The sequence below is a fragment of the Loxodonta africana genome, chromosome 5, assembly GCF_030014295.1.
Source record: "Loxodonta africana isolate mLoxAfr1 chromosome 5, mLoxAfr1.hap2, whole genome shotgun sequence".
NCBI classification, from domain to species: domain Eukaryota; kingdom Metazoa; phylum Chordata; class Mammalia; order Proboscidea; family Elephantidae; genus Loxodonta; species Loxodonta africana.
In genome coordinates, this window is record NC_087346.1 from 72,707,848 (window position 1) to 72,852,026 (window position 144,179).

Below are 144,179 nucleotides of genomic sequence, written 5' to 3' on the forward strand. Positions count from 1 at the left end.
ATTCCCTATGTTAATGCTTCTCTTTTGATTACCATGGAGATGGTCCACTTTTTTTTGAGTTCAGAAGTTCAAAACATTAGAGGACATTTGGATCTCTTTTATCCTCCCCCTGTCTCCCCTCTAAGTGTTTCTTGAATCCATTTCTTCTATTTCCTCTTTTCTGCCTTGGCCTTAATCCTGTACTCACATACCCTTACTTGGATTAGTGCCATAGCCTTATGTTGTTTTATTTCCTGAAGTTTCTTTTTACTCCATTCCACACTTATCTCCAAAAAATAATTTTTCCAAAGGACAAACCTGACCGTATAACTTGAAAAAAAAAAAAAAAAAAACAGAAACAAAAAAACAGCCTACATTAAATTCCAGATATTGTACCATGGCGTACAATGCCTTTCAGTATCTTATTCAGTTCTCAGTTCTCCGGCATTAATTTCTTAGTTTATGTTTTGGGTCTAGAAGAGTTTTACTAAAGATGTTATTATTTTTTTGGGGGGGGGGTTAATAATATCAACAACAATAATAGTAATATTTAATATTTATTAAACACGTAACTATATACCAGGCAGTTCTTATCATGGTTTATTTAACCCACAACTCTAAATGATATGCAGCATTATTTTATATACTTGTCAGTTGATCTATCTGTGTGTCTATTTATTTCTTCTGTTATTGACACTCAAATCCAGTATCTTGCCCAAGGGCACATAATAAACACAAAGTGAAACTGCTTGGATTGGGACCCTGGCTTCTACCATCTCCCACACTTAGAAATATACATATATCTCTACACATATATGCACACACATGTGTGTGTGTGTGTGTGTGTGTGTATTTATATCAGACTCCAGATGGTCAGAGAAAGAAATAGATATTATCTAGACCAGAGCCAAGATTTCAGTTTCAAACTACTTTAGAGCTGGAAGAAAAACAGACAACAAAGCCAGATTTCTCCCAGATTGGCTTGCAGGTGTTCGTCTGCCTTTGCAAGAGCTTTCTCGGTTGGTTGCACTTTTCCTGTGCTTCTTCTAGTCTTCTCTTGGTAGACGCTGTCTAAATGGTATTCAAATAAATGTAATGATAATAATTTACATTATTATGTAGTTTTCCTCTTTTCCTGCTAAATGACAGTACCCACTCTATTCCTGTCTCCCATCCCTGGCTAAAGAAGAGGACTGACTTCCCAATGAACCGTGTTTTTTTGTTGCCTTCAAAGGTAATTTTTATTGTTGTTAATTAGGTGTTGTTAATTCTGACCCATAGCGACCCCATGTGACAGTGTAGAACTGCCACATAGGGTTTTCTTAGCTGTAATCTTTACAGAAGCAGATTGCCAGGTCTTTTTCCCTGGGGGTGGGTTCGAACTGCCAACCTTTCCATTAGCAGGCAAGCACTTAACTGTTCCAGGTAGTTAAACCTGTTGCCATGGAGTCAATTCCGACTCATAGCAACCGTATAAGAGTAGAACTTCCCCATAAGGTTTCCAAGGAGCGTCAAAGATAATTAGGCAGGCCCATTTGGTTTAAGGATTTTCTGTAATCGTCTGGCAATAGAATAGGGGCTACCTGAAGTTTTGAGGTAATTACAAAGCTTAAGGAGTCCTTGCAGTCCTGGAATTTGCTCTGTGTCATTTATGAGCTTTGTCTTTTTTGTGGGGTGTCCTTTACGTGGAGGGTTTCTAGGCTGTTTGTTTCTGAATGACCTCTTTCATGGAAGATGTAATTCAGGCCGAGTAAGATTTTTTTTACCCTCACAGGGGAATAGTTTGCATCTCTAAAGACCTCCTTTGTAGAAGACTTCCAGTGCACTAGATGTTTGCCCCACCTAGAAATTAGCCTCTCTTGGCGTTCCTCACACTGAGACATCAAATGCCTTGTCTCTAGTCACATACTATAATAACAGTTATTTGATAAGGAGCCTTGGTGGAACAATGGTTAAGCACCTGGCTGCTAACCGAAAGGTCAGCAATTCCAACCCACCAAAGGCTTTTTGGGAGAAAAGACCTGGCAATCTGCTCTCAGCCTAGGAAGCCCTATGGGACAATTTTTTTTTTTTTTTTAATAGGGCCTGAGTTAGAATCAACTCGATGACATACAACAACTACATTTATTTGATGCTGGTTACCTTATAAATGTTATTGTTGTTAGCTGCCGTCCAATTGGTCCCTGATTCACGGCAACTCCATGTACAACAGAACAAAATTCTGCGCAGTCCTGTGCCATCCCCACGATCCATTGGGTATCAGGACGTTGTAATCTATAGAGCTGATTTTCAGAAGAAGATCACCAGGCCTTTCTTCTTAGTCTGAAAACTCCCCTGAAGCCTGTTCAGCATCATAGAAACACACAAGCTTCCACTGACAGACGGGTGGTGGCTGTACTTGAGGTGCATTGACCAGGATCAAACCTAGGTCTCCCATATTGGAAGGTGAGAATTCTACCACTGACCCAATGATACCTCATCTTTATGAACATAATCCCCACAATAACCCAATAAGATGGATATAATTATATCTATTTTAATTAAGAATCAGAGCTTCTAAGAAATTTAGAGATGGTTCCACAGCTGGAAGGGCAAATTGTTTTCTAAGGTTGACTGGCCTGACTTGATTGTTCATAGGTAAACCTTAGCCTTTCTCTCCATGCTTATTTCTTATTACATCATGAACTGCCCTCTGAATATAAAAATGTTTGAATAATCTGTAGTTGTCGACTGATGGAGCAACATCCTGTGGTTCAGTTCTTGGGGCCAGCAATACAGATTGGAGACATAGTTTATCTTAGTGACTGTATAGGAAACAGAGTGATGCTAATTAAGTTTTATGAAACCAGAGATTTCACCCTTGAAGGCTTGGCCTCAGGGACAACAACCTGTAAATGAGGGAACTAACTAGCTAAGAAATCTGACTAGTATGGAGCCGTTCAGTAACTTAGTTACATATCTTAAATTAATGACTTGAAAGACAAGTTAGCTACTCTCGTTTCACCCTATTTTGGAATTCTAAAGAGCTTGGAAGATCTAAACAGCTTCTAAACTGACTTCATTAAAACTGGAGAATAGGTGGTGTTTTGGGGAAATTTAACATCCACCGTCTAATTGTGCTTCAGGTTTATAAAATGACTGAATTGGAACAAGGTGTTTGAATACTGCACATAGAGCAAAAATGATTCTAAGTTTTTTCATACTTAGAACGCTGGGAGTTTTCTGCGTCAAGGCTGACTTCAAATCCATAAAGGGATATGCTCCTGACGTAACACATGACACTTAGTAGGTGTTAGTAAACAATTGTTACATGAGTAAAGAATACATTGTTAGTTTAATATTTAATTTACAACTTTTGTACTTGTTTTTGTTCTTTATAAGGCAATTCCTTCTCCTCTCCTAATTCCCCCTTTGTCCTAGGAATGTTTGTCCATGAACCAAAAAGTCCATCTAAAAGATGGCTGACTGCAGCATTTTAAAAACTTGAACACACATTAATTTAGGATACCATTGAGGGTACTCTCCTCATGCCTTTAATTCAGAATCTTATTCAAGTTTATTTTTAGGTCCCTGACTAACATGTTCTGAACTGTTATTTGAGATTCCAGGATGTCCAGGCCCACTTCTTTGAATTCTAATCTCTTCAACATTCTTATATGTTCTGAACATATAAGAATAATAAGTCCTGCCAAGTCAACAGAAAGTTAAAGGTTAAACGTGCCATATCTCTGCAACATATTAAGACAGTTCTCTGGGGACTAATGCTTATCGATGACTACATAGAACCTGAATTCTATAAGGAATGTCTGAGAGTTACAATACTACCCTTATAAGCACATTGATTTTCTGTTTGTACCATCCATCTTAGGCAACCTGTGTTGGCTGTTTGTTTGCACTGGGTTGAAACTTAGAGGTTTCGACATCTTTATGGCTGTACCTTTGTCACTGTAGAGGTCACAATTATCCTGGTTGAGCTGATGAAATCAGTCCAAGTATTTTATTGCTCTATGAATTTGAAATTTGGAGAGAAAGAGGGGCAAGGAGTGTGAATTATATAACTTCAAAGCTTTTTCTACCTCTTCTGATTTTAGATAATGAGAAGCTTACAGATGTTATAATACGTTTTAGATTACAGCTGTCAAAAATCGCACATGCAAAGGCATGGAGTTTAAATAGATAGCCTAAAAAGAGTTAAACTTTATGATAATAGATCAAAAAAGTGTTTCCCAAACTTCACCAATTGGAGTTCTATCTTTATGACCTATTTGCATAATATTTGCAGATAATCTATTTTCTGTTTTCATTGAATTGGCTCCGTAAGCCTAAATACCTAGTTTAGCCTCCATTTAAGTGATTATATCAGAGAAATCACAGCTTTGTGGTGCCAATTATTTATAGTTCTAATGAATGTTAAAATAAAGACATTGCTATTGAATTAAAAAATGTTTCTGAGTAAACTAAAATCATCCCTCATAATCCCTGATCTGCATGTGAACATCCTGAAACTCAGTAGGTACTGAGGATATTGAGAGGAATAGAATAAAGGCTTGTGCAGTAGGTGATCATTTTTTGGGACAACCTCAGCCTTAGGATATAGAGTAAAGGAGGTAGAAGAATTCCTATACCTCTCTTTTACCTCCTAGTGACCATGATCCAGACATTTTTAACAGTGAACTTTGTCAGAAATGTGAAATTCGATAGATACATACAGCAGGAGAAAACTGCTAATAAAATGACACTGACTGCTGCCTCCTCCTCCTGAGGAACGCAGATGTGCCATTTTCCAAATCAGGGAAAGGTTTCTAACGGTAGCCTCACAGGGAGCTGTGAGAGTTGTGACATTTCCAAGCCTCTGCTACTGTAGTAGCTGCTCATTTGAGGTTTATCTTCGCCATGCTGACGTCCAAATCGCAGTTTCGTTGCAATGCTTTTGATAGTTGTCTGGAGAGAATGACCAGAGAGAACAGCAGGTAACCCAGGCCATTCATGCAAAATGCTTAGGTGTGATACTTGTGCTGGCAAAGGGATGGGGAAGAATGAACCCAAAGACCAACTCTTCTTCGTGGAGGGGTGAAGGAAATCAATTCATAGCTTTTCTTCTGGAAGCATGTGGAATTTATTGCTTATCAAACCAATGATGGCTGCAGTGTTTTTAGTTATGGAAGAAATTGGATGAGAGGGATGGTGGGGGCTGTTGGAAAATGAAACTCTGACAGGTAATTCCCAATTCCGTGCCCTCCTCAGGTCCCCGAGCAAAATGGGAAATGGTTCCGTGAAACCCAAGCATTCTAAGAACCCAGATGGCCACTCTGGGAACTTCACTATCGATGCCCTGCGGAGCAAGGTGACAGAGCTGGAGAGAGAGCTGAGGAGGAAGGATGTTGAGATCCAGGAGCGGGAGTACCATCTGAAGGAGCTGCGGGAACAGCTGTCGAAACAGACCGTGGCCATTGCCGAGCTCACCGAGGAGCTCCAGAACAAGTGCATCCAGCTGAACAAGCTTCAGGATGTGGTGCTTATGCAGGGAGGAAGCCTGCCTCAGGCCTCTCCAGATAAAGTGCCTCTCGAGGTCCACCGGAAGACCTCAGGGTTGGTCTCTCTCCATAGCCGGAGGGGAGCAAAGGCTGGGGTGTCTGCTGAGCCAACAACTCGAACCTACGACCTCAACAAGCCCCCTGAATTTTCCTTTGAGAAAGCAAGAGTCAGAAAGGACTCCAGGTAAGATGTTCCTACACGCTTTGGACTTAGACTGCCTCTGTATTATGACATACTAGAGTGATATTTACTAAGCCTTCTTAAGGATAAACAGCATATTAACCTTTTCAAATTTGAGAATGGTGGAGCTTCTTTGGATGTCCCTGTGAGCAGAACTTTTCTTCCAAGTATGACTGGCACTTTACCCGGACTTTTTTACTTTGTGATATATATAACCGAGGAGCTGAGATTACTAAAAGTCATTTCTATTATCTTGAAAATCCTGGGAGTGTGGAAAGATAGTTTTACGAAGTCTATCCTTCCTCTCTTTTATAGGAGTAGACTTAAAATGTACACAAACCACAATGAATTATGAATATGTATAGCAAAAAAAACTTCTTTAAAGTTAGTCTGAGCCATGAAAAAGGAATTAGCTGGAGCCACAAAGAAGGCTGAAGTCATTCATCCCTTCATTTATTTATTCAGTCTGTAATTTATGTTGAACACCTATCTTTTGCTAGAATATACAAGTGAATAAATAGACACAGGGCCTGTCTCATACAGGAGATAGGCAATATACACAGAAATACGTAAACAATGTGTAATTATTAACTGGGGCAAATTATATAAAGGAAACCAACAGTATATACTTAGTGGTACCTGGGTCAGAGGGAGAGAAAGGCAAGGAAGTACCCAAAGATGGATGGTCATGAAGGCGTGTCTAAGGAGGTGACCTTCAGGCTGAGACCCGGAGGAGGAAGAAGAGCCCTGACTAGGACAAAAGAACATTTCAGGCAGAAAGAACAATTAAAACTAGAAACAATTTTAAAAATAAGAATTTCTAAAGAACATGTGAATATTTACCATAGCGTTCTTATGGGTGTGTATGTGTGAGTGATCATTTTTGGGGGGACAAAGGTTTGAGTTTTCTGACCAGGAAGGATCTATTAGAAAATCATGATTTAATTATGCATTATTTTTAAAGGACTAAGTACTTATTGATTGACATAAGATCTCTTGGCTTGATAATGTCTTGACTGATCCTGGATCTCTAAAGTGAAGTGCAAGATTTAGAATTTTAATTCAAATTTTAGTATATTAAAGACTAGAGGGTTGCTATGAGTCGGAATCGACTCGATGGCACTGGGTTTGGGTTTCTTTTTTTGTTTGTTTTAAAGACTCAAGCAGTGTAAATCAAGGTAAAACATTAACTTAAACAACTAAGTGATTAATTTTGACAACAAAATTATAAAAGAAGATTTAATTCATCAGTTTGTTAACAGTCCTAGGCACATAGGTGATCGATAAAAATTTGTTAAGGATTAGTCTTATGGGATTATTAATCATAATATTCTGTGACTGAAGGAAATTTGATTAATATTAGACTTTAGAAGACTGAGCCAAAAGTCTTATTGTTAGCTTAAAAAAAAAAAAAAAGAATGGTCTTATTCCCTTTGAAAAATTAATAATTATTTACTTTTTAATGGTTTGAATTCAGAAATTATAAGTATTACAAACTTAATGCTTATTTTACAAAGATTGAACATCACCCAGTGTTCTCTTTTTATGTGATATATATGTAAACATATACTAATATTACATGTTAGATATTATATTGCTATGTATGTACACATAAACATATTATTTAGCCACAAACATATTTCAAACAGCAATGTTCTTTCATATTTAGGAGAACATTTAAGAGAATTTAATAGCAATTCATCTTCTTTGACCCTCTCCCTACATATTCTTTGACCTTCTACCAGATTTTTCACCTTGAACAAAAATTTTGTTCAGTTACTTTGTTCCAAAGACTTCTGCCGTCCTTGAAGCAGAATACTTTTCTCCTGGGTATCGGAACCATCTGAGATAAGCCTATTTCTTTGGATTTCTTTATTAGCCCTGTTATAACCAGAAAGAGAAAATCAGTAGTTATGCACAATCAATTTCTGGGCCAAACCACACTCCTTTTTGTCTATTTGTCTATTTGTCAGTGACTGGGACACAGGATAAGAAAGACCTCACGTTGATAACGATTAGCAGTGGTTCCCCTCATTGTACAGGGAAACCAAATGGGTGCAAGTCTGTGTCCAAGGCGTAGGGAAGAAACGGGCTAATTCATGCCTTAATCATTAAGTCCTAAAGAAACCAATAACCCTCATCTGATTTTCCCAGAGCCTTGTGTGTAGCTCTAAATAGGAAAATTAAATAGAGTATGGAAATCAGTCTTTTGTTCATTGACTTCTCTGTGGCTCAATTTCTCATTTCTCCTTAAGTCTGGAATAACTAGCTAAACACAGATACCTAGCATCATCAATTCAGAGATTTATAATTTTCCATTTGGTTCAAAAGTAATCAATATTATAATTCAATCCCCATTTCCAAATAGTTCTAGTTTGGGACTAAAGTCACATGCAAATTTTGGATATTTTTATGTATCTTTTATAAGGCTATCAAAATTTTTTTTTTAAGAATTACTTTTATACAAGTTAGAACATTAAACATGATGATAGTGCCTTTCACTGACAAAAGGATAATGTACGGTATCCACTGGTTTGGCCACTTTTCCAAGGAGTCCCTGATAGATATTAGGAAATTTAATGTATCAGTCAATATGGCTCTTCTGTTCATTCCAATGATTCTTCGTTGAACTTTTATAGAGCTTGCTGGCTGCCTTTATTACTAAATCTCTTTCTATTAATACATGTCAGGAGTCCCTGGGTAGCACAGATTGTTAATGTGCTGGGCTGCTAACTGAAAGGTAGAGATTTGAGTCTACCCAGAAGTGCCTAGAAAGAAAGGCCTGGAGGGAGATCTACTTCCAAATAAGTCAGCCATTGAAAACCCTATGGAGCACAGTTCTAGCCTGACACACAAGGGGCCGCCGGGAGTTGGAATTGACTGTATGGCAACTTTTTTTTTTTTAATTTTTATTGTGCTTTAAGGGAAAGTTTACAAATCAAGTCAGTCTCTCATATAAAAATTTATATACACCTTGCCATATACTCCTAGTTGCACTCCCACTAATGAGACAGCACACTACTTCCCTCCACTCTCTATTTTTGTATCCATTTGGCCAGCTTCTGACCCCCTCTGCCCTCTCTTCACCTTTCCAGACAGGAGCTACCCACATAGTCTCATGTGTCTACTTGATCCAAGAAGCTCACTCCTCACCAGTATCATTTTCTATCCCATAGTCCAGTCCAATCCCTGTGTGAAGAGTTGGCTTTGGGAATGGTTCCTGTCTTGGGCTAACAGAAGGCCTGGGGACCATGACCTCTGGTGTCATTCTAGTCTCAGTCAGACCATTAAGTCTCGTCTTTTTATGAGAATTTGTGGTCTGCATCCCACTGCTCTCCTGCTCCCTCAGAGGTTTCTGTTGTATTCCCTGTCAGGACAGTCCTTGCTTGTAGCTCGGCAGGATCTAGTTCTTCTGGTCTCAGGATAATGTAGTCTCTCTGCTTTATGTGACCCTTTCTGCCTCTTGGGCTCATAATTACCGTGTGTCTTTGGTGTTCTTCATTCTCCTTTGCTCCAGGTAGATTGAGACCAATTAATGCATCTTAGATGGCTGCTTGCTAGCGTTTAAGACCCCAGACGCCACTCTCCAAAGTGGGGTGCAGAATGTTTTCTTAATAGATTTTAGTATGCCAATTGACTTAGATGTCCCCTGAAACCATGGTTCCCAAACCCCCGCCCCTGCTACTCTGGCCTTCAAAGCATTCAGTTTATTCAGGAAACTTCTTTGCTTTTGGTTTAGTCCAGTTGTGCTGACCTCGCCTGTATTGTGTGTTGTCTTTCCCTTCACCTAAAATAGTTCTTATCTACTATCTAATTAGTGAAAACCCCTCTCCCTCCCTCTCCCTCCCTCCCCACTCTTGTAACCATCAAAGAATATTTTCCTTTCCATTTAAACTATTTCTCGAGTTCTTATAATAGTGGTCTCATAATATTTGTCCTTTTCCAACTGACTAATTTCACGCAGCATAATGCCTTCCAGGTTCCTCTATGTTATGAAATGTTTCACAGATTCCTCACTGTTCTTTATCAATGCGTAGTATTCCGTTGTGTGAATATACCATAATTTATTTATCCATTCTTCCACTGATCAGCACTTTGGTTGTTTCCATCTTTTTGCTATTTTAAGCAGTGCTGCAACGAACATGAGTGTGCATGTATCTGTTCGTGTAAAGGCTCTTATTTCTGTAGGATGTATCTCAAGGAGTGGGATTGCTGGTTTGCATGGTAGTTCTATTTCTAGCTTTTTAAGGAAGCACCAAATTGATTTCCAAAGTGGTTGTACCATTTTCCATTCCCACCAGCAGTGTGTAAATGTCCCAGTCTCTCCACAACCTCTCCAACATTTATTTTGTGTTTTTTGGGTTAATGCCAGCCTTGTTGGAGTGAGATGAAATCTCATTGTAGTTTTGATTTGCATTTCTCTAATGGCTAATGATACTTAGCATTTCCTCTTGTATCTTTTAGCTACCTGAATGTCTTCGTTAGTGAAGTGCCTGTTCATATCCTTTGCCCATTTTTAAATTGAGTTATTTGTCTTTTTGTAGTTGAGTTTTTGCAGTATCATGTAGATTTTAGAGATCAGACGCTGATCAGAAATGTCATACCTAGAAACTTTTTCCCAGTCTGTAGGTAATCTTTTTACTCTTTTGGTGAAGTCTTTGGATGAGCGTAGGTGTTTGATTTTTAGGAGTTCCCAGTTATCTAGTTTCTCTTCTGCATTGTTAGTAATGTTTCGTATATTATTTATGCCGTGTATTAGGGCTCCTAGCATTGTCCCTGTTTTTTCTTCCATGATCTTTATCATTTAAATTTCATATTTAGGCCTTTGATCCATTTTGAGTTACTTTTTGTGCATGGTGTGAGGTATGTTTCATTTTTTTGAAGATGGATATCCAGTTATGGCAGCACCATTTGTTAAAGAGACTGTCTTTTCCCCATTTAACTGACTTTGGACCTTTGTCAAATACCAGCTGCTCATATGTGGATGGATTTATGTCTGGATTCTCAGTTCTGTTCCATTAGTCTATGTGTCCATTGTTGTACCAGTACCAGGTTGTCTTGACTACTGTGATAGTATAATAGGTTCTAAAATCAGATAAAGTGAGGCCTCCCAGTTTGTTCTTCTTTTTCAGTAATGCTTTACTCATCCTGGGCCATTTTCCCTTACATATGAATTTGGTAATTTGTTTCTCCATCTCATTAAAAAATGTCATTGGAATTGGGATCAGAATTGGGTTGTATCTATAGATCGCTTTTGGTGGAATAGACATTTTAAAAATCTTAAGTCTTCCTATCCATGAGCAAGGCATGTTTTTCCACTTACGTAGGTCTCTTTTGGTTTCTTGCAGTAGTGTCTTATAGTTTTCTTTTTATAGGTCTTTTACGTCTCTGGTAAGATTTATTCCTAAGTACTTTATCTTCTTGGGGGCTACTGTAAATGGTATTGATTTGGTGATTTCCTCCTCAATGTTCTTTTTGCTGGTGTAGAGGAATCCAGCTGATTTTTGTGTGTTCATTTGTATCCTGATACTCTGCTGAACTCTTCTATTAGTTTCAGCCATTTTCTTGAGGATTCCCTAGGGTTCTCTTTGTACAAGATCATGTCATCTGCAAATAGAGATACTTTTACTTTTCCTTGCTAATCTGGATGCCCATTATTTCTTTTTCTAGCCTAATAGCTCTGGCTAGGACCTCCAGCATAACGTTGAATAAGAGTGGTGATAAAGGGCATCCTTGTCTGGTTCCTGGTCTCAAGGGGAATGCGTTCAGACTCTCTCCATTTAGGATGATGTTGGCTATTGGCTTTGTATAAATGCCCTTTATTATGTTGAAGAATTTTCCTTCTATTTCTATTTTGCTGAGAGTTTTTATTATGAATGGGTGTTGAACTTTGTCAAATGCCTTTCTGCATCAGTTGATAAGATCATGTTGTTCTCGTTTTTTGTTTTATTTATATGATGGATTACATTAATTATTTTTCTAATGTTGAACCGTCCCTGCATACCTGGTGTGAATCCCACTTGGTCATGGTGAATTTTTTTGTTGTTGTTGTTATGTTGTTGAATTCTACTGGCTAGCATTTTGTTGAGGATTTATGCATAGAAGTTCTTGAGGGCTATAAGTGTGTAATTTTCTTTTTTGTGGTGTCTTTACCTGGTTTTGGTATCAGGGATATGGTGGCTTTGTAGAATGAGTTTGGTAGTGTTCTGTCCTTTTCTATGCTCTGAAATACCTTTAGTAGTAGTGGTGTTAACTCTTCTGTGAAAGTTTGGTAGAACTCTGCAGTGAAGCCGTCAGGGCCAGGGCTTTTTTTTTTTTTGGGGAATTTTTTGATTACCTTTTCAATCTCTTCTTTTGTTATGGGTTTATTCAGTTGTTCTTTAGTTTACGTAGGTAGTGTGTTTCCAGAAGTTCATCCATTTATTCTAAGTTTTCAAATTTGTTAGAGTACAAGTTTTCATAGTAATCTCATATGATTCTTCTAATTTCAGTTGGTGTCCATTGTAAAATCGCCCATCTCATTTCTTATTCGGGTTATTTGCTTCTTCTGTTTTTCTTTTGTCAGTTTGGCCAGTGGTTTATCAATTTTGTTAATTTTTTCAAAGAACCAGTTTTTGGTCTTCTTAACTCTTTCAATTGTTTTTCTGCTCTCTATTTCATTTAGTTCTGCTCTAATTTTTATTATTTGCTTTCTTCTGATGCCTGAGAGTTTCTTTTGTTTCTCTCTTTCTATTTGTTCAAGTTGTAGGGATAATTCTTTGATTTTGGCCCTTTCTTCTTTTTGTATGTGTGCATTTATTGATATAAATTGACCTCTGAGCACTGCTTTCACTGTGTCCCAAAGATTCTGATAGGAAGTGTTTTCATTCTCATTTGATTCTATGAATTTCTTAATTCCACCCTTAATGTCTTCTATGCCCCAGTTGTTTTTGAATATGGCATTGTTCAGTTTCAAAGTGATTGATTTCTTTTCCCTGCTTTTTCTGTTATTGATTTCTACTTTTGTAGCCTTATGGTCAGAGAAGATGCTTTGTAATATTTCAGTGTTTTGGATCTTTATGACCTAATATGTGGTCTATTCTAGAGACTATATTCCATGTGCACTAGAAAAGAAAGTATACTTGGCTGCTGTTGGGTGGAGTGTTCTGCATATGTCTATGAGGTCAAGTTGGATGACAGTAGCATTTAGATCTTCAGTGTCTTTACTGAGCTTCTTTCTGGATGTTCTGCCCTTCACCGAAAGTGGTATGTTGAAGTCTCCTACTATAATTGCAGTCTATCTCACTTTTCAATGCTGTTAGAGTTTGTTTTATGTATCTTGCAGCCCTGTCATTGGGTGTGTAAATATTTAATGTGGTTATATCCTCCTGGTATATTGTCCCTTTAATCATTATATAGTGTCCTTCCTTATCCTTTGTGGTGGATTTAACTGTAAAGTCTATTTTGTCAGAAACTGATATTGCCACTCTGCTCTTTTTTGATTGTTGTTTGCTTGATATATATATTTTTTTCCATCCTTTGAGTTTTATTTTGTTTTTTTCTCTAAGTCTAAGGTGTGTCTCTTATAGGCAGCATATAGACAGATCATGTTTTTTTATCTGTTATGCCACTCTCTTTCTCTTTATTGGTGCATTTAGTCCATTTACATTCAGCGTAATTATGGATAAGTATGAGTTTAGTGCTGTCATTTTGATGTCTTTTTTTTGCATTGTTGACAGTTTCTTTTTCACACTTAATTTTTTGTGCCGAGTAGTTTATATTTTGTATTTCCCTTGTATTCATTGTTGTTGATTTTGTTTCTGCTGAATCTCTATTTTTTTCTTGTATTTTATTTTGTTAAGTAGGATTGTTAGTCTCCTTTGTGGCTACCTTAATTTTTACCCCAATTTTTCTAAGTTTAAATCTAACTTTTATTTCTTTATATCACCTTGTCTTCCTCTCCATATGAAAGATCTATGCCTACATTTCTTAGTCCCTCTTTATTGTTTTAATGTTGTCTTTTTTTACATAATGACATTACTGTTTCCATATTTTGAGCATTTTTTTGTCTTGATTTATTTTTATGATTTCCTGGTTTGGGTTGACAACATCTGATTGCTCTGTCCAGTGTTCTAGTCTTGCATTGATACCTGATATTATTGATTTTTTAACCAAAGAACTCCCTTTCTTTGTATTTCTTGTAGTTTTGGTTTGGTTTTTATGAATTCCCTAAACTTCTGTTTATCTGGAAATGTCCTAGCTTTACCTTCATATTTGAGCAACAGACAGTTTTGCTGGATATATGATTCTTGGATGACAATTTTTTTCCATCAGTGCTTTATAGAGGTCATCCCATTACCTTCTTGCCTGCATGGTTTCTGCTAAGTAGTCCGAGCTTATTCTTATTGACTCTCCTTTGTAGATGACTTTTCATTTATCCCTAGTTGCTCTTAAAATTCTCTCTGTCTTTCGTTTTGCAAGTTTGATTATAATATGTCTTGGTGACTTTCTTTTAATATCTATCTCATGTGGAGTTTGATGAGCATCTTGGATAGTTATCTTCTCGTCTTTCATGTTATCAGGGAAGTTTTCTGCCAAAAAATCTTCAACAATTGTCTCTGTATTTTCTGTTTTTCCTCCCTGTTCTAGTACTCCAATTACTCACAGATTATTTCTGTTGATAGAGTCCTACATGATTCTTAAGGTTTCTTCATTTTTTAAAAATTCTTTTATCTGATTTTTCTTCAAATATATTGGTGTCAAGTGCTTTGTCTTCAATCTCACCAATTCTGCTTTCCACTTGCTGAATTCTGCTCCTCTGACTTTCTACTGAGTTGTCTAATTCTGTAATTTTATTTTCTGAATTTCTGATTGCTGTCTCTCTATGGATTCTTGCAGCTTATTAAATTTTTCATTGTGTTATTGAATAACCTTTTCAATTTCTTCAACTGCTTTATCTGTGTGTTCCTTGGCTGGTTCTGCATATTGCCTGATCTCCTTCCTGATCTCGTTCCTGATGTCTTGAAGAGTTCTGTATATTAATCTTTTGTAATCTGCATCTGGTAATTCCAGGAAGGTACCTTCATCCAGAAATCCCTTGATTCTTTGTTTAGAGAGCTTGTTGAAGCAATCATGGTCTGCTTCTTTATGTTATTTGATATTGACTGTTGCCTCTGAGACATCTATAAGTTATTGTATTAGTTTATTTTATGTTTGCTTACTGTATTGTAACTTCTTGGTTTGCTTCATTTTGATATGCCCAAATAGGTTGCTTGAGTGAGCTACCTTGATTGTTTTCACCTTTGAAGCTCTAATGTCCTGTCACCAGATGGCTAGAGCTGTTATCAGGTATATGAGCCTACGAGTCCATTCACTTTTCTTGTATGGATTCAGCTCAGGTGTCCAGGTAGTTGGTCATCAAGTGTGTGGTACAGGCTCTGTCCTACAGTCTTAGAGGGGCAGGGGTGATTGGTGTAGGTACTGGTATCTGGTTGCAACAGGGGATCATGTTCTGAACAAAGCAGGGGCTAACAACCATCCCCTGAATGTCTGTAAGGGAAGCATGTCCCTGTTCCCTAGAGAGTGCTAGTGGTGGGTTCTGCAGATGGATCATAGGCACCCAGTGCTTTTGGTTGTAAGGACTGGGAGGTGCCAGTTATCCTTGGACCCCGGTTGCTGGTGGCTGGGTGACCTGAGTGTAGTTACCAGTCCTTAGGCTCCTGTTGTGGGTAGGTGAGGACTCTGTTTAATAGGCAAAGCGGTGTCAAACATAAAACACCCATCTCTCCACTGCACCACTGAAACAGTTGCAATCTGCCAACAAGGGCCTATTCTCCTGAAATAGGCCCACACAGGTCTCTGCAGAGAAGAAAGGTATTCAAAGTCCATGGACTGTTTATGCCTCAACAGGAGCTGCTTCTGTACTGAACTCCCCAGGTTAGTGGAGCTGGCAGATTATCTTTTCCACCAATTATGGATTTATTCCTTCTTCAAGGCAGGAGAATGGCTCAGAGCACACAGCAGGACCTATCTCAGGCCCAGGGACATCGACAGCCACTGAAGTTGGCTTGGGGGCTGGGGGCACAGTAAAATATATGCAAGTACTTAGCTTTTGCTGAAAGTGCCATTTTTTGTGGTTCCGGAGGTGTGAGTAGGCTGTGTGGCTGGCTGTTTCTTCCTGAAGAAACTGTGGCCAAATGGTACCACAAGCCTGCTGCAGTCATTCCCAGGAATGGTGCCTGAGGGTTCCCAGCCATTCAGGTCTGTCAATTCCTCTCCGCTTCTGAACCATCTCTCTCTCCCCCGCCACTCAGTCTATTTTCTAACCTTGCCCTTCATGTTCAGGGCTCCTAGCTTGTCAGAAATATAATCATTTCACTTGTTTTTTCTGGTCTTTGTTATAAGAGGGCTCATCTGAAGCATCTGACTTCTTCGCCATCTTCGACCCACCTCCTATGGCAACTTTTTAAAAATACATTTTCAACTACATTTTGGATAAAGTTCACCCCTCACACTGAATCAGAAAGCCATTGAATGGCTTCTCCGTCCTTTTGTCAAAAAGAATGTCCCTGATGAGTACCTGACAGTGAGCAACAATGATGGCAGACTCCCAACCCTCCTGTAGTCAGTATTAGGGAGATATGAAGTACTGACAGAAACCAGAGAACAAAATTTGGTTAAATGACAAATTTGGAATTTGAGGATTCCTTTTCAATAATTCACAAGCAACTCTAAAGCCCATGATGCAGCAGTCTCTGATTTTGCTGAGGCTCTAGTGCTCAAACGTGTTGTTAAGTGGAGACTGAGCCTCATCAACTGCTAGGTTGCCCCCACTCATGGCAGCTTTATTGTCCCCTAACCCAGGAAGTATGCTTTTAGAGTCTGAAGGGGTAGCTTAAACTGCTTTATATGAAGGAATTTGTGTACTCTGATACCATTTGGGGAATTTTTGAAATTTGTCTCTTACAAAAATTCAAGGGTCTGTGTTTTAAAATCAGGTTCTAAAATAATTCAGTGCTGTCCAGTAGAACTTTCTGCAATGATGAAAATGTTCGATAATCTGTGTGTCCAGTATGGCAGCCTCCAGCCAGATGTTATCAGGAGGGACCAGTCCCTGGAGAAGGCATAATACCTGGTAAAGTAGAGGGCCAGCAAAAAACAGGAAGACCTTCAACAACATGGATTGACACAGTGGCTGCAACTATGGGTTCAAGCATAACAATGATTGTGAGGGCGGTGCAGGACCAGGCAGTGTCTCCTTCTGCTGTATATAGGGTTGCTATGAGTCAGAGCTGACTCTAGGACACAACAACAACAATCAGATGTGGTTACTGAGCACTTGAAATGTGGCTAATGTGACTGAGGAACTGAATTTTTTTTTTTTAATTGTGGCCAACATATGTAGCTAATTGTTTGCCTTTTTAACATTTTTCACATGTACTCTTCCGTGACATTAGTTATGTTTGTCATATTGTTCAGCCGTTACCATTATCCATTTCCAAGTTTTCCTATAGGAACTGAAATTTTTATTTTAATTAATTGAAGTTAATTTAAAATTAAATAGCCACATATATCGAATGGCTACTGTACTGGATAGTGCAGTTCTCTATTATGTAGCTTTGACTGGATCTGTTATTGTGTAAGATGGAAATTATGACCTGACTTTGTAGATAATGTAAGGCTTGTGTTCAATTTTAGGACAGAGCCATGGAAAATGAGAATGTGGCTGTCAGACAGAGGTGGGCACAGTGTGGAATCTCTGATAAGATGCACTGAACCTGTAGTATCATAGCTGTTTGTAGTGACTTGGCTTTGTGTCCACTGACTCTTTTAGATCTTCAAAAGCATAAAACTACATGGGCACATAGTCTTTTTTATTGCAGGTACTCAACTGTTCTGAAGTATCATAAATCACACGATGAGTCTGAGTATTACAGTATATCAAATACTCTGATCTAAATTTAATATGATCAACATCAGAAGATTTTAGATCTATAAGAACCGTAAAGATTATTTTATGCTTTCTCCCTTACTGGAAAAGTGAGGAAACAGGCGCAGGTAAGTTGCAGAATATGCCATGGTAGATGGCAGAGCTAAAATTAGAATCCCAGGCTCTTAGTTTGAGGACCAGTTCATTTTCTCTACAATCTTGCTCTAGTGTTCTCAGGATTACCCAGAAAGCTAAAAGTCCTCAAGGTAGACCAGTCTGGGCACCAGTGTGTCTTATTATGACATGCATAAAAAAAAAAAAAAAAAAAAACCCAGTGCCGTCGAGTGATTCCAACTCATTGATTGGTAGTGAGAGCGATGGTGCTTTCTGGTGGTACGGCCTTTTCCATGTGGAGCTGAGCAGAGCCTGCCCATTGCATCAGTATTTACTGAGTGCTGGCTCCTCAAGGAAACCCTGGTAGCATAGTGCTTAAGAGCTATGGCTGCTAACCAAAAGGTCAGTAGTTCAGATCCACCAGGAGCTCCTTGGAAACCCTATGGGGCAGTTCTACTCTGTCCTATAGGGTTGCTATGAGGCAGAATCGACGCAATAGCAACAGGTTTTTTTTTTTTTTTTTTGGTTTGTCTCCTCAAAGAGCAGCCCTCTGTGAAAAGGATACAGAGAATGGGTTTGATCCATCTCTTTAAACAACAGGCCATGGTGTGTAAGTAGGAGCATGTATAGGTTCTCAAATGAGTACAGGCAGTCCCTGGGTTATAAAAGTCCAAATTATGTACGACCCATAGTTGTGAACCAACCCCTGTAAAGCCTATTATATTAGAAATTCAAGATGCACTCAATGGTTTGTAATAACAAATGGGCACTACTCTGTGTGTTAAGCATCAAAGCATTATTATTATTATTACTGTATTATTATGTTGAGCCCTGGTGGTGCAGTGGTTAAGAGCTACGGCTGCTAACCATAACGTCGACAGTTCGAATCCACCAGCCACTCCTTGGAAACCCTATGGGGCAGTTCTACTCTGTCCTGTAGAGTCGGTATGAGTTGAAATCGACTCAACAATGTGTTATTATTATGTTAAAGATGTTTTAGTGTATCTGGATGTGTTTTTTTTTTAATGTTTTTTATGCATAGAAAGGTAAACTATGTACTACATACTAGGAAAATATTTGACGAACGTTAGGTACAAACTGTGCCTAATTATTCCAACTTACATACAAATTCGACTTAAGGAAAGACTTAGGAAAGGAACTGGTTCATGATCTGGGGACTGCCTGTCTAGTGTTTCTCAAGGCTGAGAACTGAATTTCAGTGGTGAAGGAAGGCAGGGAAGAGCTCTGATAGGATTTCTATCCAAATCTGATCTGCCTGGAGCAACAAGAAAACCATGCCTCCAGAGGTCAGATTTCTTACTGAAATTAAATTTTCTGTTTATGTAGACATCGTTTAGCAAACTTCTGCACCGGCAGAGCAGAATCATAAGCTCGTGCTGAACGTCTGGTGGAACACAGGCAAATTAATCAGAGACATCTGGCAAGTTGTGGGTACGACTGCCTTTCACTAAGAAAGCTTAAGCTATCATTTGAAACTATTGTTTTTTTCATGAAAAGGAAGGATAAAACAAAGACTTGCCATCTAACTCCAGCTTTAGGAAGGACAATTAGTTCTATTTGTCTCTCCCACCCCAGGAACAGAATAGGTAAAAGTGGAAAACGCTAGTGAGTCATACATTTAAATAAGATGTGGAAAAAGAGTGAGGAAGAGTATGTTTGTACTTTCTTTCTAAAGCAGTACTGAGCATTTGAATACGAGGAAGAGTAACTTATCAGTACATTGTAGAAATGTGGCTCCTTTATGGAACAGGAATTTTTCTATAGAATAAATAATAATTATAATAATAACATTTATATATCATTCATTATGTGCTAGCCATCACTTTGAATGCTGACAAATACTGAGTCATTTAATCATCACTGCAACCTTCTAAGATAGATATTCTTATCATCCCCATTATACAGATGAGAAAACTGAGGCACATATAATTAACTTGCCTAAGGTTCACAGCTTTTAATATTGAAACTAGGCTTCAAAATTAGGAAATCTGCTGTTTAGAGTCTGTTCTGAGCATTCCTATATACCACTTTTCCAAGATGAAAATTACAGAACTCTTGGCATTTTAAGTCCCTGGGTGGTACAAACATTTTGGGCTTGGCTACTAATCTAAAGGTTGTTGGCTCAAACCCACCTAATGATACTGCAGAAGAAAGTCCTGGCAATCTAGTTCTGTAAAGATTACAGTCAAAAAAACATATGGAGCAGTTTTACTTTGTAACACATGAGGTCACCATGAGTTGGAATCAACTCTATGGCAACATTTCCCCCCCGCTTGGCATTTTATTTGGGAAGCCTTGTAAAAAATTAAGTATATAATCAGAAGTAGATATATTTAAAATGCTATGATTAGAGACAGCTCTCCTATTGTTATTTCTCTCTGAAATGCATGCTTTTAGAAAGTGCTGCTCTGTTATTAGTTCACAATAGAGAGAAATTTTGCTGGGAGGGGGAACCCTGCTTTTTGTGTTTTTCCGTTTCCATCGAGAGTGATTTACATGTTGCTGCATTAGAGGTTCTATAGCTAGATTTTACATACGTAGGTTATTAAAGGTTTTGAAGAGTGTATGTAAAAACTCGACTAATTATGAGTTGGGCAGCTAAAAAATCAGTACTTATGCTTAGAAACACTGTTGTCTTAACCTGGGTCTTCAGAAAACCAAAACTAAAGCTCCCTATGTATGGCAAGGAAAAAGAGAAAAGTCCAATTGTGTGGTGACCAGATAGCCAGAAGCTATGAGTGAAGACGACTCAGTGATATAGCTGGTGAAAGTTGTCTGAATGTTTGAAATCAAAACGTTATGTTGTATAACAGTAATATGCGTGCAGACATCCAGATCAGAACCAGCTACCCTGGGGTGAGATAACTGTGGAATTGTCCCCCGACTCATGACGACCCCATGCACAACAGAACAAAACACTGCCAGGTGCTGCATCATCCCCATGATAGGTTTCAGATTGGACCGTTGGGATCTGTAGGGTTTTCAGTGGCTGATTTTTTGGAAGTTGATCGTTAGGCCTTTCTACTTAGTCCATTTTAGTCTGAAAGCTCTGCTGGAATGTGTTCAGCATCATAGCAACACATAGGCCTCCATTGACAGATGGGTGGTGGCAGTGCATGGGGTGCATTGCCGGGAATTGACTCCTGGTCTCCCGCATAAAAAAAAAAAAAACCCAGTGCCGTCGAGTGATTCCAACTCATAGTGACCCTACAGGACAGAGTAGAACGGCCCCATAGAGTTTCCAAGGAGCACCTGGCGGATTTGAACTGTGGACCCTTTGGTTAGCAGCCGTAGCACTTAACCACTACACCACCAGGGTCTCCCGCATAAAAAAAAATCCGCATAGAAGGTGAGAATTCTACCACTGAACCACCACTGTCCCTCTTGATATTAGGTGACCACTGAACCACCACTGTCCCTCTTGATATTAGGTGAGGTTCAGGAAGCTTTAGGTGGAATTTTTGAGGCCTGGCATCCAGCTCCTTTCATTTTCTGCCTCTGCTTTTTCTTCTCTCCAAGAGTTCAAGGAACTCTATACCCTCAGAAAAGCCCTTTTTCAGCCTCTCAAATTATCTTCTGCTGTGTTTATTAAAAAACAACAATAAACTCATTGCTGTTGAGTTGATTCTAACCCACAGTGACCCTATAGGATAAGGTAGAACTGCCCTGTAGGGTTTCCAAGGAGCTACTGGTGAATTTGAACTGCTGGCCTTTTGGTTAGCACCCATATCACTTAACCACTGGACCACCAGAGCTTTCTGACCTTTATTCCTTCTCTCTTTATCCTCAAAACCTCTAGTCTGCAAATTGCTATGTGTCAGGAGCAATTTTTAATTAAGAGATGGAAAACACTCAGAATTTGAGGACTTAATGGTTGTGAGTAGTTGAAATGATAAGTGCACATTGTAATATCGCGCTGACCCTGATCCTACCCATGCCTTGTGGACTACATTCCTGAGAGTTCTTTAGGATGCATTATGATATTTTTATACCACATAAAAACCATAGCTATTTTTGACCCAGTAGCCTTGGCTAGCAGTTATAACATCCAAGATTCCTTTTACTTCTTCAGATGAACACAATCAACTCAAAAATATCTATTGACTTCATTTCAGTGAAGCTCCTCATTTAATCTTCTATTCCTCTTTTGCTTCTCTTCTCTTTATTTCTTTTTGCCCCTTCCTGTTGCTCCTTTCACTTTTTCTTTGTTGTCTCCTAATTTTCTCCCCCTCTCAATATCAGACTCATCTATGGCCACCAGTAGCAATTTTGAGTATGTATTATTAGCCAAGCACACTGTGCTATGACCTATATATGACAAAAAAAAAAAAAAAAAAGTTTCCTTTTGACTCATAGCAAACTTATAGGTCAGAGTAGAACTGCCCCATAAGGTTTCCAAGAAGCTGTAGTGGATTTGAAACATTGACCTTTTGATTAGCAGACATGGCACTTAGCCACTGTGCCATGAGGGCTTCATGACCTGTATGTAGCTATCTCATTTATTTTTTCAACCAATCTGTAAAAAAAAAAAAACAAACCCGTTGCTGCTGAGTCTGACTCATAGCGACCATACAGGGTGGAGTAGAACTGCCCCATAGAGTTTCCAAGGAGTGACTGGTGGATTTGAACTGCCCGCCTTTTGGTTAGCAGCCGAGTTCTTAACCACTACACCACCAGGGCTCCAGCCAACCTGTAGGGTTAGTATTATCAGCTGAAGCTTAGCAAGCATAAGTAACCAGCCTATGGTCACTGCTGGCAATGCCTAATCCCTCACATAGATAATAAGACTGCTGCCACTTAATCGGAACAACTCTGAAACCTGTGCTCATTTTATTTGCATGGTTAGCTTATTGATTTATAGGTTACTTATATGATTTTGAGAGCCCTGGTGGCACAGTAGTTAAAAAGCTCAGCTGCTAACAAAAAGGTTAAAAGGTGGGTAGTTCAAACTCACCAGCAGCTCCATGGGAGAAAGATGTGACAATCTTCTTCCATAAAGATATAAAGCATTAGAAACCCTATGAGGCAATTCTACCCTGTCCTGTAGGGTCACTGTGAGTTGAAATTGACTCCATGGCAGTGGTTTGGTATATAATTTTGTGAATCTTGCTTGGCTATGCCATGTGTGCAGAGTAGAACTGCTCCATAGCATTTTCAAGGCTGTGACCTTTTGGAAGCAGATCACCAAGACCTTCTTTTCAGATTCTTCTGGGTGGGTTCACACTGCCAGCCATTCTGCTAATAGTCAAGTGCATAACTGCTTGCATCACCCAGCTGTTGTTGCTGTGTGCTGTCCAGTTGATTCTGACTCCTATCGACTCTCTGCGACGGAGTAGAACTGCCTGTACGGTTCTGTAGGCTGTAATCTTTATGGGAGCAGATAGCCAAATCTTTTCTCTCAAGGAGCCAGGGGTTGGTTTGAACCACCTACCTTTTCATTAGCAGCCAGTGGCTTAACCATTGTGCCACCAGGGCTCCTTGCGCCATCCAGGGGCTCCCACAAAACAAGTTAATCCAGGTGAATTTAGCAGTGCTGGCATTCAATGACTGACTGTCCTGAAGGCCTGGGCAGGAGCCTCAGTTCTCCTCACTTACCTTATCTAGTGCCCTCTGATATGGGCTCCGCTCTTTCCTGGCCCATTTTTCCCTCACAAACATTGTGAGCTGTTTTGGACAGTGCCCATTTCCTTGCTAGATACACAGTGTACGGTGAAGTAGAAATAATATAGTTGAGAAGGCAGTGGCCTTTCTTTCTCCTTGCTGGCCAGATCAGAGGGAGGTGTCACTGCTGAACTTCACCTCCTAATAATCATTGCAGTTTCCAGGCGGAAGGCCTTCTCTCTTTCTTCTGTAAATCTGAGTAGCTCAGCTCTTGTTGCCTGGCTTTTTTTAGGGTTTAAAATGCAATAAAATTCTCGAGAAAAGTGAAAAGTATGAAACCAAAGATAAAGCTTTTAGTTTTTGGACTGTCTTAGAAGTACCTTCTATGGGAAAGATATATTTCATCTAGTTCTCCTTTAATGAAAGTTATTTTCTTTATTTAAAGTCTCAAAAAACAAAACAAAAGCATCAACAATAATAATAATAATAAAAATTGTCTTCTCTCCACACCAATGCCTTAGAATTATTTGTTAGCTGTAGAATTTTCTGTGCAGTCTTATTTGACTATATTTTTAGTGCTATACCCAGAAACAGCCAGAGAGTATCATATACAATTCACCTGAAGCGTGAGTGATCAGGAGTCCCCAACTTCCATATAATCATTCCAGGAGTATTTGTTTGTTGTGCTGAATAAATTTCCATTGGTAAATTTCAAGCAGATATTTTGATTCTCTTTTGGAAACTTACAGATCAAGCTCTGGGAAATGTGAAGGAAAGAAAGGTCTGTAGCTTTCAATCTCCTCTCTCCAGATGAGGTAAAAAAACAGAATGTAAAAAGTGAGCAGAGCAAAATAGTACTGGAAAGTTCTTGGAAACAAAAAGTCAGGGAACCCAGGTATATTAGACTTTCATAACAAATTACCACAGATTTAGAAGCTTAAAATAACACAAATCTGTTATCTCAATTTCTGTGGGTCAGAAGTCCAGGCATGGCTGAGCTGGGTCCTCTGCTCTGTCTCCCAAGGCTGCAGGCAAGGGGTCATCCAGGGTACATTCCTTTCTGGAACTCAAGGTCTTCTTCCAAGTTCATGTGATTTTTGGCAGAACTCAGGTCCTTGTGGTAGTAGGGCTGAGGTCCCCATTTTCTTGCTAACTGTCACTGGGGGCTACACTCAGCTCCTAGAGGCCACCCACAGTTCTTTGCCGTGTGGCCCTCTCACAGGCCTTCACAGGCCCTCTTATAATGTGACAGCAGAAGAATCTCTTCACAGTCTGCCAATAGACAAATGGTGGCACAAATGGTTTGTATTCAAATACTAACCTAAAGGTAGGCAGTTAAAACCCACCCAGCAACATCATGGAAGAAAGACCTAATGATTTGATTCCATAAAGATTATAGCCATTGAAAATTTTATGAAGTACAGTTCTTCTGTGTAACACATGGGGTTGCCATGAGTTGGAATCAACTCGATGACAATGGGTTAAGAGACAAATTGTTATACAGTAACTATTGTACCCCCATTGTTATTGAACATAACCTAATCAAGAAAGTGACTATCCCATATTCTACAGGCTAGACCCAAGTCACAACTTCTATCCTCACTCAAGGGCAAGGGGGTGGAGATCACGAGGCCATCTTAGAATTCTACCTACCTTACCAGGCTTTCTTGCTTCTCTGGTGTGGGTTTCCCTAACTAAGCATGTTGGGCATTTTGGGAATGTAAAGCCTTGACAGGGGACTCTAGATTCCTGGGACTGACTTGATAGCACGCCCCTAAGTACCTGGCCATGTTTGAAGTTCCCAACAGGATGCAGGGAGGAGGGAGAGAGTAATGATTTTCTCACTTCTGCATTTATTTGTTATATTTCAACAGAGAATATGTTAGATATTGTTAATTAATCAGTCAGTTACTTAATTGATTGATTGCTTGATGAGCCTTCAATAGAGGCGTGTTCCCAGTGCTGCGGGGATATACAGGCAAGGGTGACTTCAAACTCTCCCTCACCGTTTTCTTGTTTATAGCTGTAATGCGTAACCTTAACTGCACATTGTAATCACACGGGGAGTATTAAAAAATACTAATGCCTGGCTTCAACCCCCAGAGAGTCTTATTTAATTGGTTTGAGGTGACCCCTGGGCATCAGGATTTATAAAAGTTCCCCTGATGGTTCTAATGTGCAGTCAAGATTGAGAACGAGCATGTTGTAGGGACAGGTTTCCCTGCGGCGAACTCCAGAAATACTCAGTTTGATGACTTAAGAGCAATGCTAATCACAGACATCTAAGGGAACTATTTACCATTTTTACCTAATAACCATGCAGCACAATGATGATTATGCATATAATTCAGTGTGTCAGGGTAACTTCATTGTAAGTTTTGGTCGTTTTTAACATTTCATTATTAAACTTTGTTCTTTGATATGCTCATGGGAAAAGGATCATCTGCCCAAATTTAAAAGAGAGAGAGGGTGAAAAATGTTTGTTGTGAACATGAAGTAGCAGTAGGCATGATTAAATTACAACCCTACCTAATTATATGGGCAATAGAGTAAGAGAGTTGACGGAATAAAGTCATGCTCATTTCCTGATTACCCATGAAATAACCTCATCTTCCTCATGCTAATTTCTTCAAATTAATTGGTATTTTTTTTTCCTATTGGTAATTTAGCATTCAGAAACATTGTTTTGGGGGGCGGGGAAGGAGATAAAAAAGATGATTATTCTGCTCATTTTCTGTGCCTTGTGGGTCGGAATCGAGTTCGCAGCAACAGGTTTGGGTTTTTTTGTTTATTAGGCAAGTAACATCTTCTATTGTCCTTCACCCATAATTTTTAAGCTATGAGGAAGAATTTGAACATTCTTTAACATTCTCAACTTTATTGAGCTCCTACTTTGTGCCAGGAAAAATGCTAGGTGTAAAGAATAAATGGTTGAAGAAAACATGCCCTTGAAGTTCACGCTCTTTGGGTGAATTAAAATTCATTGCAATCCTGTGTGATTAATAATCTAAGAGAGATGAGTTTAAAGGAAGGAGCGAGCACACTAATGGTGGGATCGAGGAAACCTCCATAGAGGAGATCTTGAGCTGGGCTTTAAAGGAGGAATAGATTACAGGCATGAGAACAGTGGTGGTTCAGTGGTAGAATTCTCACCTTCCCTGTGAGAGACCCAGGTTCGATTGCTGGCCAGTGCACCTCATGGGCAGCCACCACCCATCTGTCAGTGGAGGCTTGCATGTTGCTATGGTGATGGACAGGTTTCAGCAGAGCTTCCGGGCTATGACAGACTAGGAAGAAAGGCCTGGTGAGCTACTTCTGAAAATCAGGCAGTGAAAACCCTGTGAATCACAACGTTTCGAGGTCCAAAGGCTCGTAGGGATGGCACAGGTCTGGGCAGCCTTTCTTTCCATTGGAGAGAGTCACCATGAGTCAGGGCCTGATTCAACAGCAGCTAACAACAACTTAGATTGCAGGAGATAATGTAGCCTGACATATTCGGGGAGTAGCAAGTACTTCAGTGGGCTGGAAACACCCAAAGTATGAGGAGCCTGGACAGGCTGGGGGCCTGCATTGTCCGGAGCTTTACCAACTTTGTGAAGGGTTCGGGCTGTTCTCTGGCTTCTGCTAGTGGTATGACCATATACCAACAATAAATCAGGGAAGGACCCCTAACTGGGTACATTTAATGCTTCCATTAGTAATATTCTTCTGTTGTTCCTAACCCCATTGCTTGCTTTCCACCTGACTTCGTGACTTTTTTCCTACTTTTCCCCTTCAAGCCAGAGACAATCCCTGAAGACAGGTAGACAGGACATCAAGGGTGGCCGACCCTTATTGGCTATAATGGAATTAATCTTTTATTGTTGTACTTTTTTAGCTTGTTAGATGGGAGATGGTGGACCTTCATTAGAATACACGTAGGCACTTAGAAAACGGATATGTTTTAAAGGTTTATGGTCTGCGGCGTACTCCTGAGACTGAGTGCCAGCTGTTGCATTTGATGTTTTAGCCCGGTACAGATTGTGGAGGACCTTGCGTGGTTGGTCAGCAGTGGAGTTTGGACTTTGGGGAGCCATTGAAGAATGCTGAGCAATCTTAGAACAGCTCTTTCCCTATAACCTGAATATGTATGCTTCTAAAATACCATACAGTTCCCTGAAGGAAACCTGTACCCATTGCCATTGAGTGGATTCCAACTTATAGAGACCCTACTGAACAGAATAGAAGTACCCCATAGGGTTTCCAAGGCTGTAATCTTTAGGCAAGCATATTGCCACATCTTTCTCCTGTGGAGCGGCTGGTGGGTTCGAATTGCCAACATTTCAGTTAGCAGCTGAGTGCTTAACCACTGAGCCACCAGGGCTCCTCTCCCTGAAGGATTACTACGTCCTATTTCTATAGAAGATTAAACCTGTAGGAGGGATTTTTGTAGGGTATTAAACCCAGAAAGAATGTTGGCATGTAGATACATGAAAATATTTTTTTAAAAATGCTGTTTTTGTTTTGTTTTGTTGATATAGCTTAGTATCCAGGGCTGGATCCCTTTAGAGCATAGTCCATAAGCTTCATAGTGCCAAGAAGATAACACAGAATCCAGAGGGCCCAGGTTACTACTGGTGAGGCAAAAAAACAGTGATAGCTTAATTTGCTCTACTTTGGACTACATTGGTCATCTGTAGACTAAAGTAGCCTCCGTAATTTTCTGTGGTTTTGTGGGATTACATTTTTTTTGTTGCAACGTTCTGTTAAATAAAAACAGATTTTAAGTACAGAGCGTTTAGTGCTCTCCTAACTTGAAGGTTTGTAAGTCGCTGGTCATTTGCTACTTTTATAATCTTAAAAGCTAATCCTTCTGCAGTACATTTATGTGCCAGGCACTGTTCTTAGTGCTTTATATTACAGTAAAAGCTGTGAAAACCAGAACCTGTATAAGGGGAAAATGTGTAGGAGAAGGAAAACACAAATATTTTCCACCAAAATAAACAATAGGAAAGTGGTAAGACTACACCCTGTCAAAGGCAGAAAACTTGGGAGACCCGGAAAAACATGGCAGTCCTATAAAGTTCTGGCTTTCACAGGTTTCACTGTATTAGCTAATTTAATTCTTGTAAAATCCATATGACCTGTTGTCTTAGTTATCTAGGGCTGCTGTATCAGACATACCGTAAGTGGATGGCTTTAACAAAGAGAAGTTTATTTCCTCGCAGTAAAGTAGGCTAAAAGTCCAAGTTCAGGGTGTCAGCTCCAGGGGAAGGCTTTCTCTCTCTGTTCTCTTTCTCATCAATCTTCCCTGGACTAGGAGCTTCTCTGCTCAGGGATCCCAGGTCCAAAGGACGTGCTCTGCTCTTGGCACTGCTTTCTTGGTGGTATGAGGTCCCCAACTCTCTGCTTGCTTCCCTTTCCTTTTTTCTCTTGTAAGATAAAAGGTGGTGCAGGCCACACTCCAGGGAAAGTCCCTTTACGTTGGATCAGGGATGTGACCTGGGTAAGGGTGTTACAATCCCACCCTAATCCTCTTTAACATAAAATTACAATCACGAAATGGAGGACAACCACACAGTCCTGGGAATCAAGCTGACACATATTTTGGGGGGACACAATTCAATCCATGACACCTGTAGACTGTTTTTATTGTCATTTTACAGCTGGGGAACCTTAGGCAGAGAGAGGTAAGTGCCTTGCCCAAGTTTCCACAGTTGGTAAGTGGCAGAGTTTGGGATCAAACCCTGACATCCTAGCTCCATATTGTGTTTTTGTAATAAATATGCTTTGCACTATGCTTTCTTTTCTTTCTGAATAAGCTATGGAGTGCCACACAAGTTGCTGAGATTCTTAGGCTCACAAGAAATTCTTGATCAATACATAGAAGGCAGAGGCCATAGGCCCCTGCTTTGCGCTTAGCCATATGTGAAGAAGATTACAAGACACATGCTTTGGTCTGGGAAAAACACACAGCGAGAACATGGGCCTCTAACATATGGAGCAGAGAAGGAAGACTGAGGGTCCAGCATGTTGAGAAATGTCAGTGGACTTTGTCCAATAAAACTTCCCGAAGCAGTTTAGAGGACTGAAGTTTATTGCTTCAAGGAATGTTGACTGCATAAGCTGGGGGTATAAAACCTAAAGCCACGAGGCTCATAGACACTGCCTCTGCCTGGTAAGTGCAGCCCAGTTGGAGGAACTTTGAACTGAGCAGGGAGTCTTGGCAGCACCTTTCTGTTTTCTCAATGGCTACTGGAACCTTTCCCATCACCGAAAAAACCCCTGAGCCAAACCAGTTGATGTTGAGTCAACTCTGACTCATGGCGACCCCAGGTGTGTCAGGGTAGAACTGTGCTCATAGGCTTTTTAATGTCTGATTTTTCAGAAGGACGTTGACAGGCCTTTCTTCTATGGTGCCTCTGGGGGGTGAAAACTTTATGAAGCTAGTGTTTTAACTGTTTCACCAACCCTTACAATTATACTCTTCCCCAAAATGACCACACTATACCTGCTGTCTTTGCCAACTGCTACTGCTGACATTTATTAAGCATTTACTGGTACATTATTCAGGTCAATGTACATTGTATTTCTATAAACTATGTATGATTACTGTGCCCTGTTCACAGATGAGAAATCTGAGATCAGAAAGTTTAAGCAACTTGCCTAAGGTCATATACCTAGGAAGTGGCAAAGCGGGATTTGATTGTGGGATTTTCTGACTCTAAAACCATAAACATTTTTTAAATGAATTTTTTATTTAAGTACACAAATCCTAAGTGTACCACGTGATGAATTTTCACAAAGTGAACATTGTTGTTGTTAGGTGCCGGTAAGTTGGTTCCAACTCATAACGACCCTATGTACAACAGAACTAAACACTGCCCAGTTCTGCGCCATCCTCACTATCATTGTTTATGCTTGAGCCCATTGTTTCAATCCAAAATATGACCACGCTGTATTCCTCCATTTATTTAGGTTCTCTTTTATTTCTGTCAGTAATATTTTAAACTTTTTTGTGCAGTGGTCTTACACATCTTTTTAGATAGACCCTTGTATAGTATAGATTTTAATTCTATCGAAAATAATATCATTTTAAAAATTTCATTTTCTAATTATTTGAGGCTGAAGTATAGAAATACAATTGAATTTGTATGTTGGCCTTATATCCAGTGAGGATAGCTTAAATATATATATACTTTTGAATTTTTCCACATGCACAACCATGTCTTTCGGAAAGAATGGAAGTTGTGTTTCTTCTTTTCTTGTCTTTAAATCTTCCATACTTTTTCTTCTCTTTTCTTCTTTTGGTTTCTCTTCTTTTTTACCTTATTAAATTTTCTTACACTTTTCTGGTTGAGTGGCAAAATGAAATGCCCAATTCCTGATCTCTGGAGGAAAGTGTTCAGTTTTCACCATGTGATATCATTACGAATTGCTGTAAGGTTTTTTGTTTGTTTGTTTTGTTTTATATTTTTATGAGACTAAGGACTTTTCCCTCTGTGCCTAATTTGTTAAGAGCTTTTTTTTTTCACTTTAAAAATCATTTATAGATGTTTAATTTTATCTGGCAGTTTTTTTTTTTTTTGCATCTTATGAGATTTTGCTATGATTTTTCTCCTTTAGCTTTTTCATGTGGCTAATTACATTAATTAATTTTCAACTTAATCTGGAACATTATTTTCATTTGTTTGTTTTTGACTTTTATGCATAGTTTGTTAGAGACATTAAGCAGTTGCCATCAAATCGACTACGACTCATGGTGACCCTATGTATGTCAGAGTAGAACTGTGCTCCATGAGATTTTCAATGCCTGTTTTGGAAGTAGATTGCCAGGCTTTTCTTTCAAGGTGCTTCTGGGAGGATTAGAGCCACCAGTTTTTTGGTGAGCAGCTGAACACATTAACTGTTTGCACCACCTAGGTATATTGGCCTGTAATTTTTTTCTTTCTTATAATATGAATTTTTGTTATCAAGTTATTCTGACTTTATAAATTGAGTTGGGAAATAATTCCTTTTTTTCCTATTATCTAGAAGAGATTACATAAGATTGATATTATTTTTTCCTTAAATGTCTGGAAAAACTTACTGATAAAGTCACCTGAGTCTAGTATTTTTTTTTTTTTTGTAGTATAGTTTTTATCATTGATTTAATTTCTTTATTTGCTAATTAGGTTTTGTTTTTCTTCTAGTGTCAGATTTGGTAAATTGTATTAAAAAAATTTTTTTTTATTGTTTCATTACATATACAGTTTCATATTAGTAGTTGTCTTAGTTATCTAGTGCTGCTGTAACAGAAATACCACAAGTGGATGGCTTTAACAAAGAGACGTTTATTTTCTCATAGTCTACTAGGCTAGAAGTACAAATTCAGGGCGTCAGCTCCAGGGGAAGGCTTTCTCTCTCTGTTGGCTCTGGAGGAAGGTCTGTGTCATCAATCTTCCCTTGGTGGAGCAGCTTCTTAGCACAGGGACCACAGGTCCAATGACATGCTATGCTCCCGGTGCTTCTTTATTGGTGGTTATGAGGTCCCCCTGTCTCTGCTGGCTTTTCTCTTTTATGTTTCAAAAGAGATAGTCGAAAGACAATCTAGTCTTATAGATCTCATCAACATTACTGCCAATAATCCATCTCATTAACTTCATAGTGATAGGATTTATAACACGTAGGAAAATCTCATCAGATGACAAAATGGTGGACAGTCACAATACTGGAAATCATGGCCTAACCAAGTTGGCAGATATTTTGGGGGGACATAATTCAACCCATGACAGTAGTTCATAGCATCATTTGTTTTTCCCATCTCTAAGATCTACAGTGATGTCTCTTATTTCCTGTGTTAGTAATTATACTCTCTCTCCCAGTCTGTCTCTTGCTCACCATGAATTTATCAATTTTAGTGGTATTTTCAAAGAAAGTATTTTGGAGTTTGCTGATTCTCTTCACTATACTTTGTTTTCTCTATTTTATAATTTTCTATTTCCATTTTGTTATTTTCTTCCTTTTACTTCATTGAGTTTAATTTGGTGTTATTTTATCTAGATTTTTTAGATGAATGCATAGGTTATTCATTTTTATCTTTCTTCATTTCTAATCTACCTTTTAAGACACTAAATTTTCCTTTAAGTATTGTTTTAACTGCATCCCTCAAGTTTTAATGTGCCACATTTTATTAATATTTATTTCAAAATATTATCTGATTTCCCTATGATTTATTCTTTGACCAAGGGGCTGTTTAGAAATGTATTGCTCAATTCACAAACATTCAAGGATTTTCTGATTTTTTTTTGTTAGCTTATATCCACTGTAGCCAAAGAATATAGTGTATTACTTCAATTCTGTAATGTTTGTTGAGATCTGCTTTATGGCACACTATATGGTCAATTTGTGTGAAGATTCCATGTGCACTTGAATAAAATACGTATTCTTCAGTTATTGAGTGCAGTCTAAAAATATAACAACTGCATCAAGAAATTAAGTAGTTTGATGATCAGTTGCTTAGATCTGTATTTTTTAACTAATTTTTATCTGCCTGTTTTTATCAGTTACTAACAGCAATATGTATGATCTCTCAAAATGATTGTGGATTTTTCTATTTCTTCTTTTTTGTCAATTTTTGCTTTATATTATTTGGATGGAAACCCTGGTGGTGTAGTGGTTAAGTGCTATAGCTGCTAACCCAAGGGTCAGCAGTTCAAATCCATCAGGTGCTCCTTGGAAACTCTACAGGGTGGTTCTACTCTGTCCTATAGGGTCTCTATGAGTCGGAATCGACTCAACGGCGCTGGGTTTGGTTTTTGGTTTGGTATTATTTGGATGCTGTCATATATTATTCAATGCTATCTGCTTCTTGATGTTTGTAACATGAAATAAAAAATATCCTTCATTATTTCTACAAATGTGTTTTTCATTATAGTCTGTTTTCCTCTGTTAATATAAAGGTACTAGGTTTCTTTTTAATTGGGGTTTGCTTAGTATATGTCTTTCCATTGTTTTACTTCCAATCTTTCTATACCATTATCTTTAAGACACATCACTTACAAACAATGTGTATTTTGTGTTTCTTTTTTATCCAGTCTAGAAAGCTCATCTTTAAACTGGGGTATTGAGTACATTTATTTTTAATTTAAATTAAAAATATATAGGTTTAAATCTAATATCCTATTATTTATTTCCTATTTGTTCCACTTCTATTTATTTTTCTCTACTTTCTTGCCATCTTTTGGATTAATTAAGTATATATTATTCTTCCATTTTTCCTTCTGTTACCTTTCTAGCTAAAGATTTTTTGACTAATTTTTTAGCTTTACCCTAGAGTTACAATATACACCCTTAACTTATTAAAGTTCTAATACTGATTAGGACTTTTATCACCTCCTAGAACTTAAATTATTTTAACTCCATTTATTGCCACTCTCTGCGTTTTTTGGTTATTGTTTCCATGCATTTTACTTATCATGTATTTTAAACCCCACAAGATGTTGTTATTAATATTTTCTAAATGCAAGCTTCCTTTAGTCACCCACATACTTACTTTTCCTGTTGCTCTTTCTTCCCTCTAACACCTACCAGTTTCCATCTGGGATAATTTTCTGTCTAGAGATTTTGGCTACTGTGTGTCAGTTGCTAATGAAAAAAAAAAAAGTTCTGAAAATGTCTTCATTTTTCTTTCATTTTTGAAGCCTATTTTCACAGGTAAAGATTTTGAGGTAGGCAATATCGAGCACTCTGTAGATACTCCACTGTTCTGGCTTTCTACTTCTGTTGAGAAATCAGTTCTATTGTGGCTTGTTTGAAGGTAATGTGTCTCTTTTCTGTAGCTACTTTTTGGATTTTTCTCTTTGTACTTGGTGATCAGAAATTTGGCTGTGGTGGGCATGTGTGTGGTTTTCTTTTTATTTATGTTGCTCAGAGTTTGTAGTGATTCTTAAGTCTGTGGCTTAGTGTCTTTTTATTGGTTTAAGAAAATTATTTAATATTATCATTATATATTGTCTTAGCCTTATTCTTTCTTTTTTTTTTAGCAGCCCAGATTACACATATGTTCAACTTCTCTACCATGCTTCATATGTCTCCTTTGTCTTTTCTCCTTCTATTTGCCATCCATAGAGCCTAACCAACCTTCTATGTACATATTTTCTACCTGCTTATCTTTAGTTCCTAATTCTTTTCTCAGCCATGCCTTATCTGATTTAAAACCCATCTGCTGAGTTCCAAACTTCAGATATTACATTTTTTAAAATTGTAGAACGTCCATCAGAATTTTCAAAAGGATTAATTTTTCTCTGCTGATATTCATCATTTTGTTCCTGGTTTTCTTAAACATATTAAGAACAGTTATTTTAAAGCTTGTGTTTGATATAACCACAATGTCTTGATCTACTATGGGTCTGTTCTTATTGTCTTTTTTTCCTCTCTTGGTCTTCAGTCATTTGGTCTATTCTCCTGGTATGACATGGCAATTTCTTATGGCATGCCATATATCTTTATGAAAAAAAAAAAAAAGTGGAGATAATTTGAGTCTGTAGGTGAGGTTGGCAGTTCAAATCCACCAGGTGCTCCTTGGAAACCTTATGGGGCAGTTCTATTCTGGCCTATAGTGTCGCTATGAGTCAGAATTGACTCGATGGCAATGGGGTTGGTTGGTTGGTTGATAGGTTATGTGAACTTCCTGTGAAAAGGACTTATCTTTGCTTATTGCAGACTGTTAAGCTAGGGGCAAATCATTTTAATTCAAAAAGTAATATATCTGTTAGCTAGTTTGTTTTTGACCTTTTTGAGAACTAGCCTGTTGTTGGTTAGCCCTTACTCTGAAATTGTAGCACTTCAAATGTCCTGTATGAAATTCTGGGTTTATATCTGGGCCTCTCCCTCATACTGAATGTTCAATACCAACTTTCTTTTTCCCCCAGCTCTTTGAAATTGCTAAACGGTTATACCACTGCCTATAAATCAACAAATGCCTTGAAAGAAGAAGCAACAGTCTTTTGGTGATGGTGGCCCCTCAAGTGCTTGCTGTACTGATAGATCTCTAAATGCTTTCTGACAAATTTCTAAGTGCATATTTTAATCAGTGTCTTAGTCATCTAGTGCTGCTGTAACAGAAATACTTTTATAGGATTGTGTGGCTTTAACAAGGAGAAGTTTATTCTCTCACAGTCTAGTAGGCTACAAGTTCAAATTCAGAGTATCAGCTCCAGGGGAAAGCTTTCTCTCTCTGTTGGCTCTGGAGGAAGGCCCTTGTCATCATTCTTGTTGAGAAGCTTCTCAGGAGCAGGGACCCTGGGTCCTAAGGATGCATTCTGCTCCTGTTTCTGCTTTCTTGGTGATATGGGGTCCCCATGTCTCTCTCCTCACTTCTCTCTTTATAGCTCAAAAGCGATTGGCTTAAGACACTATCTAATCTTGCAGATCTCATCAACAGAACTGCCACTAATCCATCTCATTACATCGTAGTAATAGGATTTACAACACATAGGGAAATCACATCAGATAACAAAATGGTGGACAATCATACAATACTGGGACTCTTGACCTAGCCAAGCTGACAGATATTTTTGAGAGACACAATTCAATCCACGACGGTCAGCTTTTGTAGTTGTTTTGGGGGAGTGGGAGAATTGTGCTGATAATAGCTTGCCTATCAGACTTGCACTGGGTTTTTTTACTGGGTTATCAGAGTTGTAGGAGGAATTACAAATTCATAGTCTTAATCACTGCAGTGTGCTGCCGCTTAAAAAGAAAATTTAAAATAAGACAAACTCCTCCAAGAGTTTATAATCTAGTTTAGAGAAAAATTCATAGAGGGAACTTCTTTCTAATAGAATATTATATGTTTATACACAAAACTGAGTTAAAAGAACCTGTGAACTCTTTGAGGCCATGGACCATGTTTAATTAATTTTCATATCCTAAATAAGTGCACAATAAACTTTAATGAATTGAGTGGACATGAATGTAAGTACTCTAAGAGTTCAGAGTAGAATAAAGGATTGTGTGAGCTATAGCATCCAGGTAAGTTTGACTAGATGGTAAGGGGTTTCTTGGTGGATGTATATGATAGATAGGTGGAAGGAGAAACTAAGTTAAATTAGGGGATAAAATATGTGCAAAGCCTTGAAGTTAAAGCTGGCATGCTTAGGATAACAGTGAGCATACTCCAGCCTATCTGTAACAAAGGATTTATTTTAGGGAGTAAGGACTAGACGGTTAGAGTAGAGCCATAGGTGGGAAATGGTGAACACCAGGTTGTGGGCTAATGCTCTTTTATGGGCAAAAGGGTATTTCACAACACTTCCATGGAATGTTAATAAAGTCAAGAAAACAGAGATAGACAGACATTGAGGTTTGTAAAACATTGGTTTAAATAGATTTGTGTACTGAAAGACTTCTTTGGACTTTTAAATTCTGTACTGTGAATTTTGGAAATTGTTTAAACTCAGCATAAAGAAACAGAGTTTCTTGAAACATACTTTGGGCAATTGGGATATGTGGGCATTGAGGAAGTACTAGCTAGAATGTTATACTAACATGAATGATCCATGAGGGCTGGGGCTTTTTTGGTATTGCTCATGGTTCTGCCACTTGTACTAGAAGAGCACCCAGCAAAGATATGTTCTGGGTATATATTAACTGAATAAACGGCTTATTGTAGTGGATGGAGGAAGAATGATATCAGGATCAAACCAGTTTTTTAGCAAGATTAATCTGATAATATGGTTCAGGGTGGACCGTACGGGAAAGCTGAAATGCCAGTAAAGAAGTTGTTATGGTTGTCCAGACTTAAGGGTATTTGTTCTTGGGTAGGGGTGACATCCTTGATCACAGAAAATAAAATGGATGACAACAATATTTTTAACAGGGAATTACAAGATTTGATCAAAGATTAGATGAAGGAGGTAGGAAGTTCTCAAGGTACTCAAGATGATGGAGTCACTGTAAAGAAGAGTTCAGCCTCTTTTCTTCATGTATCCTAGTGATTGGATGGATGGGGTCATGAAGGATGTATCTGTTTCCATGAAGTGTTACCTTGGGCTTGAAAACTTTTTGCAGAGCAAACGATTACCAGTTTCCCAACAGTGAAGTTAGTGATGGGAGAGAGCTTGAATGCAAAACACAGAAAAAAAACCTATTGTAAAAAGTCATGCTGATCTTATGCAGTAAGAGCAAATGTGTTGTACAAAGATTCTGACTTGGCCAACAGGTATCTTTTCTTCCAGTTTATAATTCTATGATATCTACATATAAAGTATGGTAATTATAACATTTGACTTTTTTTGTGTGTGTGTGCTGGAGACTGGTGGGTAACTATTTTGAGCTACTTCTTTTCTAAAAGAAGGCAGGGTATTTTAGGATTATCGATAAGGTGGGTCTTGAATCTAGTGAATAAATAGGATGTGAGACTGGAAATGTAGGTCTTATCTAGCCTAGACATACCTAGAATAAAAACTTAGGCAAAGCCCAGCTTTGTCTGGTGAGACCTAGTAAGCTCCAAGATAGAAGAGGCAATGGGGTGGGATGGAAGCAGCACAGACTTTGGATTCATGGACTTAGATCAATATTCTATGATAGATAAGCTGCCCTTACCCCTTAGTCTCAGTTTACTCATCCATAAAATAGCAACAGTAGTTATCTCACTGGAGAGTGGGGAGGATTTTATAAAAGTAAGATATAAAATACCGAGTACCATAGACGCTGTGTGTGCATGCCTACATCAATGAAAGAATACTGCCTTGTCGTCCCTTTAATAGGACTTCTTCCTGTCAAGTGGATTTGCTTTCTGTCTAAAGATCAGAGTCCTCTACTAGTACATGTAGAAATCTTGAGGGAGGCTACATTTGTAATGATGAAAATCAGGAGTGATAGTAAAACTGATATAATGATTACCAGAAAAATATTTTAAAATATTGTCAAAGGTTTTACATGTAAGATATGATATTTATAAGGGTGAAGTGTTTGTTGGCTATAGAAAAAAATGTTTGCCCTTGCAGGAAAAGCAGCAAGTATCTAGATAGTAATATCAAGAATCAGAATGGAGTTAATCTAAATAGCAAAACAAAGCTTTCATTAATTGTAACTAACATCTTTTTTTTTTTTTTTTCCATTTCACCAGTGAGAAGAAGCTCATTACAGATGCCCTTAATAAGAATCAGTTTCTGAAGAGACTGGATCCTCAGCAGATCAAAGACATGGTGGAGTGCATGTATGGAAGGAACTACCAGCAAGGGAGTTACATTATTAAGCAAGGAGAACCAGGAAACCATATCTTTGTGCTGGCAGGTGGGTTTCACAGATTTTTCATATTGTTATATCGCAAACATTTGCCTATGGTCATAGAATTTTTCCCAAATATTTATAAAAACGCATCACTGATTGCTCTGTTTGTCAAAAATTTAGCAGATCGAGTTCATGAAATAGCAACATTGTTGTTCAAATCATGACGATGCTAATACTTAATAGTTACTAAATGCTTTATATATGTCCCTCGGTAGTGCAGATGGTTAAGCACTGAGCTGCTAACCAAAAGGTTGGCAGTTTGAATCCATCTAGAGGTACTTTAGAAGAAAGGCCTGGGGATCTGTTTCCAGAAAAAGAAATCAGCCATTGAAAACCTTATGGAGTACAGTTCTACTCTGACACACATTGGGGCTCTACAAGTCAGAATTGACTTTACAGTGACTTTTTTTTTTTCTTCTTCTTTTCTCCTGTATATCAGGCATCCTATCTTGTTGTGCACTTAATAGACAGATCTCATTTCGTCTTCTTACCAACCCTGAGAGGCAGGGCTGTTATAATAATGTTATTATCTCCATGTTATTAATGTGGACTGTATCACAGAACGGTTAGGTGGCTCACCCAAGGCCATACAGGTTATAAACAGTGGAGGTAGAATGCAAATTTAGACAATCTGACTCAGAGTCCCCACTTGTAATTACAATGCTGCCGTTCAAAAACATTGAAAAGGTTTTTCCATTCAAAATACTGTTGTTTATGTTGACATTTTTGGGTAGTTATTCCAGGAAGGAAACAATTATTTTTGTGTTTTTGTAAAATATTTTGGTTGCGTACTAATGATTTAAAAAGATGATTTAGGTACATTTAATCAATAGAAGAACCAAGTGAAATACCTTATGATTAGAACTCCCTGATTTTTTTTTTTTTAAATGATCTTTTTAATGGTTTCCTCCATTTATGACCACTGGTACATGCTTAGATGCTGGGAAGGTTATAATGGTTAGATCAACAAAAAACTTATTTCTCGGATTCGTATCGAATGCTTAGATTTTATAATGGCTACTCAGTGTTTGTTTTTTTTTTTTTTTGTTTTTAATATATGGATGGAAGAAATTATCTGAACAGGGTCTGAAGATATTGAAATGCCCTGTCAAATTCTGAATCACCCAGCTTTTGGAGCTTCAGGGAGAAGGATAAACTGGCTTACCCAGATGGAGTAGTAACCTGAGATGTGCCGTGGCCTTTCATTTTGCAGTACAGTTCCTGATCATCTAAGCAATGCACTCATTATTCTGTCTCCTTTGGGTCTTAGGTGTGGGGCCAAAGTTACCAACAAACAAACATGCATTATTCTATCTATAGCATTCTGTTTATAGCATCATATACTTTGATTCTTTAAACATGACCATTTTGTAATTATTGGTGTATCGTTTGCCATATAACATCTTCACAGACATATTTAAATTTACAGTCATTCTCAGTAGTTATTGTACACAAGAAATGAGTTATATTCTTAATTTTGCCAGCCTTCAAGGTTTTAGAGATGGATCATCCAAAGCAATTTCCCCGTGTAGCAACTTATCTCTTGGCCATTTTGCTTCTACTTTAGCAACCCTAGAGCATTCTGGCAAGAGAAGATAGGTCATCAGGTTAATAGATATTTAAGGAACCTGCTAGGAAAGGATGAGAAACTCATGTCAGCCCATTTTGCTCCTTGTCAGTAACTCTGATGAAAGGCTCAAGGAGAGTGGAGTTTTAACAGAGGTCAATACACTGGAATCAGGGCTGTATGGCACATACGGAGATGAGAATTGGGCAGTTTCTTATTTAAATTAATTGTGATGTTATCCTAGGACTGAATTACTTGGTTTCATTATCTGATTGAGCAAATTAATTTGACCATTAAAAATCTCCCTTTTTATAAAATACAGCATGAAGAGCAAATTGTAGAAGCATATTTAGCTTAAACTCTTAGATGTTTCATAAAATTCATTGGTATTATTCAAGCCTCATGAGCCATAACCAATTAGGTAAAAAAAAAACTTGAAATGCATCAAAACCCATGATATCAACTCGACAGTACCACTAAGTGGTTTTGATGGAATAGAATTTAGTTATAATGAGAAATTATTGAATTGCATATCCAATCTTTAGGACTGGGAGCCAAAGCAGAGTTTATTTCTTGCTAGAATATGAGTTGTACCAGAACAAGTAGCTTTTTTGTCTTGTTTGCTCTGTATCTCTGGTACGTGGAACAGTTCCTGGCAGAATGTGGGTACTCAGATCAAATTTTTTGAATGGATGAATGGACAGAGATATGGCAGAGCTACTTAGTGGTGTATTTAGAGAAGAAAAGACTTTAATTCTTCAAGGGAAAGATAAATTATCCCACCACTTTTAAGAATTAGGACTTTTTTGCCTGTGATTTTGGTTAGATAAGGTTTTGTTTACATTCATCCTAAAGTAGGAGGAAGAGAATTTCTAGACAAAGGAATTGTGATGTTTGATGTTCTATCTTTTCCCCATCTTTGCCTCGATTAATGCCAAGTGCTCTTCTAGTGATTTCCATTTATTAATTTATTTCAGTTAATTCAATATAATAGCTTGCCCCAGGTCACACAGCCAGTGACTAACAGGGCCAGGACTCAGAACCAAGCAGTGTGACTTCAAAGCCAGTGCACTTATGGGTTATGACAAGCTGTTCTGCCGGGGCGAACAGCTGTGCTGTGTTGTCAAAATACACAATGATTATTGTGCTCCTAGTACAAGAGAAATAGTTCCATGCACAACATTTTTCATGGATTAGAATGAATTTGAACAAAACACTGAACATACACTGCTCCAGGAAAAGAGTTTTGTAAAGGTGACAACAATATTAACAATGTTGTCGGCGTTAGCTGCCATCAAGGTGACCCCAGACTCATGGCAATTCTATGAAATCAGACCTTAGTGATGCATAGGGTTTTCATTAGCTGATTTTCAGAAGTAGATTGCCAGGCCTTTCTTCCTAGTCTGTCTTAGTCTGGAAGCTCTGCTTAAACCTGTTCAGCATCATAGCAGCACACAATGAGTTGTTTTGGTCACCCAGTGCTGCTATAACATATACTACAAGTGGGTGGCTTCAACAAAGAGAAGTTTATTCTCTCACTGTCTAGCAGGCTAGAAGTCTGAATTCAGGGCGCCGGCTCCAGGGGAAGGCTTTCTGTCTCTGTCAGCTCTGGAGGAAGGTCCTTGTCATCAGTCTTCCCTTGGTCTGGGAGCATCTCAGCGCAGGAAGCTCAGGTCCAAAGGACACGCTCTGCTCCTGGCACTATATTCTTGGTGGTATGAAGTCCCCCTGTCTCTCTGCTGGCTTTTTTATATCTCAAAAGAAATTGGCTTAAGACACTATCTAATCTTATAGATCTCATCAATATAACTGCCACTAATCCATCTCATTACATCATAGTGATAGGACTTACAACACATAGGGAAATCACATCAGATAACCAAATGGTGGAAAATCGTACGATACTAGGAATCATGACCTAGCCAAGTTGACAGATATTTTTGGGAGACACAATTCAATCCATGACATGAGTGGTGGCAGCACATGTGGTGCTCTGGCTGGAATTGAACTCAGGTCTTCTGTATGGAAGATAAGGATTCTACCACTGAACCACCACTGTATACCTGTTGCCATGGAGTTGATTGCGATTCATAATGACCCAATAGAACAGAGTAGAATTGCCTCATAGGGTTTCCAAGGAGCGGCTGGTGGGTTCGAACTGTTGACCTTTTGGTTAGCAGCAGTAGCTCTTAACCACTGTGCCACCAGGGCACCAAACCACCACTATAGCTAACACTTAAAAAAAAAAAAAAAAAAACGTAGCATGTACTGCTGCTAACCAAGAGATTGGTGGTTCAAACCCACCAGCTGCTCTGTGGTAGAAGAGATTTGGCAATCTGCTCCCATAAAGATTAGAAGAAAAACCAAGCCTGTTGCTGTTGAGTTGATTCCGACTCATAGCAGCCCTATAGGACAGAGTAGGACTGCCCTGTGGGGTTTGCAAGGAGAGCCTGGTGAATTTGAACTCCCGACCTTTTGGTTGGCAGTCATAACACTTAAGCACTCCACCACCAGGTTTTAGCCTAGGAAATCCTATGGGGAAGTTCTCTTCTGTCCTAAAGTTTCTCTATAAGTCAGAATTGACTCTAGCGCCCACAACGACAACAACGTACTGGACATTGTTCTAGGTTCTTTGTGTGTTAAGTCATGTAATTCTCAAAGCAGTTCTATGAAGTAAATATTGTTATTATCCCCTTTTTTCGATGAGAAATCCCAAGCACAGAGGGTCACTTCCTCAAGGTAACCCAACGAGGAGTGGGTAAATAGTAGAGCTGGTTTCAGTCTGCACTTTCAACCACTCTATTGTAATGAGAAGCAAGAGATATCTTACTTGTGTGCTTTCTGATTGTTTTATTATTATTTTATTTATGAGAACCAGGCAAATTTCGATTATTTGTGTTTTTGTTTTCCTTTTTTTTTTTTTTTAAATTCTACTTGATAGAGGGCCAAATAGAGGTGTTTCAAGGGGAGAAGTTGCTGTCCTCCATCCCTATGTGGACCACGTTTGGGGAACTAGCCATCTTATACAACTGTACAAGGACCGCCTCTGTGAAAGGTAACGAGATGAAATACGGTATCTTTGAATTATTTCGCGAATTTAAAGTTAGTCTGGTTAAGCCACTACTGCATCCTTATTTCAAGTCTTTTTGTCTCCTATTTTCTGATATGCTCTTACCATAGAAAGGATATGCCTATAAAAGGACAGTTTGTATTGAAGCGTTTCTCTAAACAACCCAAGTTTCGAAGGACCTTTTCATCAGATACCTGTATATTAAATAAGAACATGGCTGTAAACTGAATGATTCCAATATTTGCTTTAATTGCCACTTTATTTTCTACTATGTAGACCTCTGCCTTTGGCTGTCCCGGAATATTTGTTTTCTGTTCTTCACAAGCTTCTGACTATGTTATAAACCAGAATAGTTAGTTAAACTAATGAAAATGTGTATAAATGTGGAAGGGATTGAATTAGATTAATGGAGTTTTCCTGAGTAACTTTTGGGATTAGTTTAATTGCTCCTCTGTAGGCTTTCTGTTTTTATTGACCTTATTTATGTTTTTTTTTTTGTTTTTTTTTTATGGAGATGGGCTTTCTTATGAATTATTAAATGTGATGTTTCTCAGTGTTTGGGACTGGGTTACAATTATGAGCAGCAGCATTGCTGAAGTACTTGATAAAAATGCAGATTCTGGAGCTCCTTTACAAATCGGAGCCAGAATTGCAGGGAAGGGGCCAGGGGACCAGTATTTTTAACAAGAATGTCATGATGATTCTCAGTGTCTGTAAATTGGTAAACCAAAGCTTTGGTTTTTGAACTATTTTGTCGACTCTCATTACTTCTCTTTTTGTTTGTTTGTTTACAACTATAATTTCATCTAGATCTTTTTCAAGTTGCTACTTCTCCTCTTCCTTTTCAGATTTTATGCTTGCCTTAAGAAAAAAAGTCCCTCAAAAAATTCTTCCATGATACTTTAAAAAATAGTTTGCGTACATTTTACCTAAAAGCAACTACAGAGTTCTTTAAAATATATTAGCTATCTTTAGCAACAGTGTCTAAAGCAACGGGAAAAGACACAAAGAAACACACACACACACACACACAGAGGTTTAATTTCTGATTATCTGCTTGTGAATCTTTCACTCCTGTAATTGGCTACAGGGTGGGTGGCTTTTCCTTGTACCACGGCATGAATCTGGAATATATCCTGATGATGTAGTGCATAATTAGGAATTGCAAACTAATTTTAATATCATCCTAAGCAAAATATAATTAGAAAGGAAACCTTTTGCTACCCACTTCCAAATCATGATGCATCTCAAAGCCAAAAATATTTTATAAAATTACTCACCTCTTATATTGCTGTTTTCTTTCATTTGCACGTTTAAATAATGCATTTTCCAAGAAATATCATTTTATGAGAATATGTAACAAATGTATTTGTTAATATACTATTGTGTTTTGGATTTTTTTAAAAAATTGAGACTAAACAATGTTTTATTGTTTCCTTGATCTTTCTAAAGCTATTACCAATGTTAAAACTTGGGCACTAGATCGAGAGGTATTCCAGAATATAATGAGAAGGACAGCTCAAGCCAGAGATGAACAGTACAGAAACTTCCTCAGAAGGTAAGAATAACACGTTGGGAGAAAGAACAGAAGATGGTGTAGCCATCTTGTGGATGTGTTGAGTTTGAAAGGAGATCTTGGGTGGCACAAAAGATAGTGCTCAACTACTAACCAAAATGTTGGCAGTTCAGATCCACTCAGAGGCACCTCAGAAGACAGGCCTGTCAATCTGCTTCTGGAAGGTCACAGCCTTGAAAACCCCACAGAGTAGTTCTACTCTGCGCATATGGATTTGCCATGAGTCGGAAATGACTCAAAGGCAGTTTGACTGAGTTTGGAAATGCACACAGGACTTCAGTTTTGCAACCCATAGAATGCGTTGACTGGCTCCCAAAAACTTTATGAACATTTTATCAGAATAATTATTTTACTCTAGCTTCTCTCATTTAATCATTTTCCACATGATTAAACAGAAATATTCCTTTGCAATAAATGCCACATATATCAAAAATTTTATTTAATTCCCTTTAACCCTTTTTATGTCTCCTGCTACTTTTTGCCTTGTATTGATGGAGCCATATAGTTCAGAAACTGTGCAAAAAATCCTAAAATATTCACCTGCATTGTTCAGTTGGCTTTAAAAGACATCCTATAATTTGGAAGAGGGTAGCTAAAGATAACTTCTAATAATGCTTTGCTTAGAATCACATTAAAATTAATTAATTTTATTTTCTTTACTTGCTTTAACTGAGAGGTTCTTTTTCTCATTTGAATAGCCTCATCATCTTCCAAGTCATTGTTATTTCTAGCAAATTAATTTGTCAAAAATGTTAACTATACTTGTCATGATGACATAGATTCTTGGAACATACTAATTTTGTGGATTGTTCTGTACCTCAACAACTTGGGTATATTAATTTTAGGGAAATAACTGAAATGTCTAACTGCAAAAGCCAGTTCCATGTGTAAAAAAGTACATATATATTGTTGGAGAGTATATGTTCTTCATTTAAGCTATTTCTGTCTTTGTGGAATATCTGATAGTCTCTGAAGCTGCAACACATACTGTAATGTAATGATTAGTGGTAATAATAGTGATGCAGCATAAAATTTTTAAAAATTAAGTTCTTTTGAAGCATAGTGATTCTATCTTGCAAGACTAGCATGGGAAGCCATGGATTTTATATGTTAAGTAAACCTTCTTTGTAAGACTATACAGTGCCTAGTATATGGTGAAAGCTCAATAAATATTGAATGAATGCATTGTTGCAGTTTCTCATGTAGAGTCTTGCTGATTTATCATCCCAGAAGTAATGAGTCCTGGAAGAGAGCTACAATAGTAACAACTGGGTGTCTTACCAATATGTTGGCCAACACCTTAGCATAATATTGTGGGGTCTACCTGAATATAGGTACTCTCAAAGTCCAACAACTGAGCGACACAGGTTAGCATTTAAAGTTAATGAGACACACTTCTACAAGGGCCAAAAAAGATAAATAAATAAACCACTGCCCAATGGATTTGCATTTGAGTGTCTCAGAAATAAAACCTGAAACAATAGGCAAAACAACAGATCATTCATTTGGACTTTAATATATTGTCTTAGTGGGAGAAGCTCAGGTAATTTACGGGTACCTCTTCCTTCCTTTCTTTTTTCTCTCCCTTCCTCCCTCAGCCTCTCTTCTTTCTTCCTTCCTTTTTTTTTTTTTTTTTTACCTCATTCGTTTATTCATTTGTTCGTTCATGCATTCAACAAATACGTATTGCCAGACAATAAACATTGCGGATTCGGAGGTGATCACAATAAGCCTGACTGCTGCCTTCATACGGGGGACAGACAAAATGTTTTTCCTCATATCTCTTTCCCTACCAGTTCCAAAAAACGAGAAGTTTTCAGGAGAGAGCTTTTATTAACATTATAGATCTCAGATTTTGACAAGAAGTGGAACATTTATGATTGGCATATGATGATCAGTGGCAACTTCTGTTTATCCTTTTATCATTTCAACAGTCCAAAAACCAAACCAAACCCAGTGCCGTGGAGTCAATTCCAACTCATAGTGACCCTACAGAACAGAGTAGAACTGTCCCATAGAGTTTCCAAGGAGCGCCTGGTGGATTTGAACTGCCGACCCTTGGGTTAGCAGCTGTAGCACTAGGTAGATAATATTAGGGAAAAACATTTCCCTTTGTTTTTTGATACATAGTAAGCTCTTTCTTTTCCATTTACATTTTTTTATTATGAAGTACGTGATCTACATATATTTGAAGATATTTCATGCATATGTAAGTTATAAAACATAATGGTAAAATGAACACCCGTAAAGCTACTTGCTCAACCAAAAAATTAGAAAGCTAACAATATTGTGAGCTTCCCATGTACTCTCCTCGTCCCATTTCTCAACCTCCTCCTCCCTCTCTCCTTAGGGTTAGTCTATATGATGAAGTTTAGTAATCATTCTCTTGCTGTTCTTTATAATTTTGCCTAAAGTTTAACTTAGGCTATGTTTGAACTTTATAAAAATGGTATTATTTTTGTGACTTAGTTTTTTTACTCATAGTTTTTTTCTAAGATTCATTTACATTGGTTAGTTCCCTCATTTCTTCTCTGTAAATTTCCACTACAGGACTGGACCCGAGCGTATTTATCCATTCTTCCACGGGGACTGCGTTCAGGCGTTTTGCAATAACAAACGATTTTGTTGCAGACATTCTTATACATGTCTCCTGGCCACGTGCCTCTTGGCGCACATGCGTAAGAGTCAGTCTAGAACCCTCTTTCTCTTAGAAAATCAGATCCAGTCATGTGTTTTTGAAGTACCAACTTTTTTTTTTCCTTTAGGGGTATCAAATTTTAGATGGTAAGAAAGAAGTATTAATCTTATAGAAATCATATTAATAACCCTGACTAAAAATGAGCAAAAAGAAGGGAAATTCCTCTAAGAGAACAAGTAACAGTTTAATCATACTGAGTGGTTGGAGCAGAGTTTCTGATTTTTTTCTAATAATAGGTTTCAGTATTTTATTTCATTCTTTGTATATTATTATTATCTGTAAAACTGGTCCTATTACGTGCCTCTGGGCATCATTAATTTAAGAGTCAGTAAAGTATGACTAATCATCAAAGGTTATTTCAATGCCAGTTCCCATGTCACCTTGGGTTCAGTCTTTACTTAATTACAAGGATTTAGATGAAAAACTGATCCTCCACTAGAAGCAGAGCTTCCTCACCTACACACTCACACACATTCACACACACTCACACACACATACACACACCACACATACACACATGCATGTGTGGATGGCACAAAGAGCTTGCATTTGACTATTAAAAGGTTGGTGATTATAACCTACCCAGTTGGATGCTGGCGGAAAGTCCCAGCGATCTGCTAGATTAAAGATTATGCCATTGAAAACCCTATGGAGATCATTTATACTCTGTAATGCTTTTTTTTAATGCATGGGGTCGCCATGAGTTGGAATTGACTCGACAGCAACAGGTTTGGTTTGGTTTTATATATATTTTATATATATATATGTGATAATAATTTCTCACTTATTTGAAGTTTAATTATTTACATGTACTATATTTGGAGGTTGCTTTGGAAAAATTAAAGTGGTATGTGTACATTGTATTTTTTCGATGTACGTGAAGATAAAAAGTACATATATGTGTATTCATAGTTTAATTCAGGGAGATCATTAAATAAAGGTTTCTATTTCATTTTGAAGTGTATCCTTGCTGAAGAATTTACCTGAGGATAAATTAACCAAGATCATTGACTGCTTGGAAGTGGTAAGAAATTTTAAAGAAAAAATAGATTTCTTTTAAAGATACTGTGATCTAGCCAGGTTATTAGTACTGTGAAAAAATACAGAAAAGATGTTATATCACCAGCCTACAGAGACCAAAACAATTTTTTCCTTTTTATATTTTGAGATACTTCAGACCAAGTCGCACTGAATTAAGGGACTAGGATGGGTTTAGGGACTCTTGAAATGTGTAAAAAGAAATTGGATTTGCGTGTGTAAAGAGAAATTTGATTTACATATTTTAATATTTTTAGTACATTTGGTAAAAACTAATCTGATGCACTCAAGAAGCATTTGATTTTCTACAGTTAACTCACAACCCCTTACAGAGTTTTCATAGTAGTTAGTGGTATATAGTTAGGGAAGTGGAGTAGAGACAAGGTAGGTTAGTGTTGTTGGTGACAGGCCTCTGAACCAGGCTATGAAACATTCCATGCTTGAACACTTTTGGTAATGAAAATATATTAAAAAAAAAAACAAACAAAAAACAGGATGCATTTAACAGGCCCTTTACCTATTTTAACAGCTAGGGGAAAAAGCATATTGGAATGTGTTCAGAAACTCATTTGAGGCATCACCCAGATGGTTGGTTCCAGTCCAAGACTAGTCAAGTCTTTTCGTGAATAATGCTTTTACGACAGGCACTATAGATTCTAATTATATGCATTATTTGAAAACCTCTTCAGATCTCAGAGATTAAAATTCAAAGCCGATAACCTCTCTCTAACTTTTTGGGGGGTGCGTCAATTTTATTGAAACAAAATGGCTTTTACAGAATATAAAGGAGTTGAGAAATAGTAGTAAAGGAGTCACATCTAGACTTTCAGCTTTTATAAAGCTTTTCTCAGTGGGAGGAAAACAAAGCAAAGCAAAAAACCCCTGCAAGCCTGATTGTTGACAGATTCGTGTCTCTGTCAATCACAATATACAACGTAAACTACTATCTGTTGAGAAGGGAGCACAGATCGTTTTATCCTTAAGTGTAAGTGACACCAGTCATGTTTCCTTTTACAATTCATGGAACTCATCCAGCTGTTTATCAAGGACAGGCCATGATGACACAGTGCCTGGCCTTGTGTCCCCAGGAGGTTCAGATATGAAGTCATTTTCAAGAGGGCTGCTTGCCCTGCATCTCTTGGGATTTGCCCCAATGTAACATAACCCAATCACAGATGTTACAAATTAATAATTCATCCCAATTCCTGAGAGTGGTTATTTTTTTCTTTTTAAACTGGAGAGGCCCTATATTTTTTTGTTAACTGAGGAAATCTGTTTTTAATATAATACTAATAGAGTAGATTCACCAGAGGGGAATTCCATGCTGACAGCAAATATTAAAATTTAGTATTATTAAAAACGAATGGTAAATAAGACATATTTATAGCAGCTACAGGCAATAGCTGCAGAATATATGGGGGGGGGGACTCAAATCCAGTATTAATTAACATACAATTCAAGTTAGAAAGTCTCATCTTTTAAAACACCCAAGAAAGGCTTTATTATATCTCAGCATTTGTGGACAGCAGCACAGTTTATAAAGGGTTCTTTATTCATACCTGGCAAACAAACCTGTCTCTGTAACGTGTGAAAATTCTCAAATGCGAAAGTAATTAGCAAGGGAGTAATGGAATCCACTTAGCTACAGGGGGAGCACATAACTTCCCGGCAGAACTTGGACTAATGACCCGTCAACATGCCCCTGACAACAGTCAATCACTAATGCATCGAAACTATGACAGAGCACACGCCGAGACCTAGGACCAGCTGTCCTACAAACTGGCTCCATAATCTTTGAGAAAAACAGGCTAAATCTGTCATGCTGTTTAGGAGTTGATTTGGGAGTTCTTTGCTTGGGGGTGTGTGTGTGTGTGTGTGTGTGTGTGTGTGTGTGTGTGTAGGGGGTGGAGATCAGAATTTCTCATCAACAAGCAGTTGAGTTGATCTGATGTGTTTGTTAAGGCTAGTCTGTTAAACTCCTAAACCAAATAGCCCTGATTGCGCAGTATTCCAATAGCATTTCTTGCTTTAGCTTAAATTACCCAGAACATTCAGTTCTGGATGCAGACATCGCCTTTAAGCCTCTTCTCATGTTCCAGTGGAAAAATGAGAGTGGGAATAATACCCATGCACTCACTGGAATACTTTAAGAATTAACTAATGAAAATCATAATGCATGACACAGACTCAGAGTGTAGCGTAACTATTAATGGTAATGAAAACGGTCATGTGACTAATGCACCTGGCAGTTGTGCCCCGCACAAGAGAAGGGTGGAAGGGGTCTGTGCTCCCACACACAGTGATCAATCCAGGAAGCTTGGGGTTTGACTGCATCCCTGAACTACAAACATCGTGATTGATCACAATGTCACTTAGCTCTTTGTTGGAGAGCTTTGTTATTTGACCCAGTGGCCCTCTGCACTGTGACTCTGACATGCCATCTTTCATGAAGCCAGAGGTGTAATGGGGGTGGAGGCGGGGCCGGGAGAGTAGTATGGAATGTTCTTTTCCTTATTCAGATCACCTGTGGTGCTTGTTAAAAGGCAGATTCCCAGTTACCACCCCACGCTTACTGAATCAGAAATTCTGGATCAGAGGCTGAGAAGTCCACATTTTAACGTTTTAACTATGCAATTCTTATGCTCATTAAAGCCTGACAACCACTGTAAAATTATGAATGTTGTTGTTAGGTGCTGTTAAGTCAGTTCCGACTCATAGAGACCCTGTATACAACAGAACGAAACACTGCCTAGTCCTGCGCTATCCTCACAGTCCTTATGCTTGAGCCCATTGTTGCAGCCACTGTGAAAATTATGAATAGAATACATATATTCAGTGTCACAGCCTGCCTCTTACTTTAGGAATTTTCCATTTTTAATCATTTTTTAAAAGCCTAGTCTTCATTTCTGGTCCCTACTATCTATCATTTTCAGGAGCCCTGGTGGCTCAGTGGTTAAGAGCTTGGCTGCTAACCAAAGAGTTGGCAGTTCAAATCCACCAGCTGCTCCTTGGAAACCCTATGGGGCAATCCTACTCTGTTCTCTAGGGTTGCTATAACTCGGAATCGACTCCATGGCAATGGGTACTATCACTTGCATAAGCCAGAGTGTTTTTCTCGTTTTAATGATTATATCCAGAGCCCTAAGAAAGTTGAGATAACTGTGGGTTTTGCCACAGTTTATGGACCAATTAGTTAAAGTGTGGCAGCCAGGTGGTGTAGAAAGTTCACTAGTCCAAAGTCTAGAGATTAGGGTTTGTGGTCCTGCCTCTATCACTAACAGCTGTCAATTAACTGTGGTGGGCATTCGTGTCTCCTCATTTACAAAATAAGGGGGGGGGGAGGGGGGGCAGAGTCAGCTACTCACTAGGGTCTATTTCAATGTTTAAATTATAGAATTCTGTAGAACTGGCTCACTTAAATAGGAGTAATTTCTATTGGGTTGCATCTTGTAAGACCTGATTCCTTGGGAATAACAAATCACAGCTAGTATTAAATTATGTCTAAATGGTTGATAAGATACACCTGATCCAGGAGTGTTTGCTTGAAATTTTCTATATTAAAACATTTACACTTTGTACTTTGGAAATCAAAAAATAACTGGTACAAGCCAAAATAACTATAAACAATGTTTCAAAAACAATGGACTTAGGTGTGTAGTCCCATGATGCATGGAAGTGTGTTTGTGGTGTGTCATAAGTCTGTATGTCATCACTCCTTTGTCATGAAGGCTGCTAGCCACAAACTAAAGACTTTATGGATCTCTTAGCCTTGTTTCTTTCTCCTTAGCTTCCATTGCCTCCTTAGGTTTTTCTTCTGGTCTCATATATTGTATTCCTAGGCACGAAGGCTCTCACATTTTGCTCTGTATCTGATTATCATAGAGCAAGCATTTCCTTTACAGTGAAAAATGTTTCCATCTTTTGCAGCTACTGCCCAGTTGTATAGTTTTCTTCTGACCTCTGCTTCTCAGTCTACCCTGGAACTGATTTTCTTCTAGTCCTGCACTAAGTGACTACTCTTAAGGTTTCTAGACATCTTTTAGGACATGTTTTTCAGATTGTGGGTCACAACTCACTAATGGGTCATGACACTGATTTGGAGGAGTGTTTTTTTACATCGGAGTATTAAGTATTGTTTTAAAAATGTTTTTCACTTTTAGATAAATGTCTGTATGTGTGCATGTCCACATATATGTGTTGTGTGGACACGTAAAATGTATTTCTTACTGTTGGTCAGAGTCAAGATGCTTGGAAACCATCGCTCTACAAGATAGGGCCTATGGCTCCGTGGTTCTCTGAGGCACCCCTTTGCACTGTGACCACAAGGACAATAACCACACTATTTGGATTTCTCTTTTTAGTCTTGGTGACCACCACGGCTAGACTGGCTGCACTCCCCACTTGACAAATACTGTCCAGTCTAGCACCACAGCCAGTACTTACCACTATATATTTTTGGTCTGACCTATTTCTACAGCCTTTTCTGATCTGTGGAGTTACTGTCAACATACTGGGCGGTATTATTTATATTCCGCTCATGGCTTTGGGTGACAAAGAACCATCTCTGGGAAAAGTACCATTAGGAAGGTCAGCCCTTAAGAAACAACAAAGCTCTTTCTCAGTGTTCCTTTTCAAGCTTTCCCCCTTCTTTAACTTATCTGGTTGACAGGAATTAAAACCATGCCCCTGCCCACATCCAAGGCTTCATAATAACTGAAGAACAGCCTAGCAGCACTTCAATAATTTTTCATTTCCCTTCTGCTCTATTTGGAGATTGAGATTGAGATGGGAACATGAGGAACTGAAGAGCAGACTGTCTAAAACAGAAATATTCACACAACGTCAGCAGTTTTAGTAAAGAAAATGGAACATTAGATACATAATGAAGACCCTTGGGCTGTGTGATCTTGGTCACTCACTGACTTAACCTACAAAGGGCAGAGTCATGTCAACTCTAAAGTCAAGCTTGTATATAGCAATGGTAGGAATCCCTGCTTGGCACAAATGTTTAAGTGTTCAGTTACTAACCAAAAGGTTGGTGGTTCGAAGCCACCCAGAGATGCCTCAGAAGAAAGGCCTGGAAATCTGCTTCAGAAAGGTCACAGCCAAGAAAACCTTATGAAGTACAGTTCTACTCTGCAACACATGGGGTCATCAGGATTAGGAATAAACTCAACAGGAGCTGGTTTATATAGCAGAGGTTTGTGATAAAGCTAAATTGAGAAAGAATAAAAAGAATTGGAGTTGGAGCAAAGGAGAATGAAGAACACCAGAGACATGGTAAAAGACAAGTCGAAGAGACAGAAAGGGCCACATAAACCACAGACTACATAAGCCTGAAGCAAGAAGAACTAGACAGTGCCCAGCTACCCCCGATCACTGCCCTGACAGGGAACACATCAGAGAATCCCTGATGAAGGAGAACAGTGGGATGCAGATCTTAAATTCTCGTAAAAAGACCAGGCTTAATGATCTGACTGAGACTAGAGGGACCCTGGAGGTAATAGTCCCTGGACCCCTTGTTAGCCTAAGACTGGCACCATTCCCAAAGCCAACTCTTCAGACAGGGATTGGACTGGACTATAAGATAATGATACTGGTGAGGAGTGTGGTTCTTGGCTCAAGTAGACATATGAGACTATGCGGGCAACTCCTGTCCGGAGGTGAGATGAGAAAGAAGTAGAGGACAGCAGGTGGTTGAATGGACACAGGGAATACAGGGTGGAGAGGAGGCATGTGCTGTCTCATTAGGGGGAGAGCAGCTAGGAGTACATAGCAAGGTGTGTATAACTTTTTGTATGAGAGACTGACTTGATTTGTAAACTTTCACTTAAAGCACACACACACACAAAAAGAATTGGAGTAAGCAAATTGTGATTACAAAAAAAAAAAAAAAAAAGATCACAACACCCAAAATATTATTGTTCAAATAAAATAGAAGTTTATCTCTTGTTCACAAGCAAAATGGTCCCAGTTGGCTCCGTACAACCAGTCAGGAACTCAAATTGTATCATTTTCAACATGTGGCTTCCACGGTCCCACTGGGTCACACCATTGCAATGGGGAGGGGAAAGTGTGTTGACACATACCTGAAAGAGTAAATGAGCATGGCCTGGACGTAGCACACATCACTCTGCTCATATTCTGTTAGATCTTAGTCACATGGGTGCAGCCAAAAGCGGGGAGCCTGGGGAATGTGATTTACCGGGGCAGCCATATATTACTGTGGAAGATTGTGATGGGCAGCTAGCAATCCTTTGCACAGAAATTAACAGTTATCAGTTGCTTGGTATGTACAATATGTGCCATCAGGCCCCTTAGATACCCTATCTCACCTAGTCCAGCATTAGATGTGGTGTGGTAGGTAATAAAAAATCTTAATTTTACAGAAAAGGAAACTGAGGTTCAAAAGATTTAAGTAACAGTAAAACCAAACGGTCTTTTCCTCCTTGACATGGTAATCATTAATTGCATTTTACTGTGTTTCAGACTCTCATAAACTAAAAAAAGAGAAAAATCATCTTTAATGGCTTATTGTGGTAGGCAGAATGGCTCCCTCAAAATGTCGGTGCCCTAATCTCTGGGATTTGTGAATATGTTAAATCACATGGCCAAGGGGACTTTGCAGATGTAATTAAGGTTATACAGAGATTATCCTGGGTTACCTAGGTGGGCTGAATATAATTACATGAGCCCTTAAAAAAGGAAAATTTTCTCAGGCTGGATTCAGGGAAGTGAAGCAGAAGTCAGAGATTCTAAGCATGAGAAAATTCAATGTACCATTGTTGGCTTTCAGCTATAGGGAGCGGTGTGTGTGCAAGGGCGAGAGAGAAGCCTCTAGAAGCTAGGGGTGGCCGCTAGCTAACAGCTAGTAAGGAAACAGGTTTTATCTTAAAACTGTAAGCAAGTGAATTCAGTTAATAGTCTGAATGAGCTTGGAAGTGGATCCTTTCTGAATCTCTAGAGAGGAACTCAGCTCTGAGGATACTTGATTTCAGCTTAAGAGAGCCTAAACAGAGAAACCCAGTTGATCACACGACCTGGACTTTTGACAAACAGAAACTGAGATAACCAATGGTTGCTGTTTTAAACCATTTGTTTGGTGGTAATTTGTTCTGGCAGCAATGGGAAACAAATACACTTATCCTCTCTAAATCTTTGAAGGTAAACGGTCTTATGTGAATTTGATGGAATGATGAAAGTGAAATTCACAACTGTGATATACACAGTTAGAAAGTGGCAGAACTGGGATTTGAATCTGGATCTGCTTTGCTTCAAAGTAATGTAAACAGGTTTTTTAAGAGTAAATGACCTAAAAGTGACTGGAAATTGACACAAAAGTGGTCTAGTTTGGAATTGATTTTCAAGTCTAAAAGAAAAACAAAGATGCCTTTAAAAAAAAAAGTTAAACACGTTTCTGTTTCCATAAATAATTAAGAGATCTGTTTTAGTTCTATGACTTTAAGACAAGATCAAATTAAAGTGAAGTGGAGGAGGACAGTTTAATCCATCGTTTGTGTCCTAAAATACTGAATTGCTCTTTCGGTCTGCAAGTAGATAAATGACTTTTCCCTGCCCAAGGATTTTCTAATCACACAAACGTATAAGAGGGAAACATGTTAATAAATAAAAAGAAATAAGCGATAATTTGAGATTTTATGATGGTAAACATACTTTAAAGAACAGAATTTACATGTAAAAAATTCTAATGTTGCTTTTTTATTACGACAAATCTTTGCAAAGTAAGAGCAGGGCTCTTCAAGGAATTAGAAATTGAGCTAATGCGTTACTAATATCTGTTGGGAATTATATTGTCAACTTATTAGATAATTGTTTTTCTTCTAAGCTCTAGACACATTTTTCAGGAGTCCCTGGGTAGCGCAAATAATTAAGCACTCTCCTACTAGCTGAAAGGTTGGTAGTTCGAACCCACCCAGAGGTGCCTTGGAACATAGACCTGGCAATCTGCTTCTGAAAGGCCACAGCCTTGAAAACCTTATGGAGCAAGTTCTACGCTGAAACATATGGGGTCACCATGAATTTGAATCCTCTGTATGGCAACTAACAACAGCAACAGCGACAGATACATTTCCCAGATTGTTCCAGGTCACTATACATTTTATATTTAGATTATTTAGGAGAAAGTCCCACCTGTGATTTTTGCTTTGCTCTTATTTCCCTTCATGGCATAGGTCTCCAGGCCTGAAATCCAGTATTCCAGGTGAATTTTTTTTTTTTTTTCCTACAGAAGAGGAACATAATTGCAGATGATAAAGCAAAAGTCTCCATACTTTTCCACAGTTTATGAGTGCAGTGTAAGAAAAGCATAGAGTTAAAACAAGCATAAAATAAAAGAAATAGGTGTGGGACACTCATTTCAAAGACCCAAGAAGTTTCATTTCATTTATGTCTCCCCTTAATCTAACATTTCCTTTCTTTTTTATCCCAATAGGAATACTACGACAAAGGAGATTACATCATTAGAGAGGGGGAGGAAGGAAGTACCTTTTACATTTTAGCAAAAGGAAAGGTAAATATTGACTAAAGCTTACTTGAAGTAAATCAGAAAAAATGTTTTCAGTTTGTCACAAACGCAACAATGCTCTGCATTGTGACCTAAGATGTCCTCTGCATTGAACCAGTAAAGGAGCTTGTATCAGAAGAGTTCCATAGGGTTTGGGCTGAGCGCTGGGTTTGAGGGCACAGGAGACCTATAATGGGTTCCAGCTGAGACAATAACTTCTTAGTGACATTAGGTAAGTCATTTGACTTTCTCTGAACCCGCTTCATTGTATATAAATTGACCGTTATTTCTAAGGTCCCTTCTAGTTATGAATGCATGATTCTCAGTCAGGTCAAGGGCCCAGGATCAGGCCTGGAACATCTTCCCGTCTAGCAGATATGACAACCAGTGGGTGAAGGAGTTCTCTCTACTAAGTGAATTCAATAAATGAGGACAGTAATAGTTAGACATTGAACTGTAGAACCAATATGGCTCAGAACTTTAATTCATACACAAAACTCAAGTTGATTTAGGTGCTCATATAAATGTGATTCTAATATATACAATAGGTCTTTTTCTTTACCTAAGACTTGAGTGGAAAACATATTGCCAGTGGTTCCTATGTTGGCCCCTGACCATGTTTTTCAAAGATAAGAAAAGGCATTTGTGAAATATTGAAGGAAAGAGTAAATTCTTGAGCGCCTGTGCCTCTATAAACTGTTGGATTTTTAACATACACTCTTTTTTTCACGGAAGAGTTTATTATCGGAGCCAGACACTGCCTTTTGTAAACTAGTTTGTGGCTGAACTTTGAACTGGGTCCCCAGTGAAGGAAAATTTTAACAAAATAGTTTCAAACCTCCTAAACTCTTCAACACTCAGAATAACTTCTTATGTTTCTCCTCAGCCTAGACCCCATGATTTGAAAGAATTTTGGGTAATAAACAAATTGCATTTATTATTATTTTTCTTTAATTCATTGTGATATGTATAAATGCCAATCAGAATTTCTAATCGGCATGAAGGTACCCTGGTTATCATGCTGAACTGGAATATTTCCAGACCCCAAAAAGGAATATTGAAGTTTTTGTTTACCTCTGCCATGGATGTTGTTAAATGGGCCATGGACCACCTTGAGACACTCATGAAAATTGTGGATCCCCCTCCATATTCATGTTTTGTGTTCAGTTTTAGGATGTATATAGGCTTTAGGGAGTCATTCTGGACACCAGGTTAAAGACTCCTGATCCGAAGAAAAAAAATTGCCATTGAGTCAATTCTGATTCATAGCGACCCTATAGGACAGAGTAGAACTGCCCCATAGGGTTTCCAAGGAGTGGCTGGTGGTTTCGAACTGCCCACCTTTTGGTTAGCAGCCAAACACTTAACCACTGCACCACCAGGGCTCCATATCCTTGATTAATTTGCCATCTGTATTAGACTTTCTGAAATAATGTAAGTTCCCATGGGACAATTATTATTTGCTTTGAGGATCCCTAAGAAGGAATCACTGGATTCACATATGAATTTGACTTTGGGAGGTGTGGTTTGAATGGAGAATGTTGCCCTTTCAGAGGGTTGAGTCATTCGATCATGTTAAATGACAGGGTTTACCATGTCCATCAAAGTGAGCCGAGTGTAGTTAGATTGTCCTAACTACTGCACAATTACAGCAGAGACTCAGAGACTGCCTGATCCCGTCCTTATTCAGTCAAGTTTATATAGATTGAAGGATTTGGTTGAATGGATATATGTTCAGTTTCTCTTTCTTCTTTTTCCACCTCCCCCCCCCCTTTTTTTTTGGATTGTTTAACATTGCTTAGGTGAAAGTCACACAGAGTACAGAAGGCCATGAGCAGCCACAACTGATAAAAGTATTACAGAAAGGAGAATACTTTGGAGAAAAAGCTCTTATCAGGTGAATCTATGAATTTATATACCATGATTAAATAATCCTCTGATTGCTTTGCATATGAAACTATTCATAGAGTTGCTAAATTGAGCCACCAAACTAATAGTGACCAGTATCCAAGAATTTAAATAATTTTTAATATATTTTTTATGCAGAAAATAACTATGCTAACTTCACACAGGAAAGTTAAATTGGAAAATGTTAAGTTTGATATTGAAAATTAAATTGCTGTTACAAATTTTAGTTTATATAAAGTCAGAGAAAGAGATTAAAGATGTAAAAGCTATACTTTCTACTTGCGATTGACTTTTTTTTTTTTTTAAGTCTCCAAGGTTTGGAATATTGCCCTGTTTAGAGTTTTCTTCTTTCTTTTTCATCAAGTAATGACTTTACATATTTTGGATGTTTTTAAATCATCATACAAGAAAAATATTTTCTTAAGAATTTTTATCAGTTCATATTGCAAGCTTTTAGAAATACCTCAGAATACTGCATTTGAAATTTCTACCTGAATCTCAGGCTTCTTTTCTTTCATTCAGTGTACAGAAGAAATATTTTTAAAGGAAAATAAAATAGCTTACAAGATACTTCGTACTTCCTGTAACTCAGGAAAAAACCTTAAATCTGAAGAAATTAATTTTCCTAAATATGAATAATTTTATAAAAGATAAAATTAAAGCCTGGGGCAACACACCTTTTTTTGGTATAATGTTTTTAAATGAAAACTTGACATTTGTTAAGAAATCACTTAAAATCTATGTTGTGACTAAACCTTTTTATTTCCAATTTGTGTTTATAAAAAAAAGTATTTCTGCTCATGTATCTTCCCCTTGACTTTTGTCTGCTGATTTGTATGTCAGATTTACATAGGTACAGAGCAAAGAAGAAGTATTCATAAATTACCTGAAGGCATATTTGATTATTTAAGATCATAAAGCTCTTATTAAAAAAAAAAAAAACTAAAATTCAATGAGTTAAGTTATAGATAATATGTAAACAATTTAAACATGGAATTTAAAGACAAGCTGAATGTTTTTTTCTCATTTTCTAGCTGGCAATGAACTTGTTTCAATAATAGGGAAATTGTTTTTTCTTTTTTTGTTTATTTCTTTGTCACAGACTATGAATATGTTCATGCAACATAAGTAAGGGATGTCATTATCCAAAATGTCAATACTTCAGTGTATTCTTTCTTAACATTTATGTTATTTTTCTCATACCTCCAAGCAAATCTACTAAAGTTTAAAAGTGCACTAGAAATTTATAAAGGCACTTTAGAGTCAAAACAGCTCTCAAAAAGGAAATATACTATCTGGTTTTGCTGGATCTGCTCCATTTATGCCTGTATGTAGCAGCTAGCCAATTATAGTGTTTTCCCATAAGAAACATAGGAATTTGTGTATAATGTAGACACTCAACTCCCAAAACCTTTTAAAACCATAAAGTTAAGATCTATGAGAAGGAAAGTTGGATATTGATATTTTTATGCATTTATGCTATCACTTTTCAGGGCCACTGACTGTGGCTGAATACTCCTTAAATTCTGTGTATTTCTGACTTGCCACTAAGTAGTCCTGGGAGTTCTTTTAGAATTTTGTGAGCACTCAGGAAGTTATTATGAAAGGAAGATAAGAGTATTTATAAACATCTAATACTTGTGAAGTGTAATGCCTAGAATATTCCCAGTCAACATCATGACACTGACAAGTAAAAGGAATACCATACCCCTTTTCTTTTCCTGAATTCACAAATCAAATAGTTGACCCACAATTAAATATTATATCTATGTACACATTCACAAAATGAGTACAAACTACCCTGCTACCAACTCAGAAAGCCCATGACACATCAGTATTTTCACCAATTTCTTCTAACAAGGACCCTGTAAACTTAGAGGGGAGGTCTCTGGATGTTGGCTCTGTGGCAAGGGGAGTTTTTCAGAATGGTAGAGATGGGGTGTTGAAGTTTTCCCTGTCACACCACTAAGGGAAGATGAGGAACTATACTTGTATGATACCATTTTTATTGAAGTTTCTTAGAGAAGTTCTGATGTTTACAACTCTATGGTATGCTTGATATTCCAGGGTCACCTTAAATGAACTTCATAGCACTGGGTACCATAGGGGTGTATCTTTTTTAGTGTCTTTAGTTTATGCATTGACTCGGAGGCGCCTAACAGCAACAACAATTTAAAAAAACGAAACTCACTGCCGTCGAGTCGATTCCGACTCATAGCGACCCTATTGGACACAGTAGAACTGCCCCATAGTTTCCAAGGAGTGCCTGGTGGATTCAAACTGCCGACCTTTTGGTTAGCAGCTGTAGCACTTAACTACTACGTCACCAGGGTGTACAAGTAAATGTCTCTAAGGAAATACTTTTACCCAGTGCTTGACCCATTGGTATTCATTAAGTAATTAGATTTATAATCATTAGATCATATACCATAATGCATCATATCTAAGATACCATCAATAGTAAGATGCATCATTACATCATGTACCCTCAAGGAAAGAAGAAAATGCTGCTCATTAAATGTAAGACATCAACTGTAAGACATGCTCTAACTTCAGTGGTTTTAATAGAAAATGTGCATCCAAAACTCTATGAAATAAAGGTATTTTAGTATTCGTTTAATTAATTGGGTGATGACTAAACCAAACTCATTGCCATTAAGTTGATTCTGACTCAGAGCGCCGTATAGGATAGAGTAGAACTGCCCCATAGGGTTTCCAATACTGTGAATCTTTACGGAAGCGAACTGCCACATCCTTCTCCTGTGGAGTGGCTGGTGACTTCAAACTGCTGCCCTTTCAGTTGGCAGCTGAGCGATTAATCACGGTACTACCAGAGCTCCTAGTTGGGTGATACAGCACTAAAAACACTTTCTTTGGCATTTGTTATTGGATGGGTTGTCATATGTTCATTATTTGAATTTTTTTTCCAATACATTTCCGTGAGCAGTTACTTTCATAATAATATTTTGCCTCATTACTTAGATCAGATGAGAGCTATTTTATTTTGGCCAAAACAAAGCTAAAACTAGATTTCATACTCAATTGCAGTCACTGATTGCTCTCTGGTCCCAGTACAATTATATCCTCTTAAGTCCTATGTACATAAACTTTATTGGAACACATTTCAAATCCTTTTTATGGGCAAGAGAATGAGTATAAATCATGGTTTTGAAAAAGAATAGTCTGTGGGAGGATTACGTGATAGTGCTTCATACAAAGGGACATTCCTTAACCAATGGCTGCTTAATTTCTAACCATAGTGAAAATTGACCTTTCTGATTTTTTCTGCAGTGATGATGTCAGGTCAGCTAACATTATTGCTGAAGAAAATGATGTCGCGTGCCTGGTTATTGACCGAGAGTGAGTACACTGATGTTGTCAGGAAGGCCGACTACACCACCTTTGCAGTCCTGGCCTTCTGTTACTCCCAGGGACGATCTGTCTTCTCACTTATCACCACTAGGAAACGTTGGCCAATCCTCAGCTGCAAGTACATTCTATTAAAATTCATGGGGAGAAACCAGGCCTTCTGATCTGATTCTGTCTGAGGCAGTGGCAGACGCTGCCAGGCTCAATATTTTGTGTGCAAAGTTTGTACATAAATATCAGTAATAGGCTGATTTACATTCTGCATCTTTCAGAGAAATAAGCTTATTAGTGCCCTTATGGATTTTCTCTCCACACAACATAGTGAAGAGTTTGACAGTTTATTTCTAAAATGCCCTAATCAGTCAGAAAATTTTTTGAAGAAAACCTATCTCTCTCAGGCAGACTATAAAATATTCTTTAACTGTATATATACCCAGATAAGTTTTAATTTAACATCTGTGGTGATTTGCAAAGTGATGTGTATCAATTTTAATCTCTAAATGGCTTAGAGTATTTTTCAGAATAAGTGTCATTTTATGCCCTTAACTCACTTGAAACCATATTTGGATCTGAACCCTTAGATCTTTCATTAATTGGTTAAACATTTGTTGGTTATTTACTAGGTAGAACAAAACACATGCAAACTTTTCAAAGCCTAGCATAAGAGAAATGCAAACTTTTCAAGGCCAGACCATTGCCTAAGAGTAGTCATCTTGTAATTGAAGAAATAGGGCATACTAATATGAAATATTACAAAAATATGGCAAAATGGCAAGCAGCAGGTATCACAAGGGAAGATACAGTTGACTGCTAATTGAATACAACAGTTGTTGAAAGTAGATTCGTAGAGGTTTAGAGTTGGAAAGAACCTTAGAGTGTTTTTATTTAAATTTTGTATTATAGAAAATTTCAAGCATATTCAAAAGTAGACAGAATAGGATCATGAACCCCATGATGCAAGCTAAACAATTATCAGCTCAGGCTTCATCTGTGTGCCTTTGCCACTCTCTGCCTTCCACATTCTGTCTTCAAGCAAGTTCTAAACATAAAATTTTTCTATCTATATATTGGTGCAGCATCTCTAAAAGCTAAGTATTATTTTGAATACATAATACATAATGAATACGTAATACCATTAACATACCTAAAAAGTTAACAATAAATGTATCTTAGTTGTGATTCCCTAGAGAAAGCAGAACCAATGACATAGAGAAAGTTCTTCCAAAATATCTATTTATAATCTGAAGGCAGAATACACCCTAAGGAAACTCCCCTTTCAACTGATTGGTTGATTACATTATATTAGATTGCATTATTGTAGGTGATTATATCACATCAGATGCCATCACATTTCACTGTGGAAAAGCAACTAGTCTAGTATTTGGCCAAACCACTGGGAATCATAGCCTAGACAAGTTGATACATAAAATTAACCGTCATAAGCTCTTAATAAAATTTAGAGTTATTTTAATTCCCTCCCTTACAGATAAAAAAAGTTAGTCACAGATAGGCTAATGAATTGCCCCAACTGTACCATTGTGATGGAGCAGGGCTACTGCCCAGGTTTCCTGATTCATTCCATTATTCTTACCACTGTGAGTCTTTGGCTCACATGGCATGTGTTCAGTAAAAAAAGGAATCATTATGCAGTAAAGTGGAAAAGGTTTTTATTTATTTTTTAAAGTGTGCAATTGGGGCTTAAAAAAATGAATAGAATTTTTCTAGGCAAAAAGAAAATATAGACTGCACTCCACGTGAAGTAAAATTCAAAAGCAGAGTTACAGGACTACAATAGTGCAACGTATGTTCAGGGGACAGTTAAGTTTTGGATCCAACTCTCAAATGGAAAATATGTTGGTACAATATTGTCCAAATAATGCATTCTTTTGTATATAATAGTTCCTTAAAAATACATGCGTACATTGAGTAGCATTAGCTGTGTGGTAACATAAATTGCTCCAAAATACTAGGACTAAAAAGGACTAAATATATGGTAGAAAGGAAGAATTCTTTCATTTTTTTTGTCATTGTAATCACATATATCACATACTTATGTACTGTTTCTGGTATTCATCATCTGTGAGAAAGGATGTAATTATTTTGTGTAGCTTGCAGATTATTTGGAAGTTTATAATTGCAAAATGTTTAATTAATCTGCAAGTGTATCGTTGAGATCCTTTAACGTATAAGGTATTGCCTTAAGTACGGTGAGACATAAAAACTTATGTGAATCTGTTATATGAACCAAGGAATCTGAGGATCCAGGTATGACTAGGGTGACCTATATCCAGGAGTTCATGGGATAGTTCTGGCTATCCCAACATATTTATTATTGGCACCCCATTTCACTCCAGAAGTGTCCCAGTTTGGATGATAAATTATATGATCACCCTAGCTATAATTTACAATCTGGATGCTCCCCTTGCATACCATATATATTCTTATCATCAGTCACACTTCATTTAATTGATTTATTTAACATCTGTATTCCCATGAGTACAGACACCAGGGCAGTCTTCTCAACAGCTGCTGCAGAGCCAGCATTTGAGATAGTCATTGGCATACAGGAAGTGCTCACTGAATGCTGGCAGAATAGAAGACACCATCTTTGCAATGAAATATAGTGACTGAAAGCTCATGACTTTTTTTTTCTTTCCTGATTTATTATTTTAACTAATGCTTAGAATGAATACATTACAAGACGGAGAGTTAAAGTTTGAGCTATATTTTGTATTTTTTAAAATATGGTAAAACAGTGTGGAAAAGGGTAATAGTTCTAAACAAATGGAAGCATTATTTATGACATTTCCATCATTATTTGATTGTTGAGACAAATCTCAAAGGGACTTATTAGTTACCCCCAGACTATAACATCCAAATGAATACAGGCCGTTTGAATGGAGTAGCTAGAATACTATGGCTGTTTAAACTTGACTTTAAGATTAGTTAGCTAAGAACTTTTAGGAACTTATGGCACAAGTGACACCTACATTTAAAAAAAATGGTTTACAACAAATACTTCAGTTCATTTGATAGCAAATAAAATAGTACTGAAGTACAGAGTAAATATACCATGATCATGAAGATGGGCACAATTTCTGATATATACATAAAGTTGCCATGAGTTAGAGCCAGCTCAGTGGCTACTAACTACAACAACACAGAATATTTAAAAACAAAACAAAGTACAGAATTATTTATTTTTTACTTGAAAATTTCCTACTGGAAATTAGAAATTCCATGGTAATACTGCTTTGTATTTTGCGACTCTAGAGTCCACAACGGTCAGTCCACAGAACAGCATAGAAAAGAATAGAGAGTAGACCTGGAGGAGAAAATGGAAAATACCTAGCACAGCATGAAGTACATGTTTAACCATGTAAAAACAGAGAGGCAGTGATATTGGAGCCAGTTAAATGTGAGCAGTGGTCTTCAGGACTAGGCTGGCAGTTAAGTTACCACGGTCCACTATTTAGGTGGCTCCAGCTTATTTAGGGCATTTGCAGGTAAAGTTTCATTCTTTCATTCTACTATGTACAAGGTGCTGAAGATATTACTTGGGTGATTAAAGCATGGTCTCTACTTTAAAGAAACATACTATTTTGTAGTAGGGAAAAGAAATACCCTAATTATCAAAAATCAAGGCGGATTATAGGATGTGGGTATGGGGGAAGCATTGGAAAGACAACCAAGAAAAAACATTTTTTTGGTAAGGAAGGGGATTGTTTTTTCTCACGGAGAGTGCAGCATGTAAGAATTCCCAGAGACAATGGACTGTGATGGGGGACAGGAAGCTCAGGTCGGCATACCACAAGTCTGTGATCTTTGAAGGGTGAGGGAGGTCAAGGGAAGATGGCTGAACCTCAGACAGAGAACAACTCAGCTAAGGTGAAAAAGATGGGTTTACTTAGGAAGCAATGTGAAATGAGTAAGAGAGATAAGGGATACATTTTATCTTTGATTTTTAAAACAAATGACTTATATAATTTAATTAACCAAAATAAGAAAAAAAAAATGGAAGCTCTGTGTAACCTTTTGATTTAGTAAACAGATCACGTAGACTATTTTCTTTCCCCTATCTTCTTTAAAAAATGAAAATAAATAAAAAAGACACAGTTGTTGGTAAACTTGAACCACAGGCATAAAAATATTTTTTCTTCTCACTGATATCCCCTTGGCTTTCATAAATTCAAAGAATCAGTTACTGGCATATGACTTCTAACAACTATTCTGGTAGACATTGGAGGTTCAGTGGTAGAATTTTCACATTTCATGCCAGAAACCTGGGTTCAATTCCTGTCCAGGACAACTCACTCACAACCACTGCCCATCTGTCAGTGGAAGCTTGCATGTTGCGATGATGCTGACCAGATTTCAGCCAAGCTTCCAGACTAAGGCAGGCTAAGAAGAAAGGCTTAGAGATTGATTCCTAAAATCAGCCAGTGAAAACCCTATGGATTGTATGGTCCCATCCAAAACCTATCATGAGGATGATGCAGGAATAGGCAGCCTTTAGTTCTGTTGTGCATGGGGTCACCATGAGTTGGGAGCTGACTCAGCAGCTAACAACAACAAATAACTACTCTACATATTATGACAACTTTAACATCCCATCGACTATTGGAAAACAATTTACACAGCTGGAGTAACCATACAAGTAGTCTTTATTGAGCTTCAGAGAAAATATCAAGTGAAATGGTACCTATCAGAACAGAGCTTTTTATTTTATTTCATTTCTTTAGAACATTCAACCAAACGGTGGGGACATTTGAAGAACTCCAAAAATACCTTGAGGGGTATGTGGCAAACTTGAACCGTGATGATGAAAAAAGACATGCGAAGTAAGTGATGGAATATTTCCTAAGCCAGATATGGCTTCCAACAGCCCATGAAGTGGGGAAGAGGTGTGATTTGCTTTGTGGTTACCTTTAATGTGCCTTCACTAGAAAATTTGGGGAGTTCATTTTCATTGTTCTTCTGCAAAGAAGACAATAGTTAACTACTAGCATGGTTTTTTGTTTTTAAGCTGTAGTCAGCTCTTTCATCTGTGTGATGAGTAGGAACATTAGGGAGAAACTTCCCGATAGGAGATGTTGGGAAAGGAACTCTTTGTTTTGTCTGGTGACTTAGCTCAAGGGAATATTAATTCACAAACAAAGAATCCTCTTTTGCTCGTCTTTGATGGAAATCAAACAGGAATGCCAATTTACTAAAGTAGCCCATTCACTCTAATTGGGGGAAGAGAGCTAGGCATACAGTCAGAATTATTTGAAAATACAAGCTATTGCCTAGGGGCATGTGTTTGTATGTGAGTGGGGGTGGGAGGGCAGGGCTCTAAATGTTGTGACACTAATAAAAAATTATTTGATAGAAAGCTCTAGTTGTTTAAATGAAAATTATTAGAAAAGTTTTTGCCATGTTTTGTAGAGTGAATACTTAGCATATGTGCACTATCAAAGCTACATAGTCAGAAGTTGTAAAAATCTGAAGTCAGAGTTAAATTAGAGCATTCAGTCAGAACCTCTTAAGTTTTTTTTTTTTTTTTTGCGAGGAACAATGTGTATTTTTTATCCTGAAGGCCTTTCACAGTAACAACAATTTATGATTATCTAAATAACCCAGAGCAGTAAAAGTTAATTAAAAGTGAAAAATGGATATCCAAAACAACAGTATTTGGACATAAAGTAATCAATGTACTTTTTATATTTCACAAAGCGATTATTCTGATTCAGCCGCAGAAAGCTTCAAGATCTGACAAAAATAGCCAACTGTAACAAAGATTCTCAGTGTGACATCCTCCTTTCTGTGGAGCAAAGGGAATTGCTTTCTGGTTTCAATCCCTCTCATTCTCTCTTTGGTGCTTTTTTTTTTTTTAAGCTTTATTGAGGTATATTTTACATACCACAAAATTCACCCATTTTACCTCTCGTTGACTCAGTTTGACATTTGTCTATTTTGTGTGTTTGGTGGGGGGTGTTCCCATTTCTGTTTGTATATTCTATTGTTTTCCCCCCAGATGGGCTTGAATCTGATCTACAAAAGATACCTTTGTGGCAATTATGGGCAGGAGTTGCTGGCAAAAATAATACCGTTCTAAGAGTGAAATTTATATATGGCGTGACCCTTGATTGACTAAGGGGTGCGTACAAATTGTCCCATCTCTTCTACAGGAGGTCCATGTCTAACTGGAAGCTGTCCAAAGCACTCTCTCTGGAGATGATTCAGCTGAAGGAGAAGGTGGCCAGATTTTCCTCATCATCCCCATTCCAGAACCTTGAGATTATTGCAACACTGGGCGTTGGTGGGTTCGGAAGAGTTGAGCTTGTAAGGGGTTTACGTTTCAAGCATCTGACAGAAGCCTTTTGACTTTTGTTTTGCTTTAAATTCCAGTGTATCTTAGAGGAATAAATGAATTGTTATCAATACCTAAAACTTTACTTTGAACTGAAATTGAGAAAGTAAACTTTACTCTCTGTCTTTTGGATAGTAACAGGTCTGCGCTTGTAATTTTAATAATACAGCTGCTGATTCAAGCTTCTTACATCATACTTTTTCTGAGGTTTTTTATGATAATTACTGGAATATGTAATACATACACTCAAGACACATTACTATACACTAGAGAAAAGTGGCAATGACATAGAAATGAAATCTTTAATATTATAGTTAAATCTCTTAACCTTCACTTACCATGTCTATGTAGGTTTATTTGGCTTTCATTATGCTATTTTTGGGTTGCTCGAAATTTTCTATCAGACCACAGAAAAGAAGATGAGGGCATGAGGAAGCTTGACAAGCAGCCTTCTATAGTGTTTACCAGGACAGCTGGGAGCTTGGGGCCTGATTTCCGCAACATCTTCCACATCACCACTTCTCTGAGCTTTATAAGCCACTTCCAGAGAGCAGCACAAGTAGCACTATCAGACCAAGTGTTCTGAGGAAACTGTAAAACGGAGATCTGTACCCTTCCTGGGTGCAGATGGCTCTTCAGTCTTGGCAATTAGCAAGCCCTTCTTTGCCCATCAGATTTTTAACAATTCACTGTACATTAAACTCCCGGAACTATGTTGACACCTCCATCTGCTGGATGGGGCTGCACACAAGCAGATCTGAAATGCTGCGGGAAGACTCCAGATAGTACACTTCACACTTAGTCAATACTTCATCCCCAATGTTTGAGGGGGGGGGAAATGGTTTCTTAAGGGTGCAAAAGATATTTATAAAGTTTTTTGTGCCATATGGAGTGACACTGGCAGTATCCATCTGCAGTGGTAATTTTCACCAAAGATCTTGACAAAAGGATTGAATGAACAATGCTGAGATCTGTTTTTTTTTTTTTTCTATAGTTCGATAATAATAATTAAAGCAGTAATTCCACCATTGATTTAAAAATCGTAGACAACACTAACAGTCAATGGAAGTAAAATGGGGGATACAGTCATTTCTACACAATCTATTTGCTTGTCAAATATAGTCTGCTAATGAAGTTTGAGCTATGAGTCGGAATCGACTCGACAGCACTGGTTTTTTTTTTTTTTAATGAAGTTTGAAGCCTATCAGAACAAATACCAATTTTAAAATTTGTATTTCCTTTTAAGGGAAAAGTCTGATTATCCTTCTAGAGCAGTGCTCTCTGATAGAGCTTTCTGTGCTAATGGAAATGTTCTCTATCTATGCTGTGCAATAGGGTGGCCACCAGCTTCATGTGGCTGTTGAGGGTTTGAAATGTGGCCAGTGTGACTGAGGAACTGAATTTTTTATCTTAGTTACTTTAAATTTAAATAACTTCATGGGACTAGTGGCTACCATATTGGATAGTGCTGAGATAGAGCTTGATTTATATGTTTTGTTTTGAAAATCAAAGAAATGAATATTAAGAAAGATAGAGCAATGTTTTGGCAGTTCCAGTCAAAGTTTTTCATGTCACACAATCAAAACTGAATAGAGATTTCTAAACAAAGTCTTTTAACCAGAGACGTTTTTTTTTTTTTTCTCCTTGTTTAATAAAAAAATTTAGAACCACATTTGTGAACTATTTTGGAGGTGTGCTTACCTGAATGGGAATCAGTTCTCAGAGGAATAAGTGGTTAAATGCTTACATATCATTTAAATATGAAAAAATTTCACTCTTATAAATTAACCTGTTTTATGTAGATATTATAAATCTTTACCGGTAAGTTAATTTTGAGGATCTTTCTGTTTCTTACGTAGGTTAAAGTGAAAAATGAGAATGTTGCCTTTGCTATGAAGTGTATAAGGAAGAGACACATAGTTGACACTAAGCAGCAAGAACATGTCTATTCAGAGAAGAGGATCCTGGAAGAGTTGTGTTCTCCATTCATCGTAAAGTAAGTGAGCGTTTGGCTTCCAGGTCTCAGGGTTTTTAGTTCCTTCTTTTGAATGTTTACTTTCAAGAGGACAGAAAAAGAGGGAGAGGAAGCCGTGCTCTGAATTCTCCATTCCAGTCACAGCAATAGTGCTTAAAATGATGGAAGTTTGAGATCTGGGGTCAGGAGTTTTCCAGATGTTTTTATTCTTAAGTAAGCCTCAGGAAAGTGGGCGTGGGGGAAGGGGAGAAGTGTGAACATAAAAATGTTCATGGAATAATTTTAACTGAGTGTTTGATCTAGAACTAATGCAAAATTTGGGAGTAGTGGAGCAAGAATTCACCAGAAACTTCTCAGGGGGTGTGGTAATGTTGAATTTCTGCTGGAGATGGTGTTTGGGCCTCTGTGGACTGCCAAGGGGCACCATAATGTGGTCCCAGGGATGTTTAGATGCCATGAGATCCATCTCCTAATAGTTCTTTCTGTAGCTATCACCAGAGTTTGGAGAAGTATAGATAATTCTAAGTAACAGCTCTCTTTACTTGTGAATTCATTTGCTAGTAGTGTAAACCAGTTTATGTTTTCATGTATGTCTTAATGCCCCAGCGTATATCTTTTAGTGATTTCTGGGTGATGTAAAGTGCCCCTATAATGAATAAAATTTATATTTTTTCATCAAATTTCTTGACTCTTCTGCCTAACCTTATTCCCAGGCACCCACTCCCCTTTTCTTTTCCAGATTTAAAAAGAAGTCTGAGTTCAGGCATTCTGGTAATAGTCATTCAATTACCTTTATATTAATTATGTTCCCAAAATGCCCTTTCATTGTCAATATATCAATAACAAACTATGATGAGCAACTTCAGGGCACGGACTAGGTGTTATTCATTTCTTTTTCCCAGTTCTTTGCAGAGAGGCTGGAATATAGCAAGACAATAATAATATCAAGACTAAATATTAATGGCATTTATTGAGAACTTAACATGTGCCAGGCACTCTTCTAAACTGTTTATTCATCATTCATTTGATCCTCCCAATAGATCAGTGAGGTTGTGATTATCCCCATTGTACAATAAGAAAACGGAAGGCACATAGCTAGTAAGTGGCTGATCTGGGATCCAAGCCAGGCAGCTTGTTTCCAGAGCCCACAATCTGAGCATTTTACTGGTTTTTGTTTTCTGTCTGTACATGATATGGCTGCTCTGCTCTTTCCTTCAGCTTGGCCATGGTGCTAGGGAGGGACAAGTCTCTTGATCATTAAGACCCAGGAACTGTTTTTACCCAATTTTGATTTGTGCTGCCCCACCCAATCCCCCTCATGTCTGAGTCTCTCATTCCCCCAGTTTTGGGGAGCATTGCAAGCTGAGAGCTGGAGCTCAGTCCCTCTCTGGCCATTGTCTCAGTCAAAGAGAACCACTCTGCCCATGATCATGCCCTCTCCCCAAGGACAGTCTGCTTATGATGACTTGCTGATGGGGGAGGGGAGTATCCCAGAAGAGCCCTTTGAGGCTGACACCTTTGTTGCAACTATATCACAGCCTAACTCTCCCTCTGCCCAAACGTGCTTCCTTCCTCCCCCACAGGTATTGTTCTCAGTGCACTCCTCACTAAACTCGCTGCCTACAAATCTCTGTCACAGAGTCAGTTTCCAGGGAAATACAGCATATGTTAACCAATTAGAGGACAAAAGACATGAGCATGAATAACTATTATGCAAGGCAGGACTTAAACGCAGAGGTCTTTGGGTTTTTTTCCCCCTGGTAACACAGTGGTTAAGAGCTCAGCCACTAACCAAAAGGTCGGCAGCTCAAATCCACCAACTGCTTCCTAGAAACCCTGTGGGGCAGTTCTACTCTGTTCTATAGGGTCATCATGAGTCGGAACCGACTCTACGGCAACAGGTTCGGTTTTCTGGTTTTCTGGATTTTTGAAAGAAGGAGAGGCCACATTTGGTAGGTGAGATAATGAGCTGCTTTTTCAAGAAAGTAGCCTTTGAGCTTGACCTTGAAGAATGGATAAATTTTTTTTATGGTGAAACTGATACGAAGTTCAGTCCCTGGGAAGAGGGAGGGCAGCCTAAGTAAAGGAATCAGCAGAAGCAAAGGGAAAGCAGTAGGAAAGATCTGAGTACATTGATGGAGAGGAGCTTTAAGACATGTGTAAGGAGATGAGGGGCATTGTTTAAAATGTTGTTGATGGTACACTTAAACCATTTTAAGACAGTTTTAAACTAGATCTCTAATGATAACCATGTTTCTATCTGTCTTCACAGATTATATCGTACTTTCAAGGACAATAAGTATGTATACATGCTTCTGGAGGCCTGCTTAGGTGGGGAGCTATGGAGTATATTAAGGGACAGGTAATGAGAAAGAGTTTATGATCGCTTTTGTCTAACCACAAGTGGTCTAAAGTATCTGAAGGATGCTGTATTCAGGATCATTTAAAGAGTCATGAAAGACACTGTTAGAAAGTGATTATAAGAAAATATTATCACTTGATAAAATAGAGCAATAACATTATGCTAACATCATGAACACCCTGTAAGGTAGTCATTGTCTTCCCCGTTTTAGGGAATAAAAAGTCCAAGATCACGTAGTTAGTACAAGGCAGAATCAGGATATAAACCCAAATGTTTCTGATTCTCCCATCACGGGGTGTGGTTAAGCCCTTGTTGAAAAGGAGAGTAAGATATCTTCAATGATTAACTTTTACCAAAGGACAGCTCCTGCACAATGAAAACCACAAATCTTTACTGCGTACCACCTGTTACTTGATAGTAGACAGTATGCGAATTTTCTAGGCAAATGCAGACTTTTCTAACCAGAAGAGTAAAAGCTATAAGCTTTCCCTCTGACGAGGTTAGAATTTGCTTGGGAAGATAATGTATACAATTTTAAAATATTTTACTATTTAAATTGAAAACTAAATAATGACAAAGCAGTTGGCAATCTGTAATTAAATGCCACATGAATGTTGGCGATAGTAAGTTCTGAGGAGGGGAGAGATAGAAAACCTTGATGGTGGAGGAGGGACTTGAAGTAAACTTTAAAGATACTACACAATTTTGGTAAAGTAGGAAGGAAGAGAAAGCTGGTGTAAGAGGAAGCAGGAAAGTTGGGATGCTATCAGATCTCTTTGTGGCTGAGGAATAGAACAGTCAAAGTAGAAGATGAGGGCAACGGAAGAGAAAATGGGAAGGCAGTTAGACTTTAGCTTGTGGAGGTTAATGCAGGGCCAAAACATTTTGACATTATCACCTGAGCCTGTGGTTCTCAGCCTCGGCTGGACGTTACAATCACAAAGAGAGCTTTTGTAACATTTAAATGCCGTTCCTTCACTCCAGAGATTATGATTCAGTTCATCTGGGATTGGAACCCAGAAAATGATTTTCTTTTTAATGCTTTTCATCAATTCTAATGTACAGTCATAGTTGAGAATCACTCACCTAGACAAGAAGCCATTGAGAATCTGAGTAGAAGATGATTGTTCTGTGTTAGGAGCATATCGTTGGATGGATTAGAATGGAGAGGACCTGGAGGGTTGAGGAGACTTTCATGATACCTGAAAAAGCAAAGGCATCGGCCATCTTTGCCTCAACAGGCATATCTATTTAGAAAAGGAGCTCCTACTACTTGTCGGGTGCTGAGCCTGACGCTCAAAGCAGCATGTAAAGTAAGTAGCAAACTCATTTTACAGGTATAGATTTTGAGGCTTAGAACAGTTAAACAACTTGCTCAACAACACAGTAAGTGGAAGAAGCAGGATATAACCCAGACTCTCTCACTCCAAACCACTCTTCTGTTATACCCTGCAGCACATCACCACCACATTTTAGGAATTCATTATGTAAAACTCCGCACAATGCTGACAACAGGGAAGCTCTAATATGACCAAAGTACACCAACAGGAAGGTATCATGGCCTGGGTTATTGTTACATGACATACAAACCAGACATGGAAATGATCACTTGAGTCCTTTTTCAGTCAAATGATAAATCGCAGAAGTCAGATACAAACTCTCCATTGAAATAGTTGCATTGTCTCCAGAGTTTGCCATCTATGTACAAATAAATGTGTTTGTTCTCTTAACTTCTCATTTTACATGTTCACATGTGATTTCTAGAAAGAATTATTTGGACATTGACATTTTAATTTTAGTGATATAGTTCTTGTTTGCATCACTTGCCTCCTCTCCCAGATCTGTTTATGATCAACAAACAGCCTAATTCATTGGCAGTATAAAATACTTTTTAGCGTAGATGCCTGGCAAAACATTTGTATTAATAAATTACCAATTCAATGATCAACACCTAGAAGAGAAGACAAAGGTAAGTGTCCATGGAATTAACAGGGAACATGCTTTCGTTGCAGGGGCAGCTTTGATGAACCCACTTCCAAGTTCTGTGTAGCTTGTGTCACAGAAGCATTTGATTACCTGCATCAACTAGGTATTATCTACAGAGACCTGAAACCAGAAAATTTAATTCTAGATGCAGAGGGTTACCTTAAATTGGTAAGACAAAGTCTCTAACTTATAATATCTTCTGAGATATTTCCAAACACAAAGATATGTTATTGTTGCAATTTTCTTTTTCATTTTGGTGCAACTGGTATTTCCACAATGGGGGCTGTGACCTTTGAAATTCACACACTTAATTCTGAGAACAGTATTATGACTACATTCTTTTTGTGTAGAAACTTAAATGTTCCAGCCATAATTGTGATGCCTGCTGAGCATTTAAATAATAGAATGTATTTAAGATTAAATTTTTGTTATTTTGTTTAATAATTTTAACTAGGTTTTAATTGATTCCTACTATGTATAAAAAAAAAAAAATAGGGGCTGGCTATAGGAATAAAGAAAGAAGATAGTATGGTTCCTTTCCAAAGATATCCATAGTCAATGTAGGGAGAGGAGATAAGTTACTTGCTGTTGAGTTGTCTTCAATTTGTGTATACCTGAACGAGACATTGCCCAGTCCTGTACAATCTTCATGATCATTGCTATTATTTTTGAAATCTCTGTAGGTGATTCTAATCACAAGACTGGACTCTAGGCTCCATGAGGGCAGAGACTTTCCTTGTTGCCATCTTTGTAATTTCCCAATGTCCAACGTGAATCTCCCTGCATGTCACACTAAAGAAAAATGGTACCAACCAACCTAAAACTTCTTTTGGATAGAAACTATTAATAAAACTGGACAGTCATAATTGAGGAAATATCAAGGCACTTTGTGTCTCAGGAGGGGAACCCATCAGGAAGGGAGTCCATTTTGCAGGATCTCAGGGACATTAAACCATCTCTGAAATGAACATTTCCAAAGATACTGAAAATCTACTCTCCTCAGAACTTTTATATAAAGAAATAATAATTTAATAAGCAATTACTATTTGCAAAGCTACTATGCTAAACCTTTTACGATTAATCTTTTTAACAATGTACAAGGCAGGGTTTGTCATCACATGTTACCGTTATGTAATTTAGCCTTAGAAATTAAATTTATTATGTATATAATTGCCAAGAGATTTCTCTCCATGTCAAAGAAATACAATTAAAGCTCTTCCATGAGAAATCTGGCCAACTTCCAAGAAACATTTTGATTCATTCAAGCTTTATTTTATTCATGAAAGACAGCTTTGAGAACTAGTACAGTACTAACACAAGGCCTCAAGCATGCCTCCTCTTCATGATTGCTTCGTTGGTTATGCCCATTATAGCTCTGCTTAGAAACTCTTTTGAATAATCTTGAAATAAAACCATCACGAGGAATGCAGGCTATCCATTAAATTCATCCCTTCCTTCTCATCACCATTTTAAGAAAATTGGATAGCATATTCAGTATTTGTAGACATAGAGGCCAGTATGTAACTCCCCTGTTTGCCATTGAACCATTTTGCCAACCAGCTTAATGAAAGGAAATAATTAAAACCTTAGAGACTAAAAAGTAAATGTTGATTATTTACTATATATCAGACTACCCAGTATATCCACTGCCTTCAAGTCAATTCTGATTCATAGTAACCCTATGGTACAGAGTAGAGCTGCCTCATAGGGTTCTGCATATCTTTACAGAAGCAGACTGCCACGTCTTTCTCCCATGGACCAGCTGGTTGATTTGAACCTCCAGCTTTTTGGTTAGCAGCCGATTGCTTAACCACTACACCAGGGCTCCTCATATGTCGGACTAGATGTGCTAAAATCTTCAACTATAACATTTTCAGAAATACTGGATGACATACGAAAAGCAGTATTACAAATGCATGGCTGAGCTTACAAGAAAGCATGGGGGATTTCTTTGTGGCTGGAAACCAAGCTTGGGCAGTAGTGTAGTGAAGAAATCAGGCATTGAACCTATTAGCTGTCTTGTGGGCATCAAGCAATCCTAGGTAGCTCAGAGGTTTGATTTTAATAACTGCATCCTCTGGAAACAGGAAACCAAGCCTTGGACCTGGGCAATGTGGGAAGTTGAATCAGCGAACATTGCATAAAGCCAGAAACCACACAGATTATACTGTCAGAGAAATACAAAACAGGAAAATAATCTAATTTATAAAAACAAAATATATGCACGGAAACATGTTTTTCTCATTTTTGGCCCTTGGTAGAGCACAAACGAGTCTCTTCTAAGAATTCTTGGCCACAGGCTGGTTTTCATTGAAGATTGGGTGCCCGGTCTTCAAGAATGGAAAACCCATGCAAGGATTTAAATGAAAGCGAATCCGTGTTAATAGTATGCTCAAGTGCCCCAAAATTGATGTGTGTTCTCCCAGGAAAAATACACTCTCAACTCAGGACACCAAAAATACTTTAAGATAAAGTTCCAGGGAATATGAGCTCATATTAAAATAAATAACAATAAAAAAAATTTATGAGGAAAAAAGATACCATGAGCATTAGTTTACAGAAGCAAGGAGAGCAGAAGCAGACATATAAATGCTTCATATATTGGAGTAAACAGATACAGAATGTAAAATAACATATCTAATAGCTTTTAAAAATAAAAAAAGGATAAAAAATGAGTAAGGAACAAGAGACCATTAAAAATGACCTAGCTGTTTTGGAAAAAAACAGAAAACAGAATTGGTATTAGGAAATTAATAATATAATAATGGAAATTAAAATTGCAATGGAAGTTTAATGGTAGAGTAGTTTATATTGATCCTTTTGCTTAGATAATTTATGCAGACAGTCCCTGAGTTATGAATGTCTGACTTACCCATGCTGTAAGTAATCAATACAGTGTGATATTGGTATAAGGATACACAAACAGCTTAATATAGCAAAGTCTAGAAAGACATATAACACAGTAGTCTTAGTTTCTTAGTTCTGCTGTAACAGAAATACCACAGGTGGGTGACTTTAACAAACCTCCTGAAGTAGTTGAATGTCAACCAATTCTTTTTGGTACCATGACTCTGTGTATTCCTTCCATCTCCTTTTGATGCTTCCTGTATCCTTCGGTATTTTTCCCGTAGAATCTTCAATATTGCAGCTCAAGCCTTCAATGTTTTTCTTCAGTTCTTTCAGATTGAGAAATGCTGAGTGTTCTTCCCTTTAGGTTTTCTAACTCCAGGTCTTTGCACATTTCATTCTAATACTTTGTCTTCTCGAGCTGCCCTTTTGCTTCATCATTTCTTCCATTCGTTTTGCCTACTCTACATTCAAGAGCAGGTTTCAGAGTCCCTTACTTTGGTGTTTTCTTTCTTTCCTACCTTTTTAATGACCTTTTGCTTTCTTCATGTATGATGTCATGGATATCATCCTACAACTCATCTGGTCATCAAACATTAACATTCAATGCGTCAAATCTATTCTTGAGTTGGTCTCTAAATTCAGTTAGAATATACTCAAAGTTGTACTTTGGCTTTCCTGGATTTGTTTTAATTTTCTTCAGCTTCAACTTGAACTTGCATATGAGCAATTGATGGTCTGTTTTGCATTCAACCTCTGGCCTTTTTCTGACTGATGATATTGAGCTTCTGTATTGTTTCCTTCCGTAGATGTAATCGATTTGGTTCCTGTGCATTCCATCTGGTGAGGTCCATGTGTATAGTCAGCATTTATGTTGTTGAAAAATGGTATTTGCAATGAATAGGTCATTGGCCTTGAAAAATTCTGTCATGTGACTAAATAGAAATGACATTGTTTCTATCTCCAAGGCCATATTTTCCAACTACTCATCCTTCTTCTTTGATTCCAACTTTCACATCCCAATCACTGGTAATTATCAATGAATCTTGATTGCATGTTTGATTGGTTTCAGACTGGAGAACTTGGTAAAAATCTTCAGCTTCTTCATCTTTGACATTAGTGTTTGGAGCATAAATTTGAATAATAGCCATATCAACTGGTCTTCTTTGTAGGTATATTGATATTATCCTATCACTGACAGTGCTGTACTTCAGGATAGATCTTGAAATTTTCTTGCTCCCAAAATAGTAACATACAATTTTGGTTCATTGATCTCAGTACGTTTAGGATAGAAATCAATTATGAAATAGAAAACAGGAAGAAATCAATAACAAAAATTATAACAACTCTTTGGAATTTTTAAGACATTTAAAAGTAACTCAAGGATTATTGAACAGGAAATTTTAGTGACTATTAAAAAGAGGTTAATGTTGCACAATAGAGAACATATAACATGTCAATACTTGGGGGTTGCAATTAAAGTGATAGCTACAGTGATGTTCATTGACTTAAATGCTTCAACTAGGAGATAAGAAAGGTTAAAAACTAATGATCTCAGCAACACTTTAAGAAATTGGAAAGAGGGAAACAAAACCAAAGAAAGTAGAAGGAAAAAATAATAAAGTACTTCAATCAATAAAATGTAAATAATAGGGTAGAGACAGCCAAAAGTTGGTTCTTGAAAGGATTAAGAAAATCAAATCTGTGAAAATAGTGATTCAAAAAAGATAGGAGGCACAGATAAATACTATTATGAATGAAAGGGGTAACATAATTACTGTTAAAACAGAGACTTAAGTGGATTAGAAAGTACGTGGAAAACTCTATGCTAATATATGTAAACTATGAGATGACGTACAAATGATCTGTAAAATACCTAACCAAAACTAACTGAAGAAGAAATAGAAAATCTGAATGATCTTGTAACCATTAAGGAATTGTAATTAAAAATCTTTCCACCAAAAAAATCACCAGGCCCAGAGGATTTACTTCCAGAACATGTAATGTTAATCTTATGCAGACTTTTTCAGAAAACAGTAAATTAATATAATTCTCAATTTATTCTATGTGGCTATTGTAAACTTAATATTTCAAAGGAAACTTTTTATAATTGGAACATGGAATGTACAAAGTATGAATCTAGGAAAATTGGAAATTGTCAGAAATGAAATGGAACACATAAACATCGATATCCTAGGCATTAGTGAGCTGAAATGGACTGGTATTGCCCATTTTGAATTGGACAGTCGTATGCCAGGAATGACAGCTTGAAGAAGAATGGTGTTGCATTCATCATCAGAAAGAACATTTCAAGATCTATCCTGAAGTGCAATGCTGTGGGTGACAGGATAATATCCATATGCCTACAAGGAAGACCAGTTGATATGAGTATTATTCAAATTTACTCACCGCCCACTAAGACCAAAATGCAAAAATGGAAGATGACCACATCAGATCACAGAATGGAGGATGACTACGTTATTACAAAACCACCAAATGACATCATTACATAACTGCCAAGTGACATCATTACATAACTGCCAAGCCACTGAGAATCATGGCCCAGCCGAGCTGACACATAACCTTAACTATCACATCCAGCGTTACTCTCGCCTCACACCTCAGCATTCATTACTGCCAGATGTACATTGCTAATGCACAAAATAGTTGGATAGTAGATTTTTTACTCTTGTCATAAATGCTAAATGTCAGATAATGAGATAGCCCATAAGTGAGTAGGTGTATTAAAAGAATGTTGTGAAGATTAAAATAATACATATATACTTTATTCTTTATATATTATATACATAATAAAAGAACTCTGTATATGTTGTGTGTATATGTATATATATGTAAATATATATCATATATATGCTGTTGAAACTGATGTTAATACTTATCTCTTCATTCAATTTCTTTCTCAACAAACATACGTTGAATACCTGCTGTGTTATAAATGCTGTGGAGGATACAAATGAATCAGATATGACATCTGTCCTTAAGGACCAAAACTTATTCACACACGACTAGAAGGCACTACCATGACTGTTGTGATTGTGCACTATAAACAGTGTAGAATATAAAAGAATCTCATGGGAGAAAGGAATTGGTTCTATAAATTCAAGTCAGGCTTCAGGGAGGATATGGCATGGGAGGTGAACCTCAGAGATTTTTCCCATTTGTCCTCTTGTACACAAAGCTTCCCTTTCTCTCTCTCGCCTACCTTCTACTAAATACTCAGGTATTTTAGGTGAGGCACTACATCCCCTTGAAGAATGGATTGTTGCTGTGAAAGACTTACCTACCTCATATTTTAGCCTCTCTCATTCTCACTTCCAAGCAACGGCAACTGTCCCCTTTTGGATGAGCTTTAGTGTCCAAAGGGCAGTAAATCAATTTGGGTTGTTGGACAGGATAAACAGATTTCCTTTTACCGTTGTCTAGACATGGGTAAAGTAAATGCCCTAAAAATGCCACATAAATGTTTTCTTGGAATGTTATGTTCCATGAATCATCTAGTTTAATTGGACTGGTCGTTTTCTGCCCATTTTTATGTGACCAAGAGAACCAGTCTCTGACAAATTTACTGGCCCAGAGAGAAACTTCTGGGAAAAAGCTAATACTTACTGGACAGCAGCTCTAGTAAGCCACAAGCTGATTTTTCTATTTCTGTATGAGACAATCATCACTGCAGATTTAGAACCACTACATAGTCTGCCCTCACTTTCTGCTTCTATCCTCCTCACACTGTGGTCTAGCCACACAGGCCTCCTTGCCAGTCCTTAAACTTGCCATGCGTGCTACCATCTCAGGGCCTTTGCACAAGCTCTTCCTGCAGACAGAATCCCTCTTATTCAGATGTTTACAGAGCTCTCTTTCCTAATTCTCTCAAATTTCTGCTCAAACGCTACCTCCTCTGAGAGGCTTTTCCCAATCACCCTATTTAAGGTACAGCCCTGTGGTTCTTTATACCTAACCCTGCTGTATTTTTTTTTTTATAACAAGTGCCACCGTCTGACATTATTATGTATATTTCTATGCTTACTATTTTCTCTTTCTCTTGCATATAATCTCTACAAGGACTCAGGCTTTGTCCATACCTCAATGCTTGCTACATAGTGGTGCTCCATAGTCATTGAATGAATACATTAAGGAACTTACCTTTCAGTTGCCTAGAGGCAATAGGATAAAAAATGACGAAGGCTTCCTGATGGCACCCGTGGTGGTGCAAAACAGAGGTGTTATTGTTGTTGTGTGCCTTTGAATCAATTCCAGACTCATAGAGACCCAATATGACAGAATAGAATTGCCCCTAGAGTTTCTTAGGTTGTTTCTTAGGTTGTAATCTTTCAGGGATCGGGTCACCAGTTCTTTTCTCTTGCAGAGCAGTTTGTGGGTTTGAACCACTGGCCTTTGGTTAGCACCCGAATGCTTAACCATTGCATCACCAAGCCTCCTCAAAACAGAGGTGGCATGACTTGTATAGAAAATGCACAGAACTTGACACTGGAAGGTCTGGGCCTTCTCTTTCAGGCACGTGAGTTTGGATAAGTTTGAGTCCCAGTTTCCTCAGACCTAATAGATTAGACTGGGGTAGATACGATCACAGATTAAAAAAAAAAATGGTGAGTTTTCACAGATCTTAGAATTTTAATATAATTACTGCCATCTCATTGCAATCCTTGTAATCATTTGCAGCAATATGCAAACATTACAAAAACAAAATCAACCACCCAAATTAAAATATACCACTTACAGAGATGAAAAAAAAAAAATTATTCTAAATGTCTAATGAATTTTCAAATGCCTTGCCATCAAGTCAATTTCAGCTCATTCAGGCATCCTTAAAAGGAAAATGTAAATACAATGAAACGGTGAGTTGAAAGGATATTATATATCATAACCCAACAAAATGTAATATTTCCATCTATGTGTGCCCACAAATGCAATTATAAGCATTGCTTTCTTGTCTCTTCAATTTCAGTGTTTACAAAATTAGCTAGGATTTTCATATTGGTACTTTCTCTGAGGAATAAGTATATTTCCTAACCTCAGCTGGTTACAAATTTTAATTTCATAATATCCCCAGCCATCTCTCAGATATCATCTTTCTGAGTCATCCTATGTGGATGAAAGAAAACAGCAGAAGCTCACACCAACTTAGGTGTTTAAATTCCTTTTTTCTAATAAGGAAATCCTTGCTACTTTGTGATAAATACTAAAAGCATCAGTAAAATGTTACATTTCTAAGATATTTGTTTAAGGTAAAACAAAGATTTTAATATTAATATGTGAATAAATAAATGGGAGAGTGGATTTTCTAGTTCACTGACTCATGCTTTTTTAGGCGAGGGCTAATTTTAATAAAAAAAAAATACCTTCACCAGTTTATTTAATTTTTTAGCCAAGATTATTGCCATGTTACTGAGATTGTCCATGCATAATGAAGCTATTAAAATGTGCATGTTGAGCCCTAGGTATAATTTGTGTGCCTGTTTACTTGAGGGAGGTGGAGGGCGGTTTTATTAAAATAATATCTGTGTATATTGGAGATGAAAGTACCTGCTGAAAACCTCTGTGGAAGGAAAGCAACTGTTTATTTTGCAGGGCAGGATTTCAGTTCTCAAATGCTGCCTCCTCAAAAGTGGCATTTGAATCACTGCCTCGATTCAATGAGCAGGGCTTTTGCCCTGGCCTTCTTTCCAGTCTCTATTCTGTGCACAGAATTCCTTGAATAGAGTCTCAGAGAAGTGGAGGGGCCTATTTTGAAAAGACAGCTGAGGAGAGCACTGATTCATTGCTCTGAGAAAATCTCTAATCCTCAGTCAGGGTCAGCCTCAAATGTTACTCCTTAGTACGTCTTCCCCACCCTCTTCTCTCTAACGCTTTAAAAGTATATGGTCCTCACTCCCCTGAGTTTTTACTTTTTATAATCTTCTGTTATGTCATGTATCATGTATCAATATTATAGATTGAACTGTATCCCCCCTAAATACGTTTGGAATTCTACCGCCTATACCTGTGGATGTACTCCCTTTGGAGAATAGGGTTTTCTTTGTTACGCTGATTAGGTCTTATCCGTGTAAGGTGTAAACCTACTCCCTTCTGAGTTACAAAGAGGAGCATAGACACAAAGGCAAGACAGCACAAACCATAAATGGGGGAAGATGGATGCCACAAGAAGTTTTCCAAGGAACTGTGGAACGCTGGGGCTGCAAATGCAGAAAGAGACAAGGATCTTATCCTAGAATGACAGAGGGCCTTCGCCTAGAGCGAGTGCCCTGAATTTAGACTTCTAACCTCTTAAACTGTGAAAAATTACATTTCTGCTCTATAACATACCCACTTGTGGTATTTCTGTCACAGCAGCAGTAGGAAACTAAGGTAAATACTAATCCTGTACATGGAACACCCCCAAGACTCTGAGCTTCTCATAGTCAACTCTGTTTCTCTCTAGTGCAAGGCCTAGCCTACAAAATAAAAGTAGATGCTGAATAAATAAAAGTAGGTGCCGAATGCCTGTTTGTAGAATAAATAAGTTAAATAGGGCACTGTCTGCTGCTTCCCAGAGAGAACAGAACCCAGCCGTATGTGGGATGGGATGATCCTGGCTTTGACTTGGACTGCCTGAATTTAGAGGTGCAGACATTGCACATGATGATTTGTAAGGATTGCCCAGGGTTCTGAGCCCCCTTTCTTCTCAACAGTGGTCCTTGTATTAGTTTCCTATGGCTGCTGAAACAAAATACCATGAACTGGGCAACTTACAAGGAACGAAATTTATTGTCTCACAGTTATGGAGGTTAGAAGTCTGACTGAATTTAGGGTGTCAACAAGGCCATGAGCTCTCTGAAGACTCTAGGAAAAGATGCTTCCAGCTTTTCCAGCTTCTGTAGCCCCAGGCGTTCCTTGGCTATGGCAGTGTAGCTCCCATTTCTGCTTCCTTCTTCACATGGCTGTCTTCCTTCTCGATCTCTCTGTCTCTGCATCTCTTCTTTTTATAAGGGCACCAGTCATACTGGACTAGTGCTCACCCTGCTCCAGTTTGACTTGATGTTAGCTTAACTAGTTACATCTGCAAAGATGCTATTTCCAAATAAGGTCATATTCACGGTTACCAAGGGGTTCAGGCTTGAACACATCATTTGGGGTGGCACAAATCAACTCATAACAGTCCCATTTAACAAACTCCCAATCCTGCTATTATCTTTCCTTCTTGCTGGAGCTTTTGGTGCACAAAAGTCCATTGCTTCATCCTTCCCTCCTTTACCCAATGAATACCACCATTGATTTGAAAAGTATTTTCATCCTGCTTGCCTTGAGCTTCCAATGTGTTGTCATGGCTCCCCCTTGCTAAACCATTTCTCAAGTCTTCTAGAGGTGGTGAGTATGAAGGTGTATGCATGGAACTTTCTTCGATGCACCTAGATTTACACCTGACCCTGCAGGAAAATAAACGAGAGAGAGAGAGTGTGTGCGTATGTGTGTGTGTGTAGTGTGAAGGGAGGTGGGGGTGTAGAAAGAAGATTGGGAAGTAAGTGGAAACTTACAGAGGAACATGAATTTCATGGTCTCCGAAAATTTCTTTGTCATTCTTTGCCAGGTTGACTTCGGGTTTGCAAAGAAAATAGGATCTGGACAGAAAACGTGGACATTCTGTGGGACCCCAGAGTATGTAGCTCCTGAAGTCATTCTCAACAAAGGACATGACTTCAGTGTGGATTTTTGGTCCCTAGGGATTCTTGTTTATGAGCTTCTCACTGGCAAGTAGGTGCCTTCATGTTTTATTCAGCTTCTTTGAAGAAGTGAAAAATAACTTTCTAGTGATAATGTAGTTGAAAAATTTAATATTTTTGAAATGTTTTTGATATAAACATGATGTCTTTTCCTCTTCACATTATCCCACATATGGCATGCTTCTAGTGTAATAACATGTAGAGAAGATTCAGCAAGGTGGAGGGAAAGAGTATAGAATTTCTGTGGTTTTCCTAAAATGGCAAGGCCTATAGTTAAGAGCTGGGCTGTTAACCAAAATGTCGGCAGTTCAAATCTACCAGCCATTCCTTGGAAACCCTATGGGACAATTCTACTCTGTCCTACAGGGTCCCTATGAGTTGGAATCGACTTGACGGCACATAACAACAACATTGTTATAGATAAATTACTAAATGTGGGAATGTTTTGATAACCAAACATAAGAATAAGAGAAAGAATTAAAGTTGTGGGCTATGTTATTATCTCCTCCTATATATATATATATGTATATATATATATATAAAATATATATTTTTTAAGGTAATTGAGGAAATAGCAATCATAGTAGAATTAAATCTATTAATCAATTAAACTAAATTTAGCTGTGTTCTTCCATCTTCCTAACAAATCATTAAGTAGAAATGCTAAGAGAAAGCTGCATTGCTGGATTTAAATTTTAATCCCCTTGTCAACTCCTTGCTAAAGGTGCTAATGAACAAAGACAAGACACAGCAGGGGTTTTAGCAGTTAAAATTGAATTGTCATTTCCAAAGAGATTAAAGGGCTGTATTAATGAATTCAGTATCCCACATATTTAACACACACACAAACACACCCGCTATATGTCATATTACCTTACATCTGTAAAGCGCTTTAAGGTTTACAAAGTATTTGCATGTTCCATCTAATTTAGTTTTCATAAATTTGTGTGGAAGGAAAGGCAGGGATTTTTATTATTATTGTTTTATGATTTAAATTTTATTATGGTTTTATGACTTGAGTTTTATAGAATGGAAAACCAGGTCAGAGAGCTATCTGCCCAAGATCAGGGATTTGATCCCAGGTCTGCTGATTCTAAATGTGATACACTTTTTATTATACCTGTGTGCATATATATTTTTTATAAAATAATGCATAGGTACACACACACAGAGGATACAGATCAATTTTCTTTTTGTAATTCAGGTTTTGTACCTGAATTTCTCACTAATAAATTTGACCATCCGTATAATGCTTTATATCCAAATAGTCTCAGTCTTAATTTCAGGGAGGAGTCACATACAGAATGCATAAGAAATACCACAATGAGTTTATTGATGAGGATACAAGTCACCACGCGTACTCTATTAAAAAAAAAAGTTTCATAACATTTTCTTGAACGTTTTACACTACATACTTCAATGTTAGATTACCTATAGATACATTCTGTTTCCTTATTTACATATGTTGAGCAAACAAATATGATAGACTATTTTGTATTATCTGTAATGAGTTTGAAATATTCATTGCTTAAGATTCCTAAGGAATTAAGAAAATTTTCCAATAGTCATTGAGAGAGAAAAGTTGCTTATGGTCTTGAGACTCAAGGCATTCTGTCTCAAATACTTGCTTCCTCATCTCTGGGAATATTATCAGCTGCATTTCCTAAAAGATGCATGATGGTTCCTGTGACTAGCCAGAGAACAGGAGAATATACGTCTTAGTCTTCATTGACTGGAATAAATGGTTACAAATCTATTGCCATTGAGTTGATTCTGACTCATAGCAACCCCATAGGATGGAGTAGAACTGCCCCATAGGGTTTCCAAGGAGCGGTTGGTAGATTCGAACTTCTGGCCTTTGGTTAGCAGCCAAGCTCTTAACCACTGCACCACCAGGGTGGCAAATGATTACAAGGGGTGGGGAAATAAAGTGAGGGAATAAGGAAGGGGAGGGGGGAAAAAAGCACAATATAATGGAGCTGCTAAGATAGCCTTGAACTGTCGTTAAAAAAAAAAGCAGAATTTTTTTACAAAAGTTTTCAGGGAAGGGTGTGAGAAAAGTTAATTTTTAGTGCCCTGAATGCTAGCATGTATCCATATTTATTATAAACAACTAAAGAAAGCAAAGAAGCAAGGGAAGGAGGGAGGGGGAAGGAGGAAAAGAAGGAAGGAGGAAGGAAATAAATTGATCATTTCTAAATGTGCCTCAGACTCTTGTTCTAATGTGTCCTATTTTGGATTTTCCTTAGCCCACCCTTTTCTGGGATTGACCAAATGATGACCTACAATTTGATTCTCAAAGGGATTGAAAAAATGGATTTTCCCAGAAAGATAACAAGACGACCTGAGGATTTGATTCGGAGACTTTGCAGGTGAGAATGACAATTACAGGAGAAAGAACTCTAGGAACTCCTTGTCTTGGGGAAAGTGTGAAGGCTTCCAATTTCTGTTTTCACACATTTTAAAGTTAGGTACATATTTGCTTTTGTATGTTTCTGTGTAGTTAAATTGCATTTAAAGAAAGCCATTTCTGTTTTGTAGTCTAATTTAGGAGTTTGAGTTTACCTCATGTTATGGAATCACCAAAACCAAAAACCAAATATGTTGCCATCGAGTTGAGTCCAAATCCACCATGTGTGTTACACAGTAGAATTGAGCACCGTAGCGTTTTCCTGGCTGTAAACTTTAGGCTGTACCACTGAGTGTGTCAAACTGCCAACCTTTAGATTAGTAGGCCAACACAAGCCCTTTGTGCCACCCAGAACTTTATAGAATCATAGTAGCTATTTGTCCCCATGTTTTAGGTTACCTTTGGGAATCATTTTTATCTGTTTTAAAGCAAAATGGTCAATACCAATGGACTGGTACTGGCTATTTATATGTTCCATTTCACTTTTGACAACTTCCAATTTTCCTTGATTCATATTTCATACATTCCATATTCCAAATACTAATGGATGTTTGCAGCTGTTTCTTGTCATTTTGAGTCGTGCCACGTCAGCAAATGAAAGTCCTGAAAGCTTTACTTCATCCACATCATTAAGGTCAATTCTACTATGTGGAGGCGGCTCTTCCCCAGTTGTATTTTGAGTGTCTTCCAACCTGAGGGGCTCACCTTCTGCACTGTATCAGACAATGTTTCTTGCTATCCAGAAGATTTTCACTGGCCAGCTGTTTCAGAAGGAGACCACCACCAGGTCCTTCTTCCTAGTCTGTCTTAATCTGGAAGTTCCACTGAAACCTGTCTGCCATGGGTTACCTTGCCAGTATTTGCAATACCAGTGGGAAAGCTTCCAGCATCACAGCAACACACAAGCCACCACAGTGTGAAAAACTAACAGACGAGCGGTCACATTCATTGTCAAAAAGAACATTTTAAGATCTATCCTGAAGTACATCACTGTCAGTGGCAGGATAATATCCATATACCTACAAGGAAGACCAGTTAATATATGACTATTATTCAGATTTACACACCAACCACTAATGTCAAAGATGAAGAAATTGAAGACTTTTACCAATTTCTGTAGTCTGAAATTGATCAAATGTGCAATCAAGATATATTAATACTTACTGGTGATTAGAATGTGAAATTTGGAAACAAAGAAGGATCAGCAGTTAGGAAATACGGTCTTGGGGATAGAAATGATGCCAGAGGCCACATGATAGAATTTTGCAAGACTAACGACTTCTTCATTGCAAATACCTTTTTTCAACAACATAAACAGGAACTATACATGTAGACCTCACAGGATGGAGTACACAGGAATCATATAGACTACATCTGTGAAAAGAGTTGATGGAGAAGCTCGATATCATCAGGGTGACCAAGGCCAGAGGCCAACTGTGGAACAGACTATCAATTGCTCATATGCAAGTTCAACTTGAATCTGAAGAAAATTAAAACAAGTACATGAGAGCCAAAGTGCAATCTTGAGTATATTCCACCTGAATTTAAAGATCATCTCAAGAATAGAGTTGACACATTGAACACTAATAACTAAAGACCAGACAAGTTGTGGGATGACATCAAGCACATCATACATGAAGAAAGCAAAAGGTCGTTAAAAAAACAGGAAAGAAAGAAAAGACCAAAATGGATGTCAGAAGAGACTCCGAAACTTGGTCATCAACATAGTAGAGTACCTAAAGTGAAAGGAAGAAATGTTGAAGTAAAAGAGCTGAACAAAAGATTTCAAAGGGAGGCTCAAGAAGACAGAGTAAAGTAGTATAATGAAATGTGCAAAGACCTGGAGTTAGAAAACTGAAAGGGAAGAACACACTTGGCATTTCTCAAGCTGAAAGAACTGAAGAAAAACTTGAAGCCTGGAGTTGCAATATTGAAGAATTCTACGGGCAAAATGTTGAACAATGCAGGAAGCATCAAAGGAAGATGGAAAGAATACACAGAGTAACTGTACCAAAAAGAATTTGTCATTGTTCAACCATCTCAAGAAGGAGTTTATGATCCAGAAACGATGGTAAAGAAGGAAGAAATCCAAGGTGCACTGAAGATATTGGCAAAGAAAAAAAAAAAAAAGGCTCTGAGAATTGACAGAATGCCAACAGACATACTTTGACAAACAGGTACGAAGCTGAAAGTGGTCACTTGTCTATGCCAAGAAATTTGGAAGACAGCTACCTGGCCAACTGACTGCAACCAACTGACTGGAGGTCCATATTCTTGCCCATTCCAAAGAAAGGTAATCTAACAGAAAGTGGAAATTATTGAACAATATCATTAATATCAAACACAAGTAAAATTTTGCTGAAGGTAATTCAAAAACAGGGAGCTGCCAAAAATTGAAGCCAGATTCAGAAGAGGACATGGAACCAGGGACATCATTGGCTGAAATAGAGGATACCAGAAAGATGTTTACTGGTGTTTTGTTGACTATGCAGAGGCATTTGACTATATGGATAACATTGTGAAGAATGGAAATTCCAGAACACTTAATTGTGCTCATTAGGAACCTATACGTAGAACAAGAGGCAGTTGTTCAAACAGAACTAGGGGATACTGTGTGGTTTAAAATCAAGAAAGGTGTGTATCAGGGTTATATCCTTTCAGCATACTTATTCAATCTGTATGCTGAATAAATAATCTGAGAAGCTGGACTGTATGAAGAATGTGGCATCAGGTTTGGAGGAAGACTCATTAACAACCTCTGATATGCAAATGATACAACCTTGCTTGCTGAAATTGAGGAGGACTTGAAGCACTCGCTGACGAAGATCAAAGGCTACAGCCTGCAGCATGGATTACACTTCAATATAAAGAAAACAAAAATTCCACCATGGGACCAATAAACAACATCATAATAAAGTGAGAAAATATTGAAGTTGTCAAGGATTTCATTTTACTTGGATCTACTATCCATGCCTGTGGAAGCAGCAGTCAAGAAATCAAACAACAGCAGTAAATCTGCTGCAAAAGACCTCTTTAAAGTGTTAAAAAGCAAAGGTGTCACCTTGGGGACTAAGGTGTGCCTGACCTAAGCCATGGTATTTTCAATTACCTCATATGCAGGCAAAAGCTGGACAATGAATAAGGAAGACCAAAGAAGAATCAATGCCTTTGAATTATGGTATTGGTGAAGAATATTGAATACACTGTGGACTACCAGAAGAGCGAATAAATCTGTCTAGAAAGTACAGTCAGAATGCTCCTTAGAAGAGAGAATGGCAAGACTTTATCTCAAGTACTTTGAACATAGTATTTTCAATCGCCTCATACGCATATGAAAGCTGGGCAATGAATACAATGAATAAGGAAGACTGAAGAAGAATTGATGCATTTGAATTATTGTATTCGAAAAGAATACTGAACATATCATGGACTGCCAGAAGAATGAACAAATCTGTCTTGGAAGAAGTATAGCCAGAATGTTCCTTAGAAGAGAGGATGGTGAGACTTTATCTCAAGTAGTTTGGACATGTTATCAGGAGGGACCAGTCCCTAGAGAATGACATCATTCTTGGTAAACTAGAGGGTCAATGAAGAGGAAGACCCTCAATAAGATGGATTGACACAGTGGCTGCAACAATGGGTTGAAACGTAGCAACAATTGTGAGGATGGCACAGGACCGGGCAGTGTTTCGTTCTGTTATACATAGTGTTGCTGTAAGTTAGAAATGACTGGATGGCACCTGACAGTAACAACATAAAAAAAAAAAAAAGAGTGAGAAAAATCATTAAACTTAGATTGATAAAAGAGTCATTCGTTTACAACCCTGTTATTTTGAGAGAAAATCCATAGTAGTGATGAAGTCTTACTATACATGTCTGCCCTGTCAATCTTGATTAAAAAATACTTCTCTAGCCTTACTTTGGAGCCCTGGTGGCACAGTAGTTAAGAGGTTGGCTACTCACTAAAAGGCCTGAGTTTGAATCTACCAGCTGCTCTCTGGAAACCCTATGAAGCAGGTCTAGTCTGTCCTGTAGGTCACTATCGAAACAACCCGAAGGCAAAGGCTTTTTTTTTTTTTTTTGGTTAGCCTTATTTTATTTTTTTTTTTATTTAAAATTAGCCAAAATATCGACCTGTTTATAATTTTATATTTACCATTAAAAACAATTTATTATAGAACCAAAGACTTCTAGAATTTTTGTTTAAATTTCATTTTGTCACTGTTCATTTTTTGTACTTTTGAACAATTTTTATAACATTAAGATTTAATAGATTTAGAGTGAGAAACCTAACTATTGGTTGCCAACAAGAATTCCTACCTGGTTATAAGATTCCAGCTTAGATGTAAATGATTCTCTAAATCGTTCCCCGATTTTCTCAGCAGAGTTGGTAAAATAGCAGTCTCTTGTTCTTTTAAGCATTTATTTATACCTCATATCTCCTTCAGAGCACTAAGATGCACACACACATACGCACACACACACACCTCGGTTGCTATCAGGTTGACTCTGACTCATGGCAGCTCCGTAAGTGTCATAGTTGAACTGTGCTCCATAGCGTTTTCAGTGGCAGGATTTTCAGAAGTAGATCACCAGTCTTTTCTTCCAAGGTGCCTCTGGGTGGACTCTAACCTCCAACCTTTTGGTTAGAACACAAACACATATCCCTAACTCTAGCTTTAATTCAATTGTGGGCTCCTCCAGGGCAGGGACCCTGTACTCAGAAGGCCTACAGTAGGAAGTGTATGAATGTATGAGTGTAATTGAATAAATGAATGAATGAATAAATAAATAAAAGTTAAATTTTAATTTAAAATTCACTGAAATATAACCATTATGAACTGCCTTTTTAAAAAAATTTATTTTAGGCAAAATCCAACAGAACGACTGGGAAATCTGAAGAACGGCATCAATGACATTAAGAAACACAGGTATCAGAGTTATTTCTTTGCCCAGAAAAATATAGTAATCTTGACAGCTTCTCTCAGTAGATCACTAGGGTCGCTTTACAGACTCTCAGGTTGTCCTTTTTTGGTGCTTTGCTTTTCCTCTACGTATGTGTTACTAGATGCAGTTACAGTTATCAATTTCAGTGTGATTTCTCTAAAGCCAGAATTTATGTGGATTTATATAACTGCTGGAAATTCATGTCAAAAATGGGTAACGGTATAAAACAAATTGTAAAATCATATCTCCAAATCATAGCAACTGAACTTTTTATTCACTGCTTTTTTTTTTTAATATCTCCTTGAATCCTACAAAAAATTAAGTTCTAGTTTTGACATTTAATTTCTAAATACTGTAGTATATAGTCATTTTTTAGGTGCCAGTATTTAAGAGAATGGACCAGATAAAGCAACTGTTAAATTGTACTCTATTTTGGTTTTAACAAATATTATATATTTATTTTAAAAATAATTTTCCTTTGGATTCTGATACCTTGTGTCATATTTCACTTTCTGGGTAAAGTACATTGATTTCCACAAATCCTCAAACACTGCTTTACTCTTATGCAGTAATCTAACATGCACCTTTCCAGTTCTGTGAATAAAGCTAGCCTTCAAAACCATTGATAATTTCCCTAAGACATCCTGTCTGATTTAGCTAAATATTCAACTGTGGCACTTCCAGCCTTCAATCTTTTTTTTTTTTTTTTTAAATCAGTGTTTGACTGATTCTTGCAAACCTCAAGATGTTTTAATTTTGTGTATGATTTACAGATATAAAATGTCAGAGTAAACTAATAGTACAAAAGCTAAACGTAGGGGGTTAATTATTGAGAACCTTTGAATACACTGATGTGGCCACTTTCGGAAATGAAAATACGTCTCAATATTTCATCTCCCTGTGGATAAAAAAAAAATAGTTTTACTGAAAAATTAGGGGCACATCAACCCAGTGAGAAAACAAAGCTAGAGATGCAGCAGAATAGAAGCCCATTTATTTATTTGCCTTAACAGCAGTGGTGCAGCTTCAGCTGAGGTGCCAGCCAAGCTCTATCTATTCATTTACTTATTGAAATAAAGCCAAGTATTCAACATTGTAAATTCATAGCTGGCTCTGCCTTAAGGATGTTTTAGGAAAGACCAGAAGGAAGAACGGAGAAAGAGGCAGAGAGGGAGAGCGAGAGCGAGAGAGAGAGAGAGAACGACGGACATGTCTGTGGATTTTATAGACATCAAAATGCTTGTAGTATTTTAACGTTCTTTGTCAAACTTCGGACTGCCTTCAGTTCTAAAGTTCATTAAACACTTTAGATTCCAATTTATTTTTCTTCCCACATGACATGCTGTTATCACAATTTCTTTTTTCATTATAAAATGACACATAAACACACCATTCATATTGAGGAAACAAGTGTCCTGTCAATTAAAATCATCATTTCATTATATTTTCCTCTTTTCTCTCATTAAAGAAGTGTCCTCACATTTTGCTCTGGGGTAGCTGGGAAATAAAAGTGCTATAATTGTTAACAGGCTCCAGTTTTACTTTTTATTTACCTGAGGCTTATTTTAATGTAGCTGTCAAATCCGTGATTGGATACACATGCAAATTGGTGCTAAAGGATTTTCTCACCTCAGCATGGTGTTAAAGAATTTTACATTTTCTTCCCTGTAGGGACTAATTTTCTATTCTTCTTAATAGGCTGAAGGTTCTTTGCCACTTAAGGTTGGGGTAGGAGGGCAGAGTAGAAGAGTTTGTTAATGAGATAAACCAAACTTACACAGTGCCTATCATTTCATTCTATTTCCAGAGCTTTTTAAAGTATAAAGATAAGGGGAAAAGCAAAACTGAGAAATAGTTCTCTCTCTGCCTCCAGTAACCACAACCGTTGCCATTGAGTCCATTCCAACTCATAGTGATGCTATAGGACAGAGTAGAACTGCCCCATAGGGTTCCCAAGGAGTGGCTTGTGGACTCCAACTGCCAACCTTTTGGTTGGCAACCAAGCTCTTAACCACTGTGCTCCCTGCCTCCAATAGGAGTATCTAAAACCTTCCAAAGTCTCCGAGGTATATAGTATTTCTACCCAGTATATTCTTAGAATTAAAAAAAAAAAAAAAAAACCCCAATTTTGACATCAGATTTTCTCACTGTCGTCTAAAGTAAAGCTGGCATTTTTACTTTTTTTCTTACAAAACTATTCACTTTAAATTTTTGTTTAAAAACAGTACACTTAAACAAGGCATATTGTTCCACGGATTTGTCCATTCTAAGTGTTAAATCATCTATTCTAAAGATAATTACAGAGATCCCCTCCTTTGTTTACACTCGTGATGACCTCATGTGTGTCAGAGTAGAACTGTTGATCCATAGGGTTTTCAATGGCAGACTTTCGGAAATAGATCTCCAGGCCTTTCTTCAGAGGTGCCTCTGGGTAGACTCAAACCACCAACCTTTTGGTTAGCAGATGAGTGCTGAACTATTTGTACTACCTGAGCACTCCTCCTATTATTTATAAGCTAGGCACAAATTCTGTTTTCCAGTACTTAGAAGGGGGCTAATACACTTGTAAGGAGCCCTGGTGGCTCAGTGGTTGAGGGCTTCACTGCTAACTGAAAGGTCGGCAGTTTGAACCCAACAGCTGCTCCATGGGAAAAAAGACCTGGTGATCTGCTCCTGTAAAACCAATGGGGCAGCTCTGCTGTGTCCTATGCGGTCCTGTAGGGTCTCTATAAGGTGGAATCGACTCAAAGACACACAACAACAGTACACTTGTAGAGTACAATTAAATCTTTCCTGCAAGACAGAGGAATAATTTGCAAATGTTTCAAAGTTATTTTTAATGTTTCAAGCTTCAGAAATTACTTTCAAGAATAACTTATTTATGAAGAACCAATTTATGTACCACTGCTGCTGATAGTTCTTCCGGGAATATTTTTCACACACGAGTGCATGCTGGCACTTGCATTACTTAAAACGTAGGTAGTGTCAAAAGGCCAAGTATTAAGTGACTAGCCACTCAAGTAAATGTTGCCGCAAGTCAAACTGTAACAAGTACTCAGCAAGAAATGCATTTTTGAGTTTGCTCTTTGATTCAGTAGATTAACAGTAATGATTTCTGTTGCTATTTAAGGAATACCTTCTGGGTAGAAAGCATTGCAAAATATGCTGAAAGAAATTGTTACAGTATTTGATATCAAAAGAAAAGAATTCGCAGAACTGTATACCAAGAAATCCCTAAAAATGGAGCCCCAGTCTGTGCAAAGGAGCCATTGGATCCCCACAAGCTGAGATCGAGTGGCTCAAGGAGAGGACTTCTGTGGTTTCACCAGAAGGGCAGAGGAAGCCATTGCTGCCTGCCAATCACTGTGGCTAGAGTCACAGCAGCTTATATCAAGATGGCACTGTGGGTTATGGACGGCATCTGAAATGGAATGCGCTAGACCCTGTCCTCTTTGTGTTTAGTACCTTTCACCATGAGTCCGAATCGACTAGAAGGCAGTAGTTTTTATTTTTTTGGTTCCTGCTAAGCTTAGACGAAACCAAAAAATAACCAAACCCATTGCCATTGAGCCAATTCCAACTCACAGCAACCCTATAGGACAGAATAGAACTGCCCCATGGGGTGTCCAAGGAGCTGCTGATGGATTTGAACTGCCATCCTTTTGGTTAGCAGCCGTAGCTCTTAACCAGTGTACCACCTGGGCTCTAACCTTAGACCAGGGATGGGAAATCCATGCAAGGACTAAACCAAAACCAACTCCCAGGATCAGTAGGGACTGAGAAAGATAGAAAAATAAAAAAAAACAAAACTTGTTGCCATCTATTCGATTCCGACACATAGTGACTCTATAGGACAGAATAGAACTGTTCCGTAGAGATTCCAGTGAGCGGCTGGTAAATTCAAACTGCCTGCCTTTTTGGTTAGTAGCTGAGCTCTTAACTACTGTGCCACCAGGGCTCCTGAGAAAGACTGGAGAGCCTAATTTCTGATATGGCTGACAGAAAAATTAGAAACGTCCTAGAAGTCCCCCGCCTCAGCCTCAGCCTCAGCCTCACACCCACTCAGCACTCCAACCCACATTCTGGCCCCTGTGGTCCATTCTCTGTATTTGTTGTAGTTATTTGCCTTCAGGTCATCTCCAACTCATGGTGACCTCATGTGTTTCAGAATAGAACTGCACTCCATAGGGTTTTCAATGGCTATGATCTTTTGGAAGTAGATCACCAGGACTGTCTTCCAGGGTGTCTCTGGGTGGGCTCACACTGCCAAGCTTTGGTTAGTAGCCAAGCGCTTAACCGTTTGCATCACTCGGGAACTCCTACATTATTGATAATGGAAGCAATAAATGAAAGACCTCCATCTGACTGTCAGCTTAATCCCATATTTTCACTGATTACTGTAAGAAGCGTCTTTGTCTTGGAACTTTTCAGATCCCTATCACAGGACATCACGACCATGACAGTGTAATAAGACACAATAGTAAGAGGCCCTGTGCAAGCCTATAGAGCCATTTGTTTATTGACAAACATGTACTGAACCCCTGTCTTGTGTTAAATACTGCTTCAAGTGCTAGGAACACAAAAGGAAGGGAAATAGAAAAAAAAACTGCCTGACCTCATGGAGTGTGCATTTTTCTGGAGGAGGCAGAAGATATGCAAAATAACTGAAGTATGTTGTTGTTGTTGTTGGGTGCCATTTCCTACTCATAGCAAACCCATGTGACAGAGTAGAACTGCCTGATACAATCTTTACGGAAGTAGTTTGCCAAGTCTTTCTCTTGTATATTCAGTAGCAGCAAGTGCTACCTGTCAGTTTATTATACTGTGGTTGTTTGTGTGTTGCTATGATGCTGGAAGCTACCCCACCAGTACTTCAGATACCAGCAGGGCCACCCATGGTGGACAGGTTTCAGTGGGACTTCCAAACTAAGACAAGGAGGAAAGTCCTGATGATCTACATCTGAAAATTAGCCAGTGAAAAACCTGTAAGTCACAAAAGACTATCGTCTGATATAGTGCTAGAAGATGAGCTGCCTATGTTGGAAGGCACACAAAATACTTAGTGGCAGTAACAATGGACTCGAGAATACCAATGATTGTGAAGATGGCACGGGACCTGGCAATGTTTTGTTGTGTTGTACACGGGGTCGCTATGAATCGGAGCCAACTTGGCACAGCAACTAACAAGTGCTAAGGAGAAAAAATGAAGCAACAAAGGAGAATAAAAATACATATACATGGGAGGTGGGGGTGCAGTTTTAGACTGGGTGGCCAAAGAAGGCCTCATTGAGAAGATAACCTTTGAGGAAAGACCTAAAGGTATTGAGAGAGTAAGCCACATGAAAATCTAAAAAAAAAAAAAAAACAGGCCATCTAGCCAGAGGGCCTTGAGTGCAAAGGCCTGGAAGTGGGAGCAAACCTAGCTTGTTGGAGAATGGTGAGGTGACAATGAGCAAGGGAGAAAGAAAAAATAGGCAGTGCTGAGGGAGGGGCAAGTAGTGGTGTGTCATGAATTGAGTTGGGTTCCACAAAAATAGTGTATCAGTTTGGCTAGTCCATGATTTCCAGTATTGTGTGATTGTCCACCATTTCTTCATGTGATGTGATTTTCCTGTGGGTTGTAAATCCTATCTCTATGGTGTTGGTGAGACGGGATTAGCAGCAGTTATGTTAATGAGGCAGGACTCAATCTACAAGATTGGATTATGTCTTGAGCCAATCTCTTTTGAATTATAAAAGAAAGATGTGAGCAAAGAGATGTGGGGCCTCATACCACCAAGTAACAAGAGCCAGGAGAATAACACCTCCTTTGGACCTGAGGTCCCTGAGCTGAGAAGCTCCTTTACCGGGAGGATTGATGACAAGGAATTTCCCCCAGAACCAACAGAGAGAGAAAGCCTACCCCTGGAGCTGGCACTCTGAATTCAGACTTCTAGCATACTAGATTGTGAGCGCATAAAGTGTCTATTTGTTAAAGCCATCCACTTGTGGTATTTCTGTTATAGTAGCCCCAGGTGACTAAGACATGGTGGAAAGGACAATTTTGTAAGGCCAATTAGGCTATGGCAGGAGTCCCTGGATGTTGCAAACAGTCAAAATACTCAGCTGCTAACTGAATTGTTGGAGGTTCGAGTCCACACAGCAGTGTCTCAGAAGAAAGGCCTGGCAATCTACTTCCAAAAAATCAGCCATTGAAAGCCTTATGGAGCACAGTTCTACTCTGATCACATGGACTTGCCGTTGAGTTGGAATCGACTCAAAGGTAACTGGTAGGTGATGTTAAAGACATAGTGAGGTTTTTGCCTTTTATTCTGAGTTGGATATGAAACAAGGGAACTTTGAACAAAGATGTGATATGACCTGATTTATGTTTTAAATGATCACTCTTAGTGCTATAAATGTTCTCCAAGGACAAAAGCAAGAAGACCAGTTAGGAGGCCATTTTAATAATACGGATAGGAGATAATGGTGGTTTGGCCCACTCTGGTAGAGCAAAGGTGGTGAGCATTGCCACAGTTACGTATCGCTGACACTTTCGTGAGAAAAAATAGCACTTAATACTTTAAATATTTCCATTGGTTTTCACATACATATCATGGATATGGTTAAAATATTTTTCCTTAAGAAAATTAAAAAAAAAAAATTTTTTTAAGAAAATTAAATTTGGATTTTCTGAACTTTTAAAGCAAAATAAAAATTGTGTGAATTATGTGATTTATTTAAAGTCGGTTAATGGTATGAGACTTAAAGTTTTCCACATTTACCCTCCTGCTCCCACCAGTGGATATTACCTAGGATTCTTCATAATCTGGCTATTGTAAAAATCAATTACAGAGGGAAAAAAAATAAAAGGTCACTAAAACATTTATATTTGGTTAAATAAATCTCTCTTGAAGTGGAGAGAGACAATTAGCTTTGAAGACATCTCTAAAAAGTTGTAGTGATTAAAAAAAAATGAGAATCAGATTTCAAGTGTACATATGGGCTGCCGTAACAACATACCACAAAGCGAGTGCCTTTAATTAAGAGCAGAAATTTATTGACTCACAGTTCTGGAGGATAGAAGTCCAAATTCAGGGTGTCAGCAGGGCCATGTTCTGCCTATCCACACTAGAGGAAGACCCTTTTTTGTCCCTTCTAGCTTCAGGTAGCCCAGCCGTCTCTTCGTGTTCCTAGGCTTGTAGGTGTATCTTCATATGGTGTCTCCCACCTTGACAGGATTCCTCATGAACTGAGGTAGAGAAAAGATGACTCAGAATCTTTGGTCTGAGCTACTGGAAAAGTTGAAGAAAGAGTTGAGGCAAGTATGGTGGAGACAATTTACCTGATACGTTTTAGGTACCTGTAGGAGACCCAGTTGGGAGATGATGACCAGCAATTGTATATATTAGCTTCATATATAATTTATATATATAAACCAAAAAGCCCAAATTCATTGCCATTGAGTCAATTCTAACTCATAGAGACCTTATCGGACAGGGTAGAATTGCCCACAGGATTTCCAAGGCTGTAATCTTTATGGAAGCAGACTGCCACATCTTTCTCCTGCAGAGAGGCTAGTGGGTTAGCAACCAAGAGCGTAACCAGTGTGCCACCAGGGCTCTGAGCTATATGTATGTATGTGTGTTTATAGGTTTATATAGCCCTAGTGGCACACTGGTTAAACATTCGGCTGCTAACCAAAGTGTCAGCAGTTCTACCAGTTCTTCCTTGGAAACTCTATGGGGCAGTTCTACTCTGTACTACTCTGTACTGTGAGTCAGAATCGACTCAACGGCAATGGATTTGGTTTGGATTTTGGTAGGCATATATACTATATAGTATGTATTGCTTTACAAAGCAAGGGGGCAGTGGTTTGGCTGGAAATAGAAATTTGGGAGTAATCAGTGTCTAAATGCTATTTAGAGCCATAAGACCAAATTAGATTAACCAGGAAATGAGAGTAGTAGAAAAGAGAAGTCCATGGTCTGAACCCTGTAGTACTCCCACTTCATAAAGAAATAGCAGTAGGGAATGAGAAAGAGCGTCCAGAAAGGTATGGGGAAAGCCAGGACAAGAGGGCATCCTGGAAGCCAAGTGAAGAAGGTGTTGCAGGAAGTGAGGGATAAACTGTGAGAGATGCCACTAATAGGTCAAGTAAGATGAAAGCTGAGAATTGAGAAGATTCAATGGAGTGGAGGGGCTGAACCCTAACTGTAATGTGGTCAGGAAAAAATGGGTAGATAGTGATTAGATAACTCTAATCAAGGAGTTTTCCGCTAGTGGAAAGGAGAGAAATGGTGTGAGAGTTGGAGGGGAATGCAGATCAAGGGAAGGTGTTTTGTTGTTGGAAGAAATAAGTATTTGTGTACTAATGACATTAAGGAGCCCTGGTGGTGCAGTGGTTAAGAGCTCGGCTTCTAACCAAAATGTCGGCACTTCGAATCTGCCAGCTGCCCCTTGGAAACACTATGAGACATTTTTACTCTGCCCTTATACGGTCACTATGAGTCAAAATCAACTTGACAGCAGTGGGTTTAGTTTTTTTTTTTGGGGGGGGAATGGCAATGATCCAATAGAAAAGACAATATTGAAGATTCAGGAGCATGAGCAGGGATACTTGCTGGAGCACGTCTTTGAATAGGTTGAGTTGATAGGATCAAATACACAGTAGAGTTGACCTTAGCTAGAAACAAAGACAGTTATTCCATGGTACAGGAGAGAAAGAAAAGCACAGATATGGGTAAACCCATTGCAATTGAGTCAATTCCTACTCGCAGTGATCCTGTAGGACAGAGTAGAGCTACCCCCTAGCGTTTCCAAGGCTGTAATCTTTATGGAAGCAGATGGCCACGAGAATGGCATGCCAACCTTTCAGTTAGCAGTGGAGCACATAACCATTGTGCCACCAAGGCTGCTTCAGATGTAAGTAGGAGGATAGATATGCTGGTGGGATCTTGTGGAAGTTCTCTTTTTTATTTCAGTGTTCTCAGTGAAATAGGGAGCAAGGTCATCACTTGAGAGTGAGGATTGGAAGGAGGTGCTGGAGGTTTGGGGAGAAGACAAAGTACTAATGATGAATCTATGGGAGTGTGAGAATTAGTGAGCCAGGGAAATCTAGCACAATTGCTGAGCGGCATTAAGTGCCCACTTGAGGTTAGTGGGCATGAATTTAATGTCAGAACAGACAAACAGCGTGGTTTTGTGTTTTCCTCTGGCCTTTTTCAGCTTCACTGTTTTAGGTATGGAGCAGGCAACAAAATCATCTTGACAGATAAAGTGACATGGTAATAATTTATTAGGCAAATCATTTTCCTCTGTACTTTTCTAATTTTTTAGGTGGCTAAATGGTTTTAATTGGGAAGGACTGAAAGCACGGAACCTTCCATCACCTTTAAAAAGAGAGGTATGGTATCTACTACACTACTGTATTGATTTTTTTCCTAGGGATTTTTTTTTTATAAACAGATTTTAAGTGTTTTTAAACACATTTTAGTTTTTTAAAATAGTTTTTTAAATTAAGTGAAATTTCATAGAAATTGTGATTATAGGGACTAAATAGCATTGCCTATTTAATAAGTATTAGCTCAGAGGAGCCAATTACATGTAGATGCCACCTAAGTCCCAAAGTAGTCAGTACTGGTCAGGCTGTCAGGTGGCTCCAAAAATATAATGCAAACCATATATAAATTTAATGCAAACCATTTTAAATTTTCTAGTAGCTAATTAAAAACAGCAAAAAGAGATGGATTTTCATTTAATATAATATATCCATACATGTTATCATTTCAACATGTGATCAATATATAAATCTTAATGAGATAGCTCACATTCATTCTTTTCATAATAAGTTTTTGAAATCCAAAGTGTATTTTACGCTTACAGCACATCTCAATTCGGACCAGGCACATTTCACATGCTCAGTGACCACCTGTTGCTAGTGACTATGCTATTGGATAGCATGGCTCTAGAGAGACCAGAACACCTGCTAACTCAGGCGGGAGATGACTCAGGAATGATCTAGCTCAGCCCCCTATAAACTGAACGTTAACGTGCGTTTTGAAGACCTGTATCACCCCCTTACACATCTGCCATCAGAATTTTTTATTGTAAGTTTAAATGATTGGGGAGAATGTACTATCTAATATGTTCTAAATACTGACATTTAAGATAGAACATTACTGTTACTTCACTCCTTTAAATACATCCAATATAATCTAAATATCATTGAGATTTCATACCCATCAGCCATTTAAGAAATACAGACAGAAATATTGCATCATTCTTTTTTTTCCCTGAGCTTACATTTCCACTTAGTTTTCCATCCTAGTGTAAAATACTTTCATGCTTTTGAATCTTTTCTTGATCATCATTTAAGTCCTTTTAAATTGTAATTTTAAAAATTATTGTGACAACAGAAATTTCTGTGACAACACAAATGTTCCTTCTAGATTCAGCTATAATTACATTTTTCTAGCATGCACTAAGAAATGACATAAATATATGAGGAATTTTTAAAGGCTATTATTAAAATTTGTTTGAAAAGAAATTATTTAATGTGTCCATGCATAAATATCACTTATTAAAAGAAAGGGATTAGATTCAGCATCAGTTTTATTCCTATTATTATTGTTATCATTATAGATACCAGTGTTAAAAGCACGGTTACGTAAGGAAGTGGGAGTGAAAGGGTTTTGTTACAGGGATGTCACTTTGAACTTCTTCTCATTTATCTCCCCCCTGCTACCTGCTGATGTTTCAGTTACATCCTACTTAAATTTATTTGAAGGCAAAGAATTTGAAACTACCTTATTTGCAAAATAATTTGATACTTGAGTCATTTTACTCTTTCAACAGGTCACTAATATTTTGAATTATCCCTTTAGTGTTCTGGAGGATTTACATGGTGCAATGAACCATGTAAAGATTCAAGCTTGGTGAGAAACTTTTACAATGTAGAAGAACTCAGGCAAATTTTTTGTTTTAAATACTCACTTTTAAAAAATGTGTTTCAATTTGAAAATAAAGAAAAACATCATTTCTGTTCCCTTTTCTTTAGAAAATACCTCCTCATGCCAGGTAGCTCCTGTTGAATGCAATACAATGACCAAATCCATTTGGTTCTAAGGGGAGATTTCATGAGGCTGAGACTGTGGCTCAAGTATGGTAATCAGTCATCTATTCTTTGTATTTAACTTACAAGTGGGTGCGATATAAAATAGTGTTCAGTTAGAAAAAACATTATCCATACACAATAGCATGCTTGGTCAACATTATTCTCACTTTTGTTTTAATCCTTTCTGTTTATTAGCTCAGTGGACCCACAGATCACAGCTACTTTGACAAGTATCCCCCTGAAAAGGGTATACCTCCAGATGAGCTGTCAGGCTGGGATAAAGACTTCTGACGGAAGCCAAGATGATTACTGCATATTCGCTATGGAAGAGGACTGTATGGATCAATAATCCAACTGTGATGATTTCCCACTTTGGAATATTACAATAGCTTTTGGAAAACCATTAGGGGAAAATAAATCCCTGTCCATGAGTTGAGGGTGGTTCTGAATAATGGCCCAGCTAGATGTTGTTAATTATTCATATGTTCCATTTTTTGTTTTTCTCAAATGTTGGTGGTTATCACACTCCCCTCCCCACAGTCAGCACAATTTTCATCGAAGAGGCATAGTTTTCTCTGTATTCTATCGCTCCATCTCAGTCATATGCCTTTCCCTTGAGTCCTAGTAAAGTTTAAAAAGGTCTTGCTTTTGAGCATCTAAGTCATGCACATAGAAGGAAGAATAGGGGTGAATTTTGGAAGGTTTCCCCAGCTCTCAAAACTCCAAGTAAGCATTATGGAATTTTAAAATAGTGGCTTGCCAAAATCTTAGCAGTAAATAGAGGCTCTTGACTTTCACCTGCATTCTACCTAGAAATGTGCTCATATCATCCTATCCCCAGACACATGGGGAAAGGGGTACCTGTTCCTAAAGTAAATGAGTTAATTATTTCAACCAAGTAATTATATGCTATTGGAGAATTTAGGGGAAAAATACTTTTTCATTCTCCTGTGACCATCTGTGATACCTCAAAGACTTTTCCAAAACCTCGTTAAAGGTGGTTATGATGTGTAGTTAAATAATGAGACTTTGGAAAGGTTTTAACTGATATACTAAATCTTTCCCAAACAAGTAGACCACACGGAGGAGTAAATTATGAAAGCTTTTTCTTCCCATTAAATATGGAGTAGAATGAATTTTAAGAGGTAAACTTGCTGACTCTTTGAAACTCTGAGATATTTTGCCCAATTCTGTGATTGTTGTTATTAATAAACCAAAGGAGTTTAGAATAGCCACAGTTAATTTTTAATGAAAACCCCACTGGTGAATGTTGATGCACTATAATCACTGCTGAGTTAAGAGCTCCTTTTTTAAGACATTTGAGTCATGACTGTGTTTATAGTTTTAGATTGCCAAGACAGGCAAGCTGCTGGGGAAATCTGGAGAAATGATAGGAAGTAAAAGGTCAGCTAGTATCTGCCTTCCTCCTGGCTCCTTGCAGTCTTTCAGAATGAAGAATAGGGTAGTTTCAACAGTACTGGGAGCCAGTACCTAAGAACTTTACTAGTGGGTTTTTTTTTTTTTTTTTTTAAATATGTGTTGACCATGATCATCCCCTCCATTTCCCTTCCAAAATGTATGGGAGACAGAGTTTTCTGTATATTTTTCTTTTTTTAATTAATAATATTTTATTGTCTTTTTGGTAAGAGTTTGCACAGCAAATCAAGTTCCCATTTGATAATTACTATACAAATTGTTCAGTGACATTGGTTACATTTTTCACAATGTGTCAACATTCTTGTTAATTCCATTCTGGATGTTTTATTTCCAGTAATCTGGTTTCCCTGTCCCCCTTACCCTTTCATCTTTCCTTAGAGTAATTGTTTTGACCATTTGGCCTCATACAGATGATTTTTTTAAGGCTGTGAAGTACTCACTGGTGATATTTTTAGTCTGTTAGCCAATCTGTTTTTTAGATAAAAGGTGACCTCAGGGGGTAGTTTTAGTTCAAGGTTTATGGAGTATCTCAGGGCGATAGTCTTCGGGGAGTCCTTTAGTCTCAACTGTTCCAGTAAGTCTAGACTATTCAAGAATTTCAGTTCTGTTCTACATTTTTCTCCCCTACTATCAGAATCTATCTATTTTGGCCCTGATCACAGTGGTTGGTAGTGACAGCAGGCACCTCGAGTTCTGATCTCAGCCTAGATGAAGACGTGGTTCGGTAGACTGTTGGTCCTGTAGACTAGTTTCTTCTCTGAGTCTTTTGTTTCCTTCTTCCTCTTTTGTTCTGGACAAGAAGAGACCGATAGTTGTATCTTACATTTCTTGAATCTTACAGAGTAAAAATAATGTCGAAATTACTCCATTATTCAAACTTCTGGCTATATTTTCATATGGTAATGTTTTGCCTAGGATCACTATGAGTTGGAATTGACTCGACGGCACCTAACAACAACAACAATGTTCTATGTGAAAAGCACCATCTACCCACTCTCCACCCATGCTTTTAGCACTCAGAGAAAGTCAGCTATGTGCTTCCTGCAAAGTTAAGCCAGGCACTTGAGGCCCAACCCAAGAAGGTGCATTCTTAACAAGTAGAATTTCCACATTTAGTATCCTTTTGCTGAACCAAAGAGTTTTTGTTTCTGGGGTTAGTATTTTTAAGATTATGTATTGTACATAGAAGAATCATTTTTAATAGGATCAACATAACCTGCTTAAAGAATTTCTAAGATTTTTTTAATGATTTTTATTTGCATTTGGTTTGTATGTACTGTATGTTTTTCCATGTATATATTTTTAAATTACAAGTCTATAAATGTCAAAAATTTATGGATAGGGTGGATATCAGAACTGTACAGTTGTAATAGCAATGCTGTTATCAAAGGAGATCAATAGTTGTAACTCAAAAAAGAACTTACGTATATAGAAATAAAAACAGACATAGGGTACTACAGTTTTATTTTGTCTATGAGTAGCCATATCACTATGTAATCATCATATGTGGTTTTATTCTATTTTTAGAGTACTTCATAAAACTATAGGGTCGCTATGAGTTGGAATCAACTCGATGACAATGAGTTTGGTTGTGTTTTTTTTTTAAATAAAAAAGAGAAAATGAGAGTGAGTTATCATATAATCCTAACTCGAGTATTTTCTTGCCGGGTGTGTTTCTGAGTACTAGCTTTCTCACTTGTAGTGAGTAAAGTAATAACTAATTTAGAGGTCTGTTTGTGGGATTAAATAAAATATCTAGGAGTCCTTTGTACAGTTTTTCTGAAATAATGATGATTAAATGGTAGCTATAAAAAAAAAAAAAAATGGAAACCCTGGTGGCATGCATAGTGGTTAAGAGCTGTGACTGCTAACCAGAAGGTCAGCTATTCGATTCTATCAGGCCCTTCTTGGAAACTCCATGGGGGAGTTCTACTCTGTCCTGTAGGGCTGCTACAAGTCTGAAATGATCCAACAGCAATGGGTTTGGTTTTTGGTTTTTATTATTAATATCTATTAGCATTAAAGGGGCCTTAATAACCATTTAGTCCTGGAACTGGTGTATCATTGGAATCCGTATGCAGAATTGTACCAATCTAGTATCTTTTTTTTTTTTCTTTTAAAGCTCAAAGGGGATCAGTCACACCTTGTGCATAAAATGAAGAGTTAATCCTCACCAAAATGAAGTGATTCATTAAGCTTACCTAAATTTTAATTTTTATGAATTATGAATACACACACATATATAATATATATTTATATATTTCCTAAATATACGTAGAAAACATCCTCTTAACTGAGATTGAACAAGGCAACACTCTGCCTTCTTGTTTCAGCTCTCATACTGTAAACAAGTATCTTTTTTGCAGTCTATTTAATGCCATATTTTTTCCTTTTTTTTTTTTGGTGATTTTCTGTTTAAAATGACCCCATGGGTAGTGTGAAGTGCTATCTAGTGTTCCTCAGCATGAGAAGTCTGTGATGTGCCTTACAGAGAAAACACGTGTGCTAGATAAGCTTCATGTGAACCTGAGTTAAAATGCTATCTGCCATGCGTTCGTTGTTAATGAATCAACAATACTCTACATCCAAAAAAAAAGGAAAAGGAAACTCACCTGTCTGTATTCAAAGAAGCCCGAGGAAGTTCTAAAAATGGAAAAGATGGAAAAGTGTCTAAATTTATGGATTCATGAGATGATGACCGATGTAAAAAAAAAGCATAGTAGACAGCATTGTAAGGTCGAAAACCAGAGAAATTTGCAGTCCTGTTACCCAGGATCAGAAAAATGTTAAACCCTTCTCAACTAGTGTTTTTATTATGAAGAAATACTGCATAAAATTATTTGTAAGAAACATATATTAAATATGGTGTCTTTAAACAGAAATACACATAAAACAAGGTTTGTACTTACTGGGTGATAAAAAAATATTGTGACCAGAGGTTCGCAGGAAGATAATGCTTCATCTTCCCAGGAGCCATGGCCCAGTATTCACTAATTCAGTGTTTATGGTGACCTAATTGTACATAACTACTGTGAATATTGGGAAATAATTATAAATGTATACATACATTTCTTTTTGGAATAACGTTAACTTCTTGTCATTTATTTTTCAGGCATGATATTAGGAATATTTACATCTGTTATCCCATTTACAGGAGCCCTGGTGGTGTAGTGGTTAAGAACTTGGCTGCTAACCAAAAGGTCGGCAGTTCAAATCCACCAGCCACTCCTTGGAAACCTTATGGGGCAGTTTACTGTGTCTTAGAGGGTTGCTATGAGTGAAATAGACTCGACATCAATGGGTAGGTAGTAGCATCCTATTTACATAAGACTTTAAAACAATTATAAACATATCAACTGTTGACTACCCTCAAAGCTAAATATTAGCTTCAAATATTCATTTCATTCACAATTTTGCTGTAATGGTTTGCATGACTTAGTTCCACTTACTATGACTATGGAACAAAGTATCCCAAAACATAGTGGCTTAAAACAATGTTACTGTTTTCCCTTATTCTGTGGGTCAGGAATTCAGATAGCACACGGCAAAGATAGCTGGTCTCTGGTCTACGATATCTGGGGCATCAAATGGAAAAACTTGAAGACTGAGGCTGGGAGTTAATATCACTTGAAGACTTGTTTACTCATACACCTGGTACTTGGGCAGGAACTACTCAAAGACTAGGACTGCTGACTGAAGTGACTAAATATGTCCTCCCATTGTTTGGACTCCTCACAGCATGGCAGCCTCAAAGTAGTCAGACTCTTCTCATGACTTCTTAGGACTCCAAGAGTGACTGTTCCAGGCAGCAAGACAGAGGCTGTACTGTGACCAGCCTCAGAAGTCATATAACTTCACTTCGCCATACTTTATTGGAAACAAAAGCCTAACTTGTGATGAAAGACCAGAACCCATGAGAACAAACTGGGATCTGTATCTGTCTTTCATGGTCAGCCTTGGTCATATAGGTGACCTGCAAGATAACCTGGCATTTTTAACATACACAATGAAATCTGTGAGAGCTAGAACTAGACGGGACTACCTTGTTTTTCCAGGCCTCTCAAGTTATTCCACTTTTGATAGGGTGCAGTCTTAGCACTTTTCTATCCCTCATTTAGTGAGAAATATTTTAGTTTTCCTTTTCTGACAGGCTTCCACCTCACGCAAGTTCCAGCTTTCACAGGTTTTACCGTACCTGGTTTAGGACTGAAGAAGCTAAAGGAGCTGGAAGAACCACAGACCTGGCTGCTGCCCTACACCAACAAGGTGAGCCAGCAGATCAGCAGCAGTGTATATGAGCTGCAGCAGTGCCTGGTCTTACACTGACCTCCAGGGCATAAATATAGCTTCTCCTCACTTCTACCTTTCAGTCTGTTACCCAAATTTCTCTTGTGGTCAAGCCCACCTCAGAACCACACAGGCAAGGGGATTCTTCAAAACATATTTCTGGCTTACCTAAGATGATACAGTAAAAAAAGTTACTTCAGTTTTAAAATTAGTAAAAATATGACAAATAATTATTCTTATGTCACTTATTTGAAATTTTTATGTAATGAGATTTGCTTGCTTGCTACCCAACAATCATCAGAATGCACATAGGGCCAAGGCCACACAATTCAATTGGGCCCAGTAATACTTTATCTCAGGTGATTTACAGGCAAGCTCTAAATTGAATTAGAGCTGGAATACTTTCAATTTTGGAAAGACATACAGCCAAGATATTTTTGTTTATGTAATTCTTGGTTGTTCAATTAAATTTGGTACAATGAGAAGTAACACTGAAATTTGTTTTGATGAATATAAACTTTCTCAGTGAGGAAAGAACATATACCTAGAAAAAAAAAGTAGAAGAAAATATATTATGGTAAAGAAAGAACACAGACAAGTCACTGATCCTGGAACCAAGTAGAGCAAATGGGGCTTACGCTCTAGGTAGACAGCATCACACTAGAACACAAGCTGACTGAATTGGCTGTCCAATCCTGGTATTTAAAATTCAGAATGATGCTCAGTTTGCTAAATGGGTTATAAAATGCAAGACCTGGAAAGCTGCCCTTTTCTGTATTCTGCTTGGTCAGTCCCCTTTAATGCCTTGTGTTCAGCTTTGCATTTAGGAAGAATGGTCAAAAAATTAAAGTATGCCTAGAGATATTTAAAAATTAGATCCTTGAGTAAAGGCTAAAGAAAGTAAGGCTAATAATTTTTTTTTAATATGCATTTTTCTTTTTGAAGTTCCACATGGATGAAAGAGAATAAGTGGAAACCCCTTATCCCAATGGGTACCGAATATGAAGAAAAATAGTTAATATATGTGTTGACTGATTCATTCAACAATTACTTCGTATCTTAGGCTGGGTTCTCTAAAGAAGCAAAACCATTGAAGTGTGTATGTATATATATATATATATACATTTACATACACATATATGTAGAAAGAGAGATTTATCTCAGGAAATCACTCACAAAGTTGTAGAGTCTGGCAGGTCCCAAATTCATAGGTCAGGTGTCAGGCTGGAGGCTTCTCCAGAGTCACATAGCTGCAGGGACTGACGATGACAAGATCCACAGGTCAGATGGCAGGCTGCTGGCACACGGGTTTCCAAGGCTGAGGAATCCAAGATTGGAATGTAAGACAGCGGGCTGCTGGTCCAAGTCCCAAGACCCAGATGTCAGATACTGAAGAGCGAAATGCAGGATCCGGAGCAGAGCAAAAGCCAGTGAGCTTTGCCAGAAAGTCCACACTCATTGGATGCTGGCCACACCCCAAGGAAACTCCCTTTCAACTGATTGGCTAGTCATAGCAGATCTCATCATGGAGGTGATTACATCACTATACGACTGCCAAACTACATCATGACTGCCAAACCACTGAGAACCATGGCCCAGCCAAGTTGACACAGCCTTAATGATCACACTTAGCACTTTTTATGCTCTAGGCACTGTTCTAGGTGCTGAGGATACAGCAGAGGGACAATAATTGTGATCCTGATATATACTATATAACTATGTTAATGCTAAGGAGCGCTGATGGCACAAGAGTTAAGTGCTAAGTGCTCAGATAGTAACTGAAAGTTTGGTGATTTGAACCCACCTGTGGCTCTGTGGGTGAAAGACCTGATGATCTGCTTATGTAAAGGTTACAGCCAAGAAAACCCTATGGGGCCTTTCTGCTCTGTTGCATGGGGTCAATATGTGTTGGAGTCAACTCAATGGCACCCAACAATAGCATTTTAGCACTGACGATTTCCAGATGGTACAGTCATGGATACATTTTTCTGTCTCTATTTTCTCAGTTTTATATATTGAACTTATATTTGGTAATGAAGAATAAAACTTACTTAAAAAATTGATTTGAATCAAAGAGGTAGGCTAGATATCAGAAGGATCATTAAAACAAAGGACTGTTGAACATCAACTACAAATTTCACTAGGTCAAAGGCAGCAGCAGACTGAAATAAGCTCTCTCTCAGAGCCTTCCAGAATTAAGCATCTTCCTTGAATTTTGAGTCGGACCTGACTTCTGGTGACCTTTTTTTCCTTATCTCTCAATCTTGATACGTTTCCACATGTAAGGTTGCAAACCAAGTCTTCCACTTGGTCATTGTTGTTAGGTGCCATGGAGTAGACCCTTGACCCATGGCTACCCCATTCACAACAGAACAAAATGCTGCCCAGTTCTGTGCCATTTCCATGATCGCATTGGGATCCAGAGGGTTTTCATTGGCTGGTTTTTGGAAGTAGATCACCAGGCCTTTCTTCCTGGTTTCTTATTCTGGAAGCCCCCCGAAACCTATTCAGCACCATAGCAACACACGAACCACCGCTGACAGACTGGTGGTTGTTGCGCATGAAGTGAATTGGCTGGAGAGTGAGCCCGGGTTTCCTCCACAGAAGGCAAGGATTTTACCACTGAACCACCAGTGTCAAAAGAAACCAGCTGCCATCAAGTCGACACCGACTCATGACGACCTCATGTGTCTCAGAGTAGAACTGTGTTCCACTGATTTTCAGTGGCTGGTTTTTGGTAGTAGATCACCAGGCTTTTCTTCCATGGGGCCTCTAGGTGGACTTGAACCTCCAAATTTTCAGTTAGCAGCCAAGCGCATTAAATGTGGGCACTGCCCAGAGACTACCTACTGGTTAAAGCCGAAACAAACAACTCTTTGCCATCGACTCAATTCCAACTAATAGCAACCCTATGGGACAGAGTAGAACTGCCCCGTGGGGTTTCCAAGGAGCGCCTGGTGGATTCAAACTGCTGACATTTTAGTTAGCAGCCTGAGCTCTTAACCACTGTGCCACCAGGGCTCCACCTACTGGTTAAAAAAAAAAAACTTTTTTTTTTTTTTAGTTGGGGGAAAATTAATTAAAAATTTCATCCAGTTCAAAGTTATTCCAACCACATAATTTAAACATAACTTAGGGCATTCTCTGGTGGTACAGTGGTTAAGAGCTATGGCTGCTAACCATAAGGTCAGTAGTTCAAATCCACCAGGTGCTGCTTGGAAATCCCATGGGGCAGGTCTACTCTGTCCTGTAGGGTCGCTATGAGGCAGAATTGGCTCGACAGCAATGGGTTTCAGTTTGGTCTAGGGCAATGGTTCTCAAATTTTGGTAGGTATCAGAATCACCTGGGGAGCTTGGTACAAATACCAAGGCCCAGGCCCCATCCTACCCCAATAAGCCTGATTGTCTGTGGGATATATGAGCTTCCCACGTGGTTCTGATAAAGCACAATGTATGAGAACCATTGCTGTATGAAATTTTCAATCTCTCACGGACAAAAATGCTCAGATTCTCATTTAGCTTCTTTCTAACTCTATCCCTCACTAAGATGAAGGAAGTGTCAAGGTTCTAGGGCAAGGTATCTATCTTACTGCCATTTGTCCTGCTGATGTTCACGACTGAAGTCTGTGGCTGGAGAAACGCATCATCTGTCTTCTCTGGGTTGGGATAGGGCCCCAAGTCCTCAAATGATTTGCTTCCATTTGGTTACTGCTGGCAGTAAAGACCCGTGGAGTTTGACTGTGGGTCCTTTTCAGGCCTACGTGATACCCGCCTGGCAGAACTCGCTAAGGCCTACTAAGGTAATCCATCTGATAAGTTCCCTAGCCAAACCTCAAAGACATACAGGTCCCGTTTTCACCATGTGGAAGCAAACACGGTGACTCAGGACAAGTTTACCTCAGAGCCTTTTGCTGTCCAGCTATGCTGTGCCACCAACTCTGGTGTGGCTGTGCTGTAATTTGCTCTAGGACAGCCTGTGAGGAGTTCAAACAGTGAAAGAAGAGACTTCCTGACCTTTCTTCTTTCCCCCAAGAGTAGAAAAGGGCAAGCTTTCTCCTCTTCCTCTTATGTTTGGACTTTCCTTATATAAATAAAATGCTATAGTCTCTTTTATTAAACCTGATCCTTTATCAGCTAAAGGAGGACAAGCTACTACTACCACTACTAGTTAACTTTGAGTGGATTCTGACTCATGGCGACCCCATGTGTGTTACAGTAGAACTGCACTCCATAGGGTTTTCAATGGCTGATTTTTTGGAAGTAGATTTTTTTATTTTTTAGATTGCGAGGCCTTTCTTCCAAAGTGCTTCTGGGACTTGAACAGCCATCCTTTAGGTTAGCAGCCAGAGGTGTTAATCATTTGCATCACCTAGGGACTCCAAAGGAGGAAATGCAGGAATTTAAATTGTCCTTTCTCAGGACCAAATCTTGGTGTTTGAATTTCAAAGCTTCATGTTACTAAGACTATCTTAGTGTTAACTTCCTGCAATCCTGAGAAGCAGATGAATGATTCTAGAAAAGAGCAAAATTAGTTCTCAGGAAGGTAAAAACAAAATCTCATCAGTAATTTCAAAAGAGAAGTGTTTCCCCTTTGCAAAAATAATAACAAAAAAAAATTATCTTCGTGATAAACTCTATTAATACAATTAAACAGAATAAAGTGATAGAGTGGGACTGAGGAGAAGTGACAGCTTTGAATAAGTGGTAAGGAAATACCTTCCTAAATAGGTGACATTTGAGCTGAGACCTGAGTGGTGCAAAGGAAACATCCCTGAGTCATCTGGAAAAATGTGTTCCAGGCAGAGAAACAAATACAAAAGCTGTAGGATATTAGTGAATTTGGCATGTTTGAGAAACAGAAAGAAGCCATGTAAATTTCCAGAATAGTTAGAGCTCAGAGAGGCAGGCAGGTCCAGATTATGAGACTCTTGAAGGTCACGGTAAAAAGTTTGGTTTTATCTCAAATGAAATATGAAGTCTTTCGATCTTTTTTTTTTTCCTTCTGAGCAGAGGAGTGAATTGATCTGATTTCTATTATCAAAAGATCGCTCTAGTGGCTGTGCTATGATGGAGTCTAGATCAGGGAATAAAGCAAGCAGACAGACCAGATAGCAGGCAATTCCAATATTTAATTCAGGAGGAAACTGATGGGGGCTGGCTCAGACTAGAGTGTCTCAGGAGTCCTATACAAGGAGTGAGGGGCAGGTTGGGGTTATGTTTTGGAGACAGGGCTGATAGCATTGAATATAAGGAACAAGAGAAGTAGAGGAAGCAAGCAAAGATGACTCTTGGGGCTTTCAAGGTCTTAGATGAGTAAATATATGTATATATTTGTATGTATGCATGTGTGTTTCCTAAGCTGAAATCTTTACAGAAGCAGGCTGCCACATCTTCCTCCGACAGAGTGGCTGCTGGGTTTGAACTGCTGACCTTTTGTTAGCAACTGAGTGCTTAACCACTTAACCACCAGGGCTCCTATATATATATAACCCAATCGAAGCCCAGTGCCATGATATATATATACCCAAAAAACCCACTGCCATTTAGTCAATTCCAACTCATAGTGACCCTTTAGGACAGAGTAGAGCAGCTCCATAGGGTTTCCAAGGCTGTAAATCTTTACAGAACCAGACTGCCACATCTTTCTTCCATAGAGTTCCTCGTGGGTTCAAACCACCAACCTTTAGTTTAGCAGCCAAGCACTTAACCACTGTGCAGCCAGGGTTCCTCTGTATATACACACATACGCTTTTTTCTTCTAGCAACAGCTTGCAGACTATGGTCTCAGTTATTCTCAAAGTAGTGTTGCCAGATATTGATGATTACAACTGTACAAAGGTAAAAAAGAAAGGGATTAACATTTTAAGCACTAATATGACAGGCAGTGTGCTAAGTAGTTTTATATGTGTTATCTCACTGGAAATTTCTCTCTCAGCTTTATAGTTATTATTTCTATTATCTAACAGGTAACAAAACTTGACTCTGGAGTGAAAAGAAACTAACACACTTTAAAAATATTAAATTTACCTTTTTATATTCATTGTTGTTGGTCAGAAAGAGGTACATCCATATCATTACTATGGCAATTTAGTGAAAAACAAAAGTTGTAAAACCTCTTTGTTATGTGATATATTTCCTGGTGCAAAACAAATTAAAAGTAAAGATCCTACCTTTCATGAACTAACTTAAACCAGACCTAAGAGCTGTGGTCAAAAATATTCTCAAGCATACACTGTACCAAGATGTCAAAGTGTGTATACTACGCATGAGTAATGTTGTAATGGTTCTAGGTGATGGAGTGTGACGAGGGTGGAAGTGTTTTAAACTTAGATTTTTCTCTCTCTGCATGCCAAGTTCTGCTCAGGGGCCATACTCTTGGGGTTTCTCCAGTCTTTGTCAGGCAAAAAAGACCTATCTTTTAACTATTCCCTTAGTTTTATCATTTCTATCCTTTAGTCCCTTTTGATCACCTATCTATTAGATATCTCCTGGTTTCATTTTCTTCTATAACTTGATGATTCTTCTCTTCAATTATCACTTAACACAGTATTGCCTTAATTTTCTTCTGCACTAACACTGCAGAATCCAAGTCTCATAACAATACAATTGTGTCCTCCAATACTATACCTGGGATGCAAAATACAGTAGAGATAAACACCCGATTGGGCAGATTATTGCCATCACAAATTAAAGCTCCGAACATAACTGGGGTTTTTAACACTTTCAATACTTAATTCGGTATCCTGGTTCTCTCTCTTTCTTGCAACTGCTTATCAGATCAAACCTTCATCATTCTTCTCAATTCCTTTGGCTTGTTACTCCTTACAAATGACTTTACCTCCTGCTTTATTTTTAATATCACCTATTATGATACAAAGAACTTAACTTGGTCTTTGTCTTTGATTCCTGAAAGATAGCCCTTGGAATTCCCCAGCAATCAAAGTGTCTTTGTCTTCCTGAACAACTAGGCAACACATGAGAGGTGGGCCTCAAGGACCACCTATGGTCAGCAAACCTCAGGAAAATAGGGAAGCGTAATTCAGTGCTGCATATTCAATGATTTAATCAACAATGGCTATGCAATGAGGCCCCAATCATGATAATGCAATGAAACCAATAAAAGGCTTTGAACATGGAAGTTTGAGGGCTTCCTGGTTTGGTGAGATATACATGCACAGAGGGCCATCCGTTCTGGGAGACAATGGAAGACTTGCACAGGGAACCCTCCAAGAACTCACCTGAAGTGTCTCTTCATTTGTATCCTTTCTGGTTATAATAAATGAGTAACTGTAAGTACAGATTGTTTTGTTAGGTGCTGTCAAAGTAGTTCCGACTCATAGTGATGCAATGTATAACAGGACAAAACCTTGCCTGGGCCTGTGCCATCCTCACAATCGTAGGTATGTTTGAGCTTATTGTTTCAACCGCTGTGTCAATCCTTCTCACTGAGGGTCTTCCTCTTTTTCACTGACCCTCTACTTTACTAAGCATAATGCCCTTCTCCAGGGACTGGTCCCTCTTGATAATGTGGCCAAAGTAAGTGACATGAAGACTCTCCATTCTCATTCATAAGTAGCATTTTGGTGGTACCTCATATCTGTTCATTCTTGGGCAGGTCCATGGTATATTCAATAGTCTTTGCCAACACCATAATTCAAATCCATAAATTCTTCTTCAGTCTTTCTTTTTCATTGTCCAGCTTTTGCACACATATGAGACAATTGAAAATGCTATGACTTGGGTCAGGTGTACCTTAGTCCTTAAAGTGTCATCTTTGCTTTTTAACACTTTAAAGAGGTATTTGGCAGCAAATTTGCCCAGTGCAAAGCATCATTTGCTTTCTTGACTGCTGCTTCCATGGGTATTGATTATTGATTCAAGTAAAATGAAAACCTTCACAACTTCAATATTTTCTGTTTATCATGATGTTACTTATTGGTCCAGTTGTGAGGATTTTTGTTTTCTTTATGTTGAGGTGTAATCCATACTGAAGATTGTAGTTTTTTTTATTCATCAGTAAGTACTTCAAGTCCTCTTCACTTTTAAGGTAGTGTCATCAGCACATCGTAAATTGGTAATCAGAACGTTAGAAGTGTGAATTAAGGAAATTTCTAAACAGTCAAAAATGAAATGAAACACATAAAGATTGATATTCTAGGCATTAGTGAGCTGAAATGGACTGGCATTGGCCATTCTGAATTGGACATATTGTCTATTATGCCAGGAATGACAAATTAAAGAGGAATGCTGTCACATTCAACATCAAAAATAGCATTTCAAGATCTATTCTGAAGTACAAAGCTGTCAGTTATGGGATAATATCCACACGCCCACAAGGAAGACCAGTTAGTATACAACAGTTTTCAATTTAGGCACCAACCACTAATGCGAAAGGTGAAGAAATCGAAGATTTTTACCAACTTCTGCAGTCTGAAATTGACAAAACATGCAATCAAGATTCATTGATAATTACTGGAGATTGGAATGCAAAAGTTGGAGACAAAAGGTCAGTATTTGGACAATATGACCTTGGTGACAGAAATGACTCTGGAGTTTGCACAACAGAATTCTGAAAGACCAATACTTATTCATTGGAAATACCTTTTTCAACAACATAAATGATGACTGTATAGGTGGACTTTGCCAGATGGAATACACAGGAATCAAATCGACTATATCTGTGAAAAGAGATGATGGAGAAGCTCAATATCATCAGTCATAACAAGGCCAGTGGCCAACTATGGGACAGACTATCAATTGCTCATACGTAAGTGCAAATTGAAGCTGAAGAAAATTAAAAGAAGTCTACGAGAGTCAAAGTATGACCTTGAATAAGTACAAATATTATCCGTGAGTTCTGAGAGTCATTCCAGTGAATTAGTGAACTCACAGGAGCAATCTGAACTGGGAGGGACTGATGTCTGCCTTTTTTGCAGTCTGAAGGACAGAGGCCTTTTAACTTGTGAGCTCTGACTTAGCTCAGGGTGGCTAAGAGAGAAGAGATGTGGGGGCAGTTGGTAGGAAGGATAGAGTCCTTCTAACTTGTGTGTTCTGACCTGGCTAGGATGACTAGGATCAGAGAATAGCTATATGGGCAGCTGATCTGAAGGATGGAGTCTTTAATTCGTGAACTGCAGTCCAGTTCTGGATGGCTGGTAGAGAGGGAGAGCTGCTTGGGCAGCTGGCAACAAGGACAGAGAAGTGGGAAGGTGAGAACTTGATCCACTTCCAGCTGAGAATTGGATTCATGGTGATGCTTACCACACAGCTCTCAATAAGATGGAATTTGTCCATCATGCCCCTTTATTAGTGCACCTATATAACTGTAATTCCAAAATCTGTACCTCCAGGACAGACCTTCCTGCCAGGCTCCAGGTCAATAGGACTCTGGATATAGCCACTTGAATTTTCTAGTTACCATAATCATAGCTCAAAACTTAACTCATTCTCTACTCTTTCTTCTGTATTTCCTATCTTAGTGAATATCTCTATTCAGGCTACCACCATCTCTTGCATGGGTTATTTAATTTATTTATTTAATTTTTGATTGCTCTCCTTGCTTCCAGCCCAAATTTCCATCAGTTACCATTTATACTTTCATCAGACGGTGTGACAGTTAATGTTATATGTCAACTTGGCTAGGCCATGATTCTCAGTGGTTTGGCAGATATTATGTAATCATTCTCCATTTTGTGATCTGATGTGAGCAGCCAGTCAGTTGGAAGGGGAGCATCCTTGGGATGTGGCTTGCATCCAGTATATTTGGATGATCTGTCACAGTTCACTCTCTCTCTCCATCCTGCATTCATCTCCTCATCCTCTGACCTCTGATTCTTGGGTGTGAGCCAGTAACCTGTACCTGACCTTCAGATTTTGGGTCCATTAGCCCCTGCAACCATGTGAATCAGGTGAAGCCTTCAGCTTGCTGCCTGATCTATGGATTTGGGACTTGCGAGCCTCCACAATTTCCTAAGCCATTTCCTTTAAATAAATCTCTCTCAATATATTTATCAGAAACCTGGTGGCACAGTGGTTAAGAGCTCAGCTGCTAGCCAAAAGTCTGGCAGTTCAAACCCACCAGTTTCTCTTTGTATACCCTATGGGACAGTTCTACTCTATTCTACAAGGTTGCTATGAGTCAGAATCGACTTAATGGCAATGGGTTATATATATTTTTATATATGCCTCACTGGTTTTGCTCCTCTAGAGGATTCAGCCTAAGACAGAGGGCTTTTCCAAAACATAAACTTAATGAGAAAAATCCACTTTGTCTAAATTATTTTACTTAAAAGCATTTTACCCATAATAAAATTAAGTTCTGTGTTAAATTAAATTTTTAATAAAAGATCTTGAGATTAATCAAAAGGTATTTACAGAGTTTAAAATCATATTGGAAAAAGCAACTAAGCATACAACACAATTAGACTAGGACCAACAATAAAATAGCCCCCAAACAACTATCAAGTAGGAAATTAATTTTTTTTCAAAATGATTCGGTTTTAAGGATGACCTTCAAAATATAAATTTCAATGTAGAAATGAGCAAGAACAGGAGAAGTACATTTCAAAACCTGTGGGATGTTTTTGAATAGTTCTCAGAGGAAAATGTTTATTCTTACATGTACTTATTAAAAAAATAGAAGTGAAAATAAATGAATTCCATATTCAACTCAAGAAGCTAGAAAAAGAAAAAAATAAATAAATCCAAAGATTAAAGCATAAATCCAAAGATTAAAGCATAAATCCATAGATTAAAGCATAAATTAACAGGAAAAAAATGTAGAACCTCACTAGAGACACAAACTGATTTTTTGAAAAGATCATCATAACAGAAAAAAAAAAAAAAGAGAGAGAAGATCAGCCAAAGAGGAAAGAGAGAAAGCATAAATAAATGATACTAAGGAAAAGAAAAAGAGTAACTACAGGTATGGATTAATGGGAAACAAATTACAACTTTTTCATTAAAAATTCAAAATGTAGTTAAATGGGTAATTTCTAACAGCATGTCAATCACTTAAATCAGCTCATGTAGAGGTAGAATTATCTGAATTGTAAAAATGAAATGGTAAGTATCTGCCTTCCAAAGAGATTGGCCCAGATAATGAAATAAAGTTCAAATAACTCCTATGATATTTAAACTCTTCCTGTGCAAAGAAAGATAAAATACTTTCAAGTTCACTCTATGCAGCTAATGTAATTATAATAGGTAACAAAAGGAAAACATGTGCACAATCTTATTTATGAAATGGATGTAAACTCCTAAATATCAGCAAATCAAACCGAAAATTATATTACAAGATTCATTTATCATAAGCAGGCAGAGTCACCCCAGTACTATATGAAAATGTATTAATGCAATTTATAAGATAAATGGATGAATGGAAAAATATGTAATCGTATTGGTAGATCACTAAAAAAAGATAAAAATTAAGATCCATCCCTGAAAAACTCTTTGTAAAAGCTCAGTATTTTCAAAATGAACTCTTCATCTGAAGTTGATCTGAAATAGTATGTGCGAAAAAAAAAATAGAAACCCTCAAAACCTAAAAAACCCAAACAATATTACTATCTTATATTTGTGAAGCAATTTAAAACTTTCAGATCATTCTCATATGAATTATTAGATTTAATATGAGATGTAGATTGGGTCTGTACTGCTACCCTCTAGTTCAAGCCACCATTATCTTTCATCTAGAGTATTGAAATAGTTACCTTGTTGGTCTCACTGCATCTACCACTGCCTCATTTTTATCTATTCTCAATAACTAGCCCAAGGGATCCTGTTGAATATCAACCAGATAATGTCATTTCTCTCTATAAGAGTCTATAATGACTTCTTATTTCCCTCTCCATCTCTGTTATGTCTCTGAATCCACCTTCTACTTTTCTGGCTGGCTCATTTCACCCCAACTACTTTGGCCTCTCTGTTCTTCCTCAAATATGGTACGTATACCACTACCTCAGGGTCCTTGCACTTGCTCCTCCCCTGTCAGAAATATCTTTTCCCTGAATATCTTCTTCTTTTAAGTTTTGGTTTAAATGTCACCTCAGTGTGGTTTTTCTTGATGACCCTATTTAGAATTGCAAGCCTCCTAGTAATTTTTTACTACTTTATTCCACAGGGGTGGATGTTTGCAGCTGTTTCTTCTCATTTTGAGTTGTGCCACATTAGCAAATGAAGGTCCAGAAAGCTTTACTCCATCCATGTCATTAAGGTGAACTCTTCTTTGAGAAGGAAGCTCTTCCCCAGTCGTCTTTTGAGGGCCTTCCAACCTTGGAGGCTCATCTTCCGGCACTATATCAGACAATATTTGGCTGCTATCCAAAAGGTTTTCACTGGTTAATTCTTTTCAGAAGTAGGCTGCCGGGTCCTTCTCCCTAGTCTGCCTTAGTCTGGAAGCTCAGCTGAAACCTGTCCTCCAAGGGTGACCCTGGTGGTATCTGAATACCGATGGCATAGCTTCCAGCATCACAGCAATATGCAAGCTCTCACAGTACAACAAACTGACAGGCACACTGAAGAGGAATGGTGTTGCATTCATCATCAAAAAGAACATTTCAAGGTCTATCCTGAAGTACAACGCTGTCAGGGATAATATCCATATGCCTACAAGGAAGACCAGTTAATGCAACTATTATTGAAATTTACGCACCAACCACTAAGGCCAAGGATGAAGAAATGGAAGATTTTTATCAGCTTCTGCAGGCTGAAATTGTTTGAACATGCAATCAGGATGCACTGACAATTACTGGTGATTGGAATGCGGAAGCTGGAAACAAAGAAGGGCTGGTAGTTGGAAAATATATCCTTGGTGATAGAAACAATGCTGGAGATCAAATGATAGAATTTTGCAAGACTAACAACTTCTTCATTAAAAATGTCTTCTTTCAGCAACATAAACGGCGAGTATACACATGGACCTCGCCAGATGGAACACAAAGGAATCAAGTTGATACATCTGTGGAAAGAGATGATGGAAAAACTCAATATCATCAGTCAGAACAAGGCCAGGAGCCAACTGTGGAACAGATCATCAACTGCTCATATGCAAATGCAAGCTGAAACTGAAGAAAATCAGAGCAAGTCCACGAGAGCCAAAATATGACCTTGAGTATATGCCACCTGAATTTAGAGACCATCTCAAGAACAGATTTGACTCATTGAACACTAGTGACCAAAGACCAGACGAGTTGTGGAATGACATCAAGGACATCATACATTAAGAAAGCAAGAGATCATTGAAGAGACAGGAAAGAAAAGACCAACATGGTTGTCAGAGGAGACTCTGAAACTTGCTGTAGAATGTTGAACAGCTAAAGCAAAAGGAAGAAGTGATGAAGGAAAAGAACCAAGCAGATTTCAAAGGGCAGCTTGAGAAGACAAAGTAAAGTATTTTAATAATGTGTGCAAAGACCTGAAGATAGAAAACCAAAAGGGAAGAACATGTTCAGCATTGCTCGAGCTGAAAGGACTTGAGAAAAAATTGAAGCCTCAAGTTGCAATAGTGAAGAATTCTATGGGGAAAATATTAAAGGATGCACGAAGCATCAAAAGAAGATGGAAGGAATACACAGGGTCATTATACCAAAAAGAATTAGTTGATATTCAACCATTTCAAGACATAGCATATGATCAGGAACCGATGGTACTGAAGAAGAAGTCCAAGCTGCACTAAAGGCCTTGAGGAAAAACAAGGGTCCAGGAATTGACTAAATATCAATCGAGATGTTTCAACAAATGGATGCAGCACTGTAAGTGTTCGCTCATCTATGCCAAGAAATTTGGAAGACAGCTACCTGGTCAACCGACTGTAAGAGATCCATATTTATGCCTATTCCCAAGAAAGGTGATCCAACTGAATGCAGAAATTACTGAACAATATCATTTATATCACACGCAAGCAAAATTTTGCTGAACATCATTCAAAATCGGCTGCAGCAGTATATTGATAGGGAACTGAAAGAAATTCAGGATGGATTCAAAAGAGGACACAGAACCAGAGGTATCATTGCTGATGTCAGATGGATCCTGGCTGAAAGCAAAGAATACCAGAAAGATGTTTACCTGTGTTTTATTGACTATGCAAAGGCCTTCGACTATGAGGATCATAACAAATTATGGATAACATTGCAAAGAATGGGAATTCCAGAACACTTAATTGTGCTCATGAGGAACCTGTACATAGATGAAGAGGCAGTTGTTCGGACAGAAGAAGGGGATACTGAGTGGTTTAAAGTTGTGAGTCAGGGTTGTATCCTTCTGCCATACCTATTCGATCTGTGTATTAAGCAAGTAATACGAGAAGCTGGACTATATGAAGAAGAATGGGGCATCAGGATTGGAGAAAGACTCATTAATAACCTGCGTTATGCAGATGACACAACCTTGCTTGAAGAGGACTTGAAGCACTTACTGATGAAGATCAAAGACCACAGCATTCAGTACGTGTTATACCTCAACATAAGGAAAATAAAAATCCTCACAACTGGACCAATAAGCAACATCACGATAAACAGAGAAAAGATTGAAGTTTCAAGGATTTCATTTTACTTGGATCCACAATCAATAGCCATGGAAGCAGGAGTGAAGAAATGAAAAGACACATTGCATTGGGCAAATCTGCTGCAAAAGATCTCTTTAAAGTGTTGAAAAGCAAAGATGTCACCCTGAAGACTAAGGTGAACCTGACCCAAGCTGTGGTATTTTCAATCGCATCATATGCGTGTGAAAGCTGGACAATGAATAAGCAAGGCCAAAGAAGAATTGAGGCCTGGCGACAATTGTGGTGTTGGGGAAGAATACTGAATATACGGTGGACTGCCAAAAGAATGAACAAATCTCTCTTGGAAGAAATACAACCAGAATGCTCCTTGGAAGCAAGGATGGTGAGACTGCGTCTAACATACTTTGAACATGTTGTCAGGAGAGATCAGTCCCTGGAGAAGGACATTATGCTTGGTAAAGCACAGGGTCAGCGGGAAAGAGCCAGACCCTCAGTGAGCTAGACTGACACAGTGGCTGAAACAATGGGCTAAAGGATAACAATGATTGTAAGGACAGCACAAGATCAGACAGTGTTTCGTTTTGTGGTACATAGGATCGCTATGAGTTGGAACTGACTGGACGGCACATAACAACAACAGGGGTGGGTCGTACAAAAGGCAAGGTAAGCACAGTGCTTACCTTGCTTATCAGATCACCTGTAGTGAACAATTTCACATCTTTGATGTGGTGAAACCATCGTGAAATTATTCACTACAGATTAGTAAGTAAGCACAAGTAAGCTCGTGTTTACCTTGCTTACTGGGTCATTTGCCCCTATCAGGGACTGTAAATTTTAAAAGAGGCTTTGATTCTGTAGGAAGGTGCTGTGAGATTGGAAGAGACAGATGCCAGCCATACCTAGAGGAAGAATCTTTGATGTGGTGAAAAAACGTGCTTACCTTGCCAATTGAATAATCTGCCTTGGCTATCTCATATAATATACATTTTATATAGTATTTTAGTTACACATTGTATACTTCATCTGCATTGTACATGCAGACAGCCTGTGCCTCAAGCTTCCAGCCAGCTGTAAGACTGCTAGGAATGAGGCATGTACACCCACTGGCATCAGTCATTCCACGGATGCTGTGTTCATCTGTGATTGAGTGGGATGCAGTGTTGGCAAAGTGAAAGCCATTATTATTACTTATAGAAAGCAAACAGTAAACAATAACAACAGATCCTCAAAAGGCGAACCACTTACCCTTCCCCAAATTACCCATGTCTGCTTTTGGAAGCCCTGGTGGTGAAGTGGTTAAGAGCTCAGCTGCTAACCGAAATGACAGAAGTTCAAATCTGCCAGCTGCTCCTTGGAAACACTATGGGGTAGTTCTACTCTGTCCTATAGAGTCATTATGAGTCGGAATTAACTCGACAACCTTGGGTTTGGTTTTGATACTCTGATGTTACTGGGCAGGCACACTGTCGTTCAGGTCAGGTGACAGGTGTCTTCGTGTCACTGCTCCCTCTGTCTACCACCATGCTGCTCGGAGAGGCTACACAGCTCCTGTGGTTTCTTCTCTGCCTCTGGGCCTCGATGACTTCTGCTACCAGCTCCCACCATGCAACCCAGGCCTGTGGGGCTCTCTTGCCACCATGCTACCTGAGCCCATGCTGTCTAGGGGTTGAAGACATGTGCACCCCTGTGCCTCTAGGGGCATGTTCTGGCCTTGACCAAACAAGTGTTACAGCTCTTTGAGCTCTGCTGGCAAGCTTCCCAGAGGAATTTGGCTCAGCCCCGCTATAGGGAGACCCCTGCACAGGATCCTCCAAGGCAAACCCTGCACAGGACACACTCAGGCCTTTTCAAGTGTTAAAACTCTTTTAGCTCTTCCGGGGAGCCTCTTGCTCAAAGGCACTCAGCTTTCACTCTGTAAGGTGGGAAGCCCACTGCAGCCATTGCAGCCATCTGCATTGTCTTCAGTTTTACAGCTCTCACTTCTGTGTCTAGGAGATTCTCAGCACAGGGACCGTGGGTCCTTGGTCCAAAGGACGTGCTCTGCTCTAGACCCTTCTTGATGGTAGTCAGGCCCTCCTTAACGTCTGAGGTGTTGGCTTTATGTAAGTAAACATCTTGTCCATTTCAAGGCATGGCACTCTCAGCAAATTGACCAAAAAAAGTCAGTCAGTTTGTAGAGTAACTTGGCCAATCCCTTGCAAAATTGCGGCCCAGCCAATCATCTAGCAGGAGTTACAAAACCATGGTTAGGAAGGCCATACAAAAGCATTTCATGGCACCACACATATTTTGTTTACTTCCTATCTCTCCCCAGTGGAATGTAACCTTGATGAGGGTAGACCCTCTATCCTCAGGGTCTAGAAGAGTGCTTGGCATATAGTAGGCATTCAATAAATAATCCTCAAACAAATGAACAAATGAAGTTATGGAACCTGGAAGGGTTAAGTAACTTCACTTGTGTAAGCAATACTGCAGTTAGAGACTCTTTTCTGACTTCCCTAATGCAGTATGTGTCTCCAGCATCCTGCTCTACCACTATAACATCCATATATTGAAAAAAAATTAAATTTATTTTGGTTATCTATCATTTTTAAATATTTCCAGATGAATAGATTTTGTTTTCTCCCATGATGACCACAGAAATTAGAGCATGACTTGGACTTGTTTATCTTCCCAAATACTTTCTTTTTAGGATTTGATTTCGTTTTTGTTTCGTTTTACTTAGAGCTATGACCCAACAGAGACCCCGAAATGCTCAAAAAATCATGTTATGTGAAAGAATGCATTAGACCAAGTTTTGTACAAATTTGCAAAATTCCATTTTTATTCATGTAATGGGATATAGAAAAATTACCCAGAAATACTACACATCACCCAAATTCAGGGGATGTTATCCTGAGATTTTTATATATGGTCATTAACATTATCCAGCATTCAACCTTCTGATCTTCAGTCCAAGGCGTAAGACTTAATCTGTCCTCATACTCTTTTGCCTAAGAATGTTAGTGCTTACTGGGGAATTAGGAGAAAAGACGAGAAAATAAAGGTGAATCAAATTATTTTTCTGAGTGACTGTATACATTAAAAGAAAGCCTACAGCTGTAGGCAATAGTATATCTATATTTTATGTATGTATATTAATATTATATGTGTGTGTGTATGTATATGTGTATGTATATATATATATATATATATGTGTGTGTGTGTATTAGATGCTGTCAAGTCAGTTCCGACTCATAGTGACCCCATGTACAACAGAATGAAACATAGCCTGGTCCTGCACCATTCTCACTATCATTGTCATGCTTGAGCTCATCCTTGTAGCCACTGTGTCAATCCATCTCATTGAAGTTCTTCCTCTTTTCTGCTAACCGTCTACTTTACCAAGCATGATGTCCTTCTCTAGGGACATGTATACATGTGTACACACGTACGCACACACACATATACAATATCAGATGACTTTTAAGTTTTTTTGTTTTGTTTTAAGTTACTTTTGTTCGAAGTTGCACTCATGGAACTCTACTCTTAACCGGGTGAGTTGTTATTTTCCCAAAGCTATCTTTTAAGTGTCTCAATCATTCTTAAGCTAACTGATGTATAAATTGTTGATGCCGGGAACCTTGAAACTTTTGTTAAGAATTATTAACTGTTCAGAAGGCAACACCATTTAGGCAAAGTAGTATACATCTTACGACTCATGTCAACCCTATGTGTGCAGAGTAGAACTGCTCCATAGAGTTTTCAAGGCTGTGACCTTCTGGAAGCAGATCACCGGACCTGTCTTCCAAGATGCCTCTCCGTGAGTTCTACCGCCAGCCTTTCGTGTAGTAGTCAAGTGCTTTACCCAGTCATCATGAGTCAGAATCAACTACAGCAACTAACAACATCCGTAAGGTGCTATTTTCTCTATTTTTGAAGAAAAGTTAGGCGAACTTGACGGATGGTGAACCCCCTGGTGAAGCTTGAGTAATTCATTTTTCAGAGGTGAAAAAGAATGATCTTGAATTTTTTAAAGTGGGAGTCTTCAGGGTTATAATTGCTACCTTTTGTTCCATTTGTCTTACTTGTAGCCATGTCTCACTTTTGTTTATATTTGATGGGTCAGGGAAATGTAGGTGACAGTAGGAAGTATCTAAAGCTCAGAAAAAGAGGACAATTGCCAAATTTACCGTGACCTCTATGAAAACTAACTGAACAATAAATAATATGACAAAAGGAACTCCCGAGTCTTATTTTCTGAGGCAGCTAGTATTACTGAACATGAAGTCAAAGAGGAATTACATTCTAGATCCATTTGAGATTTAATCTTTTAGATCAAATTAAAAAGTGAAACTATTTCATGATTTTCCCTGTTTCAGTGGAGCAGACAAATCTAGTAGCTTTGAATGTATTGGGGGCAGAAAATCTGACTGAGGCCGGGGATACACAGAATACTCTTTCTGTTTAAAAACAATAAAGATAAAGGAGTGAGAGAGGGAGGGAAGGAGAGAGAGAATGTGTCTAAATGCAACTTCAAATACCCACTGAAGAACATCACATTAATTAGTTCACAATGAAGAGAAAAACAAACCTCTATGACTTTAAACCTTGTGTACAAATGTTCCCACTGGAAGAAATGGCTAAGAACCTGAGGGTCACTTGCTGCTCACAGAAGCTGGTATGCATAAAAGCGTGCAGTCTCGTCTCTTCAGGCTAATAACTGCACTCCATCTAGTGGTCATAATAACGAACTGGGATTGGACTGTTTAGGTGAGGAGACTTTAAACCAAAGCAACCTGCCTGGTTTGGAATCTTTAGGTTTGGAATCACCTTGGCTGCTGCTGCTCTCGGAGGGTTTGAGGGTGACTAAAACAAACAAACCCCAAAAGCCCTAAAGCCACTAGGCCCTTCTGTGGAGCATATCTATGGATGTTTCTCTTTGCTCAGGGTCTCTAATACGTTCCTTTTGTCAGGGAGGAGCCTGTGGTGGCTGAGGTTTTCGAAGGCTGTGGGATGCTTTTGCTCACTATATGCTGCTCCCATTCTGACGGTTGTTGCATGAAGCATTCTACTGTGATTAGAAACAAGGAGGCTGATAGAAAGAGAACTGGATGGGACATCAGGTGGATTGTCTCTGCTGTGTGACTTTGGTCAGGTGTACAGAATTAAAACTCCATGGGACTGAGTTTCCTCATGTCTAAGGTGTCCAAGATGAGACACAAAGCTACTTGTACTCATTTATTTAAGACTTTCCAGGTATTATGCTAGGTGCTTTGTGGGACTCAAGGAAGCTTTAAGTTCAAAAAAGAGATAAAATTTTAATATAAATATCCAAGAGACATTATTTGCTGTTGTTAGGCGCCATCAGGTCGATTCTGACTCATAGTGACCCTAAGTGCAACAGAATGAAACTCTGCCCAGCCCTGCATCATCCTCACAATCATTGCTATGTTTCAGCACACTGTTGCAGCCACTGTGTCGATCCATCTCGTTGAGAATTTTCCTCTTTTTTGCTGACCCTCTACATTACCAAGCATGATATCCTTCTCAAGGGACAGTTTCCTCCTGAGAACATGTCCAAAGTACTTGAGACAAAGTCTCACCATCCTTGCTTCTAGTAAATATTCTTCATCGATCCTTCTTATTCATTGTCCAGCTTTCACATGCATAGGAGGTGACTGAAAATGCCATGGCTTGAGTCAGGCTTATCTTAGTCCTCAAATTAGCATCTCTGGTTTTTAACATTGTAAAGAAGTCTTTAGCAGCAGATTTGCTCAATGCAATATGTCATTAGATTTCCTGACTGTTGCTTCCATGGGTATTGATCATGTTGCATGTAAAATGAAATCCTTGAAAATTTCAATTTTTTTTTCCTATTTGTCATGATATTTCTTATTAGTCCTGTTGTGAGGATTTTTATTCTCCTTATGTTGAGTTGTAATCCATACTGAAGGCTGCAGTCTTTGATCTTCATCAGTAAATGCTTCAAGTCCTCTTTGGATTCAGATAGCAAGGTTATGTCATCTGCATATCACAGGCTACTAATAAGTCTTCCTCCAATCCTGGTCCACATTCTTCTTCATATAGTCCGGCTTCTCTGATTATTTGTTCAGCACATAGATTGAATAAGTATGGTGAAAGGATACAATGCTGATGCACGGCTTTCCTGATTTTAAACCACGCAGCATCCCCTTGATCTGTTCGAATGACTGCCTCTTGGCCTATGTAAAGGCTCCTCATGAGCTCAATTAAGTGTACTGGAATTTCCCTTTCCTGCAATGTTATCCTTAATTTGTTATGATCTATACAGTCCAATGTCTTTGCATAGTCAATAAAACACATCTTTCTGGTATGCTCTGCTTTCAGCCAAGATCCATCTGACATCAGCAATGATATCCCTCATCCCACGTCCTCTTCTGAATCTGGATTGAATTTCTGGCAGTTCCCTGTCAATGTGCTGCTACAACGATTTTTCAAATTATCTTCAGCAAATTTAGTTGTGTGTGGTATTAATGATACTGTTCCATAATTTCCACATTATGTTGGGTTGGGCATAAATATGGATCTGTTCCAGTCGGCTGACCAGGTAGCTGTCTTCCAAGCTATGTATAAAGACACATTATAGAGAGTACTAAACTCCATAAGAGAAAGCCACAAGTGTTACATATTGAAGTCTGGGGGTTAGGTAAGTATAGCAGTGAAGAGGTGTAATAGAATTCCAATCTCTATCTGTGTCCATGTCAACATTTGTGTAGATGTCTATTCATGGCTATGCCTTTATTGTTGTTGTTAGGTGCCATTGAGCCCATTTCTAATTATAGTAACATCACATGACAGAGTAGAAAATCCTATAGCTCTACTCCATCCTACAGAGTCATCAGTATTTATATATACACATATAGGAGCCCTAGGGGCACAGGGGTTTAGAGCTTGGCTGCTAACCCAAAGGTCAGCAGTTTGAATCCGCCATCTGCTCCTTGGAAACTCTATGGGGTGGTTCTACTCTGTCCTGTAGGGTTGCTATGAGCTGGAATTGACTTGACAGCAATGGGCTACACACATGTAAATATATATTGTATAGTAAAAAACAAAAAAAATCCACACTCAATAAATTGAAAAGACCAAGGACCACCTGCCCCCACTTGTCTGTCAGTTTGTCGTACTGTGGGGACTTGCATATTGGTGTGATGCTGGAAGCTATGTCACTGGTGTTCCAATGCCAGCAGGGTCACCCACGGAGGACAGGTTTCAGCTGAGCTTCCAGACTAAGACAGACTAAGAAGAAGGACCCGGCAGTCTACTTCTGAAAAGTATTAGCCAGTGAAAACCTTATGAATAGCAGCGGAACATTGTCTGATATAGTGCTGGAAGATGAGCACCCCAGGTTGGAAGGCACTCAGAAGATGACTGGGGAAGAGCTGCCTCCTCGAAGAGCTGCCTCCTCAAAGTAGAGTCGACCTTAATGATGTGGATGGAGTAAAGTTTTGGGGACCTTCATTTGCTGATGTGACACTACTCAAAATGAGAAGAAACAGCTGCAAACATACATTAATAATCAGAACCTGGAATGTACAAAGTATGAATCTAGGAAAATTGGAAATCTTCAAAAATGAAATGGAACACATAAACATCGATAATCCTAGGCATTAGTGAGCTGAAATGGACTGGTATTGGCCATTTTGAATCAGACAATCATGTAGTCTACTATTCTGGGAATGACACCCTGAAGAGGAATGGTGTTGCATTCATCGTCAAAAAGAACATTTCAAGATGTATCCTGAGGTACAATGCTGTCAGTGATAGGATAATATCCACACCCTTACAAGGAAGACCAGCTAACATGACTATTATTCAAATTTATGTACCAACCACTAGGGCCAAAGATGAAGAAACAGAAGATTTTTATCAGCTGTTGCAGTCTGAAATTGATCTAACATGCAATCAAGATGCATTGATAATTACTGGTGATTGGAATGCGAAAGCTGGAAACAAAGAAGAAGGATCAGTAGCTGGAAAATATGGCCTTGGTGATGGAAACAATGCTGGAGATCAAATGATAGAATTTTGCAAGACCAATGACTTCTTCATTGCAAATATCTTCTTTCGCCACCATAAATGGCGACTGTATACATGGACCTCACCAGGTGGAACACACAGAAATCAAATTGACTACTTTTGCGGAAAGAGACAATGGAAAAGCTCATATCATCAGTCAGAACAAGGCCAGGGGCCAACTATGGAACAGACCATCTATTGCTCATATGCAAGGTCAAGCTGAAACTGAAGAAAATCAGAGCAAGTCCACGAGAGCCAAAATATGACCTTGAGTATATCCCACCTGAATTTAGAGACCATCTCAAGAATAGATTTGACGCGTTGAACACTAGTGACCAAAGACCAGACGAGTTGTGGAATGACATCAAGGACATCATACATGAAGAAAGCAAGAGGTGATTAAAAAGACAGGAAAGAAAGAAAAGACCAAGATGGATATCAGAGGAGGCTCTGAAACTTGCTCTCAAATGTCGAGCAGCTAAAGCAAAAGGAAGAATTGATGAAGTAAAAGACCTGAACATAAGATTTCAAAGGGCAGCTTGATTCAAGCCTTGAGTTGCAATAGTAAAGGATTCTATGGGGAAAATATTAAACGACACAGGAAGCAACAAAAGAAGACGGAAAGAATACGCAGAGTCATTGTGTCAGAAATAGTCAACCTTCAACCATTTCAAGAGGTAGCATATGATCAGGAACAGACGGCACTGAAGGAAGAAGTCCAAGCTGCTCTGAAGGCACTGGTGAAAAACAAGGATCCAGGAATTGACGGAATATCAACTGAGATGTTTCAACAAACAGATGCAGCGCTGGAAGTGCTCACTCCTCCTGCCAAGAAATATGGAGTACAGCTTCCTGGCCAACCGACTGGATGAAATCCATATTTATGCCTATTCCCAAGAAAGGTGATCCAACTGCACATGGAAATTATAGAACAATATCATTAATATCACACACAAGCAAAATTTTGCTGAATATCCTTCAAAAACGGCTGCAGCAGTATATCAACAGGGAACTGCCAGAAATTCAGGCCGTTTTCAGAAGAGGATGTGGAACCAGGGATATGATTGCTGATGTCAGATGGATCCTGGCTGAAAGCAGAGAATACCAGAAGGATGTTTACCTCTGTTTTATTGACTACGCAAAGGCATTCGACTGTGTGGATCATAACAAATTGTGGATAATATTGCGAAGAATGGGAATTCCAGGACACTTAATTGTGCTCATGGGGAACCTTTACATAGATCAAGAGGCAGTTGTTTGGACAGAACAAGAGGATACTGATAGGTTGAAAGTCAGGAAAGGTGTGCGTCAGGGTTGTATTCTTTCACCATACCTATTCAATCTGTATGCTGAGCAAATAATCCAAGAAGCTGGACTATATGAAGAAGAATGGGGCATAGGGATTGGAGGAAGACTCATTAACAACCTGCGTTATGCAGATGACACAACCTTGCTTCTGAAAGTGAAGAGGACTTGAAGCACTTACTGATGAAGATCAAAGACCATAGCCTTCAGTATGGGTTGCACCTCAACAGAAAGAAAACAAAAACCCTCACAACTGGACCAATGAGCAACATCATTATATGTGGAGAAAAGGTTGACGTTGTCAAGGATTTCATTTTACCTGGGTCCACAATCAACAGCCATGGAAGCAGCAGTCAAGAAATCAAAAGACGCATTGCACTGGGCAAATCTGCTGCAAAGGACCTCTTTAAAGTGTTGAAGAACAAAGACGTCACCCTGAAGACTAAGGTGCGCCTGACCCAAGCCTTGGTATTTTCAATCGCATCATATGCATGTGAAAGCTGGACAATGAATAAGGAAGACCAAAGAAGAATTGATACCTTTGAATTGTGGTGTTGGCAAAGAATATTGAATATACCATAGGCTGCCAAAAGAACAAACAAATCTCTCTTGGAAGAAGTACAACCAGAATGCTCCTTAGAAGCATCTTACATACTTTGGACATGTTGTCAGGAGGGATCAGTCCCTGGAGATGGACATCTTGCTTGGCCAAGTACAGGGCCAGTGGAAAAGAGGAAGACCCTCAACGAGGTGGATTGACACAGTGGCTGCAACAATGAGCTCAAGCATAACAATGATTGTAAGGGTGGCGCAGGACCAGGCAGTGTTTTGTTCTGTTGTGCATAGGGCTGTTATGAGTTGGAAATGACTTGATGGCACCTAACAACAACAGCAACAAGGACAACCTGAGGAAAATATTTTTGACACGATGACAGATAAGTACGGATAAGTCTCATATAGTTAATTAATAACAATTCCTACAAATGAACAATAACAATACGAATGCCTCACTGATAAAAGATGTGAAGGATATTAAAAAAAAAAAAACCAACAAGCCATAAAAACTACACGTATCCAAAGATATGTAAGAACATATATTTAAGCCCACTAGCAATTAGATTAAAATGAATCAACTCTTAATTGATAAAAGTAATTTTAATTTCTATTTAATCAATTAATTTTATCTGTTATTAATAAAAAAAAAAAAAAACCAAACCCAGTGCGGTTGAGTCGATTCCAACTCATAGCGACCCTATAGGACAGAATAGAACTGCCCCATAGAGTTTCCAAGGACTGCCTGGTGGATTTGAACTGCCAACCCTTTGGTTAGCAGCCATAGCACTTAACCACTACGCCACCAGTGTTTCCATTAGGCTTAACAGGGGTCACCAAAAACTTTAACTCTGGATAGTATAGTTCTTTTTTCCTTTAAAAAAAATTGCCATTTGGATCATGGAGAATTTTTGAAAGTTAGCTAGATATTCTGACTCGTAGCGAACCTATAGGACACAGTAGAGCTGCCCCATAGGGTTTTCAAGGAGTGACTGGTGGATTTCAACTGCCGAACTTCTGGTTAGCAGCCAAGCACTTAACCACTGTGCAACCAGGGCTCCTAGCTAGATACAGAGATACCTCTCTCTATGTGTACATCTGTATATATAGAGAGATATATAGAGATATCATTGCTGATGTCAGATGGATCCTGGCTGAAAGCAGAGAATACCAGAAGGATGTAAAAAATAGGACCTTAAAAATTTCTGGTTAGAGCAGAAAATTTTAAGAGGATTGATACTCGCTAATTTAGAAGGGCCACCAAGAAAACAGGCTTTTATACACTAAAGGTGGGAGTGAATATTGGAAATCTACACATAGGGTTGCAATGAGTTAGAATCAATTTGACGGCACACCACAATAATGACAACATCAAGAGAAAAATCTAGAATGTGAATCAGAATGTAAAATATTCAATTTTTAGGAGCATATCTAAAAGAATCAACTGGACCCGACAACCTCACAGAAATTGTAGTAATATTCTTTGAGGAAACCCTGGTGGCATAGGGGTTAAAAGCTAGGGCTGCTAACCAAAAGGTTAGCAGTTCGAATCCACCAGGCACTCCTTGGAAACTGTTAGACAATTCTACTTTGCCCTATAGGGTCTGTATGGGTCAGAATCGAATCTACAGCAATGGATATTTTGGTTTAATCTTCTTTGAACATTGTGCATAACAGAAAAAGAAACTGAGGAAAAAAAAACCTAAATTTCTGGCTATTTGGGAGTGGTTAAATAATCAGTGCATAGTCACATGATAGACTATTATGTTGCCATGAAAATTCCTATAGATCTTCATTTGAACATAAGAATAATTATAATACGTTAAAGAGAAAACTGCTTATGAAAGAATATACACAGTATGATACAATTTTTTTAAATAGTAAATTTTGTATCCTCCTGAGTTAGTATGGAAAAATATCCAGAAGGGAACAAATTAAAACATTAGTAGTGGATAACTCTAGGCAATGAAATTGCAGACAATTTTCACTTTATTTTTATACCTTTCTCTGTTGTCTGTATTTCATACAATTATGATAAAGTACTTTTACTATCAGGTAAACTAATTAAGGAGCTCTCATTGAGGATTAAAACCTGAATAACTAGGGCAAATTCTCACGAAAATCTCTTGACTATGCCAGGCACAAGACTTCCTAATCTGGAAAGTATAATTTCCTGCTTCAATTTATAGCACTGCAGAGGTAAACAAAGGAACTAACAAAAGAGATGCATCTTTTCACAGACCATAAAAGTTCATATCACTGGTTAAAAAAATTCTCATATCCCTTAGGCACTATACTAAGGTCATGTGGAAGGAGGTCTATAGAAAACTTGAAAAGACACAGTCTCCAAAGGAATTTGGCCAACCAAGATACCTTCCATGGCACATCCCGTTCTGCCTGCAGTCATCCACCTCTGGTCAGAATCAAGATGTTGGAACTGAAGTCATGGTCAGCGATAGTCATGAGAATGGCTAAGGAATACAGGTCTTCCATGGGCCTGACTACACTTACGGTCCAGGTCATGATTACCTCCCACTTGAGCAACTAGCATGCTGTCCTTAGCTTCTCTGACTCTAGTCCTTACTGTTGTCAAATGTAAGCAGAGTTGTGTCTGAATGCTAGCTTCACCATTTAGTATCTACATGATCCCTGGACAAGTAACTCAACTCTCTAAAATTTCAGTTTCCTCATTTTTTGAAGGATGTAATGTCATAAGTATAGTACCTAACACTATGCTTGGCACCAAGTATTCGAGAAGTGAAAATTAAGCCATTCTTAGTGTATTAAACAGAGCATGTTTTCACCTCCATTTGTCATTAGTTGATTGACCATGTATTTTATCAGATAAACTAGATCACTTTTGAGAGTGAAAGGGGTGCTTTAGTCATGCTGAAGCAACATGTAATCCGGAACTGTGCCCAGGCAAATTGATATGTATGTTCATTTTGGTTTTAAGTTTCTTAATTTGATCTTCTCGAGTTGTACAACATTCGCAATGGTTGGTGCTTTATTATCAGCTCTGAATCTCAATGCTTTCCTTAGGGAAAGGGCTTGGGAGAATCTGGTGATGTCCTGAGTACATGTCTATGGTACACTTATGTTGCGTTATTATTATTTACTTGCAGATCAGTGTCCCTGTGGTGTGTTATGTGACTTTAGATCCCTAATGCTTAGCACATTGTACATGCTCAATAAATGTTTATTGGATTCATGACCAGATGCCCTGCAACTATCAGTCTCACATGCCAAGAAATTGCCCTTACACTTTCTGGGTGTTTCCCTGGCAGTCAGCCCAGCTTTCTAGCCATTGGATAATTTCCCTCTGATAGTCAGCCTGAGGCAGCAGGAATCATCTCTACTGCCTATTGGTCAAGAATAGAGGTTGCTGTTTGCTGCCATATGCTGTATTCAGAATCTCTGAGGGGGTAGGGCATTGCCTGGACTTTTGTCTTCCTGTCCTGTCCTGTCAGCAGGGTTGTTGCTCTGCTTTGCCTGCTGAATCGCCTCTTGGTTGCACTGGAGTGTGAACCCTTTGAGAGCAAGCACCAAGATGATATAATTTACACTTGTATTTTCAGACTTCATAGAGTCTCCAGTACAAAGCTCAATAAATTTTTGTTGAATGAATAAATAAAAATGACAATAGCAAAATAATTATGAAATAAAGAACAAAAATGTAATAAATGGGAAGAGCATTATAATTTGCTGTGTAAATTTAGAGAAATTACTACCTATGGGCCTTATTTTTTATATTTAATAGAATAGGAATGACAATAATATCATAAATGTATGCAATTGTCATAGGTCATAGCACTATTAATAGAGTGAGTTTGTAAATCATAGTGGCAATGCTATTAGCTTCGGATTCAGGTGAATCAGTGTTCAGATAGAGTCTATCCACCTTTTATTAACTGTTAGATCTTGAAAAAATTACTTAGCTTCTCCGAGTCTCAGGCTCCTCATTTTCACATGGAAAAAATATTAACTATTGCAAAGAGCTGCTATAAAGACTAAACTAGATGATATAAGAAGTCAGTATTGTCCATTGCTCAATGAATGAAAGGTGTTATTATCAGTATTATTATTCATGTTAAAGGTTATTTTCAGGTCTTAAATTTTATAGTTTTTGTTTCTATTATTTATACAATACCTGTAAATAAGGGTATCATTAACATCCCTACAATTAGAAAACCAGGAAGATTTGCTAGGTTTAGATTATCGGGACTTGGGAGGGAATCGGTAGATTCAATGCATAGCAACCAATAATAACCAAAGTTGTATAGTCTTTTTTGCTGCACAAAGTATTTTCACAACCACAAGATTCACATCGCTGGAATAAACTGTGGGCTGTTGGTAGGTTTCCACGTCTCACTGTGGTTTGCACTTATTTCTCACTATTTTATTTGGGAGTTCCCCTTCACACTAAAAGCCATGTGCAAATCATTTACCTGGCTGATTTAAGAGGAGTTTGATAGCTTCCAAAAGCTTCCACCCTCTCTTTCCTAGCCAAAAAATCAGAATGCAGGTGCATCAGAGAGACTGGGGGAGTTTAATGTAGATTTGTCAGTTGAGGAAGAATATTTGGAGAAACACTTTCTCTAACTATGTGTGTGTGTGTGTGTGTGCATACATGCTGCCACACGCACACAGGCATGTCTGTCTACACACCCACATGAGAAAGAGATAACGAAACGGGGGAGGGCTCTTCCCGCATTCAATGAGAGAGATTCTGTGACAAGAGAAGCAGGACAGCTCATTATGAGTCATGGAAGAATTTCAGAGCAAGTGCTTAGAACTCTTTAGTCTTCAGAAGTCTCTTATTTATTTATTTACTGGTTTCTCAAAAGAGCTTATGAACACCTCTCAGCCGTGATACTCTATATATCCACATAGTTATATTATCCTCTTCTTGATTACTTATCATTGCTCACAGTTTCTATTTCAAAAATCTTACTCAAACTGGGCTGCAAGCAAGAACGAATAATTGAGTGCTCATTGTCATTTATCCGTTCACCTCTGTAGATGGAATATTGAACAAAAGTCATAGAGCAACTCACACATTTTGAAAAACATATCTAAAATACATTTGACACATATGATTTGGGAGTCCCATTCTAAATGCCTGAGACATTAACACTCCCAGTCAATGGACCATTAATTTTTTCCCCTGGAAATTTAAAAAAAAAAGGAGGATTTAGAAGGACACAGCCCTTCAGAAAACAAAGTAAGTATATTCTTTGACCTGTAGAGATGAATCATGTTAACCTCATGTGTTGCGGCATAGAGCTGCCCTCCACAGGATTTTTATGACTTTGACCTTGGGAAGCAGATTGCCACGTCTTTCTTTAGAGGCGCTTGTCTTAGTCATCTAGTGCTGCTGTAACAGAAATACCACAAGTGGGTGGCTTTTACAAAGAGAAGTTTATTCTCTTATAGTCCAGTAGGCTAGAAGTCCTAATTCAGGGTGCCGGCTCCAGGGGAAGGACTTTCTCTCTCTGTTGGCTCTGGCGGAAGGTCTTTGTCATCAGTCTTCCGTTGGTCTGGGAGTGTCTCAGTGCAGAAGCCTCAGGTCCAAAGGATGAGCTCTGTTCCTGGTGCTACTTTCTTGGTGATATGAGGTCCCCACTCTCTGCTTGCTTCCCTTCCCTTTTATCTCTTGTAAGATAAAAGGTGGTGCAGGCCACACCTCAGGGATACTCCCTTTACATTAGATCAGAGATGTGACCTTAGTAAGGGTGTTACAATCCCATGCTAATCGTCTTTAACATAAAATTACAATCACAAAATGGAGGACAACCACACAATACAGGGAATCCTGGCCTAACCAAGTTGACACATATTTTGGAGGGACACAATTCAATCCATGACAGCACCTGTGGGTGGGTTAAAACTGCCAACCTTTCAGTTAGTTGTTCTTGGGTGCTGTTGAGTCAATTTTGACTCGTAGAGACCCCATGTGACAGATAAGAACTGCCCCATAGGGTTTTCTTGGTTGTAGTCTTCACAAAGGCATATTGCTAGGTCTTTCTCCTGCAGAACCACTGGGTGAGTTTGATAGGTTTGAACCACCAACATTTCAGTTAGTAGCCAAGCACTTAATGGTTTGTGCCACACATGGAGTCACTATGAGTCAAAATCAACCTGACAGTAACTGGTTTTTTAGTTTATAGAAATGAAGATTTCACCTCTAAAACTGTGGCTTCTACAGGCAAACACCCAACATAACACAAAGAAGTAGCTGGAGTCTGAAAAATGACTGCTTTTTGTCTAGTTTATATGCAAAGAATTCTGTGTCAATCTTGAAAATAACTACCTTTCTGGCACAATTATTTTAAAAATGTTTTCTATTTATTTTGGTAGCAATACATCTTTTTCAAAGGAAGCTGAGCTGAAGAAAACTTGGGAAACATTTGACCTTTTTATAAGATAAAACTATAGAATCTAATTTTAATCATGCTACTATATAATATTGTGATTCCTTTCTACAACGGGTCTTAATTAAGGTCTTTGATTCGCCAAGTCATTTTCTTGTAGAAAAATAACTGAGCACACTTCCTGTCAAAGAAAAAGGAATTGAAATAACTGTTGTTGGAAAGCAGGGTAAAATGGTTTATAGTTTGACTTATATTTTTACTTATTTATTTTCACATACCCTAAATGTTCAGAAAGGGACCAGTTTCTTGCAAAAATGGACTGGAAAGACTGAATTAGGAACAACTGCAGGCAAATTTAATGTTATTGTAGTAAGTTGTTTAGAGTCAGAAAATCGTATTAGGAGTGGTTCTGAGGCATTTAATACCAGAATGTGTAGCATAGCTTCTATTGAATGGTAATTAACATCTGTCTGCTAGTCAAAACAGGCAAGCATTGATTCATTTGTTAACTCACTGACTTACTCATTTAGTATGTTCCAGGCACTGGTTTAGCTCTTGAATACAGAGATAAATAAGACCCAGTCTCTAACCCATCACCCCCCATAACCATACACAAATACACAAACACATATGTACGATCATTTTTTTTTTTTTTTTTTAATAAATGGTAGTGGGGTGAAAACTGGACCCAGAGCAGGGAGAAATGACCTGAGGCAGTTTATCGGTCAGATACCAAATAACATATAATCTCAGAGAAATATGGGTTATAAATTTCATTTTGTAATCTTTTTTTATTATGATTTTTAGTCAGCCATGAGGATGCTGAGCCTTCTTTCTGAGCCTATCTGGTAGGGACACACAACAGGCAACTTTTTCCAGACAAAGTGAAATCACTTTCTGTTTTTCCCTTAGAGCAATGGGGTGGTCCAAGACAACTTTCTGTGATGTTGGAAGCGGTCTATTATCTCTGCTGTCTAAAATCATATCTACTAGTCACATGTAGCTGTTGAGCATTACATATGTGGTTAGTTGGACTGAGGAACTGAATTTTTAATTTTATTCCATTTTAATTAATTTGAATTTATATAGCCATATATGGTTAATAGCTATTATTATTTGTTGTTGTTAGGTGCCGCTGAGTCCATTCCAACTTATAGCGGCCCTATAGGACAGAGCAGAACTGCCCCATAGGGTTTCCAAGAGTGGCTGGTTGATTTGAACTGCTGTCCTTTTGTTTAGCAGCCAAGCTCTTAACCAATGAGCCACCAAAGCTCCCCTACTACATTACTGTAGCCTTAAACTCAAGCTCTTCCAACTCTTTTGTCCTCTGAGGGAATTTCTCTGAATGCATTAACATCATAAGATGTTAAACCTCTAAACCTTAGGCCAACAGTAAAACTCAAGCTGCTTGTAATTCAAACTACTAAAGAATCTCTTATTTAGGTTCCCTCCACTTTTCTCCACTGCTATTTACGTCAATTAATGAATAAGTTACTATTCAGTACCTCTGGTCCCTAATGGTGGTCATGGCAATACCCTTCAAATTTCCAGTGATTCAAAATATACATTTTCATTTTCTTTTTTAAATAAGAAGATTTATAATGAAAATAATTTTTTTTTTTTATCAGTTATAAAAGCCCGGGACTTGGTTCTGCCATTTTTCCATAAATTCAAAAACCTTTAAAAAATTCTTTCAATAAGTAAATGTTCAATGGGTAAATTCAATTGTTCCATTTTTTCCTCTTATATTTTCTCTACATTCTAATTCAGATTTGTAGACCATAATTTATATGTGCTGGTAACTGCCGTATAGGCTAATAAGCCTGATCTCAAATTCAAATTTTATTCCAGAAAGCTACAAGACACCAAAGAAAGAGCAATAACAAATTTCAATGTTGTTCATGATGTTTTTTGAGCCCTGGTGGCACAGTGGTTAAGAGCTTTAGGCTGCCAACCAAAAGATCATCAGTGGAATCCACCAGCTGCTCCTTAGAAACTCTATGGGACGGTTCCACTCCATCCTGTAGGGCCATTATGAGTTGAAATTGACTCAATGGCAACTGGTTTGGGTTTTTTTGGTATGATGATTTTATTTAAATAAAATATAACATTATATAGAGATGAGCACACTCATATTTACATAATTTCTTCCTTATTCTCAAAATATGGGGTCATTTTCTTATGAGTCTAGTAATTAGATCAAATGCAGTGGAGGAGTCAGCCTGCTGCAAGACAGAAACATCTCATCTTGGTGATGAATTCTAGATCTCATCTCTGTACCTACCTGGAATGGGGTAGAATCTTAAAACAACCCTGAAACACCCTGCAAGAGGAAATGGGAACTCTCGTTCACTCTAGAGGCAGCTGTAACTTTAAAATGCTCTGCCCAACCTGTCAAAACTGAAAGCTCTGTTTGTGATATGTGGCTATCCTTTGGAAGCTTAGAAGATGCGAGTCAAATCAAAACACAGCTCCAAAGGTCCCTGTTAACTCTTGATGCACGCAAATCATCTGCAAATTAATGACAGCTCTAAGTCTCCCGGTTCATGTTATTGACTGCGGTGTGTAGGCTTCAGCTTCCATACAGCATTTGCTTTGTGACTGTTTCAGCTGCCAAAGCTGGTGTTGTGTTGTTAACTTCTCCCATTTCTAAGGAATAAGATGATTTAATAAAATTACATATGCTGAACCCATTTTTTAAAAATCCATGTATGTACATGTGAGTATGCATGTCAAGGTTTATGGTGATGGAAAATCTCCAGAAAGCCGGGCTGAAATCCTATAAACATCAAAATGTTTCTCCTAAGTAAGTCCACTTGGGGGAAAGCTCCGTCACATGGTTCTTGCACATAATTTTCTCCCTTCTGGACTGCTGCATTCACATCTGGCCTGAATACTCATAAGGTGGGGGTTGGTTGTTAACTGTAATCTGATGGCAGCTTGCCTGGGTTCTGAGTCTGAAAATGCAGTTAGCTAGTACTTTGAGCCAAGGGGTTGGAACATAACCGCACCTCTGGCTCTGCTTCTGTGGTGTTCTGGAGGAGCCAGGTATTTGTGGGTGTGGGGGTGGGTGGGCAGTTGGGCATGGGGCTGTGATGAGAGGACTGTAGGAGAGAAACCTCCACTACTCTCTGATTTAACTTTTTCTGGGACTGGATTGTTTACCGACCCCAGGGTAGTGTTTCAACGCCCCAGAAGTAAATGAGGACCAAATGAAAACCAAGATGACATTAACAACTAACACTGACTACAACAGGTGCTATGGAGTTGTTTCCAACTTGTAACAACCCTGTATACAACAGAATGAAACTCTGCCTGGGTGCACCACTGTGTCAATCCATCTCGTTGAGGGTCTTCCTCTTTTTCACTGACTCTCTGCTTTACCAAGCATGATGTCCTTCTCCAGAGTCTGGTCTCTCCTGATAACATGTCCAAAGTACATGAAACAAAGTGTTACCATCCTTGCTTCTAGTAAATATTTTGACTGTACTTGGTTCAAGATAGATTTGTTCCTTCTTTTGGCAATCCATGGAATATTCAATATTCTTCACCAACACCATAACTCAAATGCATCAATTCTTTTTCGGTCTTGCTTCTTCATTGTCCAACTTTCACATGCATATGAGGTGAT

At 38.3% G+C, this 144,179-nt stretch overlaps 1 protein-coding gene across 1 annotated transcript; it reads left to right on the forward strand.

Annotated features, from left to right (window-relative positions):
• The first annotated feature begins 4,752 nt into the window (after positions 1 to 4,752).
• On the forward strand, positions 4,753 to 105,569 carry PRKG2 (protein kinase cGMP-dependent 2). Its single transcript, XM_003414127.4, has 18 exons — positions 4,753 to 5,697; positions 38,430 to 38,596; positions 43,102 to 43,215; positions 44,683 to 44,788; positions 48,465 to 48,528; positions 56,995 to 57,072; positions 58,869 to 58,963; positions 62,266 to 62,334; positions 67,086 to 67,184; positions 68,514 to 68,667; positions 70,555 to 70,691; positions 72,943 to 73,032; positions 75,045 to 75,186; positions 85,469 to 85,632; positions 87,851 to 87,973; positions 92,880 to 92,942; positions 102,277 to 102,343; positions 104,249 to 105,569. Exons 1-18 carry the CDS (start codon positions 5,237 to 5,239, stop codon positions 104,342 to 104,344), a joined length of 2,289 nt encoding a protein of 762 aa, XP_003414175.1. The 5' UTR covers positions 4,753 to 5,236; the 3' UTR covers positions 104,345 to 105,569.
• The last annotated feature ends 38,610 nt before the right edge of the window (positions 105,570 to 144,179 follow it).

Coding starts and splice junctions, on each gene's coding strand:
- PRKG2 (XM_003414127.4), top strand. CDS start 5,237: ATGGGAAATGGTTCCGTGAAACCCAAGCATTCTAAGAACCCAGATGGC. Junction 43,216..44,682: donor AAGGACCGCCTCTGTGAAAG/GTAACGAGATGA, acceptor ATCTTTCTAAAG/CTATTACCAATGTTAAAACT. Junction 57,073..58,868: donor ACATTTTAGCAAAAGGAAAG/GTAAATATTGAC, acceptor AACATTGCTTAG/GTGAAAGTCACACAGAGTAC.